This window comes from Puntigrus tetrazona, chromosome 9, assembly GCF_018831695.1.
Source record: "Puntigrus tetrazona isolate hp1 chromosome 9, ASM1883169v1, whole genome shotgun sequence".
In the NCBI taxonomy this organism is placed as follows: Eukaryota; Metazoa; Chordata; class Actinopteri; order Cypriniformes; family Cyprinidae; genus Puntigrus; species Puntigrus tetrazona.
Window position 1 is genome coordinate 23,396,658 of NC_056707.1, and position 144,179 is coordinate 23,540,836.

The 144,179-nt window shown below is 37.1% G+C and overlaps 3 protein-coding genes and 1 pseudogene across 7 annotated transcripts in view; 2 read left to right on the forward strand and 2 right to left on the reverse strand.

Moving 5' to 3' along the window:
• LOC122351748 overlaps positions 1–14,333 on the reverse strand; it is a 20,299-nt gene extending 5,966 nt beyond the window's left edge. The window contains 23 exon segments of the mRNA XM_043249020.1: positions 66–756; positions 839–926; positions 1,022–1,121; positions 1,356–1,439; positions 1,530–1,598; positions 2,042–2,523; positions 5,862–6,083; positions 6,186–6,422; positions 6,505–6,728; positions 6,825–6,956; positions 7,053–7,159; positions 7,335–7,537; positions 7,630–7,828; positions 7,902–8,192; positions 8,285–8,553; positions 9,070–10,626; positions 11,208–11,853; positions 11,933–12,623; positions 12,706–12,793; positions 12,891–12,990; positions 13,168–13,251; positions 13,337–13,407; positions 13,751–14,333. Of these exon segments, the coding sequence (XP_043104955.1) occupies positions 66–756; positions 839–926; positions 1,022–1,121; positions 1,356–1,439; positions 1,530–1,598; positions 2,042–2,523; positions 5,862–6,083; positions 6,186–6,422; positions 6,505–6,728; positions 6,825–6,956; positions 7,053–7,159; positions 7,335–7,537; positions 7,630–7,828; positions 7,902–8,192; positions 8,285–8,553; positions 9,070–10,626; positions 11,208–11,853; positions 11,933–12,623; positions 12,706–12,793; positions 12,891–12,990; positions 13,168–13,251; positions 13,337–13,407; positions 13,751–14,333 (7,218 nt within the window).
• Positions 14,334–22,604: 8,271 nt separating this feature from the next.
• On the reverse strand, positions 22,605–29,777 carry gjc4b (gap junction protein gamma 4b). Of its 2 annotated transcripts, none has more exons than XM_043249534.1 (3): positions 29,592–29,777; positions 25,136–26,294; positions 22,605–23,565 (listed from the first exon to the last, which is right to left on the reverse strand). In XM_043249534.1, exons 2-3 carry the CDS (start codon positions 26,262–26,264, stop codon positions 23,552–23,554), a joined length of 1,143 nt encoding a protein of 380 aa, XP_043105469.1. In that variant the 5' UTR covers positions 26,265–26,294; positions 29,592–29,777; the 3' UTR covers positions 22,605–23,551. The 2 variants fall into 2 exon arrangements, with proteins under 2 accessions (XP_043105469.1, XP_043105470.1); XM_043249535.1 differs by lacking the exon at positions 29,592–29,777 and adding an exon at positions 29,163–29,343.
• A 23,716-nt stretch (positions 29,778–53,493) lies between these two features.
• Positions 53,494–119,612, forward strand: slc4a3 (solute carrier family 4 member 3). 4 transcript variants are annotated; one of them, XM_043248779.1, is made up of 23 exons: positions 53,494–53,633; positions 66,917–67,070; positions 87,666–87,822; positions 89,937–90,184; positions 90,926–91,101; positions 92,032–92,252; positions 102,634–102,776; positions 104,306–104,486; positions 105,586–105,721; positions 108,928–109,111; positions 110,528–110,630; positions 110,826–111,010; positions 113,076–113,298; positions 113,382–113,600; positions 114,143–114,291; positions 114,432–114,626; positions 114,809–115,021; positions 116,095–116,184; positions 116,388–116,554; positions 116,642–116,895; positions 117,792–117,961; positions 118,428–118,601; positions 118,685–119,612. In XM_043248779.1, the coding sequence occupies exons 2-23, from the start codon at positions 67,017–67,019 to the stop codon at positions 118,760–118,762; spliced, it is 3,720 nt and encodes a 1,239-aa protein (XP_043104714.1). In that variant the 5' UTR covers positions 53,494–53,633; positions 66,917–67,016; the 3' UTR covers positions 118,763–119,612. The 4 variants fall into 4 exon arrangements, with proteins under 4 accessions (XP_043104714.1, XP_043104715.1, XP_043104716.1 ...); XM_043248780.1 differs by having other exon boundaries at positions 108,928–109,093; XM_043248781.1 differs by lacking the exon at positions 118,685–119,612 and adding an exon at positions 118,065–118,129 and having other exon boundaries at positions 118,428–118,555.
• An 18,317-nt stretch (positions 119,613–137,929) lies between these two features.
• The window catches only part of LOC122351175, a 19,723-nt pseudogene continuing 13,473 nt past the window's right edge, over positions 137,930–144,179 (forward strand).

The following is a 144,179-nucleotide window of genomic DNA, read 5'->3' on the forward strand; positions in this document are numbered from 1 at the left end:
ACAAAGAATTATCACTTTCTAAACTCAAAAAAAATTATATGGTATCTTCAGATTGACAGACACACCTTGTAAGATGCGATTATTGGGTCTTTCACTCTCGGGGGATGTTCCCCTGTTCCATACCCCAAGTTGCTCACTACCCACGGGCTGCCGAAGGTGATCCATGTTTTGACTCTGTCTCCATAATGAGAGAAGCAGAAGTCAGAAAATTCTTTGAAAGCGTCCACAACAGAGTCATTTTCCCAGCCGCCTAAGTCCTGCAGAGCTTGAGGAAGGTCCCAGTGATGCAGGGTAACAGTGGGCTCAATGCCGGATTGTAGCAGTGTATCAATCATCTTGTCATAATAGGCAACACCTTTTTCAAGCAAACTTTCTTTGCGTCCGGTGGAGAAAATACGAGCCCATGAAATTGAGAACTGATAATTAGGTGCCTTCATGCCCCTAAGCAGATACACATCATAGTCCACCTTGTGATAACTATCACAGGCCAAATCAGTGGTCTGGTTTTCAAAGACATGGCCTTCATGGCTAAATCGGTCCCAAATGGTCTCACCCTTCCCATGTTCAGCCCATCCACCTTCCACTTTGAAACTCTCACTGGAGACAGACCAGTCAAAATTAACTGGGAAGGAGCCACTTAAAAACTGATCACGCTCGGCTTCAGTTTGACTTCTAAATTTCTCCCAGACCTTTTGGTATGAGAATGCAGAAGCTGATTTCTGATGTGAGACTTCCTTAGTATTTTGCATCTGCAAACTAAATGAGAATATGGTTGTTATGATGGATTTTTGTATCAATATTATGTACTGATAACTGTACTATTTTGTTCTCAGCTTACCTTTTCTTTTCGGTTTCTTCCTGATTTAGCTTCTCAAATAGATGTGTGATGTCACAGCCCATGATGTGAAGATCTTTGTTCTGTAAAACTGACAAATAATACTAGGTTAGCATTTGGTATTTTAATTCCATAAATAACATCTTAGTCTTTAAACACATCACTTAAAAATATACCAACTTGTACCTTCAAAAACTGCATGAAGTGGTTGAAAATGATCTTCATTTCCATCACAGTCTTCGACTGTCAGCTGATACATAAGGATGGGCTTTTGGCCACTGCCAACCTGAAACAAGAGTGTCAAATGTTGTTCCAGTGTCCTGATATGTTGTGTCACATTAACCATTTAAGCAGTCTAGAATATTAAAAAGCAGCAAGTTAACTGATGACTATTCAATGGGCGGATCTGCTGTAAAGTTGATTATACTTACTATTACTTCAAGAGCCACAATAAAACCTTTGACAAAATCTGTTTTGTCAAAAGCATTATATAAAGAAAAGTGACTTGACTTGACATTACCTGTAACTTCCTCAATTCCTCTGTAAGAGGTGTCTTCAATTTGCAATTGTACTGCATGTGCAGAGAGATGAAATCCACATATGCCTGAAGATGAGATAAGAGCAGTATGTAATAAATTACATAACATTAACTATTTGCCAGTATAATATATGATTATCTTTCTTGAACACTTACCATGATTTTAGTACCTATTTGATAAATGGAGTTAATATCACTGGCTCTGATCCCAACAGACAAAAAGTGCTGAAGTGAGAGAGAGAGAGAGAGAGAGAGAGAGAGAGAGAGAGAGAGAGAGAGAGAGAGAGAGAGTGAGAGAGAGAGAAACAGAGAAAACAGTCTGAATGACTCATTGTACTATTATTAAGAACTATGTAATGTGGAAAGAAGCGCTATAGTTGTCACAATTTATTCTAGTAAATACTACTTAAGTTTATGTTTAAAGTTTATAAAGATTCAAAATGCATGTGACAACCTGTCTGAAGAGAAAACTTGACTTTCAGGCTTTCATAGTTTTGTATTATGTATAAATTGATCTTTTGACTCAAAACTCATTAGTTATGAGTTTGTTCTTGACATTAATTAATACAGTTTTAATAAATTTAAATTAATTAATAAACTCATGCCTTACCCTTGAACATTTGACGATAAACATTTGCATGGCACTGAAGAGCATTTTGAAGTTGCACTTCATGTAGCTCGTGCAGGTGACTGAAGGTAATGAACGTGTCCACAAGGTCCCTAAATGTAGTGAAGACAAATCCTGCATACTGCTCAAACATCTGCACCAGTAATGGATTTTCCCAACCTCCAAATCTGGCTCTGAAGTCTTCTGGTACAGCAGAACGATGGAGAACCAGCAGAGGTTTGATGCCTGATTCAGTCAGCTGCTGCACGAGTATCTTGTAGCACTTCACAGTGTCTTCATGTGGCTGGTTGGGATCACCTGAGGGAAGGATGCGTGACCAGGAGAGGGGGACTTTAAAGTGGGTCACCCCTTTGCTCTGAAGGAACTGAAAGTAGGATCTGGATTGTTGAGGCAGTGGACCTCCACAGTTAAATGCATTGTCTTCATGTGGTGGTGAAGTCTGGCTGGTTTTCAGAGGGCCAGCTAGTAACATGAAGTCCTGTTGCTCTGCATTAGTGGAGCTCCAAAAAACAGCCAACAAACCTAGAGAAAGAAATCCTTCTAGGACCTTCATCATGACTGTTCTACAAAGCGTTCAAAGCTCTTTATAAGTATTACTGCTAATCTAAGGGGGAGGCATACATATCAGTGACACAATCACGCAGTTTAACGTTAATCTAACTAGTGATACAGGTTATGGCAGTTGTTAAGTTTATCATTTTGACCAGTGGTTGAAAAAATAAGCATGTGATTCACACACGGCTTGTTGACAGAAATAAACTGATTTGTTTAAATTCAAGTTAAATTCATTTAAACTAAGTTTCCATTTAAATTATGATACTTGCATGTTGCACCTTTAGAGTTCTTCTCTTTATTTACTGTATTCAACAAATAAAATCCTACCATTTTGACATATTAAAACCTTTAGATTATTATAATTGAAATTTCCTAATTTAGCTGTGGCTGTGTTTATTAGATTTTTTATTATTATTTGCAGGTCACTAGTTTGCACCCTGCTATTAGTCACTGATAATCTTGCTTGTGTTCAGTAAAACACACACACACACACACACACACACACACACTAACACACACACACACACACACATTTATGGGGACTCTCTATCAGAATCGCACACAGACCTTTTAACTGCTCACATCTTAATGACAGTTTAAATAACACAATATAACAGTCTCAAAAACTTGACATTTATTTCCTATCAATAACAGTCATAATAATAATAATACAGATACAATATACAGTAAATATACAGGATTTCAGGGCTTCTTTAAACTTACAACAGCTATCTTCTGTTAGTCATGTTTATGATTTCACCGTGATCCACTGGTGTCTACACACAAAGATCAATAAAAACATGTTTGAATATTTTTTTTAATTATTCTGTTTAGTTTTATAAACAAATTTGTATCATTTGGTTATCACGTTTATGTATGTTATTGAGAAGTGGGGAAGGTAAAGCAATAAGTCAAGTTTTTGCCTATTTTGAAATATTATTTGAATAATTATGTCCAATAATTTCAGTCAAAAGATTATAAGAAACTACATCATATCCAACATATATCCACATATTGTCTTTTAGTTATACTTTACAGTGAAAAGTTTTAATTTTGCCAGAGCTCTCCTCCAAATACATTGATCTGATTATGTACTGTTTCTTTAGCTACATTACTTTAGTAAGACCATGTTTTACTTCGTTTATACGTGCATGACAAGCTAGACTGAAAAAAATGTATTAGCTAGCAAATACGTGCATATTATCAGCGCAAACGGTAATTCGACAACATAACATGATTAAATGTGAAGTGTGTCATAAAAAGACATTTCTTAGAAATATATTTACTTAACGTGTGAGATATCATCTAATAGGTGACGACGATATGACTATTGCAAATACTAATTAGCCGTCTTTCGGGTCTTAGACCTCAAATAGCCTAACGTTACAAGAAATATAAGCCTTTATAGACATTGTGTTTCTGCGCAAAGAAAATGCCGTACTTAATCAAACAATAATTATTATTATTTTTTATTTTTACCGTTGCAAGACATTTCACAACAAAACCCTCCCAATTGCTAAAGTTACTAAAAACTAGCCCAAAGCTAGCAAGCTCCAATCGCGTACGTTTAATAACCTACGTTATAAAATGTGCATCCATGTGGCCGTGATGTTTCGTTTTGTGTGCCAGGACTACAAATCCATATTTTATAAATGAATGTTTTAAATATGTATTATTATTACTTTTTCGTTGAAGCTATTACTAACCGAGGTTGGTAATTATCTCTTATTTTCAAGAGCATACAATAATATGTGTCATTAACAATAAAAATATGTAATTTCTCTCAGAAACTAATTAGATAATGAACAAAGTTTGTGTGACGTGGTGCTGCATCACCACCTAGTGGACAACAGATACAGTACTTTAAGTTTGTGAGTTTGAATTTGTTTGCCATTAAAACATGCTCAGCTAGTACAAGTTCATAGAAATGCACCCATGGGGTGCAAAAGTCTCCCAAAGTTCATACTGTGGTGAAGACACTGCCCAAGAAGCAAGAACTGAACACACAGCTTTTTCTACTATTGTAACTTGCTTGGCAATGTTGCATTTAATATAACTGCATCACAATGTCATTGCTCGTTTCCCTCAGCCAGCCAATCAGGCTCTCGGGAACATAGACGCTATCAATGCCCAGCAATCTAGCAACACGTGCCATGGGGATAGGTTTATTATCATTCACACGACCATCTCTGCATTTAATAGAAAATAAAGTGTTTAATCTCGTCATTATACATAACTACCACTCTATTCTCCTATTTAATACTGTTCAGTGCTTTGACACAATCTGTATTGTTAAAAGCGATATATAAATAAAAGTGATTGATTGATTGACTGTAATGCAGTTAAACGAAATGCCTTCCACTGAAACGCTCGGCCATCAAAGTGATTCAAACTCAAATATTTATTTGATTTCCTGGTTAATGGGACTGCTAATAGCATTAACTCAATCCCCTGGCCGTCACAGAAATAGGAAGGGAATCTCACCATCACACCAAGCTCACAGTGGATGATGAAAACGCGTTATAATAAAAGACTGTCCAGGGATTTGATATGGCCTGAAAAGGCGAGTTTGATAAAATGGTGAATTTCTGTACATTGAACCCACTTCACAAGAACAGTCCACTGAAAACACATTAGCAGTTGGTTAAGCCTAATAAAACCAGAGGCATGGATGGAGACATTTCAATACATTAAAGAAATTTCTCATCAGTCTCCAAAATTAATCTCCAAAACTATAATTTTCCAAAATATAACAATCAATCATCATAATCAAAGCTTTTTTTTTACACAATCTACTTCACGCTTTCTGTCCTTGGATTGATAGTTCATTAATATTTATCAAGTAAAATCTTTTTACAGTAACAGTAACTGTTAATAAAGTTGCAAAGGATCCCACTCCATTAACTCTGAATCACAATAAAACAACAAAATGACTTTATTTGTTTGACTTATTGTTTAAAATCTGCATGTACAGAAATAATTCATATGCAGTGCACCAAAGCACACAAAACAGAACAATCCACTCTTATACATTTAAAAGACTGTCATATAAAAATACAGGTGACAAACATGACATTTCAGTGTTTAGTGACACTTTATTCATTAGATCTCTAGTAAGTAAGACAAAGTTTACTGATATTTTACCTCCTGATACCTGTTAAAGGTAGGTACTGAGGCAACTGACGATATTTTTCAAGAAGACATATTTACAACCATTTATAAAGTCATAATATAGCAATTTATATTAAATGATACTATATTAGTCCTATTATATAAGTAAAATTTGTAAAGCAGGTGTTATGTTTAGAATTTGCATTTGTTCTCAAGGTCAATGCACTCCTCTACAGGACGTTTTTTTTTCTTAGATGCCTTGAGAAGTCCATATGCCATGATGGCAACAGCGACTGCTGCAATAACGGTGAGACTGAAGAGGACATTAAGACCCAGTGTAGCATCAGAACCTGACACTTCCAAACCTAAGAAACTAACCAAATGTTCCTCACCAGGAGGAGATGGAGGAGTAGTACCTGCAAACAAGAAAAGAAAATTTGAATGGATGGAAAAACAGAACGACAAATAGTTAGAACATAGTGAGTGAAGGATACTATGAACAAAAGGATTGATGTTACCTTCAGGTTCATGGATCTGACAGTCATGTGGACTTTCTCCTGGACTTATGAAGCCATTGCAGCTGGTTATTGTAGCATAGTGCCAGACAGATTTCTTAGGAATACGTGATAAAGAAGGATCTGACCGATTTACATAGAAAAGGCCAAATCTTTCTTGATAACCCATCGTCCATTCCAGATTGTCCATTAGTGACCAGGCAGCGTAGCCACGGATGTCTACTCCATCCAGCAAATACGCTAAAGAATAAAAAGACATTTTATTCAATTAGCACAAATACATTTTTACCAATACTCTAAAAACATTTGAAATTTTTTTTACCTTTCAGGGCATTATTGATATAGTTTTCATAGTAGTGGATTCGGAGGACGTCATTTAGATCTACTGGACCTCGTTCTGATACTCCATTCTCTGTAACGAAAACAGGAGGGTTTCCATATTCATCTTTAATGAATTTCAGAATCCTTCTGAATCCCATGGGATTAACTTTCAACCAGTCGGATCCAGATTCCAGCCACGTACGATCGCTTATAACTGCTGCACCCCTGGAATAGATGACAGCATGATGAATATTAATGCATGTTTAAAACAAATTCGGCCTTAAACAGTGTGACAATGTTGATTAAAATTAAAAAAGCTACCTGTCTGCATCATAATGCTCTTGGTTCTGAAAGTCAACGTAAAAAGCTAAGACAGTGGTGTAGTGGTTCAATCCAAAATAATCATGAGTTCCCTTTATCCTCGCTACTTCTGCAGGGGAAAATTCTGGAAGCCTGTTAGATTTCAAATGCAAATGTAAAAACGTTTATAAGCATATGAATACAAAACTTTGAATTCTTCAGAAAAAAACAACAACATTTTTTTATTACCTTGATTGTGGTCGACCAGCTGCTAAACTTCTCTCTCGAATAGTGTTCTTCATTAAATCGCTGTAATCTCCATTGAACACGGGATGAGCAAACCAACCCAACATGAACTGTTTTGAGAGAGAGAGAAAAAAAGCAAGCAAAATAAAGAGCATTGTTACTTCAGTGTCATTGCTATACATAATTAATATTTTGAATTCGTTTTTATTTTTATATTTTACCTTAATTCTTTTTTTTTTTTTTTTTTTACGTTTTAGAAAGTTTAATGACTCATTTAAAATGTACCTGAACTACGCGCATGGCAGCATCCACATCTTCTTGTTTGTATGGGTTTCTTGGTTCAGCCCAGTCAGAGTTTATTGTGATGCCAATGACGCCACCTTGTTTTGCACGATACTTGTCATTATATAAATGCCAGGCCTCAGCATGAGCCTTCAGAAGGTTATGTCCCGCAATATATGGTGCAGTGCCGGGATTAGCATTTATACCTGGATGGAAATATAACATCAAGAATTTTGCAATGCATTATTAACTGTTACTATTCAAACTATAAAAAGCTAAAGTATGATTTTTGACATACCCGGTGCAAAAATTCCATGTCCGTATCCATGCAGTGCAACAATGAAGGGTTCATTTATAGTGATCCAGAATTTCACTTTGTCTCCCAGACTGTTGAATACAACATCAGCGTAGTCTCTGAACCTCTCAACAATGGTCTCACTCTCCCAGCCACCAACGTCCTGGAGCGCTTGTGGAAGATCCCAGTGATACAAAGTCACCTGGCAATTCAAATTGATTAATAGACTGTCAGAAATTAATTAACTTCTTTTAGGTTTTTGCATGCAATTTTACCTGTGGAGTGATATTGGCTTCCAAAAGAGCGTCTACTAGCCTATGATAGTAGTTGAGTCCAGCTTCATTAATTTTACTGTTTGTTCCATCTGGCATAATTCTGGGCCATGAAATAGAAAACCGGTAGTGTCTGACCCTCAGTGTTTTGAGACTATTGATATCCTCAGCGATCTTGTTGTAGCTGTCACAGGCGATATCACCATTGTCATCCTGCTCTATCTTTTCCGGAGTATGAGCAAATTTGTCCCAAATGCTGAGACCTTTTCCATCAGCTCTCCAGGCGCCCTCTATCTGTGGCAGTTGAACATAAACAAATGAAACGAATGTCCTCATTTAAAGACACTCAGAGCAAATAAGATTCCATTTGTTAAAATAGGATGTACCTGATATGAAGCGCTTGCTGTGCTCCACATAAATCCCTCTGGGAAATGTCCATATAACATTTCTTCCTCCTCCGTCATTGGAAAGCCATTATTTTTAATTATGTCAAAGTAGAGATGAGCGGAGCGTTTTGGACTTCTTGGCCGACTTGAAAGTTGAAAGTTCACGTAGTGAAGCCCATAGCCAACAGTGTAGCCTTTCAGCCACTCAAAGGAGTCCATTAGAGAGGAAGCAATGTAACCTTTGACACGTACTCCATCCAGATTGTGCGCTAAAAAGACCACGTAAATGTCAGTGAAATTCAACAATTTACATTGTAACTCCATTAAAGCAATGTTTGTTGTAATCAAAACTATTTAGAACGCAGTAAAAAAAAAAGCTTAAAGGGATGGCTCATCCAGAGATGACAATTCTGTCATTAATTGATCAACCTCATATTCTTTCATTTTCCTAAGACTTTTGTTCATCCTTGTTCATCCAACACAGCTAAAGATTTCTCATGCTTCAGAAACATACAGTTGAACCACTGGCGTAAAATTAACTACTTCCATTACATTTTTATTGCATTTCTGGGCCTTTGCAGGGAAAGTTGTTTAGGTTGTCAGTGTCAGGTTGTCTCTTAACTCTTAACTACATAACTTTTAACTAAATTCCAAGGATGAACAAAAAAGGGATTGGAACAATGTGAGGGTAAGTAATTAATTGCAAAATTTAAATTGTTGGACAAACCATCCTTTTATAAATGCATAATACAAAAAGTTGCTAATTTGAAACAGTGTTATCATACCTTTAAGAGCTTCATCAACATAGGTCTTCAGGAAGAATATTCGATCAGTGTCATCAACTGTTATGTCAATGCCTGTAGCCACACCATTTTCCGTGATATAAATCTCAAGGTCTCCATACTCTTCCTTTAACCAGTTAAGAAGTCTCCTGATACCCCAAGCAACAGCCATCTGCTCATTAACAGCTGTATTTATAGAGCCATCTGCATTGTCTTTTTCAACATCCTGGTCAGTTTCATAAGACTCTATATTGAGTCTGCTGGTCACATGACGCACAACTTTGGTAGTGTATGTATTAATGCAGAATACATCAGCTGTTCCTTGGATAAAGGCTTTGTCTTCATCAGTAAAAGAAGGCAACCTGGATTCTGTTAAGCCTTGAAGTTCACTCTTGTTCCCAACCTGCCACTTCATAGCATCAGGATAATCACCATTTTTAAAGATGGGGTGTGCAAACCAGCCAAGCTGGAACTGAAGAGCTCGATCAGCAGCCACCACCTCTCGAGGAACATTGATGTCTAGGGGTTCTGCCCATTCGGCGTTCAGACTAATGGATACCAGACCTCCTTGAGATGCTCTGTACTTCTCATCATAAGTGTGATATGCTTGTGCATGAGCTTTCAGGAGGTTGTGTGCAACCCTGTATGGAGCATCTCCAGGTTGCTTCATGTTAGGCGGAATCTGACCCAGTCCATATCCTGACCATGCAATTGTCTGGGGTTCATTAAATGTGATCCAAAACTTCACCCTGTCTCCAAATGTTGCATAGCAGAAGTCACAATACTCATTGAATATATTAGCCATTTCAGGGTTGTCCCAACCATTGATGTCCTGCAAAGCCTGTGGCAGGTCCCAGTGGTAGAGAGTCACCATGGGTGTGATATTGTTTGCTATGAGACCATTTATGAGCCTGTTGTAATAGTCCACCCCCCTCTGGTTAAGAGAAGATTTATAGCCGCTGGGAAAAATTCGAGACCATGACAAGGAGAATCGGTAAGTTTTCACTTTTAGGGCTCTCAGCATGTATAGATCTGCATCTATTTTATTATAACTATCACATGCAACATCACCATTGTCATTGTTTGGGATACTACCAGGTTTTTGTGCGAAAGTATCCCAAACACTTGGCCCTTTTCCATCTGCATTCCAGCCACCTTCTACCTGATATGCTGAAGACGAGACACCCCAAAGGAATCCTTCTGGAAATGTTCCGTAGTGATAAAGCTGTCTCTCAAACTTGGTCTGAGGGGAGAACTTTTCCCAAACAACCTTGGATTTTGAAGGAATTTCAGACGGTGGCAGACTAGGGAGTCTTGTGATCCCAATTTTATTTTTCTGTATTTCCATCTTAGCCTTTGACTCAGTTTCAGCAAATCCATTTCTCTCAATCACTTCTGAGTAGTAATATGCCGATGCTTTAGGGGTTCTTGGTCTGTCTGGACCTTCAAAGTAAACATAGTGCAACCCAAATCTTTGACTGTAGCCTTGAGGACCCTCAAATCCATCCATTAGAGACTGGACTGTAAACCTCTGGACATCAATTCCATCCAAAAGAACAGCTGTTTTGACAGAGAGATGTAGTTAGTAAATTTTAAATAGCAACCTTTTATTATTTAGTCTGATTTTAAAGGGATGTTTCATCCCAAATATTCTGTCATCCCTTAATGTCTTATACAACTAAAATATTCCCAGATTCAATGTAGCAAGGGCATAAAATAGTCCAGGTGACATCAGGGGCTAAGCCATAATTTTACAAAGCTACGAGAATACTTTTTGTGTGGAAAAAAAAAAAAAACCCACTTTATTCAACAATTGTGATCCCATCAGTTTGGGTTCCCTGCCATTTTGGAGTGCACATGGTGCTGCTGCTTTCGTTAACATGCACATGGGTCAAATGCAATGACACAAGGGTGAAAAATAAATTACAGAATTAAAATTTCTGGGTTAACCATCCCTTCATAATTCGGCAAATAGTGTTTTTGGCTTGGAAATACTGAATACTATATAATGAATAATTCAAATATAAAAATGTTACAATCTTCAAGTACTTAGGTTTAGGTCAACAACACCCTGATTGAGTTGTTATCTCTTTAAACATTTCAAAGATTTAAACATTAACTAGGTTTCTTAGGATGTTTACCTTTCATTGCCTCATTAATGTAGGCTTTGAGATAGTCAACACGCTTATTGTCCTTGAACACATCACCGTTGTATTCAGTTGGCATTCCATTTCCTGTGATGTAGATGGGCACCTTTGTGATGGATGTGTACTCTAAAGAGATGTAGTTCAATAATCTCCGAAGACCCCACGGAACAGACTGGATCTGATCAGACACTGTGGGAGGCCATGTAGGGTCAATATGAGTCTGGAAGTTCCCGACATTATTCTGTCCAGCATCACAACTATTCAAGCTCTCACTAATCATTCGGGAAGTATAGTGGTTTAGTCCAAAGAAATCAGCTGTGCCTCGAATTCTTTGTTTCTCAGCCTCAGTGAAAACAGGGAGTCTGGCCAGCTCTTTACCACATGAAGCTTTCTTTTCCTCAATTTGTTCCTTTAACACGGTTGAATAGTCTCCATCTACAAATATGGGATGAGCAAACCAGCCTAGCATGAAGTTTAGATAACGCTCAGCTGCTGCTACATCCTGATCACTTGAGGGATTATTTGGCTCTGCCCAATCGGAATTAAGAGCAATGCCCACTTTTCCACCCTGCAGTTTTCTGTAATTATCATTATAAATATGCCAGGCTTCAGCATGAGATTTTACAATATTGTGTGTCACCTGGAAAAACAAACAAAGAATTAAACATAAACTCTAAAAAATAAAAATATATGGCACTTCTTCAGATTGACAGACACACCTTGTAAGATGCGATTATTGGGTCTTTCACTCTCGGGGGATGTTCCCCTGTTCCATACCCCAAGTTGCTCACTACCCACGGGCTGCCGAAGGTGATCCATGTTTTGACTCTGTCTCCATAATGAGAGAAGCAGAAGTCAGAAAATTCTTTGAAAGCGTCCACAACAGAGTCATTTTCCCAGCCGCCTAAGTCCTGCAGAGCTTGAGGAAGGTCCCAGTGATGCAGGGTAACAGTGGGCTCAATGCCAGATTGTAGCAGTGTATCAATCATCTTGTCATAATAGGCAACACCTTTTTCAAGCAAACTTTCTTTGCGTCCAGTAGAGAAAATACGAGCCCATGAAATTGAGAACTGATAATTAGGTGCCTTCATGCCCCTAAGCAGATACACATCATAGTCCACCTTGTGATAACTATCACAGGCCAAATCAGTGGTCTGTTTTTCAAAGACATGACCTTCATGGCTAAATCGGTCCCAAATGGTCTCACCCTTCCCATGTTCAGCCCATCCACCTTCCACTTTAAAACTCTCACTGGAGACAGACCAGTCAAAATTAACTGGGAAGGAGCCACTTAAGAACTGATCACGCTCTGCTTCAGTTTGACTTCTAAATTTCTCCCAGACCTTTTGGTATGAGAATGCAGAAGCTGATTTCTGATGTGAGACTTCCTTAGTATTTTGCATCTGCAAACTAAATGAGAATATGGTTGTTATGATGGATTTCTGTATAAATATTATGTACTGATAACTGTACTATTTTGTTCTCAGCTTACCTTTTCTTTTCGGTTTCTTCCTGATCTAGCTTCTCAAAAAGGTGTGTGATATCACAACCCACGACGTGAAGATCTTTGTTCTGTAAAACTGACAAATAATTCTAGGTTAGTATCTGATATTTTAACTTCATGAAAAGCATCTTAGATTTTGAAGCTATTACTTTAAGGAGCATGCTAACATTTACCTCTGAGAATTGTGTGAAGTGGCTGGAAAGTACTTTCATATCCATCACAGTCTTCGATTGTCAGCTGATACATCAGGATGGGCTTTTGACCATTGCCAATCTGAAACAATTGTTCAAAAAATGTTAATGTGTCCTGAAATGTTCTGTAACCTCATCCAATGAATATTAAAAAACAGCTGTTAAGTTGAGAGTTAAGTGACCAGCTGTGAAATGTAATTAATATTCATTATTGTAAAGATTATTACGTAATATTTAAAAAGCCACAAAAAAATATTACTTGTAGCTTCCTCAATTCCTCTGTAAGAGGTTTCTCCAACTTGCAGTTGTACTGCATGTGCAGAGAGATGAAATCCACATATGCCTGAAGATGAGACAAGAGATGTATGTTATAAATAATACAATATTGCCTGTTGCATAATATATGATTCTCTGTCTTGAACACTTACCAAGATTTTTGATTCCATTTCATGAATAGAGTTAATATCCCTGGGTCTGATACCAACAGAAAATTGAAGTGCTGAGAGAGAGAGAGAGAAAGAGTGAGAGAGAGAGAGAGAGAGAGAGAGAGAGAGAGAGAGAGAGAGAGAGAGAGAGAGAGAGAGAGAGAGAGAGAGAGACCATTATTATTATAAATGATGTAAAGGTAAATTTTTTGTTGCTGTAGTTTTAAGATTATGGTATGGTAAGATATGGGTCTATTTTCAGTACGATGTGGTAAGTTCACATAACATGTGGTAACTATAAAATGAGCTCTTTGGCCTTTCAACTACATGTAAAGCATAAAAAAAAATTTCATGAAATGTATGATATTGTATGGAGATAAATTATTAATAAAGTAATTAAATAAACTCCTGCCTTACCTTTGAACATTTGATGATAGACACTGTAAACATTTGCATGGGACTGAACAGCATTTTGAAGTTGCACTTCATGTAGCTCGTGCAGGTGACTGAAGGTAATGAACGTGTCCACAAGGTCCCTAAATGTAGTGAACACAAATCCTGCATACTGCTCAAACATCTGCACCAGTAATGGATTTTCCCAGCCTCCAAATCTGGCTCTGAAGACTTCTGGTACAGCAGAACGATGGAGAACCAGCAGAGGTTTGATGCCTGATTCAGTCAGCTGCTGCACGAGTATCTTGTAGCACTTCACAGTGTCTTCATGTGGCTGGTTGGGATCACCTGAGGGAAGGATGCGTGACCAGGAGAGGGGGACTTTAAAGTGGGTCACCCCTTTGCTCTGAAGGAACTGAAAGTAGGATCTGGATTGTTGAGGCAGTGGACCTCCACAGTTAAATGCATTGTCTTCATGTGGTGGTGAAGTCTGGCTGGTTTTCAGAGGGCCAGCTAGTAACATGAAGTCCTGTTGCTCTGCATTAGTGGAGCTCCAAAAAACAGCCAACAAAACTAGACAAAAAAATCCCTCTAGGACCTTCATCATGACTGTTCTACAAAGAAAAGTGTGTTCAAAGCTCTATAAGTACTACTGCTGATTTAAGGGGGAGGCATACATATCAGTGACACAATCATGCAGTTTAACTTTAATCTAACTAGCGATACAATTTATGGCAGTTGTTAAGTTTCATAAGTATCATATTGACCAGTTGCCAGGAACCCATGGCCATAGCAAGTCACACGTTGCCTTCTAACAATAAATTAAATAATTATGAAAGCAGAAAATGCATTTCACTTTAAATGATAATGTGGGCCTTTGGCCCCTACAGGGGTCTTGAGATAGAATATTTGAGATGGAATATTGAGATGGAAACTCTCACTGGAATATTTTTGGGACAATTTCTTAAGGGGCATGTAAATGCCTTATAGATAACAGTTGCTTTAAAGGCTTTAATAATAATGCTTTTGCCTTAAAATCATTATGACCTGTCATAATGACCTGTTTGATAATAGAGGTCTTGAATAAGCATGGTACCATTTCTTGCATAAGAGACAAAATAAAAAGTCACACCTGCCAGTTGTTTGGCTTAGACCTTCAGAACCTTAGGTGATACACCATCAGTTATGTATTGTACATTGTTAGTATATCACACTGACCCTACTACAACCTTCGATAAGGCCTGTGGATGTAAACTATGGACGTCAGTGTATCGTTGCATAATGTTGTGCATGTGTTTGTGGATTATCAATAATAATTTTCCAATCAGACACACAGCTATTTGTTATATTTGACAAATAATGTTTAATGCCCCTTTCACCCAACTAAGTGCCACTAAAAGTGTTACCATGAGGGCCTTTGGACCCTTTCCCCAAAATGCATCTTTACACCTCAGAAAGCCAAAACAGGCCATTTTGGAAAGACTTTTCTCTTATAATTTTGCAGGAAACCTTTCTTTGAATGAACATACATTTCCTTCAGGTCATTGTGTATATTGTTATTGTTCTTGCATATTGTCTTTGGCATTGAATACAGTTTTGTGCATGTTTATTATAGACCACTAGTTAATATCAACTTATACCATGTTTGGTATCTATGTGTGATAAAGTCACATTAGCTGCCACTGCTGTATCAAATAGGAGAATACAATGATAGGGATGTATAGTGACGAGATTGAACGATTTGTTATTAAATGCAGAGACAATCTCTGTAATCAAATCGATGATAATCGCTTGAAATGAAGGTCCCCAACTGAGCAAGCCAGAGGCGACAGCGGCAAGGAACCAAAAAACCATCCATACAGAATAGAGAAAAAAAAAACATTGGGAGAAACCAGGCTCAGTTGGGGCCAGTTCTCCTCTGGCCGGACACCCAGCTCTAGTGAAGTCTTCTCTTGATTGTAGACTTTGACACGTGTTCCTCCTGGAGAGTGTTCTTTACTTGGTTCTAAGTTGTGAAACGGTTTTTCTTTAACATGGAGAGGTTCCTCTGATCATCTACCACTGTTGTCCTCCATGGACGTCCAGATCTTTTGATGTGGCTGTGGTCTCTAGTGTGTTTTTGAAGCCTAACAATTGTTTGTTTCACTTGTATGGAGGGATCCTTTGACCGCATGATGTGAAGCAAATTGACACATTTAGAATCAGACCTTTTACCTGCTTAATAGATGTAGAAATAATAGTTTTAATAGATATAGAAAGAATAGTCCATGCCTGTCCATTAAACAGCTTTTGAATCAATTTGTCCAATTACAGTCCCTTGAAAAAGGGGGGAGGTACATTATATAACTTATATATATATTTTGTAATATGTTTTGGTCAGCAGCTAAAATAATAAAACATTGTGCCTGTGTCCAAATACATATGGACTTAACGGTATATACAGTAATTTTAATCAACTTAGGGCCAGATTTATAGTAAACAGGGCATTTGTCACACATGTGAACTCCTTTGTTGTTGTTTTTGTCTTGTGCCATGTGCTCTGTGTGCCCTACCTTCTGTTCCTGTTAATTGTATCATTGTCTTCAGGTGTGTCTTATTAGTTTAGTCAATTCCCATGTGTATTTAAGTTCCAGTTTGATTCTGTTTTATCGTCGGTTCTCACCTTTGATGTGTGTGGTATTTTCGTCCTGTCTGCCTACCAGCCTGTAAATATATTGTTTATTTTGTTTATAGAAGATTAAAACCGTTTAAGTTGACTTTTTCCTCGTTGAGTGCTCTCTCTCGCAAACCACACCGTGACAGGATTAGATCACAAATAAATAAAGCGCAGACGGAGGGGAAAATTGGGTTATTTACTAATAGTACTAGTACAGCTAGATCATTTCTACAATGACCAGCACAAACTACCAAGATCAGTGCAAAATTTACATTTAGTCACATAATAACTTTCATTATTAAATCATTAACAAACATTACATAATGTTACACAACTTTATATTAGTGCTGTCAAACGATGATACACATTACACAAAAATACACTACATAAAGAAAAACCTTTGTTTAGGATACGGTTAATCACGATTAATCATTTGACAGCACTACTTAATATATACGATAATGTGCTTGTTAATGCTAACTAATGAACTTTTTTAACCTTACCAAATGATTAAAAGTTTGTTATTTAATGTAAATTGATAAAACATGGTCATGAATCTACAAATGACTTTGACAGATGGTTTACAATGATTAAAAGTGGCATTAATAAATCATTAACAAACATTATATAATGCTTAACTGGTCATTAGTTAATGTTTACAAATGTTATTAAACACAGTAATTAAAGGTTTATTTGTTAATGTACTGTTGAATGCTTACAAGTGTCATTAATCTTCAGTTCACATAGCTAATGCACCTTTTTGCATTTACACATTTTGTGAAAACATAGCTTAATAACTAATTTTAAGCAATTCGTTGTTTGTGTTAATATATTTATTAACTCATAATAATTTATTAACTCATTGTTGTGTAAACTTCTATTATTACTACTACTACTACTACTTGCACATCTTAAATCATTTATTAATTTACTAAATTTTTTTATGCTTTTGCAGTGCCCAACCTAAAGTGGAAGCTATTCATCAATTATAATTTTTTATAAACATTTACTAATCATACCTTCATGAGCAGTCATTTTGGCGGCAAAAATATAAAAAATGACCAGAATTTACCATATTTTCACATCTCTACAAATCATTAATTAATCAGTTGTTCATGTTTTTGCAGTATACCCAAACTCAAGACTATTCATTAAACTACTATAAATGTTTACAATTTTGGGAGGATATTTGTTGACATGTGTAAATATTTAATATATTTATTAGTAAATATTAACAGGAACATTATTTCACATTTATAGATATATGAAACTAAATTAACTGACAATACGTTAAGCATTACATAATGTTGATTTATTAATGAAAGCTATTAAAGAGTTACCAAAAAAAGAAAACAAACAGATAAAACTAGAATTAGAATTAGAAGATTTGAACGGAAAAGAGATGTGTTTTTAGCCATTTCTTGGAGATGGCTAAGGTCTGCTCGGATGGGTGTGATGTTGGTCAATTTTACCAGTCAAAGGAAAAGTGAAAACCAGTTTTCAGTGAACTTTGCCTTGAGAGAAACTGTATTTGTTATATAAATCTGAATAAGAATCTGAAATCTGAATTTCTTGCAAGGGGTCACTATGCATTGACAACATAATAAATTATAATTGTTAACCCTAAAAAAGGGCAAGACCATAAAGAGATAAAATAATTAATTTGATAACAAATAATCTCATAACTGCATATGTGACATATGATCCAAAACTCATGTCGCTGCTGATATGATTAACTACCATTGCATTATTTTGCCTTTTGTTTCTTAAATGTCTTAAGTTGATAAACCAAGAGGACAACAGCGACTGCCACAGTAATTTATAGGACTAAATAGGACCAGTTCATCATCAGGACCTGAGACGGATGTGTAGATCCTTTGAACAAGATAAGAGTTCTTTCTCAAATAATGTCTCTGAACGTCTTGACAATGGCCTCATTCTCCAAGCCACCAACATCCTGGAGTGCTTGTGGGAGATCCCAGTCATACAAAGTCACCTGCCAGATCACACGGTCAGAAATTCATCAAAATAATTTTGGTAACAAAAGCGATTTTTTGCATTCAGATCAATTCAATATATTTTAGACTATTTTAACATGTAGTCGTCCTTTGTCATTGGAAAGCCATAATTTCTCATATGAAAGTAGAGGTGAGAGGAGAGCTTTTGATTTCTTTGCCAACAACTTGGAAGATTAAAGTTCACGTAGTGAAGCCCATAGCCAACAGTGAAGCCTTTCAGCCACTAGAAGGAGTCCATTAGAGAGGAAGCAATGTATCCCGTGACCTGTACTCCATCCAAATGTCCAGAATATTCTTCTAAATGAGAACACATTTTTGCACTCAAAACCCTCAGGAACACAATGCACAAAGCTTTCATATAAGCCTAGACTACACACAATTGACCTATCGGTAAGTTGCTACTACTAACAACAAAGGTATGTAGTTAATTAACTTAAGATAGTTATCTATTATTACAAAGCCTGATGTTAAGGTTTAGCAAATATTTTGTTACATTGGTGGAATATTGTATTAAGGTCTGTCTCAGATCTCGTAAGGTTATGGCTTCGCTGATTTCCTTCAGAGTTTGTTCTTTGATTTTAGCTACCTAAAACAAAGGATTTTATGATTATTGCAGGTTCAAACATTTTCAGCCCTCTGCAGTATTCATTCAACCATAATTTTTAAGATCACATACCTTATTAGAGATAGAGTGGCTGAGAGGCTATGCTAAAAGGCTAGAATACCGGTTCTCTTCCAATGACAGTTTCAGTGTGAAAAGGCCTGAAAGACATTACATTGTACAAGACACCATCCCCCAGCAGTGAGGTGAATCAACAACTTTGTAGGTCTTACACCTACTTTGAACATCTCTCTTTACCAGTGGTTTTCAAACTATAGTTCCTGGGGACTATACAATCATTACCCCTTCATCTCTCCCCTCTCCTCTACACCTGCACTTTAGATTAGTGAAGACGATGTGTGTAAGGTCTTCAGAAAGAACAAGGGAAGAAAGGCCTGTCTGAAAACCTGTGCTAACTAACTGCAAAGTCCAGTCTTGTTTCAAACAGTCCACCATCATCCACATCCCAAAGAAACACAAAATTACTGTACTAAATGAATTTAGACCTGCTTTAGACCTTGGTTGTCATGATGGCATTTGAAAAACTGGTTTATCTGAAGGACATCACCGAAGGACATCTGGCTTATCTAAAGGACATCACTAGACCCTTACTGGACCTTCTGCAAGTTGCTTACCAAGCACTTTATCCTGCAACATCTTTACAAAACAGGGACTTATGTAATGGTCCTGTTCGTGGACTTCAGTTCTGCCATCATCTCAACACTGCTCCAAACCTAACTAACCCAGCTCTCTGTTTCTAGCTCTATCTCTCAGTGGATCACCAGTTTTCTGACAGATAAGCGAGTGAGAATTGATGAATTCACATCTAACAACTGAACCATCAGCAATGGGGCCTCTCAGGGATGTATTTTCTACCCACTGCTTTTCTGATGACACTACAGTCATCTGCCTTATCAGAGTCAAACAAGTCTGCTTACAGACATAAGATTAAAGATCTGGCTGTCTGGTGAAGACACAAGAAACAAGCTGATGGGGCGACATGGAGCTTAATACGCCTCAGAATAGTGGAGATGATAGTGGACTTCAGGAGAAAGCCCCTGGACTCACCATCATGTATAGCCACCACAATCGCTCAGGATCTCAAATAATCCAATCACATTAACCCTAATTTCAAATTGTGCTTTTGATTCAATTAGACTCGGCACGGTTTAGTACAGCACAGCTTGGCATGACTCAGTTTGGTTTGTATTTCCACTGCAGTTTAATACCACTTTAGAGTGAACAGGATTTTTTTTTTTTGTCTCCACTGCTGTGACTCCTGGAAAACACTTTCATTCCATGTCGCCCCATCAGCTTCTCAGCTATCAACGGGAGTAATGTCTCTACTTCCTAACAGATCATGAAACATTTTTGGTTGTTAAAAGCAGCTGCACTCATTTTAAACAGTTGCATGCATTTCTTTGCTGGTTGTGCTGATTTAAACCTAGCGGGTCTGTGTCTTGCACAAGTTAAATGAGGCAGGCAGTGACTATTTTCTATGGCCAGTCAGTGTTTAGCAGTGTATACGTCATGTTTTGGTAATGGTATGGTACAATTGGAATCTCAGACGAGGTGGTACTAAAAAAAAGTACCAGGTACGGAACCCAGTGGAAACCGTACCGTGCTGTACCCTGCATTGTAAAAACACCAAAAAAAATCTTGCAGAGGCAGTATTTTCCTTTGCCAGCTGAGGAAGTGTAACCTGCCACAGGAGCTGCTGTAACAGTTCTTCTCGGCAATCATTGAATTGTGATATAGATGGGCACCGTTGTGAAGGACATATATAAGAGATGCAGGTCAATAATCTATGAAGGTCCCACGGAACAGACTGGATCTGGTCAGACACTATGGGGGGCCATGTAGGGTCATATTGACACTATTCTAGCTATTCAGTCTAAGGAAATCAGCTGTGCCTTGAATTCTGTGTTTCTCAGTCTCAGTGAAGACAGGGAGTCTTGTCAGCTCTTTACCACATGAAGGTTTTTTTTTCAATTTGTTCCTTTAACACGGTTGAATAGTCTCCATCTACAAATATGGGATGAGCAAACCAGCCTAGCATGAAGTTTAGATAACGCTCAGCTGCTGCTACATCTTGATCACTTGAGGGATTTCTCGGCTCTGCCCAATCGGAATTAAGAGCAATGCCCACTTTTCCACCATGCAGTTTTCTGTAATTATCATATCATAGATATGTCAGGTGTCAACATATTTTAGAATATTATGTGTCACCTGCTAAAACAAACAAAGAATTGTCACTTTCTAAACTCATAAAATATATTATAATTCAGAATGACATACACACTTTGTAAGAATCGATTACTGGGTGTCTTACTCTTGGATTACTCCCAAGTTGCTCACTACCCACGGGCTGCCGAAGGTGATCCATGTTTTGACTCTGTCTACATAATGAGAGAAGCAGAAGTCAGAAAATTCTTTGAAAGGTCCACAACGGAGTCATTTTCCCAGCCACTGAGTCCCGCAGAGCTTGGGGAAGACAGACCAGTCAAAATTAGCTGGGAACGACCAATGAATAATAAAAAGCAGCCGATTTAGTAACCAGCTGTAAAATCTGACGACTATTCACTATTGTCAAGATGATTATATAATATTTTAAAAGACCACCACAAATAATTCTGTAACTTCCTCAATTCAAGAGGTGTCTCCAACTTTCAGTACTTTCATACTGCATGTTCCAAGAGAGGAAATTCGGTGAGTATTGTTCATTCAGTATTGAAACAAATAACTTTAAAATGTAAATTATGCAATTTTATTATAAATTATGTAATTTTGTAAGTTTGCCGTTTTAACAAATGCCTCAGCCTTTTAAACATGATTATAAACATTTACATGAGACTGAACATTTTGAAACTGCACTTCATGTAGTATGTGCAGGTGACTGAAGGTCCCTAAAAGTACTGCCCTAAAAGCCTGCAATCTGCATCAGTAATGGATTGTCCCAGCCTCCCAAATCATTCTTTGAAGAATTTGGGTACAGCAGTATACATATACACCCATACATTATTTTATATATATACACACACACACACACACACACACACACAAAAACACATACATATATATATATATTTAAAAATAAAAAAATTTTAAAAAAAACAATTATGTATGGTTAGAAACCTCAAATAAGTCAAATACTGGCCCAAAAACCAGCCTCAACAATATCAGTCAGTCGTTATTCAAGACCAGTTGTTGAAAGCACAGAAAAATGAACAATGAAGCATTTTTTTTAAACCAATGGTTTATTTTAAGATTACAAAATATTTTACAAAACCTTACAAAAAGCATTAGAAAATATAAAAAATTGAGATGATTCTGGAAAAATGTATCAAAAGATGGAAAACCTGGCTTTTAACAGACATGGGTGAATTAAATAGTTTCAAGATGACAGATTGCATCGGTACCGTGTATAAAACATTAGGCTCTATGGCTTTCAATTCTGAGACCTTATTGCTATTCAGTGTAAACTGCATTTGGACCAACTTATGATTTGCTTTTGCATAAAAAAGGAGACAAAATGTTACACCAGCACACAAAAAAAAAAAAAAAAAAAAAAAAAAAAAGGGGTGGAGGAAAAACAAAATTAAATGATTTTTTTTTTCTTTATTAGTGCTTTCAATTGTGTGAACACGTTCTCTAAAATGCTGAGTTTGCCTTTTTAACAGTTGGTCAAATGAAACGAAAGCCAAACTTTAGTTTAAAGCCTCAGAAAATAACAAGTAAACAAAAAGCAAACAAATAAGACTGAAATAGTAGCCTACAGAGAAGCTTTTTCAAAATAAGAGGGATAGTTACCAAAATACTTCTCATATACAGGTAAAGTACGCAATATGCAAATATAATATCAAAAGCTTCTTTGCAGATCAATAATTGATTCACAAGTATTCAAGCATTTTCCAGGTTTCCATTTTGTTCATTACAAACATACACTAATTGTGGACCGCTACTCAAAACACAGAACCGTTCTAAACACACTAAACTACATTTCTGATGTGGTTGTGCACTGGCTCGTCCATCTCGTTTTGGAATGGCAAAGATATGTAAACTCCAGTTTAAGGCATTTTTGAGATGCAACCCTTGGCACTTCATAAGAAGTGTGGTAAACAAATGGAAGAACCACAATTTATTTTCTCTATGAAAAAAAAAAACTAAACAAAAAAAGATGACAAGAAATGACGGACATTGCACAGTCGCCTAGTGACTGAGGAGTATAACAACCATCTTCCTAAATAGCATTCGGGCACTTTGGAGTATCAGGCAGACTGGCTGATGTCAAGTATAACTGGTTGGTGAGATGCTGCTTTCTGAGATTTTAACTTAGCATTCCCTTGCCATAATACTGCAGGACATTCTCACAGATTCACCAGTGCGCCCAAGGACACACATGCTCCACTCGGTACACACAATGTTCAGCAGCCAAACATAAAGTACACAACACGCACATACAGACACTTTCCGCTTTTCAAGATGAACAATGCCAACCACAGGTGGGGCGCTTTGTTGTGCAGGAAAGCAGATGATAGTCTATGAGTCCATCAAGCACGGATCCCTGGGAGACAAAAAGACAAGAAAAATAATTAACACTCACATATCTTCATGAAGTAACATTAGTCTTGAACTTCATTCTTCACATTTGATGATTTGATTTAAATATTTTTTTTTTTACATTTTATATCAAGGTGTATGCCATGCTTGCCTCTTTTTCTTTTGTTCCTCAATCTTTAAGCTACTGATTTTTAGTTTTGTATACTTCTTTAAAGGTCATTTATTTATTTTAGGAATATAACATGGTGTATTTTTTATTTGTTTTGTTAATAAAAGTTCTATGTTCTAGGTTTTTTTGTTGTTTTTTTCAACACTAATGTAAAAGTGAAAGTAATATGTGCATGATTCTTTTTTGAACTAGGTTATTTAAAAGTGAGGGAAACTGGGAAAACTCAAAGGCTATTTAAAAGGATTAAAAAGGAGGAAAAGCCAGGAAGATTAAAAACTCAAATGACCTCCCCAACAAGGTGATAACCGCAATACCGGTGTTGTTACACGTCAATTAATCGGTGAGGAAAGTTTTTTTTTTTAACAAGGCATCTGACAATGTGATATATGCATCTTACCAAATTGGTAATGAGAACAATTTAAAAATCTGCTGCAGTCAATAAAACGAAACCGTGGGTTTCAGTCATAATAAAAGCTCCATTAACATTCATTAATATTAGTATAGGAACATTACTGTTGTTCTGCTAAATGTAAACCAAGTTATTTGACAAATTACTTTAAGTAACAATAGTTACCCTCCCTGGTAATTGGTTACTTTTGTGAAAAATAACCAATTACATTTTGGTAACTTGGCCAAGACTGGTCATTACTAGATCACTATAAATAGTGTACTAACAGTAGCTCATTGGTAAAGGACAGATATATCAGTCAGAGAGAGAGAAATTCTTAATGTTAAATGTATAGTATACTTGTAATAATAAAATACATTAAACAAATATCAAATAGTGTGCATATATTTTTTGGTTGTCCTTTTACACGTTTTTTTTTTTTTTTTTTTTTTTTTTTTTTTTTTAAATTGTGACCCATATCTGATTTCATACCATCTGAAACATTGTGCATGTGTTGTTGTCATAGACTACATGACCAGTGCTGGTCGAATGAACCACAATTAGCAAAATTGTAGAAATTAGTTATTTTTATTGATTTATTGGAATCTAAGAAGAAGAAAAAAATGACTGAGCTGCAGTGGTTTGAGGTTAATAGAGTCAGCAAAGTTGATGAGAAAGATTAAAGTCTTCCTAGAGTTCTTATAAATAAATCACAACATTTTACACACACTTTTTATGAAGTCCAGCAGGTGATTTCCTCTTCTCTTTTACTATTAAATTAACATGTGACATAGGCATACACACACACACACACACACACAAAAATAAAGAAATTAAAGATAAAGAAGTTTTTCCTGCTTATGCGGAACTGGGTCACATTTACTCAATGGTGTAAATGGGGCCTATAAAACTACATTTTATAAATAAGTATAAATATTTTTTAATATTTGATACAATGTACTGTTTCTAAAACACATGCACACTATTGTTAATAACTATTGTTTTTTTTTGTCTTACCTTTTTCACATGTGCTTCCCTGCTTCTCCTGAGCGAAGTTCAGTCTGTTCTGCTCGACAGCAGTGCCGTTGGACTCTGGGCTGCTGCTGCGTGAAGGACTGCTCTCTCCATTCTGATAGACCATATCTAGATGCTGCTGGGCCAGTTTTAGGTGTCTGCGCAGACGGTCAATATCTCGTGATGACGACTCATCACCAAAAGACTCCCGACCCGAGTCCAAGTTATACTCCGGTTTCAATCCCATGGACAGCTTGTCTTTTTTCAGAGCAGTATGGTACCCTGGCGGGGCTGTGGGCACCTGTCTGCATATGGCGCCACGGGGGCGTGCGGCGCTATGATGACGTGACCGCCGCCGAAAAGCATCGCGGATTCCGCTGAGGCCCAGATGAAGAATCTCTAACACAGTGAGAGACAAACAGAGACAACTCACGGAATACATGATGAGCAGGAAGATGGTTTTCTCCGTGGGACGCGACACAAAACAGTCCACCGTGTGTGGACAGGGGCTGCGAGTGCACACGTACGAGGGGGCGACTTCGAAACCATACAGGATATACTGGCCAAAGAGAAAGCCCACCTCGAAAACAACCCGAGATAGAAGCTGCAGGATATACACCTTCAAGAGCCCGTCACGCTTTATCCTCCGGCGGCCGTCGTGTTTAGGGGCGGGCTTCTCGGGAGCTTTCTCTTTCTCAGGCAGGATCTCCTCCATCATCATGGGATCTTCCTCGCCATTGTCCTCAGCCTCCTCATAATCGCGGTTGGCTCCACGTTTAATCATGGGCATGCGTTTCCTGTTACTTGGCTTGTACTCGTCGTCATTCATGCGGGCGATCTTGTGCATAGCAAAGCCCAGGTACATAATAGTGGGAGTCGTGATCGTAATGATCTGAAAAACCCAAAACCTTACATGAGAGAGTGGTGCAAACGCATCGTAGCAGACATTTTCGCAACCAGGTTGCTGGGTGTTGCACACAAATTTGCTCTGTTCATCATAGTATATCGATTCTCCCCCAACAACAGTCAACACAATGCGAAAGATGATGAATAACGTGAGCCAGATCTTGCCCACGAAGGTGGAGTGGTTGGAGATTTCATCCAACAGCCGAGTAAGAAAACTCCAGCTCATGGTGCTTCAGGAAGAACCGCCGTCTCAGTCCTGCACAAGAAAAAAAAAGACATTAACTATTAGTAACTGAAAACAGCATCAAAAAGAAAATACATGGTACATTATGTATAATAATACAATATAAATATGGCCTTCCTGCCTACACCAACTGATAAAAGTTGCCTAATCTTAAAATAAAATCAGCACCTCACTTCCTAAGAACTTCAAATCAAACACGAATTTAGCAAAATTACAATGAATGCCTGAGGTGCTTTACTCCATTAGGAAAAAAATTCCTAGGAGCCTTCTAGAAAAGGCTTGATTAACAGGAAAGACCCACTAGATGGAGCTAAAAGTTAACTTTTCTAGCAAGCTTTTTCACAGAAACAAGTAAGCTAAGCAAAATGGTGATTCAAAACCCACCACAACCAATTAAAAAAAATTATAGAAAAACTAAGAACCATTTTAACTAAAATTAAATGAATTTTTAATTAATAAATACAGAAACAAACATTTGAGACCTAACAATATAAGCCCTAAATAAGTCCTAAATACACATTTACTTCATATTTACCTCATTTTGCACAGTCATTGTTCTTTTAATTATGTTTGGAAAAGAAGCAGGTTTACAGAAGGACCAAAAAAAAAAAAAAAAAAAAACATCTACATGAGGAGTTTACCACCTTAGTGTGATGTGACCTCCAGTGTGTAGCACCTACTTATTAAAACATTCAGTTACTCTAGTGTTAAGCAAATAAAAGCATCGGTCTCATGTAGACTTGACAGTTTGGTCAACTAAAGGCCCAGAAGTCACTGTGAAATTGGCAGCCCTAACAAAGTAAAACTCAAAACAGGCAACCAATTGAAAATAGTTTGTCACAAACTGGAGTCCAGCTACTTTAAGAGTAGAGAGAAGACGGGGTCATCTGTCGGTCTAATCAAACTGTGCAATCCACACCGGCTCCAAGTAAACAAAAGGCACTTCAGGCATGGCTGTGACTTGATTTTTCCATAAAGTTCAGTGTGTGAATTTATCAAAACATCTTGTAAAGACTCTCTAGGGTTCCCTCTTTTATTGACCACAGACTTTCAATGACTTTGTTCTTGATTAGTGGATGAGTATTTTCAAAGCAGCGCTAGAAAAATAGATTTAATAGAGACATTTTACTTGATTAGTATAGTAGTAAAGTCTATTAAAACTCTCCACAAACATTCTAGATTCCTTGATTTATCCATTTCCACAACCATGAGAGCCTCGACTCTTACTCCAGTCCAAGCCTGAATTCATATGAAAGTCATGGGAACTAGTGGTGACGTGCTGCCAATGGCCACAACTTCTGTCCAAGTGTTTATTAGAGACAGTTGCATGAAGTGGGGGACACGCTGTTGTGGTAGAGAACAGACTATGAGTGCCATTTAAAGGCTTCGAATCACTGTAATTTGTACTCTGTACAAAGGGCCACATCCGAATGCCGACAGCAGTACAATTGTGCGCTTGTCGTTTGCAACATTCCACAGCTGGTGCCCAGTTGGCCCTCAAATTACACATCAGCAGGGCCCCAAACGGTCTTTACGCTAACAACACACCTAGCCTGGCGGTCCTATAAAAGGTGTGATTTTACAACAGAGCTCAAACTCTTTTTGGTCGGTGACTGACAAATAGTCACTACTGATGTAGCAATAGACGAAGACTTTAGATCATATTTCAACTAATTAAGGCATAATCATTACGTAATTACAGATAAAGCCATAATCAGGATCAAAAAGAGTAGGAAAAAGGTTCAGGTTCTAAACTTAGAAAAAGCAGCAGAATTGGATTAAATGACTTCCATTATATATATATATATATATATATATATATATATATATATATATATATATATATATATATATATATATAATAAAAGTCAGTGGCTGCAGTTGTTTGGTTAACAACACTCTTCAAACTTTTTTTTAAACAAATCAATTCAGGCTTGAAATAACGGTCTCTCGCCGATACCTCAAACCTAACCCCGACTTTCTAAGTCAAGCTGCACCACACAGAGGAACCATTACCACGTCAGACAGTAACTTTAAGAGAGAGAACAGAGCGGGTCTGTGGAGACATCTGAGAAAGTAGTTATCGTTCCAATCCAGATTCCTTCAGCTCTGGGGAAAGGACAGGAGACTGGTGCTTACCTCAAAACAACATATCAGTTTCTAAGAAACTTGAGACCAGTTTGATGCAGAATCATCGCATGTAATGTGCATTTGCTGCAAGTTGACGTACATGTACACCTTTTTTAATAATTTCAAGAAATGATCAAAAGCATGGTGCCCACTTACCCTATACCACAAATGAAATTTACAAAATGTGTGTTTATGGACTACTCTGGCAATTCTGAAGTTTGAAACAAAATACTGGGCTTGTACTAAAATGAATCTTGATGTAATAGCTACAGTTTAAAAACTATAACTCTGGAAATCCTAGGGTTAGCAGTTGAGGGTTTTTTTATGTAAACATGCCAGTAATGACATAATAGCATAAAAAAAATCGCTTCATGTTTATTAGTTTTTGAATCTTAAATATCGAGGATTTAAAGAACAAACAAACTACGTTTAAACTACCAACAAACGTGAGCAGTTAAAAGGCATATTTCCGTAAAAGAAATAGGAAATGATAGTTTCTAGAGTAATTTGTTATGCTGTGAACCAATAGAAACAACTTGATTAAAATTCGGTATATTATCATGAGCCAAGAAATACAAGATGGGAAAATATCTGTAACAAATAAAAGGCAAAAAAAAAAAAGAAAACACGGAGCATACGGTTTTTGACCGTTCAACAAAAAAGTACTTTACTTCGGTAAACATTTAACGCTAACGTTACTCAAGCGCAACGTGTCGATGTGGACGCGCGCGAACGGTGGCGCGCTTTTACCTGAGGTGAATCTTTTTTGCTCCTCGAGAAGTAAGAGAGGAAAAAAGCCAACATCCCAAACAGCAGCGTGTCTGCGTTTCAACGCCGCTTTTGAGAAGAACGTAACTCTAATATCCACCACAGAAAGCTACGTACGGTCCGTCCGTTATCCCACAATTCCCATCCAGCTGTGCGTAAGTTTAAGTTACTATTGTTCTCCGACTGACGCAAGTAAGACGCGACAGTCCCTTATAAAACGACTCGAAGACGCCAATTTAACTCTAGTGATGCCGTTGATGAAAAACACGAGTATAAACCCCTCACACGACAACCGATAACGCATAAATTGGCTAAAAAACAAGACTATTTTGTTGGGTACGCACGAGATGTCACCAAAAAAAATCCGTTGGCGAATTTCAGTCAGTTGAGGAGCGGGAAAAAAAAACATACCTCGTTAAATCGATTTCCACACTTTCCTTCGGTCCTTCGTGAGAGTTTGGACGAACGCTTGAAATATCAACGCATCTTTCGGCTCTCTTTCACGATGAAAACCACGCTCGTCGTTAACCCATTCGGACTAGCATGTGCGTCCGCCGCACTCCGTCGTGGGGTTCATATAGCCTCAGAAACAAAGAGGCTACTGGCGCTCCTCCCGCCTGCGTACCCCACCCCCTTTCCAGGCCCGAGTATGAAATTTGATATAGTCTATTCCATAGAGTGTATTTCTTTAGCTTATACTCTTAACGTGATCGATTTTCACGTCATCACGTATTTTTCAGACATGTAAAAAATAATAAAAACGCCTGATTTCACAGTAGCAAACGACGCTAAGGAAATAGTTCAAGTGACAGCGTGTACCCCATATTATTGATTTTACGTTTCTGGTTAATGGTGGCTTTTATTTGTATCTTCAAAGTCACAGATTCGTAGTGATGGATGTATCGACACTAAAGTGTGCACGTTGCATTCTATTAATGTTTAGTTTAATTTAACTAACGATTTTATTATTTAGCATGAGAAAGTTGACCCGCCTAAATTTTAAAGTGCAGAAATATAGGTTTGTAAGATAGAAAAAACGGCTATGTGTCTGCATACAAGTAAAACATACTCATTCTGTGCATCTTCTGTATATTCATAAAACTGTTTTATGAAGTGGCGAGGTCATTTAAATTAGTATGATGTGATTAGAACTAAACAGGAAGGTCCCTAACTCCACACATAAATCTTAACATTGAGGGATAAATCACAAGGACAAAGTTTGTATGAATTAGCCACTGATTTGCTAAAATGTAAAATAGTTTCATAAAAATGTGTCGAGTATTCAGATTATTGCCAGTAAGCAAAATAAAGAACTTCTCTATTGAGATGTTTACATGCAAATATCGTTCTTTGTGCTCCATAGAAGAAATCATATTGGTTTGGAATGAAACGATGAACAAATGATGACAGGCTACTTTTCAGTACTCTAAATGCAATACTTAATTAATTTCTTTATCACATTACAAAACTGATTGTAAAATTAATACAGGACTGCATTTTGTTGACTGTATATTTTACAGTTCCTAAGCGTGTCACCAACATTTAAAAATCAGTCATTGAAAACCAGTTTGTTGTTGCCACATTTATTTCAATAAGCCATTGTTAATGTGGGGTTTTTATAACAATGTAACTATTTGTTATGTTGTCCTTCCTTTTTCCTCTTAAGTTGAATTGATGGATTTTTTCTTTTACATTTTTTTCTTCCTTCTTTAACTGGGTACAGACAGTAGACTGAGGAAAAAAAATGACAAACTAAGCAATACATCTGAATTTAAATGCAACACTTTTTCCATCGGTTCGTCATGCGATGACAATGATTATAGGGCAACAACTATAATCATGTCAGTATTCATCTTTGAATGCATGTTTTGTACAAGCAAGAAATTTATTGTGAAGCACACAAACAATTGGATTGTGAAAGGAATTAATTTCCAATTCTAAGAGCTATTTAATCACGTCTTATTTGATTTAAAAGGCATTTTTTATATATTTAACGTATTAACTATCCAACGGTCAGTGAACACCTGTTCAGAAAAAAAGAAACACCGCTCGAACCCAAAATGTCTTTTTTTGTAACCAACAGCTTTCCTTTTTCCTGTCGAGGATGGTGCTCGGAAGTTGTTGTTATTGAAGATCTTTCCTCCATTGCATTTTCTACAGGATGAGGCTGTAAGGGGGCTTCCTTTCTGAGTATGTTTTTAACAGAGCGACACAGGTTCAGCGCTTCCAAGCGTGGTTTAACAGAAAGATAGTTGCCTGTAATCTTCAATTAAAACGCATTTTTATTATTAACGCATTGTCAATGCACCCAACATTAGTGATTCTGCAAAGATTACATTTACATTTGTAAGGCAATGTGAGAGATGTTAACAAGTTTTCCACCGCCTCAAGGACTTGGCACTTGATTCTTCCATAGAGATGTTATCATGTTTTGTCTGGCATTCTTTTGAAATGCAATGCCGCTCATTTAGTAGTCAGAATTAGCGCTTCGTATCTTCTGGAATGCGATCTTTTCCAAAATGATGCATTACTTTTAATGCAATTTTAAGCATTATTAGTGGTGTTTAACTTAAGCAATAGTAATGCTGGTATTTCCTATGTTTTAGGGTTCAGACTCTGTTGTAAATGTTCTGTAGTGTTAAACTGGACACATCCTGCAATGTTTGCGCTACAGGCATGAATGTTTTTAGCCGTTTTTTAAATTCTGTATTTAACAATTTCTGTACGTCTCTTAAGATGCAGGAAAGTTAGTAGCTTTGACTCGTCAGGGCAGGCTCGTTTATGCAAGGGGTGAACGTTGTTGCCAACAGCAGTGAAAAGATGTGGAAATGCTTGACCACAAGCAGTTTAGCATGCTTTTCTGATGTGTAGTTTTTGCTTTAGTCAGCAGTGTGGCGGTGATAAGTCCTGACAGAATTCATGAGGGCTTCATTTGAATTCCATTTCTGTGATTAAGTAATTCTGTCAATCATTGTTGTGTTTTAAGCATACATTAAAACTCAGGGATTAATACTGCCTTAATATTAGTAATTATGTGTTTGTTCACATGCTTTGTTGTTGGAAAGAACGGATAGCATGGTGGATGGCCCATTCGTGAGTTCATGCTTATCTTTTTATTCTGGGGAAAACGTATTAATTAAATATACTATTGAACAGAAAACTTAATACTTTACATCTCACTGCCATACCCACAGAATAACTCAAGCTGAGCTAATTTTTCATCACAAACTACAACATTCAATATATAGGCTAATTAACCCTAAACAAAACGTCAAGACTTTTATTGAGCCTTTGTCATAATATTCTCTATGCTATGCATCCGTTTCTGTTAACTACAGAGCAGCGGTAATTTCACAGAAGATTCTTTGGCACAGGGACGTTTTTTCCTTTGCCAGGGTAAATTAGAAATCTATTTCAAATAAATCTCTATTGTGCCGGTTCATAGAAGAATCTGATAGCCTGCCAGTCAGATAAATGCAACTGTCTAATGTGGTTTGTTTCATGGTATTTTTATTGCTACCCACAACGCTTTTGACAAGAAAACAGACTTCCATATTCGAAACATGTGCGGACCTAATCACTTGCATCCTAAAGTGAACCTCCGCTGAAGTTTTTCCAGAGGTTGGTTATTGTTTAATAAACACAAACAGCCTAAACACCTTCAGTTGCAGTCACTGTGCTATTCAATGCTAGTAATTAGCTAATGCCATAAACTTACACGTAGTTGTTAGAGCTTAATTTATAGTTTTGCAGGGAAGTAGAATCAGGTGCCAACAGCCATAATGTTTACCACCTGTGTCGTTAAGCCTAATTTGTGCTTTACTTACTACACTTACTTTACTGTAATTTTAAATACTTTTACATGTTTTTCAGACTTCACAACTGTAGTTTTTCTGATTAAGAAAAAGCTCGATAATTTATATAATTCACTGAATTAATAATGTCTTTTTAATATTTTTTTTCGTAGTGCTGTTGACTTTGACAATGTGGTTGTAATCGCCAACACCACCATTGAAGCCTACGTGTTCATTTTTCAGTGGAACACATAGATGAATTTTGAAGAGCCCTTTATGTAAGGGACTAACCAATATGCATGTGTTCATACACTAATAATATTCCTTTCTGTCCAAATTTTACAGGTTTAAAAAATGATTGGTGCATCAAGGTTGGCGAAGTCAACTGCATTGTTTTGCGTCACAATGTGTGAAAGACTTAAAGACTTAAAGTCAAATGAAATCTTTAATTTCTGTGGTATTACTTCAAAATACTTTAAATGTGCATTAGCAGTATGTACTTTCGTTGTGCTTTATGGTGTTTTTGTCCTTTTTAGAACTGTGATCACTGAACAAGATGCTGTATTTCATGAAAAAATAGCAATTACAGTAAACTGTTGCTTTAAGATCAAAAGAGTGTCAACATACTCATTAAGCTCTAAAACAGATAAGTAGGTTGGCTAGGCAAATATGTTTTTGTCTGGTGGGGATCTTCAATGTGAGTGCTCAGTCATTTGGGGGTTGGGGTACAAAATGGTAGATGGGGGTTGGGCACTTAGTGCTGTTTCACCCTTGTGTTAGATGACGGATGGGGGTGGTGAATCTCCTGTTTCAAAAAAAAGTAAAGGGAGGATAGAGTAGTAAGACAAGTACTTGACGACTACAAGGCAAAAAATACAGGACTTGAAACCCCCTCTAAGTAAAAGGGCAGGGTGTTGCTATAGAAACAGACAGATCTGGTCTCAAACTCCCCCGATATTGTAACAGATGGTTGGAGGTAGAGCCGTTCGGGGGTGGGTTAAACCAGCATTTTCTCAAAGATCACCGTTAAAAGTTTCCTTCCTCCACAGCTCTTCCGTCATTGACAGTTACCTGTAAAAAGGGAGGAACAAACCAGAAAGAATATATCACACAGGGCACTTCAGAACCAAGACATTTGCTCTACAGCAACTTTATAAATTATTTGCATGCTTTTCCCAATTTAATTAACCCATATTAACCTAAACCACCTAATAGTGCATGGACAGTAGTGCCATAGTGCAATCTATGCTGTTGTTCTTTTTTTAACATGAATCTGACCCATTATAGAACAAATGGAATCATTAAGAACACAAAAGTAATCATAATAATTTTCTCATGCTTAACCCTGCCCAAATTGCACACATTATGGGTGTATTGTTGTATAATCCGCTAATAGTAAGTATTTTGGATGTCAAACAGTTTTGTTTAATTTGTAATTAAATAATTTGAGCACAGTCACTAAGTCCTAAAATTGTTAGGGGCTCTTTAGAGTGTTTCTCAGCCCAGTGTGATTAAGCAGCTTAATAACGAGGATGATGCTTCATAGTTTAGCTGTTCACGTTTCATTAGAAGCGTAACGCAGTTGCTATTATTTACAGACTTCAGGAGTAGAAGTGTGTAACAAATTCAGTGGTTGTGGGAGTTTCCTCAGATTGCGGCTTTGGTTAAGTTAAGAATAATTCGCATCTTGGCGTTCAGAGTGCGATAAATTAAATAGGACGGTTCAACAAATAATTCAGCCTCTCTTATTTACTCATCCTCGTGTCATTTCAAACCTTTATGACTTTCATTCTTCTGTGAAACTCAAAACAAGATTTTTGAGAAATGTATTTTATTTTTATTTTTTGTCCATACAGTGAAACTCATTGGGTCCAAAGTTGTTTGAACCCCAGCATTCTTTTAAATATCTTCCTCCGCCAAAACAAATCTGGATTTTATCACTTTAAGCGTTGTTTAATGTAAACCATGTATAAATATATAAATAGCATCAGCTTGATTTTTGGTATCGAGAACTGCACTATCCAAGTCATGCTTTTGTGATGATGTCAGGTTCTGTCAGTGAGTGGGCAGCGAGGGGCCTCACAGAAGCCTTTAGTTACACCGTGGTTTATAGGTCAGCTCTGCCCCGAGACAGCACATTCTAAGGAAAACATTCACGCACACAAAGCACCTCTGTTTTAGCAAAAACAGAAGTCTCAATTTACTAAGGTATTTGGAATTTCTAGAGAAAGGGTTGCATCTTATGGACGACAAGACAACAGTATAGCAGAGCATTATTTGTTTGAAATGATGCATCTCAAAAATACTTGGACAGAGAAAGTGACTGTGCATGCACGAATGGAAAAGTTGATGACTTCCATCTGGTACACAATGTGCTGTGAGAGGGTGGGTGTGTGTTTTGGGGTTGATGGGATGTTTTGTCATGTTGCTTGAAATTGAATGTCATCCATTTTTGAGTAGTTTTCTTAAGATGTGACTGTGAGAAACAATCCCTAAAGTTAATCTTTGTTTCTTTTTTTCCCCCACAAAGGCAACATTTGATTCAAATAGTAGAAAAAAATATGACAAGATGTTTGCTTTGGCCAAGAGGATTTTTTATTTTCTAAAACTATGAAAGATTATTTGTTTTCATGCCAAAGTGCTAGGAACATGACCCCTGTGTTGATCTTCTCTTCAGTCAGTGTATTATGAAATCAACCCTAATGCTCATTAATGTCGCACATGCTGAATGAAATGTCTAAAACATATTAGCTGTCCAACTGAGCAGCCATAATAGAGGGAAGCAGGTAATTGGTTAAAGTATTCACACCTCAGTGCTCATCGTTCACACCTGCTTTGGTCAACGAAGGCCCCGTTTTATGCTTTCCCAGTTGAAAGGCTGTGCAATCACATACGCATAACAGAAAGCCACATGGTGCAGATGCCACACTTTGCAAACTTGAACTCATAAAAGGACAATGTTAGCGCAGCATTCAGTGTCATGACCTGCTATTCAGTGAGTTGAATATGTAGGAGGAAGGGCTGACGTTTTAACAACGCAAAGAATCCTGACAAATGTTAAGGACCCCTGTTCAGTTGAAGAGGTCATTGTGGGTTGAGACTTCTACCCCCATCCGTCCACCAGAGTGTGAAAAAAGCATGTGGCTCCATAACTTTTTAATTTGCACCGTGAAAAGAAATACCTCCGAGTTTAGCACAAGAATGGAACTCGTAACAATAGATTTTGGAAGCAAATTGCTTTTACTCTTGTCTGTGGTGGAAGAAATTTGTAGAAACCAAATACTGTTCATTGATGTTTGTTGCTGTTTGGTTTTCATTTAATGTCTCATGTTTGTCTTAAACCATGAGCATTAATTTTATCCAGCAACTCTATAACGTTGTCATTTTAAGTGACAGAGGTTGAAGTTCAGTGAATACTTGAGTGTTTAATAAAATTAAGTTATTTTTTTTCAACTTGAAAAAAATAGTGAACAAAACAGTGTAGTTTGGGTTCCTCCTCAATGCATGTTGTCACAAATAGGCTAATATGAAGCTCACACAGAACACTGCATACAGTCTACGATCTTGATAACAAGAAACCATATCATTAATGATATAAATGAGAATTGTTAACGATATTGCTAATATCCGCACAGCTGACAGCTTCGACCTGTTGCTTTGAACAGCTTTGCAGTTTTTTCCAATGTGCTTAGTGAAAGCACAAGAAAGTCATTTTTAAACATGACAAAATTGACTCGAAACACAATAGTTTTCTCTGTTCTTAGACATTCTGCTCATTGCGTTCAAGAAATTAACAGGTATATCTTTGAGATTGTTCAACGCTGCAAATGTTTCTGCAATATTAGATGGGGCTCCCTGATTCCCGGAGTCCTAAGCAGCTACTTACTTCACTTATTGATTAAGTTTGGCCCTGATTGTCGCCAGTGGTGACCTCAGCAAAAACTTTAATCGCAATTGTATATTTTTGGTCAAAAATACGACATATCCAGTTGCAGTCTGGAGCCCTGCTAACACAAAGTTCGTTGCATTCTTCATTGCATTGTCCAAAGTCCGGGGCCCCTCTAAAGCCAATCTGTTATACTTCCTTTCAAGATTCATGTAGTAAAGTTTAATGCCCAGTCTCCAAGCATCTTGTGAGATGATTAATGCTCTCCACAGGTCGTCTTCATTCTAACAATTTAAAGGACTCTTAAGGTTCTTAAGGTTTAAGCTGTCTCAACAAATTCCAATGGTTGTTAGGTTTTGTTGGATTATTTCATTAATTCTGTTAGTGTTAGTTAAGGCAGAGTAAACCAGCCTTTAATCTACACAGTGATTTCACCTACTTTTTATACATAAAAGTTGGTGTTCATTTTTTATACTTTTTTTTAATTGTCTGTTGCTTTTTCAGCATTTCTTTAAAATTTGGTACATTAAATTTATATCATGGTTTAACAAGTAGAACTGAGAGAGAGAGAGAGAGAGAGAGCGCACTCATTATTCAGAACCTTTTTGCTATGCAAATAGTCAACCTTGTTAGCAAAGTTTATTTTCCCGAACTTCGCCCACCCATTACTCAGTTATTTTTACCTTCAGTACAAATGGTGCATTAATTGTATTTACACTTTGTCAGAAATGGAATTTAACATTATACATTGTGTAAACAAGATGTTATTTGTGCATATATGTTCTAGGCTCAAACTGAATCTACCACTATTTACATTCAGTGTAAATATCATTTACCTTTTACTAAGCGCAAATGGCCACTACCAATTAATGCTCAAGTTATTAATTGTCTTTAACATTTTTTTATATTGCATTAGTACAGAAAGTCTGGTCACAATTTGACAAGCAGTTTCACTTGTCCATTTCCCTAATGTCAAATTATGTTAATGATCGAAAAGTGCTTCAGTGTACCAGTTTTCATTCACTATTTATAAACTAATTTGAGTCAAACCCGACTGAATATTGCTTTCCTTTTAAAAATATTGCCAGCGTGTAGCACATTATTCTGATATGTTCTTTTTGTTTTTGTTTGCATATTTTTGTATATATGTTTTTTTTCTTTGCACATGGCTTGTTAATATTTTGGCTTGATTTAATTTTAGCCAATTAACTGATCCCTTCTCAGATCTGTCTGGTATTATTATAATTAATACTATTCATAAACCTGCACACATTGCACACTCTATGGTTCTTATAGGTCATTTCAATATTTTAAATAATGTACCTTTTTTTTCTGTAAATTGCCCCAGAGTACTCTATAGCAGTTTTTACTCTGGTGTGATATAACTAGCCCCAGTCTGGAAAAACAGCTGATGTATACTTGGCTTTATTTTACCAAATGCTGGCAGTTTCCTTAGCCAAATAAAGATGCTAAAGAACAAGTCAAAACAAAATAACTTGACTTGTGCACGCAGCCTAGAGCCATGCTTTGGTGTTTCACATTAGTTTGAGCTCGCGCAGAAGAATGCTACTGCCCAGAAGAATGAAGCACTTTGCCAGACCACCATTTAGAGCTCAACAGTACACAGTGAGTTTCTAAATGTCTCTGTCTTTGATGAGTCCATGTCCATCAGTAATGAGTCCAAATTAGTGCAGAGTTCGTATATAAATGGTTGTTGTTGACCTGAATCATCCATGTGCAACACTTCATGAACAACCCTGAAAAATTAGTTTCACATCACTAGAGTTTAATGAGAATGTGCTTTTCATTCAGGAAGCAGAGTAAAATAGTGCCCCAACAAGGACATTTAGATAAAAGTATATTTAAAAACACTTATGCCATGTCAGTTATAGAATATTTCAGTCTCTCCTGTTGAAATGACAGTGCCTAAAGTAAATTACTATTAAGGCATGTTACTCTACCCATGTGGGAGGAAGGCTCTTGGCCCTGTAGTGGTTAAAGTTCTATGTTTGTATCCCAAATGTTTGCCGAGTTCAAAATCGAGTCCTGGAAGGGGTGATTCATGGATTGCATTTCAGTGTATGGTTTGCTGGATGCTTGATATATATTGCCCAAAAATGGCAGTTTGAATATAGTTGGCCGGTTTACAAGAAGCCAGGCTTTTCCAATGAATGCTTCTGAGGAGGAGCTGGATTCGCCGGTTTGCCGTGTAAATGGCATCAACTGTTTGAAAAACTTGTTTTAAGTGTGCAGCAGAAAGTAAACTAGACACCCTAAAGTAGCAGTGATTTACACATTAGTGGAGTTTGTTGTGTTTATTGATTTATTGCTCATTCTGTTTATGCATGTGCACTTGTTTTCATTAGTATTTCAGTTCTTGTTTGTTTCAGTTTATCGGGTAATATTTGTATCTAAACTTTGGTTGTTGCTTTGTACCTCTGTTTGTATTATCTTGCGGATTTATTAAAGACTGTTTTGGATTACCTTCATCTTTCTTGTGGTGCATATTATTTACAATCAGAGTTGTTACAATAATTCCTTCACTGTCACATTCAATAAGGACAGTTTATTGTGTCTTTGCTGAATAAACATTTTCAAAAATATATTTTTTTAAGTTATTAAATCAGCATTTTAAGTTTGTACTTTAATTTCTAATTACAAGGTATACACACTGCTATAGGTCCTGCAAAGTTTGACTGTTGTGAAACTGCTGGCACTGCTTAAACACTTCATATTTGATTGCTTTCACAAGTCTGGCCCATTTGTATAGGCGTTTACATTTAATCAACACAAATATAAGTTGACAAGATGATGCAAAAGCAGTTGCTCATGAGAAACGACAAAGGCTTGAAAACCAGCTTGAAAACTTTCTTTTATTGGTTTCAAGGGCTGGTGATGAATAAACGGTGTTCAATGCAAGGGGGTCATGTTCACTTTCATGATTCTGAAGTTACCGTGAGTGACAATACAGCTCTCTAAGGGTTTTGTCATGTAGGTACATTATTGACGTAGGTGAGCTAAAATTCCCTGAAAGCGCTTCATCTAAGGACTGGTAAATAAAGACGTAAAATCTATATCCACTGACCTCTTACCAAAACCTAACACTGCTGTTGACAGAATACCCACCCTGTTCTTTTTTCTTCATTACCGTGTTCCAGGTCAATGAAACTGACACGATAACTGATGTGAAAGACTCTTCAAGAGACTCTTCAATTACCTACCCAGAAATAAAAATTGACACAATTTAATCATCAACATCATGTGACACGGTGATTTAATGATACGTTTTATTTTATGTAAGTGACTGAGAATTGGGACTGTCAGGCTTTAACAAGAATGCAACAACGCATTAAATCATCATATAGTCCATAGTACATGATTTTCAAGTTTGTCCTTTGCTTGTGATTCCCAGAAAATTGAGCAGCATATGAATTTGAAAAGCCATGAGGGTGAATAAATGATCAAACTATCCCTTTTAGATACGGTCGAGGTAAAAGTCAATGAAATGAGCAATGAGAACAAAATCCTCTGCCCCCAAGGCTTGTACATATAACTTTTATATTAACTTTTTGTTCTTTACCTTTTTTTTTTTCTAGATGAACATGCTATTCAAAAGGGTTTGTTTGCTGGCTGAAGACACAGGAGACTAAAGAGATAAAAAGATTGGAGTCAACCCTAGCCAACTCTATTCTTTCTTGATGAAAACCGATATGGCCTAGAGACCAGGACTGGGAGTAAAATAATAAAAAGTGATTGCCTAAAGAGCTGCTCAGGATGAGTGCATAGTGGGTGATATTATTCTAACCAGGTATGATTACATCCAGGTCTACTTTCTCAGGAGGAAACTGAGCTGGACAAGAGGAAAGTAGCCAAGCATGGGAGCAAGAGGCAAGTATCTAGCCAAGCATAATTGATCCTATTTCTGTTTCTAACCCTTTTCAGCTCACTGGTGCCAAATGGTAAGCCCAAATCTTTAAAACGCCTTTCCCCAAAACCGTTTCTCAACAAATCCAGTTACAGTTGTGAATTAAGTGAAACAGAAAAGATTGACCTCTTTTAGAGTTGTCTCCCTTTTGGTGCTTATTGCAAAATGTAACAGAGTGGGCAGATTCAACGACTATCAACTTTAGATATTATTTGTCAGCCAACGTGTTTATCATGTTTAGGGTGTGTAGCGACTCTTTTGTTTAAAAGTTGAATGGAGAATGTTCACAGAAGGCAAAAACACAATTATAGCAATTCGTTCTCATCTGTCAAGTGGTACTTGTTTAAACATTTATCATTTCCTTAATTTTACTTCCTTGATGTAATGTATTTTTCCATTATCCATTGAGAATTGATTGGAATGTGAAAAGTGGGCATTACAAACTAAAATTACTAGTCATGCTTAGTTGCTAAAACTATGCCTACGTAGCTGTTGTCCAATAATCCATGTGACCTTTAAGCGATGTCAGCAGAAAGTTATTTCAGAAGAAGAGAAGGTTGAAATCTATGAAGCTGTAATGCGCACAATGAATCATCCAAAATAAACCCAAATGTGCAATAAGAAAGTAAATGGGTCTATTTTGAGTTTGGGATGACTTTAAATTTTGATTTAACAGAAACACTATGTTCAGCCAAATAGCATACTTTTATCATAATAAAGTGCGGGGAGTTTACTGAAGAAAAAGATACCTCACTCTTTAGGGAAAATCCACAGACTAATTTATGGCCTCAGTTTGATACCATTGTGTTACACTGAGTAATAATATTCACAATAAAACAATGACAAATAGATTTTTATTTTGGCTCGTAGAAACCCTCCGCAAACAAAACCACTTAGGCTTTTGAGTCACTAAAGGGAGTTGGACGTTTTTTGGTTGTTGGCAGTGGAGACTTCTAACACCATCATCTTCGGATTTATCCCATTTGTCTACAGCTGTTTGACTGACACTAAAAGCTGTGGGAGGAATATATAGCTGAATAGGCCTGTCTCCGCTTAAACACCCGAAACTCTGCTTGTGTGCTAATCCACCATGCCCTGGACCACAGCTAAATATTCCTTCATTGTTCCTTATCAGCATTTTCCTGAATTCAGACCAAAAAAACTAAATAACACTTCCCTTTGGCCTTAACTTTTGCACCAGTCAGACAACATCTGCAAAGGATCACACAAAGCAGGCATCCAGAGGACAAACAGTTTTGTCACTGTCCTAACAGATAAATATTGTAACAGCTGCACGTTAATACGACTAGCATTCTGAAAATGCCATTCATGAATGCGTGCTAAATTGTTTTGGGCATAATGGTCACACTACAATGTGAATGCATACTGGCAGGGTCATGTGCCGATCAGAATGTAATTGAGGCAGAAAAGTGGAAGTGATTTTTGTTGTAAGGAAAAGTTACATTTATTAAACGAACACTCCATTTTTTTTGGAAAAGACCCATTTTCCAACTCCCCCAGAGTTAATAAGTTGAGTTTACTGTTTTGGAATCTATTCAGCCAATCTCCGAGTTTGGCGATACCACTTTTAGCATAGATCATTGAATCCGAGTAGACCAACAGCATCGCGCTTAAAAATGAACAAAGAGTTTGATATTTTTTGCAGCAGGCGCAGTGCTATCGCACAACGACTGCGGAAAATAGTCCCCAGCTTGCAAGACATGCTCCTTGTGCAAGCAAGAGGGTCTGTTTTCAGGTGCTTTGTGATATCACTGCACCTGCTGCGGCCATGGTACGGCAGCAAACTTTCTTGATTATTATGGTGGAATGAAAATACAGTTCCTCATCGTATCGGCCTAGAAAACCGTAACTTTTCATTTTCCTGCCAGTCTTAGTACACTATATAACTTACAGAGGAGTCAAGTTTTAAATAGGAAAAATATTGAAACTTTTTGGTCATTTTGAACGTGATGCTACTGGTCTAATTAGATTGAATGATCTATGCTAAGCTATGCTAAAAGTACTATTGACCCAAAGACTGGCTGAAAAAAACGGTAAAACTCAACTTATTAACTCTGGGGGAGTTGGAGAATGAGCCTATTTCCAAAAAAGTGGAATGTTGATTTGGAACTAGTTTATTTCATCATTGTTTATATATTTTATGGTCTTTTATTTCATTTTATTTACTTTACTTAATCAAATTAATTGAATCTACTTCAATTTACATTCTACATTTAATGAGATTAACTCATATAACTTTTATTTAAGTACATTTTAAGGCAGCAACTAAACTTTTTTTATTGTTTAAAGCTAGTGGACTTTTTTTTTTAATAAAGTCTTTCTCACGTTTTCAAGTTTTATCACTTGCTCTCCTGTTACTCTGTCAGTCTCGTGGACGTACCAGTTCATTGAGCATGAAATAAAGATGTCTGCTCACCTCTACACCAACTAACAACCAGTTCATTCAATTCATTGGTGCATTCAAGGTTTTCATTTTATTACTATAATGGGTTAACTGTGAATCATTGGTGATAACTTTTGTCAGGTTAGACAGATAAAAAAAGGCTGTTAATGGGCAGACTTAGTCTTTACAATAGCACACAATGTAAGGGGCGAGATTTTCAGAAAGGCATTTCATGAGTTGGTATGTTGTTAAAAAAAAAAAACAATTCATCAAACTCTGCGCATCTATCTTTCACAGTCTCTTTTTCATCCTGTCGAAACTTAAATATGGCACCACCCTTAGTAAGATCTACTCTGGTGCTACTTCTATTTTTGGGTCTAAATTTCTTTAAAACAAAACAAAACAGTGCATTCAAGGCTTACTTCTGACCACTGACAACCTCAGCAGTCTTTTTTTAGAAGAGCGTGGTCTGGAAGCCGCTCGTGGTTGTGCAGGTTTTGATGGATTCTTGCGTAAGCACTGTTGCAGATCGTGGCTTCTCTCTGTGCAGTTGAGTAAGAATCTGTTCATCATGTTGTAAGATCAGATGTGTCCACTTTAATCCAGAGAAACAGGAGAGATCAAACATAAAAGCAGATAAAGCACCATTACAAGTTTGAACACGAGAAGCGTTAAGAGACTTTTAAAATAACAAGATGATAATGCATGAAGACGGAGACTCTCAGGCCTTATTGATTTTAACAACTTTCTAGCATCTTAAATTCATTAGAGACAAAGCGATCAGTTAAACAGCCGAGAACCATCCATAGCAATTATATACTTTATCAGCCAGGACAGCTGCTTGCACTCAGAGCGAGAATTTTTGTGAGATCCTACTGACGTACTCGAAACCTAAAAAGCAATTTGCTTTCAAACTCCTAGACACACCTATGCCAGTTTTTGCCTTGTCTTCACAGGTCTCATTTCACACTGGATGTGAACTGCAACTTGCTTGCATCATTCATGCAAGTGTCACCATGTAAAAGCTCTGTTGGCTTGGTAGACCTCTCAGCGTTTTGCCATTTCTCTCACCACTCATATATATCGCTTTATGACTTTTTAATTAAAATCTGCTAGTGTTAGTTTTACAAAAATGATTTCCTAAACACATTTGTACCTTGTAAAATTATAATATCTTGTCATTTAAAGAATGATCTTATTTGATAATTTATTTGCATTTTAAATACATCTGCAATGCATCCATTTAGGCAAAAATTAGGCAAACTATTGTTTTCTAATATTTTAAAAGAAAACTATTTATAGAAAAAAATATTTTAAAATGTAATTTATTCCTGTTACGGCAAAGGTAAATAGTTTGCATTGTTATATTCCAGTCTTCAGTGTCACATGATCTTTCAGAAATTATGCTGATTTGGCAGTCAGGAAACATTTTTTGTTTTCAATGTTGAAACAGTTGTGCTGCATTTTTCCCCACACAATTTTTTCCAGGATTCTCAAAAGGAAAAGAACAGCGTTTATTTGAAATAGAAACTACCTAAACTTCCTCAACTGTGGCAAACAGGTTTTCTGATGTAAGACATCCATATAGACGAGAAGAGCTGGGTTGCCTAATTTCAGCAGAAGTGTTTTCTGCGTTACCAAAGGTCAGTGATAACATGCCAAATCCAAGAATACTGACGTAATTTTATAGAAAATCGTCCATTTCAACCATGCTTGCTTCATTAGTAACAGTCTAGGCTGATGTAAATCTCTTTGCATACTAAAGTAACTTTCAAGAAATTGGAAAGATAATAGATAAATCATGTTTACGATTGAGGAGATTATTTAGCTATCCTGTATGTCCATATCAGTATAAGAACAAATGGTATATTCATTTGAATGTTATGAAATGACTCTTTCTGTCCCACTTTAGGTTGGCTTAACTACTATGTACTTGTAAGTACAATAAGTGCGTTATACATATTATGGTCAGTGAGGTTAGAGAAGGGTTTGGTGGGTTATGATGGGTCAGAAATAATTACAGTAATGGAATTACAGATGTAAGTGCATATAGGTATCTTTAAAAATATAAGTACAATGTAAAAACATGTATGTACACAATAAGTGCATTGTACCAAATGATTCATTTAAATGTAAGTACATAGTAGTTAAAGGCACCTAATATAAAGTGGGACCTTTGCCTTCAATGTTTGAAACTTATTTGTCGTTGGCATGCTATGAGCCAGACATGAGGAATTATTACACGAATGCTTTACAGTAACACACTTGCTGGGCAGGATGATCATTGATTGCCTCATATTTCGCTTTAATCAGAGCATTTATTTCATGCTCTTAATACAATGACTGATTCATTTGGATTAGGGTGATGATTGATAATAAAATACAAACTACACTAGCGATGAACACTGGCATTTAACTAAATGCTTGCGATAAGATTCGTAATGAACATTGAATGTTTTGCAGGTAAATTGAACCAGTTCATGCACACAAACAAATTACTCATTGAGGGAAAAGTACCAGAAATGTATATGCCATGTCTATCTCCAGTTCTGCCTAGAGCAAAGATGCAAGTCAGCCATGGATAAACAAGCAAATGATTAAACTTTAAAAAAACATCATTACTTACCATCATTTTCCACACCTTCACAAACAGAGAGGCTGCCAGATCAATATTAACTTGATTGAATGGTCTCGTCGTGTTTGTGTATATTGACAAAATGGTTAAAGAGTGTCAGACATCTCAGTTGGTTACCAGCCAGTGATTGTCCAGGGTACCAAGCCATGGTCTGAACAGCCATCGGATTGTTATTTTAGGATGTGTCCACAAGCTTATCCAATTGATTGACCGAGATAAAATTAAGCAAACGGCTCCGACTGTGTCAGAGTGGAAAATCTCAGATTCAGTCAGGTCAAATGGGGCTTTATTCGAGATGCCGTCTGAGCGGTGTTTGAGCATGTAGAGATCTACTGAAAAGATGCCTGAGCATCTTTTACATTCCTGACCATGAATTAAGCGGGGCTCCCGTTTATCCACAGATATTTTCTGCTGCTAACGTACCAGCCATGCATACACTTGAAGTAAAAAGACAACGCACATGGTAAATACAACCGACTGGTTTGGCTGGTTCATATGAGCCACAGTTAGCATACAGGTAATAGGTGAATCTTAAAGTGCGTTATAGCTCAACGATTTTATGCCTTGAGAAGTCATCGTCACATTCTTTCTTTCATTCATTCATTTTCAAGTTCAAATGACTCATTTCTTACCGCATCTCAAATTTATATCTTACAGTATAAAGTGAATTTGTAAAGGGTTTTAAAGATGGAGATTAATATCTCTCTCGATAGTCTGAAAAGAAGTGGGTCTCACGACAGTGTTCGCAGTAAGTGCATTTAATACATTTTATCGTGGTGTTTGCATAAAATTATAATTTTGTATATAGCAGGAATGCATGCTTAAGTTTTGAATTAGCATATAGTGTTATGTAGTTTGTGAACATTAAATATGAGTTTAATACATATGTTATTTAAAATATCGCTATTTTTGTAATGCATGTTTTTATTAATACAGTTTAATAATTTTTTTTTGTGATTTAGAGCTAACCCTAACCAAAATGTCTGAGGATTATAGATGAATACGGTAGAAAAGCTATTTTTAACCGTCGACTTAAATGTCTCCTGTAAAACTGCACTGCTTTATCTTCTTCTTTGTCACTAGTGGTCACCAGAGTGCATCGTGTTGTCAACCGAATGAATGGTTGGAGCACGTTTTGGCCCCGACGAAGAGAAAGCTGTTCTGAAAAAATGTCAGTAGTGTTAATATGAACTTGAACTTCTCACATGCACGGATCTTTAAATGTGCCCGATCAGCGTGAAAATGCAATAGTGCTTCAGGCACGTATGTGTATGTGTGTGTGTGTGTGTGAGCAATCAGAAAGTGTGTAAAACCCGGAGGATAGAGACAATTGCACTGTGTGTGTGTGTGTACACTTTATATCTTATACTTGAGAGAAATCTCAATCAGAAAGATTCATGCCTCATGATAAAACCCGGAGGATAGAGGATAACAGAGGATAGGTGTCCAGTTCATAATAATTTCTTTGCATGCACTCTTAACAAAGGAGTATGTGTTGTTTTCAGGTGCCTTTGTTACGATGTAATTATACATTTAAGTTCTGAGTAATATTAATTAACTATGTGCACTCAGGGTTGGGGATAGAGTTGTTGTTACAGTATGTAATATGGAAGTACACAAGAGATTATTCACATCAGCCGAGGTAATGATTTCTCCTCGCCTTGTTTTATTTCAAGATGTTTAAACTGATACAAATAGTTGTTTGAGCGTCGGAAAACTGCCTCAATTGCAGTCACAAAAGAAATGTGAAAAAGAATTAGAAATGTGTTCCTATGGAACCTATCCAGAGTACAAAGAAAAACTCTCTTAGATTGATTTCTACTAAACAAAAACCCTTGCCTGGAGAAGAGCTTGTCCGGCTCTTATTTAATATAAGAGGGTTGCGCCGAATAAACAGAGCCTTTACTGAACCCCCTGAACCGGTTCCTCTGGACAGGGGTTCGGTTCAGAAGCAATAAAGGGCCTCTCCAAACAAAGGAGCCCTGTGAAGCAGTTCATTTCCTGTTGTTGCTCCTTGATCCTCACCTTGAACATTTGCCAGAGTGGATTCAGAGAGAGAGAGAGAGAGAGAAGGAGGCACATAGAGAGTTGTCCAGGGACAGTTTCAACAGGCGTCCTCCTACAGTTCGTATATTTTCACTGTAAATATGCTCTTTGAGTATCCTCGATGTCGCTCAAGCTCTCATCTCTGCCATGTTTCAATAAGAGCTTTCCCAAGCTAATGGTCGGATACTTTCATTCCAGTCTTTCATCATATTAGTTTGCAACGTATCCGGTTACCATAACAAAAAAAAAAACTTCACACCCTCGCCGCTGCTCCCTGACGTCCGCTCGGCGCAAATATTGTCTCAGGCGAGCGAGCTAGCTTGCTAAGCTGGAGAAATGCCCGAACAAAAACGTGTTTTTTCGACGATGAGCTGAAAAAGCGTCTTTCTTCGCACAGCATGGGAAATTTCATTTGAGGTTTCGCTGTCACTGTGAATGTTCACGTTCTGAAAACCGCATGTCCGGACACCTAAATGCAATCGGATTTTCAGTTTCAATACTACTTTTTTTGTTTTGTTTTGTTAAATGGAAAGAAATGAGATGTTTTAAGCTTTCGTAACATAGTACATTTCCCTTTGGTCGTGTTCTAAATCTGTGAAAAAAATAAATAAAAGGGGGGAAAACTGTTGAGAAACACTAATGAAACATCTCTTTTATTTCAAGGAGTACTTGTTACAGGTTAAGCTGCTATAATAACAATTAGCCTCGTGCAATAAATAACATATTTTAGGATTAATGTTGTTCCTATCATTGTCTCAGACAAGAGTCTGTGAAGAGAACTTCAACCCCAGTTTATTTTTTATAGCTAAGCTTAAATTGACTGAAGAAAGGAGGTATGTGTGTTCATGTCTGAACAGGTTACAACATCATCTTTTTCTTTTTATCCTCCCTCAACCAGCAGCTCAGGTTCAGACCACAGCTTTGATATCGTAACTCTACAAGATCACGTCATAGGGATGTACCCAGACAGGTTACATAAATACACAGCAACTTTTAATTATGAAATTTCAACAGTTCATAAATTACACTAATATATTTTTTTTTCCATAGAATATCTGACTAAGTGTAATGGGTTTCAACATATGTTACGTCATGTTCTGTCTGAATACCAAGCTTGCCAAAAAAAAAAAAGACTCTGTGTCTGGCTTCTGAACAAAGTTTGATCTTATCTATCGTGATTTAATTCGAATTTTTTTTCAGAGATGATACCATTGTGACTCATCTTTGCCTGACTTTTAGTCATATTTGCCTGACTTTTAGTCATATTTAAACTGGCAAATAAAAAAGGCTCGTTCTACTCCGAGACCGATTCTGCCCTCTGGTGGATAAAAAGTAGAGAAACTCTTTTAGAGTCAACCTAAGTACAGTCATTTGTTTCAAAGAAAGCATAGTTACATTAATCAGTGTGCTTTCTTTAAACAAACAAATAAAATCTATCCACTAAAAGCTATCCACTTCATTAGAAATTCTCTCACTCCTTGAAAGATTACTTTATAATTTAGTTACTTACTTAACTAGTTACCATTTTATACAACTAAATGACTGACTTATTTTCAGATAGCCATGGATATATATATCATGATTTATATATATATATATATATATATATATATATATATATATATATATATATATATATATATATATATATATATATATATATATATATATATATATATATATATATATATATATATATATATATATATATATATATATATATATATACATATATATATATATATATATATATATATATATATATATATATATATATATATATATATATATATATATATATATATATATATATATATATATATATATATATATATATACATACATATATATATATATATATATATATATATATATATATATATATATATATATATATATATATATATATATATATATATATATATATATATATATATACATATACGTGTATATACGTATATATACACATATATATATATATAATTTGACAGCACTGTATATGTGGTTTTTTTACTTATTATTTATTTTTATAATATAAATATATAGTTCTTGTTTGTTGCTGTGGCACCTATAAAAAATACCAATTTCAGCTTCTGTTTAATCTCAGCTATATACAGAATTAATAATAAAAACCACGCATGGTCTCGAAAACCTTTTCTTCCTAAAGAAAACCCGAACGCAGTTGCTACAGCCCGCAAACGCCTGGAGCAACTGCGGTTTGGAAACGCCTATCATAAAAACAAGACGCAGACATCGAGACGTTTCATCACCTAGATTTCCGTTCTTTTTCCTTTTCACGTGTCCTTAGCAATGCCGCCTCTGTTTGCATGCAAACCGCTTCTCGACTGCAGGTCACGGTCGAAAGCCCGGCCAAAACCACGTGTGCAAAAGCACTTTAAAACCTGCGGCACGCACAACGTCAAGTCGATCAACGCTTTGATGGACAGGCTTCATCCTCCTATTTCGAGCCTGGGATCTTCGTTTGGCAGAATAATGCGGCGATACCAACCCCCAGTCTGTAGCTCACGCACACTTGTAACGGCAGGCGCTGATAATAGTGTCTGCGCTCCTCCAGGTCTCTGCTGACACACGCGTTTTGATGGAATGTTGGATCCGTGTCTGTCTGGGATGCGCGTCGGGGGGAGGAGGAGATCACTTTAAAAGCAGCCGGCCCACCACCGCTGACAGGCAAGGGGCCAGTCTGGGCAACGGGCCCCCGAGAGCACTGCTGTGTCACTAACGGGATCCAGATTTGAGACAGATGGCTTTTAAAATTAAAGGAAGCGAGAAACGAGAGCAGATAAGCAAAGCAATTTGAAGAAGAAGAGACTGGGATGGGTCTGGATACTGCAACTCTTTCGCTGTAATGTAATTGCGAAAGATTCTAAAGGAGGCCGGATGCACATTACCGCTTTTTGAGGAATCAATGCTTTTATAGGGGATGATAAATCGGGCAAATATATGAACGCCGTTTTGAACTTCCTATTTGTTGCGTAGTTCAAATAAATGTCAAGCGGCACTTTTTCAGCGTTGAGAGACATTTTTCTTGAGCAGCAAATCAGCGCGTGACGCTGAAGACTGAAATATCGATGCTTAAATTTCAGCTTTGGCATCCCAGGAGCAAACGGCGCTTTAAAACGTGAAAACTGTTTTAATTTGAAATAGACGTCATAGAAATAGACACAAACATGACGTAGTGCTCATAAAAGAATTCTACCATAAATGCTGCAGAGGCTTACCGAACCAAAACTTTTCAGAAAATAATAAATAATTAAATGTATCTTCTGAGTCGCGGAAAATGATCACAAAAAAAGTGCATGTGAAAGTGTAAAATAATATTTTAGCCTTGACTGGGAGGGAATAAAAAAGTCACAATTCTGAATTATAAAGCTGCAGATGTACGATGAGATGAGTTGTACTTTACTATAATTATTTAAGTTTGTTAAATTCTGTTCACTTAAATGCATCGATCAGGTGATGAGTGAAGAATGATGTTTCACCAGCAGCTTTGAGATAGATATCAGTTAAAATTGAATGGAATTAGCAGCAGAAGAAAACTCAGAGATTTCTCAGAGAGGAAGCATTCCACTTCCTACAGTTCGGAACTAAATATTAATAAAATAGTAAAATATTACTGTTTTTTTGTGGTATCTATTGTACCAGGCAGCTGGGATAAAGGATTATTCCCTGCGCTCATGGGAAAGAAAATGTCCATCCAACAAAATTTGCTCTTCCTTTAAAAGCTCATGAATATTTCAGAGACTTTGCTGACACGGGACCTTTATCTTCAGAGAGCGAATGTCTAGGGTTTTTTCATTCTCTCAAGAGGAATCGAGGGCTCTGCAAAATAGCTCACCTCTCCTATCGTTCGTGTCTTTAGGCAGTGAGTACATATTTGCCTAACGCATGGTAAAGAGATTCGAGAGCCGAACAAATCCCTAAAACCAAATTATAAGCAATAGCTGCAGTGATGCTGTGCGTTTACCATTCACTACCACATTTTAGCCACAAGGAGGAGGCAAATTCTGAAAGTGTAGGCATCCGTGCGTCCTTCAAAAGGCCTAAAACCTGTTTTTGAAGGTATTTTACACCACTCGGTCAATATGCAAAAAGTTGGACACGTAGGAAAAAACATTACCTTGACCTCGGCCTAAATGCATTAAAGTTGGTTTAGTAAAGCTATTCTTAAAACAAAAAAAGTGAACGGAATCGGCTACCTAAAATGAATCGGGGTCAGCATCTCCATCTGAAATATTTTCACAAGACACGCGAGTAGCCTCCCGTGACTTATATATTATTGAATAAAACTTAAATAAATAATCACCTTCGCTCTAAAAACAAAAGGCTGTTCCTTATCTGGGAAACCGCCGCGTCGGGTTCATCCAAGGAAAACACTCTAATTTAGCTCTTCTCAATCGTTTTATAAGCCAGCTGTTGTGTTAGAGCATGAGAAAAGCGTTCTGCGTTCGAGCTCATCTCTCGGCGACTGGATGAGGGAAACCAGCGGCAACCAAACAAGTGATTGGGGGATAAGAAAGTAAGCCATTTGAGTGTTTTGAAGTCTATGTCTGTGAGGCCTCTCATCCAATCTGACTGGTAACTATTTATTTAATTTTCAAACGAGCATACATTCAAAAAAGTATGCTGGCAAACTTTAAATTGAGCAAAAAGACATTACGGTTGTATGCAGAAAAGCACAAAACCTAATACTAGGCCCGACTTAATTTAACCTTTAATGCTGTTATTATGTATATTACACCTAGTCTTTTTCAACACGTTCATTTTGAGTAAGACGTTACGAACGCAATAACGCGAGTGAGTCATAGCTTATTACTATGTTTTTATACAAAAAAAACGACAGGTAAGATTATTTTGGTAGGCTAATTCGCTGTTGAGAACCGAATCATTGCGAGTCTGGGAATCTGAAATATCATTGTACGGTTTTGACTCATTAAAAAGAACAGCGTTATAAAAATTAGCATTTCTGAATAGCAAATAAGCCCATTTTTTATTCACTGAAAGAAGCGATTTACTAGATTCAATGGGTTGGAAATCATTTTGAATCACCAAAAATCGAAGGCATTGGGCCATACTTGGATTCACTAAAAAGGAACCGACTCTTAAGTGTCGCTCGAGCGTTCGAGAACCGAATAAACGGATCCGAACCATAAAAATCACGTTTTCGAAATTTTGTGCGGAATTTATAATATATAAAACTGTATGAAGTAAAAATAGGCTACTTCAGATAAATTAAAATAAAAAATAATTAAAAAAACACGCATACAAATACTTATACAAATTTAAATAATAGCGAAAAAGTAATTAAACAAATAAACAATCCAAGCGTTCGAGAACCGAATCAACAGATCCGAATCATAAAAATCACGTTTTCGAAATTTTGTGCGGAATTTATAATAAATAAAGCTGTATGAAGTAAAAATAGGCTACTTCTAATAAATTTAAATAAAAAAATAAATAAAAAAAATACGCATACAAATGCTGTAATGTATACATACATGTAATGTATGGCTAAATAATATTTAAACGTATTACATTAATGTGTTTTTCTATTGCAGCAGCCATGACGCTCGCGCCCTCAGCAGCATCTAGCGGCCGACGCGAGCATCACTCTCGGATGAGAGAGAGACAGAAACGCAGAGGCAGAGCAGCTGGAGCGCTTCACTATGGACCACCGCGGCCGCTGCGCTCTCTGACCGATCGTCTTCTCTCTCGTTTTGCTCGGACAACTCTCCAAACGCACAGGTAGGCGAGCGCGAGACTGCCCGCGCGCAGATCTCCGGCAGCAGCGCACGCGTTCACGATGGCGCGGCGAGGAATAGCGCGGACCATCTTGGCTATGCGCGGATACTAATGCGCGGAGGCGCTCCTTCCTCCGGAGCCTGCAGGCAGAAGCGAGTCTCCCCGCGGATGCGCGCGGAGGCAGGGCAGGGGTGCTGAAACAACGAAGCCGACCAAACGCTCGATGCGTAAAATGGGTCGTTCAGGTGTGCGGGAAGATCCCGCGTGGAGCCGGACGCGGAAGGTGAAGCGTTCGCAGACACGTTTCGCGGGTCGGGTACGGTGCACCCAGCGGGGGACGTTAAGGCTCTGTGTGTGAAGAAATGTTATTGAGATGGTCGTTTGTGCAAAACCTAGTCGTGAGACGGCATTCCGGTTTAGAGCATCGAGAAACCCGCGACAAAGGGCAGAGCGTTTCGTGCGCACCTGTCCTGAAAGGGTTAATGCTTGAAAGATGCTGAAGTAGGTTATTTGAGCTAGTCATCCTGAACATGCATGAAGTTATTAAAGCAACCCTGTTATTGGTTTATAAATAGAACGAAAGCTTTATGACAGAATCTGTTGAAACGACTACATATAGGTCACCAGACACTAAAATATAGCTGAAAATGCATTGAAAATGCAACTAACTTAGGTGTTTGAGTTTTAAATCTATTTAGAATTTCACGACAAATTAGTTTGAGCTGTTATTATTATCATTACACAAAAAATGCCTTCAATATATTAATATTTTATTAACTTTTTCATGGCATCTGCAGACAATTTGTGACAATTTTCACATTTCTTATTTTATAACACATTTTAAAATTATACTCTTTACCATTGTCCCGTATATCACCAAGAGCATATATTCATTTTTGCTATCATAAATATTAAATCGTTTTTCCTACATTGTTAAAGTCTCGTTTTGAGGTGAAGGATGTTGGTTGTTCGTAAATGGTTTTCTAATGAATGTTTGCATTGACACGTATAGACGTATGGTTCAACGACAACCTACCATCAAAAAGCATATTATAGATTGGCTTTAAAGAATAGCCTCGTTGTAGGGAAACACTTATTTTGTCTTTGTATTTTTGCTTTTTTCATGAACGTGACATTATTAGAGACTTACCGGCCCTGTAATGAATTGTTTACACCCCTGTGTCGCAAGCTGCTTTGGAAGTGTCTGCTAATGTAAATGCGAACGTACCTTCGACTAGGTGTGTCCAAACCTCTTTTAGACAAAACAAGCATCGATCATGATGAGAAAAAACGCAGCATAGTTGGTTTGTAGCAGGGCAAGAACCGGCTCGAAAATGCATTTTTATTATTTTCTTTTACGTCCGATGCCACAACCCTGATATTTTACAAGTCAAATCTGAGTTAACCAAATTACACCTGTCCACATCTTCTGCATGTTTTGGACTATACTTCCCTCAAACATCACGAAGGTTAGCAGTGCAGCTGAGGCACGTCGGCAACTTCACTCGTTTTTTTTTTACCGTCTTCATGTAAGTAAAGCATCTTTGCAGACGTGCCCTCTACATTGTTTCTTATGCCCACGCTCATATCCAAATATAGATCCATACATCAGCGGGTAGGACTTTGTGGATCATGCAAAGTAGGCTGGAAATTATAGATACTTCCAGAAGAGGTGGAGCCCGGGCAGAGGCTTTGTAAACGTCTACATCTGTGCTGCTCTGGCATTATACATTCATAAGCTGCGGCGTGTAACGCCAGAGATTCTCGAGTGGTGGCTTGCGACACAAAAATGGGTCACGGATCTTTTCTGGTATTGTGTTTCACTCAGAATGATGAGTTTTGGAGAAATGCGGCATGGCGTTACTTGCTCACCGGTGGAGCCCTTGCAGTGAATGGGTGCCGTCAAAATTAGAGCCTGAACGTCTTTTGAAGAGAATACCAGCACGTTTGTAACAAATCCATTAAATAGTTTTAACTTTAAAGCACGGCTTTTAGCTAAAATATATCCATAATCTATTAAAAAAATGTCATGTTGGCCTGATATTCGTTTAGGACTGTTTTGGCTTCTCTTTTTGAATGAAATGATTTTACAGAAACCAGTATACGCACTTATAGCCAGAAGCAACAGTATGAAGCTAAAACGCCTTGTTGGATTTATTGATTATGGTAACACTTTAATATTGGGACCTATTCTTACTATTAACTAGTTTCTTATCAGCAAGCCATTTATTAATATATTAGCTGTTTGTTAGTAATTATAGCACATATTCGGCAGTTACCGTATTCTACATCCCTAATAAATCCAACCCAATACGTATTTAAAACTTATTGACTAATTATGAATTAGGAGTTTATTGATGGAAAAATCATGGCTAATTTGACCTTGAAATAAAGCGTGGCATTTGTTATTCTGGATTTGTTACATCCATTCACTTTTATTTGGCGAACAAGTGATGAAATGCTAAATTTCTCCAAATCTGTTTTTAAACGAATCAATATTTTGGATGGGTTGAACGCGAGAGAAAATCAGTCAACATCGGGGGGAAAAAACAAGGCCAAAACGTGAGATCTAATAGGTTTATCAACTCGTAAACGAGAAGAGAAAACCATTATTCATGGTCTTTGAGGATATTAGCCCATGTCGTGTTAATATAGTGCAGTTCATGGTAATATTAATGTTTTTTATAAGTTCATATTGATTTACTTTTGTGTGATGTTGGATGTAGAAAATCTGGGTCTTGAAGCAAAACCGGTTGAGAACCACTAGCAATTTAACATCCGCTTATTGATATATGTGACTCATCCAGAAAGTAATCATGAAGAAAAAAACCCCCAGAATGATTTGTTTTTCAAATCTATAAGATGTGAAAAGTTGACGGGCGTTTTCTCGAGTCATCTATGCATCATAGAGCTAACCGTCTTCTAACGCGGCTGTAGACGTCCACGTATATTTATAATGTCCGGGTTGCACTAAAACGTCTTGAGCATCTTCTGCTGGACTCCTTTAAATGATCAAAGCTTTGGATGTAATTAGGTCTCATCTGTTACACAGATAAATGTTCCCCGGCTTAAAGCAGGCCAGGAATACCTGCAGATTGCTTTCATACAAGCGCAAGCTGATGCAGTCATGAGGAATTATATGAAGTAAAAGTTTTTAAAAGGCGTAAATATGATGCAGGAAAGTTAATTATGCGAGTCACTATCAGTTGGGCTGAACTGTGATATTAAAAATCTGTTAACCGTTTATTGATTTTGCTGTGCATGTAACATTTAAGTTAACATTTAGCCGGGCAGATTTATGCTAATGATTCATATTATTTACTTGCGAAATTAACAAAGTAATATAAAGTCAAATTCAAATACGGAGCAGGATGTGCCAAAACCGAAAACATAAAAACAAAAGCTAAATAAAATAATAATAACTAATGTGAATAATAGTAGAATTACACTATATTTGATCTTTTGCTTCACGTCATCATCCAAAATAAAAAGGATAATATATATATATATATATATATATATATATATATATATATATATATATATATATATATATATATATATATATATATATATATATATATATATATAATATTATATATATATAAAGTCTGAAAATCAAAATGTTTTTTTGTCTTATATATATATATATATATATACACAATGAAAACAGCTGGACAAACACGAGTATTTGTGTATATTGTGCTGTTAATGTCAGTACTTACTGAAACCTTTACAGTGCATTATGTCTGTTTTAGCTGAATCACGTTACACACAAGATGCTTTTCTACAGTAGTTTCCTGCCAGGCATTTTTTGAGGTTGTAGCTGTTGTCCGGCCTAATGTGGCTCTTTCTGTCAGCTGTCAGCAGTGTGCAAAGACAGGGATGTAAACAGTGTTCCCTCGGCCTCTTATTTGTTTGTGTTTTTTCCTATTCTTAATAAGATAATTGTCATATTGAAACAACAAACCGAAGCATGTCTGCTGGAGAGCTGTTTCTGAATCGACATGCAATAGGTCTTCAATTAACAGCGCCAAAGCAATTTCTTAACATTTAATTACCCCTTAATTCACGCCAAACGAACAAAAAGCAAGCAAACACAAAGTGGAATGATTGCACTAGAATAATTGTTAATAATCGTTATTCAGCAGAGGCCAAGACTGCAGGCATGAGACTTATTTTTTTTTGCAATTCTGAGTTTACACCTCTCTCACTTTTTTTGGTCAAGAATTCTAAGTTGTCATTTTGCAATTTAGTTTCCACCATAAAAAACAAGGTAATTTTTTTCTCTCTAAGAATTCAGTATTGTTTTTCCCACAGCTTATATTTCATAGAATTTAAATTCTTCTGTTAAGTACAATATTCATACATACTTTTATATGCATTTACTTTTATGCTTTAAGGTAATTAAATCTGTTGTTGCTGCTATAAAACAGTTTACATGTTGTAAAAATGATAAACTATTTAAAAATTAGGTTTATATATATATATATATATATATATATATATATATATATATATAGAGCTGTCAAACAATTCATCACGATTAATCACATCCAAAAATACACATATAATTATCATAAGATAATATAAGAAAATAAATATTGAAATGCATTCAAATACAATTCAAATATATGCTGTATGCATGTTTTAAGATAAGTTTTAGTTAGTTATATATATATATATATATATATATATATATATATATATATATATATATATATATATAAAATACACTATACACTGTCCAACAGGGCTGAAAGAATTATCATTATAGGTCCAGAATCATGAAACAGAATCTGATTGGAAACAAGAATCATGAAATTCCTCACAATTCCCATCCAGAGTCACAATGAGAGTCTCACGGTCAAGATCTCCCCGTCTCGGCTGGGTTCAGTGAAGATGTGTTGTTAACGTGACAGCTGACAGACCTGTGACGTGAGGGTGCTGAGATGCTGAGATCACACCTGTTAGCACAATAGCAAAGGCTCCGACGGTCTGAGAACAAGACACTTCAATAAAACGACCTCTTGATCTGATCGAGCCTCTCACGAGGGATGCGCCGGGTTTAGCATCGCCCATGTGCCGCTTCATGTCATTTTATCTAGTGGAAAGTTGATTTAATTGCATAGCTTTTGCTTGCTGTCTGCACGCATTGGCTTAAACATGCGAACTGAAAAGTTCTTCACTTGTTGCTGTGGAAATAACTGTGGAGTTGGTGCGCTGAAGCTTCATCTGGAATAAACAGCTTTTTTATCTCTTTTCATTATGATTGGTGGCAACAAATGATCACGATCAGCGATAACAAATAATGAGTGAATAATTATACCACGTTGACATATCCAAATGTTTTAGGGTATTTTACCCTGAACAACCTTCGATAAAATTTTCTGTATATTATGTCCAAAAAAAGCAATATTAAGGACAAATCTGTAAAGCAAATAAAGTCAATGTATTTATTGTGTTGATATTAATTAATGATATATATGATATAATATATAATATACAAAAAATTATAAAAGTAATTTTTCTTATTTAAAATAAAAAATATCTAATTAAAATTATATAAAAATTTGCTTATTTTTAATAATTTAATTGGATTTTTATACATGCTTTATTTAATGTAGTCAATTACAATCTAATTTTAACACATTCACCTTATAAAAACATTAATTTACACTGACCTTATTGAAACAAAAATAATAATTTAAAGGTTTTGTAAACATTGCACAAGGCTTAATGACATTAATAAGGCATTATAAATATGAAAATGCTTAATTTATTTTTATTTCACTGTTAGTGTGATTTACCCAGTATATGTAATCAGTCAGACCAAAACAGTTATTATTATGCTTTATTAAAATGTATATATGCATATATTTACACGGTGCGTTGTTTGAAGGAAGGCACGAAGATGAAAGTTCACAATAAACAATATTTGAATAATCCACAGAGAACAAACAATCAATGGACATAATCACACAATGAAGGGAAGACAGAAATATGGTCAAATAAAAACAAACACAACAGTCCAAGACATCAGTAGACTGTTTTACTGTATCTGCATAATGCAAACGGTACTTTTATCTATAGATTAGTGTTACGATTTCTATTTTCTTTGATCAAACTCATTGTTTGCCACAATTAATGCCGCCCTGTTACTTTCCACGCAACCCAGAAGTAAATGTAATTTCGTTTGATTTAGTTTAACATCGCTGTTTGGGTGCACTTTGCATTGATCGTGGCAGCATCATCGAATGATTTTAAAATGATGGGCGAAGAGCATTATAAACAGAGACGTATCCTGATGAGAAGCGTAGAAGAAAGCTTATTTAGACTCATTCCCCAGTGCATCCTAAAAGCAGACGGAAGTCGAACGAGCGAGAAGATTTAGTGGATAGTTACTATATCTGCTGGTTTTTAACTTCCAAAATAGTCAAGGTAGGGCTCCAAAGAGTCTATGAGCCGTGTGCATCGGGGATTTCTTTATTTAGAGCATGTTGAGGCTGGGGGATCAGGCATGCCTGTGATTAGCCTTTGGATGAGTTCTATTTAGACAGCCAAAGCTCTCCGTGGAACCTCGCTGTAGTAAAATCCAGGACCCGGAGACAGCTGGAAGACAAGCTAACAAGCGGAATCGCCTTTGCATTGAGTGGATCTGAACTCTCCACGTTTTTTTTTTACGCTGAGCTGAATGCGTGCAGCTGTAACTAAGCCCCTGTAAGCCGACTGCTCCGCGTCCAAATTCAGACTGGCGCTTAAGGGCACCTAAAGGTGGAGGCATTCGTGGTTACAAAGCTGGAAGCTGTTCGTTTCTATAGAGCCCAAGGCCCCGGGGGCCATTAGCTAAATCTTCTGCGCTTTGCGTGCTTAATTGTTCGCGATAAGAGGCTATTAGCGTTAATAATTCACCTAGAGCGCCATCAGAAACAAACATCTGGCCCTGATGTACACTCATTTGCGCGGGCCATAACGTGACGTCCTCTGGTGTAGAAGGAGCATGTGGATGTTTGTGAATCCATTAATGGGTGCATGTGGCAACTTTGATGGGCCCTTAAAGACCAGAATCCAGATTTGAACACTAATGCGGACTGACTTAGGTCCTGCTTAAGCCTTTACTCCGGCCGCGATTTTTCCGTCTTTAGGTTAGGGTGTTGAAAAAGAAACGATGACTGAAGCTCATTCGAAACTCTTTTAACACAAATTAATTTCAAAGTTAGTTGTTTTTGTAAACTTTAAGGCCCGGCTTCATAGACAGGGCTTGGCTTAAACCAGGATTAGACCGTAGTTCAATTAGACGTTGACACCAGTCGCTTTTTAAAAACATGCCTTAGAAAAAAGCATAACTGGTGTGTATTTTAAGACAAAACAAAGACACAGACATCTTTTAAGGTCAGTCAGTGCAAGTTTATTTCGACTGAAACATTTACATTTAGTCTAGTACTAGGCTTAAGCCTTGTCTGTGGAACAAGGGGGGAATGTCTACATTAAGTCTGCATTCTCATTTTTTCAATTTCAATTTTATTTCATTTTATCTACACTATTAAACAAATCTGTAGAAGCAGGGCAAGGTGTAACGTATTAAAGGGTTACTTCGCCTCAAAATTAAAAATCAAAAGTATGTAAGCCTATACACACATTCGCCTTCAATTAATAATTATGAAAATAATAATAATATATAATACATATTAACACTTATAACAATAAAAGCAATTAAAATGTCAAATCTAATTTCTCACTTTTTTACATTTTATTTTATCCACACTATTACAGCAAAGCCATTAAAAAAGGGTTCAACGTAATGCATTAAAGGGTTGTTGCACCTCAAATAGATCATTTTGTCTGTAATCACTTACCCACATGTTGTTCCAAACTCTTAAAAGCTTTGTTCGTATTCAGAACACAAATTTTTGAGATATTTTGGATGAACTGCCATGTAATGAAAACTGTCAAGGTCCAGAAAGTAAGGATACTGTCTGAATACTCCATCTGGCATCAGTACTATAATTTTATATAATTGGAGTTTTGTACTTCAATGAATTGTTTTAGCAGTTACGATAAAACAATATCGTTTGTAATTATTACTTTCTTCAACTTCTTGTCTTCGTGCACTCTTATAATAGACAGTCCTAGCCGCAGGGAACATCAAGTGACCATCTCTTCTGCTGATCTCTGTTTACAAAGCCAACTCGTGTGTGCCAGTACAGCTCATAAATCATTTGTGGTCCTTTGATGGCTCGGTGAAGAGGAAGTGCATGACGAGTGCTGGTCAGACACACAGGAAGCAGACCGGGTCACTTATCAAAACAATGCACGTGTCTGTTAGTTTCATCTTCACACGAGCTTGAGTTAACGTTACTTGAGCTCGCTGGACTCAATGTGACAGTTCGTGAAGTTACCCTCAGGTCAGGAAGATGCCTGGGCTTTTTTTGGATCAGAAATTCTAGAAGTGTTTACAAGCATGAGGGGAACTTGCTGCTTTCCCAGGTGAGCTCGAATCATCTATTCTGATGACGTGTCAGACTATTAATTTTTCCCAAGATGCCCTGAGCGTGCTTTTCTTTATTAATAGCAGTTCTCCATTTGGGTTATTTGCAGACAGCAAGTGAACCATTTGATGAAATAGTCTACTGCTGCTCTATAAATATGTCAGATAGGCCATTTCCCACTGTTTGTATGTTGATGGCAGAGAGAGAGAGAGAGAGAGAGAGAAGGGTGACGACCCCGAAACATTATTATGCTCCTCATTTAGAAATGTAGCTGAAGATTAAATAAGGCATCTTATAAACTAGAAAGAAGTTGTTTTGCAACAATAATTTGAACGATTTCCATCAATCAACTGCATCTTGATTTATATGCACCACAAAAAAGACTTTTGTTTTACTTTCCAGTGCAAACACCTAAGCTTTCTTAAATGAAGATACATTTACATCATTAAAAAAATGATGTAAGATAATACATTTTTTCTGAAAAATGTAACAAGAAAAATATGCCAACGGGGTCAGAAAAATCATCTTTTAATGGGATGTTAAGAATCTATCTATCTGACCCAGATGATAGATATTTTTCTCTTTTTAAACAAAGATACTTTAATTTGATGTATTTTCCGTGATACAACATGCCTTTTCTTATGCCATTTTTCTTTTCAATGAAATATGTTTTAAGAATGTTCGGATATCTGTAAGGGAAAACTAGGCAAAAAATAATTAGCAAGAATTTTATTTTTGCTGTGTATCCCAGTGTTATTTTAGTATAATTAAAATACTATTATAGTTTTATTCTAGTTTGATAGATAGACAGATGATAGATAGATAGATAGTCCTCATTTTAGCCTTCCGCCTCCCCAGCACCACCTGTCTAGATCTGCTAGGAAGACAGCAGAAGCAGTAGCATAGCAGATCTAGTCCAAGACAAACCTATATACACATTCTGTTTACATTAATACATATTTTACAATATATCATGACTGAACTACGATCAGAAACCTCTTTTGGATCTTTTTAGTATCTAAGTTGTATTCTCCTGGACCGCACTCATAGCTTAAGTGTAGAGCAAATGAAGATCTTGTCGAGGTCTCATGCTGTTGAGATTTTTCTCCTTAAAAAAGACCTCAGTGCTCAGTCATACGACCAGGAGCTTAAAAAGCAGGGTTAGTCAGTACAGGGTTTAGCTCCAGCTGAAAAAAACTCACCTCCTTGTAGCCCTAGTGATCTTGAAGACCTTGATTAGCATGTTTAGGTGTTCTTGATTAGGGTTGGTGCTAAACTCTGCAGGACAGCAGCACTCCAGAACCACTGCCTCCTCGGGTCTAACAGGGCAACAAAATGAAATATTAGAACGTATTTAAAATACTAGAACAACTTAATATTTATGCCTGTAGCATGACATTTGTGCAGCTCAGACGCTCAGACGCTTTTCTGTTGCGGTGCAGAATTCAGCATGAACTGATTTTTCCATCCCACTACTGCGAGTATCATTCCACACCCACCCACTCCTGCCGAATTTTACTTTGAGTAGGTACATTTGCTCCCTGTTTACAGCGAATGTATCCTCACACAGTCCAGCTTAAATTACAGTCCATTAATATGGTCCTGCATTTTGTTTTATTTTTTCCACTGAGCATTATCCAAAACAATTTGGGACTTGAGAAGAGAGGAGCTTCGGTTAAAATCTCATGTAACTACGGTTCGACAAAACACTTAAAATCTAAGGAAGTTCAAGTGGCACGGTGGCATCAACAAATTCTATTTCAGATGATTTTTGCATTTGTTTGCATTTGTTTGCATCGGGTTGGTTTAGAGCTGGGTTTGGTGAAAGGTACATTTCCAACACTTTAGAGTATTAAACCAACGTTATAAAAACACACCAATACATACCTATCAACGAAATAAAAACATGTCAGGGTTCACCTATTGATTGAGTGCCATGAAATGATCACGAAACATGCAGTAAGGTACGTAAAAACGGTGTTGCAGAAAACTACCCAGAGGTAGAGTACATATTTTTATGAGACTAGGTTGAGAAGAACATTTTTAATAATCTAATGAACCTTTTTCTACTGCAAAGATCCTTTGTGGAATGAAAAAGTTCCATGGATGTTAAAGGTTCTTTGTGGAACCATTGAGACCAATAAAGAACCTTTATTTTTAGAAGTTCGTTCTCAAAATAACCATTTTAAACAATAATCTAGAGAACATTTCTTCTCTAGAGAGCTTGCAGTGGAATGGGTTTATGGATGTTAAAGGTTCTTCACGGAAACATAAACGGCACATAAACGTTTGCCGTACATTATTCTCATATTAAGCTGAATTTTGATGGTTAATTAAAAGAAATGGCTAAATATTAATGCTTAATACCAAAGAATATGTAACGTATTTATTTATTGCAGTGTGGCAGGGAGCGGGAGATGATTCCATCCCAGCGATTAAAAGATTAAACAGTTCCTTTCATTTCAGTGGCATACACAGTTCTTCGTGGTTTCACTGATAATGTTTCCAAGGCAGCAGAAGTGTGACGTTTGCGGAAAGAGATGAGGTGTTTTGATGGCGATGCCACTGACGTTTAGCAGTCCATCATGAAGCTGCATTCCAGCAGGACGATGCTCAAACCATATCCAGCTGGGTGCGGTTTGGCATAAATGAGACGTATGCTGGAGCTGCCTGCAGTGACGCAACTCAAGACATGAGTCATCAGCGCCGGCTTCCCATAAGAGCTGTTTATCATACAGCAGACTCCGGACTTCCAGATGCAGACCGTCACGATTGCACAACCACGCAGCAGACTCACAAATGTTGTACGGTTCGGTACCGATGGCATCCAAATAGCAACGAATTTGATTAAAAGATGGTAGGAGAGCACCTTACTCCCTTGTTGTTTTCTGTGAGCGTAAGCTTTGGTTTTAGTGAATAGCTCACAGAGACATTAGATGGATCCTCTGCAGTGAGAATGAGAGCCCATAAAAACATCACAGTAATCTACACGACTCCAGTCCATCAGTTAACATCTCTTGAAATGAAAAGCTGTTTGTAGGGAGGATCCTTCGGAGAACAAGTTATGTAATGCTAAATATCTACAAATCCGTTCTGATTTAGAAACAGACTAATGTACATCTTGGATGCTCTGAGGGTGAATGCATTGTCAACACGTTTTCATTTTTAATAAAGAAATAAACATCATATAAAGATTTGAATTAAAATAACTACATTACCTTACTTAGATTAACTTAAAATTCCTATGAATTGGTTAAAGTTCCTATACATTACATGAATGTAACACAATTAAGTATTTAAATACTATATCTTGGTTTCACATTGATTATTTTTAGTTTTTTTATGATTTCGGTTTTAATTGATTTTCATCAACTCCTTGCATTTCTTACAATTTTTTTGTTCTTTCAAGCAATGTTTTATTTTTCTTGTCACTGGAGACTTCGCCATCTTATAAAATCAATTTTTTCTGTAGTCAGTAATCATTCTTAGTCGAATATGATATGAACAGTGATATGATGAGAGAGGGATTTCATAGTGATATGATAAATACAGTTTAGTGGTCATTATAAAACATATTTGATTGCTCAGTGACTGTCTGTTATCTATTGTCAGAGCTGTCGGTAGGTTCCGACACAAAAGAGAGGCTGACATTTCTGTTACCTTAACATAAGTTTTGGCCAGTGGTGATAAACCCAAAATTGTCCAATTACGCAGCATGTTTGATAGCGTGTGTGATTGTGTGTGTGATTACTTCTAGAGCGCAAGGGTTCTGGGTTGGAGATCACACACACAAGAGCAGATGCTCAACAGGCTTCGTTTTTTGTCAGGGCTTGACCTTTTCATGAGTATCCCATCTGTGTGCCTGGGTATCTTTTCTTTCATAATAAGGACTGGGTATATATCCTGCGTGCATTTTCATGGGTTATATGTGATAAATTTGTGTCTTTTAATTAATGTAATACCATTTAACAACTATGGTCAGCAAGATGTTTTTATTTATCTGTTTATTTAAAGAATTAAATGCCTTTATGCAGCGAGGATATGTAAAATTGATCAAAAGCTAAATCTGAATCATATATATATATATATATATATATATATATATATATATATATATATATATATATATATATATATATATACAGAAGATGTTTTTACTATGCTATTCTATTTTGTTTTGTGTTTTATTGGGTTAGTTAGCAACTTTTTATAATTTTTAACCTTGTCAAAACAGCAATTATTTGAGGATGCACACAAAAATAGAGAGATTTTGAGATTTGTTAAAAATGGATTATTAACAAAATCTGTTTTTCCAAATGAGCTCTTCATATATATATATATATATATATATATATATATATATATATATATATATATATATATATATATATATATATATATATATATATATACACACACACACACACACACACTAAAACATAAAAATGCAGTGCTGAACATTTTTGTTGAATCAATTCAACATTCGATTTTAAGCTGATTATTGGCGAACCTGCCAAGTGATGCTGACAGAAACCACATAACAGTTTTCTCATTATCATAACATGCGTGTTTCATCGATTAACAACTTAATGCGATCAATACAATGTCACTTGATGAGAGCAGTGGTTATTGATGGGTCCCTGCGTTGTAACACAAGACTTAGAAACAGGTTTGTGTCTTCCCTGTGTTTCCTTAAACCCGACCACGTTCTGCAGCTGTGTTTCCTTGTTCCTATGTTAGTTTTGGATTGTCAGTGATATATCTTACGGCCTAACGTGGTCTGTCTTGCTCTTACAGGTTATGCCACCCCACAGGCCGACTGGAAATCCAGCCGTGAAAGAGAAGGGCTGATCCCAGACCCCCCCGTGTTCCCGCAGCTGCGCCCCTCCCTGTCCCCATGGCGACAGGAGGCCATGCCCCCGAGACAGATGTGTTGATCAACCTGCATCAGGTGAGAGAAGACCCCGCCTTTTGTTTTCAGGCTCTGTGGCTTTTAGTCATACTGCTTCAGGCCTGTTACACAAGCCTCGCATCTGCAGCCGTGTTGGTTTTGTGGTGCTGTGAAGCAGAAGCGGAGCTGCAGGTGGAGTCTATTTCTGCATTGCATGCTCAGCTGAAAAACTGGTGAAAATGCACCGTAAATCAGTATTCAACTGCAACAATTTACACATGCTTTAACAATGAGTGAACTACTAAAAATCGCTAGACCTCATGTTGTATTGTTTCACACAGAGTGACAGTTCTTGTCTAGATTATCCAGATGATTTAAGCAGCCTATAACTATAGTTTGGATTATGTTTTGATTAGTTATCATTTGGGTGTAAATCACATTTAGTAAATATGGCATACATTAATCACCTCATAGCATATCTATACAGGTGGAGCTGGGGATGGTGGAGGATATCTGAAGCATGCTGCAACTGGTACAGCACACAATGTTGTCTTATTGTAACTTATAAAACTTATATATAAAAGCATTTTCCCTCCTGAAATTCAGCTTTTTTTTAGAATTGCAAAATATGTACTTGAAAGTGCAGCAAAACTAGCCTGAATCATGAGATTAAAAATTCCACTTATTTTTTTTCCTTTCTTTCTTGTTTTTTTTTATATCATAGCATAAAGAAGCTTCCATAAAACAACTCAATGGTGATCTAGAATATATTTTTTTTTATTGAGAAAGTATGTGATGTAATTTATTCCAGCAATGTAAATCTGAATTTTCATCCAGTCTTCACTGTCACATTATCCTTCAGAAATCTTTCTAAGATGCTGATTTGCTTCTCTAGAAACATTTCTTATTATAATCAGCGTTAAAGGAAGCCTAGTTGCTTAATATTTTGGTGGGAAATGTATGGTAGAAAGACATGGATTGTAAAGGTTGCTGGGGTCTGGTGGCCCTGTGCCAGGCCGGGAGGAGCAGGTGTTGGGTTACACGTGACGGCTGGGCACACGGGCGAACACAGGACAATAGCATCGGTCCGACCTCCGTTTCGTTTGACGCTTGGGATGCACGGATCTCAGCCAGATCTGAAAGACTCTTTTTGTGGATGCCTCCATTGAATGTGCAACAGAGAATTTTTTTTTTTTTCAGGCAAAACCTGATTACAGTTGAGAGTTAGGAACGTAAAAGCTCAATTCTTTCTTATTTTGTGCATTAATACATTTTTAATATAATATAAACGTGCATATAATATTGATATAATATGCGGATTTGAAAGCATTAATCAGACGTAGGGCAGTAACAGCAAATCACAGATTTCTTTTTACCCTGTCATGTTATGTTACCAAAATTGTGACAATACTGTAAAATGCTTTTTATTTAATCATTTTCTTTTATATTTATTATTTGCTTTTTACAGTTTTTTTTCCATTTTTTAAGTTTTCAGAACGCTTCCCGACTGCTATTAATCAACTAAACAGACTCATGTGGCTTATACAGCCAAGTTACATTTATTTTTATCGATTCTCCTCCCTTTAATCCAAATGATGACATTCATATCCACATATAAATGAGCAAATGAGACCTTTTTGGAGCTAGAGACCACCTGCAGTACAACTAGAGCCATCACTGATATTTTCATGTCCCCGGATGTAAGCATAAACAATCAGGGTCGATGTTGTAAAGGATCTGCTAATTGGCTGATGTTCAGTGCCGTCCTGCGGTGGTTTAACTAACGAGTATTTTTTATATAACTTAATTGAATGAAATGAATAAATTAAGAATTATATAATAAATTAATCAAGCGTTATGTTCGTTTTTATGGCCATTTTCCACCCTTTCTTAAAATGAAATGGGTCACTATTTGATGCTGTTCTTTTCGGTGCTCACTCACACGTGAAATTATTATTTATTATTTTCATGGAATCTTATATCTGCCATGGAGTAAAAATATATAAAACATAATTGACTAATAATTGACTTTTCCTAACGTTTTTTTTAAGCGTCACATTTTTTCTTAGCAGAAATCTGAGCTTTTATCAAAAATCTGTTTTTAGAATTCTAAAGAATTCACAACTTAATTGAGTACACAAGTCTGAATTTAAGTTTTTATATATATATATATATATATATATATATATATATATATATATATATATATATATATATATATATGTTTTTATACTGTAATGTACTCATTAGATTAGGAACTTTTTTATTCCTAATGATTTTTTTTTTAATGCATCATAGCAAGTTGGTATAAAGGAACATACCCTTATTAGTTCCCACACGCTGAGCATTTAGGGCCTGTTTTCATGAACTCAGCTGACATACTGACATATTGTGAGTAAGTGTGGCTGGATCGTTTCAGGCAGCAATCTGCTCACCATGGCATCAGATAGCAGATTAATTGCCTGGTGTCGACCTGCATGCGGATGGCCATTTGGCATGTTGTGTCTGTGCTGTACAGATCATCATATCATGTTTCAGCAGAGAGAACTGATTGTTTAGTGATAAAATAGCGTACAGGAGTCACAGTGTTACAATCAAGACAAAATCAACACGTTAATGCTGGACACTTGTAACTTTGTTGTTTTCTAAAGCAATAATTAGCATTCCTTATGTTAATGCAGACTGCCCACAAGCAGGGCCCCCTCTTTGAATTGGCAAAAATCAGCACGAAATGAAGAAATCGATAACAGTAAGTGAGAGGATTTGGCCAGACGGAGTAAACAGAAAGTGTTCAGTGATTGACGCGCTGATGTTTCAGTCCAGCCCAGAACTGCACACAGATTTTCCACACGCAAATATTTGACCAAATGGTATTTATACTTCCAAAAATTTCAGTGGCAGCAGTGTTTTTTTCTCGAAATGATCTATGAAAATGACATTTTCAGAAGTGAAAAATTTTGAATTTATTAAACGTATTTTCCTTATGACAGTCAAAAGTAATGCATTTTTTCAGGCCTTGATTCAATTTCACGTTTCATTATACACAATTTATTTTATAGAGACATATTTGTCCCAAGCAGTTCTTGTTTCTCTTTTTTTTCTTTGTGCTAATAAAACCTAAAAAAAAAAAAGCAGAAATATTTTATTTCTAAATTATTTAAAATTTTTAAAAATTATAATTTAATATATGAAATATTATACACACATCATACTTTTATTTTATGCTACATTCCTTATATTTTTAAATTCATATTTAAATTAAAATTGTAAAATTTGTTGGTTACCCAACATTTACTACTAGTCTAAAGTTTTTTTATCTATTAAGCTCACAAGACGGTATTGATCTATAATATAGTAAAGCAGTAATACTATGAAATATAAGGTTATTTGCATTTCTTTTATGAAGAAAAATATTTACAATTAATCAATTGGTTGCACTTCATGTCACATTAAAGTACTATACGCTACATATGCATTACAGATTTATACAACAATGCTCTTCTCTCACTTTCAGCACAGACTCTATACCAAATGCACAAAAAAAGCAGGAAATGCAATGTGGGATAAAGCTGTTTAAAACCAGCCAGGCTGAATTTACGGGTCTGCATTGCGGTCCAGAAGAGTGACTCAGAAACGTTCCTTCGCCCTATACAGACGGATGTGTGAAGCTCTGCTGTGAATGGAGGAGTGAGAGCCAGCGAGTTTCTTGCACCAAACTGTTGAACTCGCTTGAAAAAGGACAGAACATTTTATAAATAGAGTATTATTGCTGCGCAGTGTTGGCGCTAACAACCTAACAGCATACGCACGATGTATCTTTCTATCGTATTTCCGCTACACGTCGTCAAAAAGCGAGTCGGGTTAATAGTCATTTGGTAGTTTGTGTGTAATTTAATCTGATTCACTCAACTAATCGACTCATAAGAGTCATTTGTTCATGATTCGGAATGCACTTAAGTGTTGCCGTTTTTGTCATTTCCTTAATTTTTGTCATCTAATCGCATTCGATCCAGGCAAACGCAAACTCGCAACTAAATCTTTTCATTAGCAGTGCCGTGAACATTGCAGCGGTCTATATAGAGTCATACAGCAGTGAAAGATACTACTTTGAAAAATGCAATATACAAGACTCTAATCAATGGGAAACCAAAGTGTTTGTCACAGCAGATCAGTGATGATGTTATTAGTTTATGCATTCCGTACATGCTAATTTTCCCAAGCTTTAGAGTGTTTATGAGGGAAATAAGAGATGCGATCCTTGCATAGGATGGTCTGTCCCTGGAATAGATGTCTGGTCCTAATCGGTCCCCTGAGGCCCCCGCTAGACACTGTGTTATCAGTGTTTACACTGTACGGGGTCGAGGATCTCTCTATTCTCAGTGGTCTGAGCTCATGTTGTCATGGCGACGATGATCTCACAGTGCTGTGTACAGCTGGGGTAACCGCCCCCCCCCTCAATCCTGATGCCACCTGTTCAGGTTGGGAGGGGCAACATTGATCTTCTGCTAAAAAAAAAAAAAGTTACAGCATGTGTTTCACTGCACAGAAACAGACCGTGTTATTATTCACCGCATGCAATTTGTTGCAGTTAGTTGACTTGTAAACAATCTTGCATGCTCGAACGCACTGACGCATACTGAGAAATTGATTCGATTCTTATACAATTGTTGATGATTGAAATATCTCGTTTAATTCTCGATAATCATCTCCGTGTCAGGTAGAGATGAGAATCTCTGAGATGTCACTGTTGTTTGTTCAAACAGCTTAACAATTCTAGTTCCTTAATGGCTTTTGTAGAAATAATTGACCTTAAGATTTGATCTTAAGTATTTTTCTTGCATAGCACGTTGATATAGTATTTAGTAGGGATGGGTGATATGATATTTATCACAATAATTTCAGTTATTTAATGCAATAACGATACCAATGATGCTAAAAAAAATGCAATGCATGCGATGCTCGTTTTCACTCCGCACGTGAACAGTGATTCCATCGCATACGAAAGAAACTACGTCATCAACTAGACTTACTGTTATTATCACAAAGAGACTTTTCAACGATATATTGCAAACGATAAGATATTGCCCATCCCTAGTATATAGTACGTTGTTATTCTCGGTAACATATTTATATATATATATAAATGTATAGTTCGTATTTGTGAATTTGAGTTTCAAGAAACTTGAAGTCAGACTAATTCGCAAGTGTTGTTTTTATATTGTGTATGATAGTATTTATTCATATTTTGATTTTGCATTCAATTATATGAGTCTTAGACTAAGTTGCAGTGTTGTTTTACTATTATGTACTACTATAGTATTGAGTAAAGGGGTCATGTGTTGCAATTTGAAATGTTCCTTTCTCTTTGGAGTTTGTAGTTAAGTTACAAAGACAGAAGTGTCAAAACCAAAGAGATACTCTCTATAAAAGTTATAACTTGTCCATACCCCCCTAAAAGGGCTCGTTTAAACACAGTCCTACATGTCTACATCACTGTGCGGGTTTATTTTTATACACAACCCAACTGTATACACAAAGAAAGAAGGCAGAACTATTTTTCTCGTTGTAGTGTAGTTGCCAGCGCCATGTTCTGGAGAAGCTGTGTTTTATTGTGAAAGTGAAACTAACTACTGTGTTTGGGCTTCAGGAAGAGGGCACTTGTCATTTATACATCTATATAAATAAATACAGACATGGTGTTATGGACATGGATGCAACGTGCTAAAAAGACAGTACAAGTTATTATAATCAGTAATTATGTTCCCCCTGGATGCAACAAAAATGGCTTGTTTGTGATGGATTTTATTGTGTGTGTGTTATTGCGCTGGAACCCGACCTTAACGGGCATAACATTTTTGTGACACGCATGAGGTATCCAGCCAATCACAACGCACTGGATAGCTGACCAATCAGAGCTTACCTCGATTCTCGGTAAGGTTTGTAAAAATCGACACGTTTCAGAGAGGTGGTTCATAGAGGAGCAACAATAAAGTACAATATGTGGGAAATAATGTGTTTTAACCTTAAACCAGATAAACACACTGCATTACACAATGTTTACATGACCCCTTTAATTTTTTCAATTAGCTTTTATTTTTAAATTAAGATGATATTGATTTTGATATTTTAAGCTTGACTTTTCACTTTAGTATTTTAGCACTTTAGTCTTGTTTTCAGTCTAGAACCTAGTTATTCTATCACAATTAATATTTTTTTCTTTAAATTTTTTATTTCATTATTTTCTTGACAAAAGTATTTTAGTACATCCATTTTAGTCAAAATTAAATTTACATTTTTTATCTATATTTTTGTTGATTTATACAAATGTATATTTTTAATAGTTTGTACTATAGTTATATTTTTGTTAACAATATCATTATGACTGCTGATTTGTGAGTCTTTATGGGTGTCTTATTTTAAAAAAATACTATACTGCTCAATAATCATTATCAAACGAATAAACACAAACATGCATAAATGATTAAATACCTACATGCATTTAAATTAAATAAAAGTAGCTAGATTGCTTCAGGAATGCACGTTCGACCTGCTTTTGACAGATGTTTGGAATCCTGTAGAAAGGAAGCAGACCCTCGCTGCCTGAAATCTCTTTTCAAAAGCGTGTAATGAAATATTTTTCCATAGTGACGGTGAGTCATGGCTGGTACTGTGGGAAAGGGCAGATGCTGTGAATATCGCCGTAGTGCGCTAGTGAAATGCCAGCAGTGAGCTGGGTGATCTGGTGGTTTTAGGGAGAGGAAGGTGTCTCTGCTTGCAGCTCTTTAATGACGCTAATGGAGTTGTTTATAATCCAATGACTCACGATAACAGGCATAAACAAAACATCTCGTTTGCATCATTTTCATCTCCCATCACTTCTTGGCAGCATCTGTGAGCTTCAGCGCTGTCAGCGGTCTCGTGTAAGAGCCACATGTGTAGAGATGCTCGCCTGATCTTTCTTCTGAGGTCATTCGGCTGTAAGGCGAGGCTAGTTTATTTATATAGCTTGGTTCTTACACGATAATAATTCAGAGTGCTTGTATTGTATTTTCGATTACGTCCATTACATCATTCGCAATGCTTCAAAGGATTGTATATTACCTCATTAAAATGGAATCTTTTTCTTCTTTCTACTACAACCTTCAGATTTATTTATTCATTAATTTAGTTAAAGCCATTGTTTTTAGGGACACACAGATGCACTGTTAGCGTTAAAATAAAAGCAGAAACAGACTCAAACAGTGCCTCTGTGAGCCACGACTGACAAAGGAAAGAGCATGCGCTCTCTAAAATGGTGCTGCAGTGGCGTCACGGTATTTTTGTTTTTATTTCGTTACAAATAGTATTTATTACATGGCAGTCAATGGGACAGTCACAAGCCTTTCATTTTTGATCCAAAATATCTTAAATTGTGTTACTAAGACAAAGTTTTTACGGTTTTAGAACAACATGGGGGTAAGTGATCAGTGACAAAACTTTCATTCTGAGGTGGAGTAACACTTTAATGCCATTAAATACCATAACAAATGATCTGCTCCTTAAAGGGTTCATCCCAAAATTTAAATTCCGCCATTAATTACTCACCCTCATATCCTTCCAAACCCGTAAGTCCTATGTTCATTTTTAGAACACAAATTAAGAAATTGAAAGCAATAGGAGAGCTATCTGACCCTCCATATACAGTAATCCAACTGAAATGATCCAGATCCAGAAACGTAGGAAATACATCGATAAAACAGTACATGTGACATCAGTGGCTCAACTTCAGTTTTACAAGAATTTTTTTGTGCTTAGAAAAGAAAACCAAAATAACAATTTATTCAACCATTGTTCTCCATCCATTTTAGAGAGCACCGCAAAGCATACGCACACTTTCGCCACGAACGTAAACAATGCTGATTATGTCAAATACATTCTTAAGCACTCTCCAAAATGGTGGAAGATGTAACTGGGAGAATGAAATTATGTATTGTTATTTTTGTTTTCTTTGCACAAAAAAAGGTATCACAAAACTGAAGTTGAGCCACTGATGTCACATGGATTGTTTTACCGACGTATTTACTACGAGCTGGGAAAATTTCAGTTGCTTTGCTGTCTTTGGAGGATCGAATGGCTCTCCGATTTCATCAAAAGTATCTTAATTTGTGTTCCGAAGATGAAAGAAGACTTTACAGGTTTGTAATAACATGTGGTTGGGTGGGTGAGTAATTAATGACAGAATTTACATTTTGGGGTAAACGAACCCTTTAAATTTGCAGTCAGTCAGGGATTGACTCTCTCCATCCTTGGCTACCTGGAAAGGTCAGTACTTAACAGTGACTGTGAGAATGAATGAGTATTCTGTACTTACACAAAGAGCTCAGGTGGGCCTCCACGGTCACTTGATATGCAGGCCAGCCTTAGCAGGCATACCTGCACTTTGAGCCTGCACTTCCAGCAGGCTTTTGAAGACTCTTTGTCAAGCAGCCTCCTAAGGATGGAGTCCAGACAAAGAATATGCACAGATGCTCTTCACTCTCTCACAGTTGAGACCCACAATGGAATGTCAGCAGTACTGGTATACTTTGATTTCAAGTTGATATTAACACAATAATAATAAAAAATGAAAGACGTTAGATGCCATACCTGAGGGATCGGGCCTTTAGGAAAAATAGGATCTTCACTATTTAAAGGGATAGTTTACTTTGAAACTACTATTTTAAGTTTATCAGCTTACCCCAGGGGCATCTAAGGTGTCTTTTTTTCTTCAATTTTGAGATTTTTAAGTTAAACAATAGTAGTCTGTCAGTCATATAATGGTCAGTATAGGGAACGTTTTCTTCTAAAAAAAAAAATAGAGAAATCTAAATAAAACCATATCCCATCGTAACGATACATCGATGGCCTAAGACACGAAACGAGCGGAAGAAAACTAACAGTATTTATATCGTTTTTTACCTCTCGTACACCATCACGTCCAAATAATCTGAGGGCGCGCACGCTTCCGCTGCGTGATGTGCGCGCGCGCGCTCTGGCGTAGTCTGCCAAAGTCAGTCAGACTGGTGTGTGATGGGACGCTGTCGTCAATGTCCTCGTCGTTCAACGTTATCTTGTCTGTTGCGATGTAGGACTAAATATGTTTGGATATTCACAGTGAAAGGTAACACTTGCCATTTCTGTGTAAACAATGAGTGGCGTACACGCGCGAGAGATTACTTCGGCGCGTGCACGCCCTCAGATCGTTTGGACGTGATAATGAACAATGGATAAAAAAAAAAAACTATATCAATACTGTTCGTTTTGTCACACAACCCGTTCGTTTCGTGTCTTAGATGGGTTATGGTTTAATTTGGATTCTCTCTGCATGTTTTTTTTTCTCTCATAGAGAAAGAGTTTGATTACCGACCATTATATGACTGACAGACTACAACGGTTTGCCTTAAAAATCTAAAAATGGGATCTAATGAAAAAAAAAAAACACCAAATCTTAAATGCCCTTGGGGTAAGCTGGTAAACCTTTCAAAGTGAACTACTTGAATAACTACTTAAAAAGCAATGTTATTTGAGGCTAAATGCCACTGTTTCCTACAGTATTCTGTTTGCGTTCACAAAGCTTCAAAACATTCACCAAATCTTAAATAAACTAACACGATTTCACCAATACTACTGCGTTACACAAATTATTTGATGCTTATAATTACGGCTTTTATCGATAACGCTTCAAATTTATTTTAAATACAATTTTTAAAGCCTATTATACCTTAAAGACGACACTTGCTTGATGACGCTTTAAAGATGACGGTTGCATTTTGCGGCCTTGTTGCATTTACATGACTTTTTATCATTATCGGAAAAAAATATTTAGGAGTTGGTTGTTTTAACCGAAGTTGTGGGCAGTTTAATGGCGCTTTAAAGGCTGCAGAGCTCCTCGTTTAGATTTTTGCTATTTGCCTTTTAATATTTAGAGCTGTTTAGACTCATATACTGCTGAGCTGCAGCCATGTTCATTCATTTGCACCTGAACAGTCTATTATTTTTATAACGCCATGTTTTAAAACGCCATCTCTGTGAGACTAGGACCAAGGGATCTGCCATGAAGGTAAATATCTATATAAATACACCAAATAATAAATTATGTTGAAATTACAATTACAAAAACAAATTTCTGATAGATCTCTAATGCGGATTTTCTCTGTCCCTTGTAGCGACCGCTTCTCTATTCACATGCTGCTGTTTGAGTCACATGGCAAAATTCATTACGACAGCATTAACAAAAGTAAGTTCATAACAGAATTTGAAATTCATAATACAAGCACTGTATGTTGTGATACTGGTCTTCTGTGCCTTTTTTCCTGTGCTAACGGTGTTTATCTACATGTTTCTGTTTCAGCACTTATATATGGTACGTGCGGGTCATGTGACAACATTGCATTAACACGGTAAGTTCAGAAACCCAAATGTTTCTTACTTTATAAAACCAGAAAGTGTTTCATTTGAACAAAATGAACACTACACCACACTTACTGTACATTACTCTTCGTATACATGTCACTGTTTGAGCCCTAAATTAATACAGTAATTTCAATAACCCATTTTTTAATAAGTATAATAAAAAGTATCTATTTTATATATATATATATATATATATATATATATATATATATATATATATATATACACACACACACACACACACATATATACACACACACACACACACATATATATATATATATATATATATATATATATATATATATATATATATATATATATATATATACATATATATACACATATATATATATATATATATATATATATATATATATATATATATATATATATATATATATATATATATGTATATATGTGTATATATGTCTGTATATATATATACACACACACATATATAAATAAAAACAGTACTTTGTGAAAGTATTCATACCCCTTTGTTTTTTCCACATTTAATGTTGCTACCTTATGTTAAAATGCTTTCAATTATTATTATTTATTCCCCACATAAATCTACACTCCATACGCTATACAGACAAAGAAAAAAAGATTTGTCAAAACTTTGTACATTTAATAAAAAAAAAAACTGAAATAAAGACCATAAGTCCATAAGTATTCATACCCTTAACTAAATATTTAGCTTAAGCACCTTTACAGTCTCTGGTCTTTGTGTTTGTTTGCCGCAACGAGCTTTGGCAGTTATCTGCCATTCTTCTCTTCACCTCTCAAGCTCTGTCAGGTTGGATGGGGGCAGATGCACATGTTCAGATTTCTCCAGAAATGTTCGATTGTGTTTAAGCCTGAGCTCTGGCTGAGTCACTCAAGGATATTAATTTGCAGTTTGCTGTGTGCTTGGGGGTCATTGTCCTGTTTGAAGGTGAACCTAAACTGCCTGTTACGGTAATATTTCTATATTTTGCTGCAATGAGTGTTCATTCTACCCTGATGTGTTGCTCAGTCCCTGCTGCAAAAAAACAGCCCCACAGCATGAGACTGCCACCAGCGCACTTTACTGGTTCTGTGCAGGAAATGGTTTCCTTCAAACATGAAACTTGTAACAGAGGTTAATCAGACCAGAAAATCTTGTTTTACTTTTAGGTGCTATTTGTTTTTGCATTTTCCAAGAGTGTTCTCAGTTGAAGAGAGGATTGAGTCTCGCCGCACCGTAACAACGCCCAGATTGGTGTAGTGTTCTTGGTCACAATAACCAAAGCCTTGAAGTGTAGTAACATCTACAAGCAATATAACTGCTTCTGAGCTGCATCTCAACGGTTCCAGATAAGGGTATTAATACTTATGCAATAAAATAATTGTTACAAAGATGTTATTTAAAGCAGATTAACAGAAGGCAGCCATATAACAAACATGAAAAAACGAAGGGGTATGAATATTTTGCCAAGGCACTGCATATGCATATATTTAGTAATAAAAGGCTATTTTTGGGATTTACGTCTTTGTCGTGCGCTTCGTATCAGAACCAGCATGTTACAGCATGGTTGCAATGGATGGCACTGCTGTAACTACGCCTGAAGCTATTATGAATGCTATGTGAAAAATGGAGAATCGCTTGTGACATAGCTTTTTAAAAAATCTTTTATTCTTTTTCCTCATTCTAGGAGCAATGCTGCATCAAAGTTGACATCAAAGGTAGAGAAAATTCAGAGGGAGTAATTTAACGTGTCTAAATGAAAGAGAAAGATTGTTTTGTTGGAAGATACAGAGCGAAGCAGTTCAGGTGAGTAGCAGCAGTATAATCATATAATACGCAAACAATCGTTTCATTGTTATACTTTCATAATTGTGCTTTTGTGTTGATCAATAAATTCTCATAAATTTGTCGTTTATGGTGAGGCACCACAGCTCAACAGGGTAAAAAATACAGGGTACTTTTACTTCCTTAGTTGATTAATCACATTATAAGGATTTTTTTTTATTATCCCAAGGATCCAGTTAAATATGTACTAACTGAATACATTTTCAGACCATTTTAAGCTATGTTCAAAATAGTTTTCGTTGACGCTAATCAACAGAGATTGTCACTTCATTTTACAAATTTTTCATCACTTCATAAATTAGAAAATTAATTTTCTCTAGCCTTGAGGTTTTTATTACTTCTGCTTGCATCAGAAAGACCCGATAAGAGTGTGAAAGTGGGTGCGAGGTGATGATGAACACGGTGATATTACTTTTGATTTCAGAACTAAAAATGCAGCGGTCAAGCACAGAGACGACAGGAGACCTTAAGATTTCTGGTAAATCACTTGATAACAATTATTTGCTAAATATTTTTTTTTCTAAAGACTACTGCGTTTCTAATTAAACTAGATTAGGAAAGGAAAATAATGACAAAAATAAAAAGCTTTTTTTTTTTTTTTTTTTGAGATTACCTACCTGCATGCGTTCACACCAGACGCGTCTTGCGCGAATAAATCACGCTATCGTCGCGTAGTTTGACGCTTGAACATTACTCTCTTCATTCACGCATGCAGTTCTCTTTTTATCTTTATTTCCTAATACGCTTTTATAATGTATATTGTTCATTAAAACTGATATTTAAAAAAAAAGGCAGAGTTGTGCTTGCCATTTCTTTTATTAGAGTGAAGATAGTCAGAGTATGTGCACATAATATCTATAAAACACATAATGATGTCCATCAGAGCCTTCAGAGGAGTGCCCGGGTTTTCCGACCTCCTCACTCACTTTCTTCCGAGCATGATCCTTTTTGTTCCTGTTTTGAAGATGTATCGTACAGCGACAATGATTTCTGCCTCCGGTTGCTACGTGGTAAGCACTTCACTACGAGAGCAAGCTCCTGTTTCGTTAACGCGCCGCGTATTTTCGCCAAAGTTCAGCTTTTTGAAGAAAAGCTAAATTGACATCGACTTGACATGTAAATCACTCACGGTTAACGCGTCATTCGCGTCTACTGGTGTGAACGCACCTGACATGTAGTTCTCTTCCTCTTCAAGGAAATAAATACTTTGTCCTCGTACCTGAGGATATGAAGCATGAAGCGGAAATATTGAAAAGTGTCTGTCAGCAAATTCAAGGTTTACAGGAGACATCCGCCGTGGAAGAGTGTGATTTCATTTTAGTTTTCTGCTTTATTGCTTCAAGAGTCGGAACTAATATTGATGCTGCAGTGAACGAACTTAATGCTCTCTCAGGTAATATACAGTTAGTAAATGTGTAAGATATCTAAACTCATTTTAACAAAGAGTAAAACCGTTTTTTGACCATTCTATTTCAACAGACTGCAAACCCGCTGTTTTCATGGTGTTTCATCACACATTTGACAGAGAGAAAGTTGTAGCGGATAGCAGCCGCATTGTGACCCGGGTGAATACGCTCACAGTGGACTGTCTGTTCAACGAGGATGAAGGATGGATGGACTGCGTGGAGAATCATGAATCTTTGCACAGAATTTGTCGATGCCTGCAGATAGAGGTACCCAGAAAGATAAATGTTACACAGTAAAATTAGTATATAAATGTAAATGTAAGTAAAGATTTGTGATTAGGAAATGTATATGATGTTTGGCAAAACAAATGTCGTTCAAGAGCTTGTTTTTTTGGTTGTTGTTGTTTGTCATATAACTTCTGTATATAACTTCTGAACCAATAGGATAAACAAGGGAAGAAAAGAGCTAAATCAAAGAGTCAGTATGATTTATATATATTTATTTATATATATTTTATATATATATATATATATATAAGCACAGTGAAAAACATGCAACTATGTCATACAGCTATGTGCAGAATCATTTAACCGTATGGATGAAGAGGATGGGTCAGCAGGAGGACAGATGAACTTTGGTTCACTCAAAACTTGCTTTATTTTTTAAATTTAATTTTAGCAATATTTTATACAGCTTTACGTGATGGATAAAATCCAGTGTGATTATTTAAAGTTAAATTAATTAATTGTAACTTGTATTTGAATTAGGGGCATCAAATGATGACATAATTACAAAGAAAATATTTTATGGGGCTTTTTTGATGCTTCAAATCACTCATTGTTGCAAACTGTACAATAAAATGATTCTTTATTGTGGATGTATCCGGATTGTGGTCTTTTATTGTCTTTAGTCTCATACTATATCTTAAATATGAAGAATTAATTTGAATTGAATCGCATTCAATACAGACTGCAAACTCAAATTTTAGGCTAATATAACACATAATTAGTTTACTTTATAAATGTTTAAGTATAATGAAAATTCTCCGTATGTGACGTCCTTCCTGGCAGAGTGGGCAGCCACCTGTGACGTGTGTAACTCTATCTTCCCTTTAACCAGAGCGCTTTTCTAGCAGCAGGCAAACACATTTGTCAGCCCTCACTGAATTCCCATTGTCATTCTGTTCACCTCACAGTTGAAATAAAGAGAGCTGCAATCTGTAACCTTTATTGGGAGCGCTCGCACTCAGTCTCGCTCAAGCCATTAACATTTACACAATTAGAGAACTGCAAGAGCAAATGCTGTTTGGGCCCCTCGATTTCAATGAGCACAGAAATGGTGGGTAATGCTGTTCAAAAAGTAATATTCTAAAAAGCCCCTGGTTGTTTGTTTGTTTTGTTCCTTTGTTACATTATGGTAATTAAGAAGGGGCAATTATACAAGAGAAACAGAGGTAGAGAAAAGGGATAATATTACACTGCTGCTCATATAAATAGTAAAGTTTACCCTTAAATTTGTGTAATATATATATGGTAAAATAAAATGGTTAGTTACATACCTGGATTCTGATTGGTCAGCAGCTGTGTTTTATCAAAGACTATAGAATACCCCAGACATGTCATTCTGAGAAATGCGCACTGGGCATGTTACTGAGCAACACCCTTAGCAACATAAACAATCAAGAAAAACAGTATTAAAATTGTTCTGTGTATTATATATTTCGGCCGAATTAAATGTCTGTTATTTATGTTATTATTAATTATATATATTATATATATATATATATATATATATATATATATATATATTTTTTTTTTTTGGTAACCCTTTTAAAAAACGCTTCGATCGGCACCTAACAACGCAATCCTTCAGTCGCGATTTATTCACGATATAGCACGGCTATTGCTTACATAAAATATAAAATACGTTTTAATAGAATAACTGCATTACACGGAAAAACAACAAACCGTTTTTTTCATAATATATTTAAAATAATATGGTAAGTCACATTAGTTTGCTGTATCAAGCTGCAAAACATGGTGCTTTGCACAGCTAAAATTACCTGGAAGCAGATGAGACCAGAAGCCTCGCACATTACATTTACAAACTTAAAATGGTATTAGATTAACACAGTGCGTAGTTTTGGTGATTCTTTGGTTTTCTTTTGGTTTACCATCAAGCCTTCTCTGCACTTTCAAGTCAAGTCAAGTGGCTTTTTATCGTCATTTCAACTACATATAGCTGTGCAGTACATAGTGAAATGAGACAACGTTTCTCCTGGACCTGGTGCTACATAAAGTCACACACAATTCAAAAGAACCCCACATACTGAGCTAAGACAGTGTCTCAGCCACATAAAGTGCAAAGTGTGCAGACTAGTGCAAACAGCAGGGGAGTAGAGTGCAAACAGTGCAAAGACCAAATCAGTGCAAGAACACAAAATACAAACAACGATAAATATGAAGTGCAAGAATGCCTATGGAACAGAAAGACCATTCAGGCGTGATTACTGAGGAGTCTGATGGCTTGTGGGAAGAAACTGTTCAGCAGTCTGGTTGTGAGGTACCTCTTTCCAGATGGCAGGAGGGTGAATAATGTGTGTGAAGGATGTGTGGGGTCCTGTGCTATGTTGTGGGCTTTGCGGATGCAGCGTGTGGTGTAAATGTCCGTGATAGAGGGCAGAGAGACGCCAATGATCTTTTCAGCTGTCCTCACTATCCTCTGGAGGGTCTTGCGATCCGATACGGTGCAATTCCCAAACCAGGCAGTGATGCAGCTGCACAGGACGCTTTCAATGGTCATTCTATAGATCATAGTCAGGGTGGGTGGAGGGAGATGAGCTTTCCTCAGCCTCCTCTGGAAAGATAGGTGCTGCTGGGCTTTCTTGGTGATGGAGCTGGTGTTGAGTGAGCAGGTGACGTTATCAGTTTCGCCTTGTACGAGTTTATTTATACTTGTGTGTTCTAGTTAGCGTCTAGTGCACAAATTACACGACTTTCTGATTCTACCCTTTACGATTTTGACCCTTGCTACATGCTCTAATGCATTGATAGAATGGTATAGAATGGTAGAATGGACTGTAAGAAGGTATTTTTTCTGTGGCCACGAAAATATTTTTTTTTATGGGTTCATATGAACTTACGCTGAATGTTCACTGAATGAACAGATATATAAATAATTGCAATTAATCATTATTTGTAATTATTTATATACATTTCCCTTTATGAGCTGATTTGCTGCACAACTTTCAAACGGCATTTTTATTTTTTAGCTCACGGAATGGAACGCACAGGATTGTGGGATATTAAAGGCAGCGAAGGATACATCAAAATTCGATCAGAACAAGGTACCTCCGGAGACAGGACGTAAAGCAGAATTTAAATTCGGACTTGCCTTGATGCCTTCCTGCTTTGGAAAGCTGCCTCTGAAGGCAGCGTTCTAGAGCTTTTGGACACAGCCACTATAAAAAAAGCATAGTTATAAGAAGGTGAACTTGCAGGCTTTTCGTCAAATCTAGTTGAGATCTTGTCAGGTGTGCGTCTGTATCCTTCGTGATCGCATGTTCTCTGTGTGAAGGTCGGTCCGTGTGAACTGAATGATGATAAGAGGAGAGTTCAGCTTCACTGGAGGCAAGATTAAGATACTTTAAACTCCTGATTTCAAATTATGCTTCATGCATTTTCATATTCATGCCATTTTCACTGTGTGCTGTATGTAATACGAGTGTTACTTTGGCTTTATTTAAAAAATATAATTCCCAAAGCACCCAGAACAGCCCCCAGAGTGCCCAGTTTGGTTACAATATTTACTTCCCATTAAAGTCTTCTAAAGTATAAGTATCCATTTTCAAATGATTTAAAATGTCTTAAATGATAATTACAATAAGTACAATCGTATCAGCTTTATACCGGCCATTGGCCACACGGCTTTCCAAGCTACCATTGGCATTGGCCTCCAAAAAACCCATATCGGTCGACCACTACTGACAAAACTCTGCAATCAGAAAGAGGAAGTCCGTGGCAAGTGTGTTTGATTAGATGCAGCTGTGTGTAATCAGTGGAGTGGATGATGGGAAACGTAGTCCTGGGTGATATGCAACAGTTTGTGTAGGGTGAGAGTCAATGTAACCGAAAGGCAAGCAGACGGACAACCATGATAGCAAAAACACTGCGGGTGATGTATGAATACAATTTACATTTGAAATAGTATTTTATTTTTGCATTTGCCTTCTAAAAAAAGTAATCGTCCTACAATTTTTCCAGTTGCTTTTGGTGTGAAACATTACGCCTACCGTAAATATATTGTTAGGTGTTTCGACAGACAGAAAGAGACTCTCGACCAACTCAAAAGACATTTGCGAGGTTGGAAAAGTGGACATGAAAGAGCAGGGATGGCGTGATGCAGCTGAGTGGCCTTTCCCAGCATCCTCTCTGTCTGTTCCCCGCACTGGCTCATTTCCAAGTCTCCCGTTATTGTGAAAGCAAGCCGTTTATCATTTGACTTCACAGGTCAGTGTCTTCATTAAAGTCAGCACTTCAGCGGTGATAAAAGAGCGGCACACAGCGTGCAGACGCCGAGAGCTTAATGAAATGTTGTCCTCATTAATTTACGCAAAGCCGAAGGACACAATCAACAAAAAAAAAGACTTTGTTTCCTTTAATTAGTGCCTGGTTCGTCCGTCGCTTTTCGGTTTTGCCGAATTTGGCCCATCTGCTCTGCTTAATTATGCAGGCGTCTGACGATCGCCCGTGCGCCATTGGATTATTTCGCCGAAAAATCAAAGCAAATGTGGCTATTTGTAAAAAAAACTGCGCTTGTTTTAATGCCTCGGGGGGGAAATGATTTGTTGGCTTTTATGCTTGCTGTGTTCGGTTGGCCGCTCTGTGTCTTGTTGCTCGTTCGACATGACAGAGGTGCCGTTGAATGCAGTTGTGGTTGTTGATGGGGGCGCTGCAGGGCTGCTGACGGCTTCCTGCTGACATACTGACATTTACTCTGACTGATCTGCGAGCATTGTAGCCCGTCAGCATGCTTTATCCCACCCTCGCTCTTCAAAGCCTGCTGCTCACCAGCCAAATATTATATGCCTCCCATTATTATTAGCAGTAATAGTAGTAGCAGCAGTAGCAGTAAAAGTTTACTATCGATAGTTATTAAATATTGCGTTATTTAATAATTAGTATTCATGTATTATTGTGGTAACACTTTAAGGTTAATATTTGTTAAGAATGATCGGTAACGCTTTATTTAAGGGGTCATAATACAGAGTAATTACCAAAATTAGGTACTTAGTTGTAGCCATTGTACTTACATGAAATGAAATGTACTTATCATGTAACTAAGTTATGGACCAGCCTGTAATTATGGTTTGCACTTATGTAGATGTAACAGGCAGCTACTCTTACACATGTACTTGCACTTAAGTACAAACTTGATACACTTTATTTTAAGTGATTTGAATGTAATTTGAAAGTTATTACATGTATTTAAGCACATATGCGACAATCTTTTGGTTACATAAGTAGCTGTGTAACATAAGTAGCTGTGTTACATTACAAACTGTAAGTACAAAGTTTTCCATAATGTAGTTAAACGTTAAGTCATTTTTGTTTTATGTAAGTACAATGGCTACTGCTAAGTACTTACTAGGCAATTACCCTGTATTATTGACACCTTAAAATAAAGTGTTACCGAATGTTCAATACTACTACAGCATTTATTAATCTTAGTTACTAATTTCAGCATTTACTAATACATTATTAAAATCACAAGTTGTGTTGTTAATATTAGTTAATGCACTGTGAGCTAACATGAACTAATGATTTTATTTTTATTAACTAACGTTAACAACGATGAATTGATACTGTAATAAATGTATTGTTTGTTCATGTTACTTAATACATTTACTATGTTAACAAAGGACACCTTATTGTAAAGTGTTACCGTTATTATTAAGGTTAATTTAACATTATTATTATTACTATATTTTGATATTTAATAAATATGCACTTAACAAATATAATGTTATATTTAAAATGTTTAGAAATTCATGGTTGGTATATCATGGTTGTAAAAATAAATTAGAAATAAGACTAAATAAACTAAATCAATGAATTGCAAATAAAAATGTATAAAGCACTGGTTTCAAGCTCAATCGTTGGAGGGCCGCAGCTCTGCACAGTTTCACTCCAGCCCTAATCAAACACACCTGATCCAGCTAATCAAGGTCTTCAGGATCACTTGAAACCTCCAAGCGGGTGATTTGGAGCTGGTTGGAAGTAAACTGTGTAGAGCTGTGGCCCTCCAGGAATTGAGTTTGAGATCAGTGTTACGTAAAGGTTGTTCACCTTACGTCACTGACCTTTGCTAAAAGTCAAAGTGAATGAATAATTGTATAATAATTTTTATTTTATTTATGAATATTATTATTGTTTTTTAATTAATTGCTAATTAAATTATTTTTATATTAACATTATCATTATTAGTAGTAATATATTATTATTATATATTGTAATAAAAATTAAAAATGAAATCAGGCAGTATCAGAGGATATTGAAACCTTTTACCCCTCACTTATTAACATAGAATGGCTTTTATTTCACCAAAATTCTCTTTGTCGGAACATTTTTCAGTTTATATTCTAGACAGCATATTTCTCTGACGTTGTAGGAATGGGCCAAGGTAGTATGACCTGTGGTAGAAAAAAACACCTAGAATGATACTCTTCAGTGGGCTACAAATAATGACGGATGGTTGATAACCCATCCAGGAGTGCGGCTTATTGGGTAAGCGCTAATGGACGTGTGGTTGTGGCTCAAACTGAGAGAACATGAAACATCTGGCCCTAACTGCTCAAACTCTCCAGAGCATGCCAAGGGGAATCATTTGGCCTCGAGTTTATTTCCCTCACTTTCCCTCGAATGTGTTGGACATCTGTCTGCTACTTACTGCGTGGTTTCAAATCATCTCGTCTGCTGCAGGTTTTGTCGGAAGAAGAGAAGGGCTCCACAGCAGGACAAGAAGATGAGGAATGGGAGAAGGCCTTGTCTGTGGAGAGGTTCGGGGACATCATCACGGAGTCTGCCATCAATGGAGCAGACAAAATGGGCCGCAGCTACAATGAGAAAGACTTTGAGTGTAAGTCCTGCCTGATGCATAACTTACCACGAGTATATGTGCACTTCATTTTCAGTGATCCATGAGCGGGTAATCTTAATGTCAGGTTGGTTTAGAAAAGGTTTGATATCTGTTTAGGATCACAAGTTAAGTGCTCATTTTAGACAGATTTGGATTAATAACAGTAATATTAATAATAATAATATTTATAATATTTATTATAAATATATATTTAATATAAATAGTTATTATTTATATTGAGATTAGTATTTTATTTATTTAAATAATAATAAGAATTTATCATTAATGATAATATGTAATATAATATAATGATATTATAACATAATGATAATAACAATAATAAGAATAATAAAATGCAATTTTGTAATTCTAATTGCTATATATATTAATTAGTTTTATTAATATCAACGTTATTCTTAGTAGTAGTAGCATCATTAACAATTATTAATTGGTTTTAGTTTTAAAATTTTTCATTTAAATTAACATTAATAATAATAGTAATAATATAAATGATTAATTTGGATTATTATTGAGCATTAAGCATTAAGGTAAATTAAAATGTATTTAATTTAGTTAACTAAAAATAAATAACAAATTATTTTACCTATATAGTGTTTTAGTATTATAATATATAATATATTTCAAGAATTTTGTTGGTCTTTTGTCCTATAAGATTGTTTTTCACCCTTGAATTTGGCACAGTTCATAATAATTAATTGATTATTGACAGTACAGTACCTGGTATAGAAGTCATACTCAAAATGTATTTAATGCATTTCTGACTTCCTTCAAAACTGGTTTGAGTGATAAGATCTGTTCTACCATAAAACATGCGGTAGCTGCACCAATGCTCTAACTGATGCAAAATGGCTTCAAAGTGTTTTGACTGAATTTGTATTGATCTGATATCAATTTTCACTCTCTGTTTTCTTTCATTTCTGAATATGAGGCCAAACCCGTTGGTCACGTGGCAGATCATCCTCTATTCATATTCCCGTTCAGTTCGACAAAATGCGTTTAACCTTTGTGGGCATCAGTGTCTAGAGTTGCGTTTAGTGCTGTCCGCTTGTGACCAGACTCACAGAGAGCTTCACAGTAATAAACGTGTAAATTAGGCCAAAGATTCAACTAGCTATTCAACTTTAAAATGTGTTCAAAGCATCAGGTTACTAGAAAAGTCCATGTTCGGATGTGTAATTCTACGGAAGGTGCCTCAGAAGTGCAGACAAGACTTTTAATGGCTCTCCCACATTCCCTGGCCTCCTGTGGGGCTGCGTCTGTGCCAGTCGCTTTCCGGACCCTGATAAATCAAGGCCCACATTTCCATCTACATGTGGCGACAGTAGTGGGAGGTGTAAACTAGCCTGTGATTCATTCACAGCGGAGCCGAGAGTCAGTCTGAACGCAGAGCCGCTGCAGGACAAATCACACATCAACGCTAGAACTACTCATACAGCCAGCAAGAAACTCACAGACTTAGACAAACTGTATTATATTTGCTTTACTGCACATTCCCCATTTTTTTGTGCGCAGTTCATTAGCGTTGTTCCAAAGGTGAGAATCTTTGTGATCTTTTCACAAATAAGTCATGCTTTTCAACCTCCTCCATCCACCCGAGTTTTGTATGTGAAGTCCTTGATTTTAAATTCCAATCAGTTCTCTTATTTATTTATTATTATTATTATTGTAGCCAGAATTGCACCAAATGGAATATATTTTCTTGCAGTCTTGGGTGATAAACATAAGTGTAATTTCATAAAATACAATTTTCTCAAAAATACAGCAAGAATTTAATATTGTGAAATATTATTGCAAAAAAAAAAAAAAAAAAAAAAAAAAAATATATATATATATATATATATATATATATATATATATATATATATATATATATATTGTTTTTACATCTAATTAGCATTCTGATAGTAGTGTATCAATTATTTTAAGTATTCAGTGTAGTGCTTGATTATTTGTACATTTGGAAAACAACATGCCAGAATTAAGAATTAGTGAAATAGTAGATATTTTTGTGGTTTGACTTGCAAGGGTGAATTGTTATAGCTATAGTTATAGTTGGTTAAGTGAAGAGGATTTGTCTCTGTCTTCACTCACAGATCACCGGCATACGTTCCACCACACCCATCACCCCCTCTCCACCCACCTCCCCCCGCAGCGTTTCCGCAAGAGGGTACTCAGTATGGACCGCCGGCGAAAGAAAAAGAGGAAGAAAAAGAAGACGTCCATGCCCCCGTCAGATGTCACGCCCACTATTCATGAGGTGGACGAAGAGGAGGCGGAGTCTGAAACTGAGGGGCAGTGCCAAGCAGCCACGCCCACTGAGCCATCTGAAGAGCTGCCACAGGTAACTTGAAGTGGACTGAGTTATCATACTACTAATTTTGACGAATGCGTTATGTATGTATGACTTTTTAGTAATAAAATACCTGAATGACTTACTGCTACGTGATATATGATGCAATCCACTATACTTTCCAGTTCAAGTGTAAAATAGGAAATGGAAATAATATTGAATGCTGTTTTTAATTTTAATTCTTGTTCTTGACTCTTGTGATTGGACTAGCAAAACGTTATTGTAAGGAGCAACTAACACTTTTGTTAATCTATTGATCTGATTGTTTCCTGTTTCAAAATGTATTCATTAATTTATTAATTTATATTTTAAATTAAAATGTAACTTAATTTTAATCTTACTAAATATAGTAAATTTACTTATGTAGAGCTTGTGCAATTTAACATTATATAAAAAAGGGTTGAAATTTAAATTGGTTGATTACCATTTGAAAGTAGTTAAATTAAATTAATTAAAACTGAATGAAATAAAAAATTACAATAGTTCCTTTTCTGTTACTGCTCTCATAAAAAATACATTCAAAATATTTTTTATTACTTGTTTCTAGAAATTTTAATACACATAATCGCTAGGAAGAATTTAGAGGAAAAGGTTTAGATTCATATTTTAATAAAAAAAAGTGTGCTGTATACAGTACGGTTTCTTTCTGCACCACTAGAAATGTTGGGATAATGTGCGTGAGAGATGGGATGGGATAATGGAGAGATGCTGACAGGTGTTGTGATCTCACAGCTCAGTTTGGGAAGTGAGGAGGATCTGGCAGCCGATCTGCCTCTCACTAGCTTCCATATGGAGAGCGAGAGACCCCCGAGCAGTGAGGAGACCCCACCCAGCCCCGCCGGAATGGAGGAGCAGGAGGAAACACAAGAACAACCGGACGGAGGACAGGAGGAAGAGGTTTCCAACAGGTATTTGGCTAATGAGTGAAGATCAGTATAAGACCTAAAAACTCTTATACATGTTAAATGGATTGACTAAAGAATAAATTATAATCATATTTCAGGATCAGGTATAAAAAGTATAAGCAAGCTAATACATTTTTTTTTTTTTTTTTAAATCATGCACAACATGACCAAACACAACCAAACATAACATATTTTTCCATAAACTGTTTTTTCATATTTGATACCTTTTGCATTTAATGCAGCAATTTAAAGATAGCTGAAGTCAATTAATCTTATTAATTTCTCTTTTTGGCTCCAAATCTCAACTCTACAAAATAGTACATTCCTCAGTAAATTTTCATCCATGACATGAAGAAGAAAAAAAAAGTGAACCGGAAAAGTTGTATTTGATTGCCCTCTGCTGGCTAACTGGCTTCTTGCAACGTTCATAATCATCATAATACGTTCATAAGCTAAATGTACAAATAAACCATCATTAGACTTGTATTTACAGCATGGCCTGCCCTACTTAAATTTTTTTTGACTGTGTATTTGTCTGAGTCATTAATTGAATGAATGCAAGTGCACCACCATAGTGTGGTTAATCTAACTTCATTATTTTCAAATCAATTTTTTGCGGTGTATAACTTAAATAACAATTATCTGCAGACAAAATTTAGCTATGTAGCTTAGCTAATTAATTGTAAATAATCTATTATTACTATTATTAAATAGAACGTAATTGGCACTATGGCAAGTATTAAGCTGAATTTATTATGCAGTGGTGTTTAATTTGTTGATATGTTAATCGTATCGCATTTTAAGCTCAGTTCGACAAAACTAAATTAATTTGTATATTAAGTTGTAAGCGAAGTCCAGTATTTTTTTTTTTACAAGAAAACACTTTTTCTAATTAAATAAAGGCAATACTCAATTGTAGTTCTCTTTTTACAGGTTTAGCCCATCTCCAGAACCTGCCAGTATGACCACGCGAGGCTGGTTTCGCAGGAAGCCCGTGCACCGGCTGGCTGGAGCCCAGCGGACCAGCTACGACCTACGAGAACGCATCTGTATAGGCAGCATGACAGCCATAGAGACTGCGGTGTACCAGAAAGTACCTACAGACGAGGCCGAGGCTCAGATGCTAGCCAGCGCTGATTTGGATGACATGAAAAGTAAGGAAAGAAAATCAGAGGATACAGGACACTAATATTTACTGATGTTTGAGATTGGAGGCAAAGCATCTCAGTTTTACCTGCTTGTCGTTTTTGTTTTAATTTTATTTCCTCAAAATTAAAATACCAATACATATCCTAAAATAAAATACATTTACTTGAGTAGCAACACTGCAGGTGATTTTAGGCTTGTTATTGAAGAGAATAATTTTAATACAGCTGTCATTTTTCTTACTGCACTGGGAGATGTGTACAGTAATATATGATATACACATACATGTATAATGTATACACACACACGCACACAAACACGCTCATATACATATACACATGCATATTTTTATAGTTGTAAGTATAAAGAAGTTATACAATGACAAAAGCATTGCAATATGACAAATGACATAATAGAAAACAGGTCTTAAAATCTAGTACAGTTTGGTTCCCAAGAAACATTGCATGGTTAAATGTATGCATCTTATTTTATTTTAAACAATGATTATTTTACTGACATTTTACTGGAAAACCTTATGTTTTGTGTATGTTTTTTTTTTCTCAGTGTGGTGAACCTTTTAACACACGAAAGCTTTATTTAGCTTCTTTAATGATAATCATGCATCTTCCTTAAGACAGTACTTAATTAAGAAAGTAAATCATTTTTATTTATGTTTTATGTTATTTCCCCCCGGATTACAGTAAACTTTATTAGCCCTGTAGCCTTTTTGCCCTACGTCTCAAAAATCGGTGCTCTTTCCGATTTGAGTTTTCAGCGTGCATAGCTGCGATGATTAAAAGAAGGATTAAAGCAGACAACTTGCATGTTGTTGCGGCCATTCAATCTTAATTGAAATCAGTGCAGTAACTCAAACAAAATTAGATAGGCCCGTTTGATTTCATGTGTCATTGGAGCCACACCAACGAACGAGTCTCAGGCCGATGGTTTAACTCAACAAGCCAAAGCTCGTGGCCCCTCCAAAAGCTCATTAAACAGTCACTCGAGAGGAGGGGAGTGATGACAGGGAGTGTTTGTTCAGTGGACTTAGAGGTCTGCGTTGGCAAGCTCTCTAGTAAGTTTGGGGGCGCTGGGGTATTCGTGTCCACACTCATAAATGTGTTTTGGTGGAAAGCAGAACAGCAGGATCATTGGCTGGCCGTCGGTCAGCACTCGGGCCGGCCCTCTCCTCCCTTTCCCGCGGTTGTAAACAAGCCTTAAAGATGCTCAAATGTGGTCGGGATCACTGGACCTGCGCCATGCGCCAAAATGCTTCCCGTTGTTTTTACATTAATGATTATCCTTAATAAAGTAAGCTCCGCTGATTACAGGGTATGACGGCCCAATAACACTCCATCAAAAAACCTTGCAAACGTGTAATTGCCGCTTTCCATGAACAGAGCGCACACTGGTGTCCCATTACTTTGTTTTTAAGCATTACAAATGCAAATGTCATATTTGGGGGCTGAGAGAAATGTTAGATAAACTCATTTGAGATCAAATCAAAATAACATAAAGATTAGGTAGGAGATATCAGATGTCTGTCCGTAGCAGTGGTGACCGCAATCATAAAAGCACCCCTATTATGGATTTTTGAAAATGAGCTTTCGTGCAGCGTGTAACCAACTCTAAGTGAATGAAAACATCCCGCAAAGTTTTACATCTGAAAGTTTGCCATGTGTAAAGGTATTGTCTTTCAAAATATAGAGTCAATTCTGAGTTATTGAAACAAGTCGTTTTTAAAACAAGTCCCAAGCCATTCAATTATTGTCCACTTCTTTTCGTGTTGGTCTGAATGAAGATGCAATTTCAGCTTTAAAAGCTCACAAACAGTGGTTTGAATAAAATCGAACCAATCAATGGAGGGGTTCGGAAAAATGAATCGTTGAATAAATCGCTTGGGACTCGTTGAACAAATAACTAAAAATAAATGCATTTTGTTGTTATTTTTGCATACATGTCAACCTGTTGTTTGGGACTCCCAAAACCAAAATATGAACCATTCATAACCCATAATAGAGGCACTTTAAGCTTAACTTTTCAACCCATTTACAAAAGGAAAGAAAAATACCGTCAATTACGTCAGTGTTGTCCAAACCGGTTCGTCGAGGGTCACTGACCTGTAGATTTTAGCTTCAACCCTAATCAAACACATCTGAACCAACTAATCAAGGTCTTTAAGACTCCAGGCAACTGGTTGGAACTAAACTCTGCAGGACGTTGGCCCTCCAGGAATAGGATTGGACACCCCTGTTACAGATAGCCTGCATTTACATTAGACGATTCAATTGACCTTTTTCACCTCAAGTGGCACAGGCAGAACGTGTAAGCAGGAAAAAAGTGCGTGGATTCAGATATTCACAAATCATTTTCAGTCCTCATTCGTGTTTGGAAATAATTCTTATATGAATCGGATATGCGCATTTGGGTCTACCGTGTAAGTGGACAGATTGGGACAATGATGTCTTACATCATTGAAAAAGCGACATATTGTTCAAGTGATTTACATCGAATCAGGTGGATGCTTTTCCAGAACATGTTGCCAAGTCCGTGGATTTCCTGTGGACTTGGGTTGATTGTTTTCAGTCTGTGGTTTAAAGTGATCTCTCTCCCCTGCTATGTCTTGACTCCTCCTTGAGGAGAAAAATGCATAAAATGCGAATGGGCTAGTTTTGAATAGCCACTTTGCTGGTTTTGTTTCACAGACCTGGCAACCGATCGGTATGTCAACCCTGGGTTGTTTCACCAAATGTAAAATGCCAAGTCCTGTTATGAAACTCTAGATGGTACAGGCTGATGGATCTTTAACGCAAACTGATTATTTCACAGCGTTAGACTACTTGGCATAGGCTATTTGTTCATGTTGCATACGCAGCATACCCTCCACCTTCACCAGCTCGACCTTTGTAGTTCTGCTACAGGTTATTATATATAAGCTATTTGTGCAGCAGCAAAATGTTTTAAATACTCACAGCACTGTTTAGCATATGTATTGGAAGAGCAAAGTTTTCTGTACTACGACAATAGAAATAACCAACAGCAGCAGAAATTCAGCCAAGACCAAACACATTAACATTGTTACCGTGTTAAAGTCTTCCAAGACTTGTCATGATACCACATGCAGAAGGAAATGTTATCAGAAGTTATCAGAAGTTATCAGGATATAGTCCACAGAATGTAACTGGGCATCTAGAAATGCAGTATAAATATTGCCTAAAACTAAAACAATTTTATTTCATTAAGTTATTCTAAACACTGTATAGACATAATAAAAACAATTATTACAAAAAATACACTGCAGACTTACTAAAACTTAATTAAAATATAAACTTAAAACAAAAAAGCTATTTGTTTTTGATGTTTAATATTTATTAAATCTAAAATGCAATAAAAAATCAATCAATAAAGAAACAAACAAACAAATAAATAAATATATGCGCTTGTGTAGTATTTAGTCTGTTCCACTGGATTGGACAGTTAGAAGACTCTTGCTAAAAAAAAAAACCCAAAACAATCCAAAATAACCCAACAAATCAAACAAACAAAAAAAACCTAATTGCATTTATTTATTATTGATTTTATTACTATAATTTATTTAACAAAACAAGATAAACACACTATTTTACACTGTGCACATGAAAAGGCGGATTCCTCAAGATGTTCAACATTTGACTATGTTTTCCTAGAAGCAGGGTTGTAAAGTTCTTCTTGACGTGAAGGGTTTGGTTTAATTGTGCTCCCATGCTCCAGTTGCACTCCCAGCTGTTCCTCTGTGTGTCATGTGGTGATTTCTCAAGCCATAGGAATGGCTGGACACTCTACATTACTAAGCCAAGTTTAATGCATTGTTCCTTTTAACTATTGGGTGTCATCTAGAACACTTAAAATCGTTAGGTTGGCTTATTGCTTCATGCTGCTAGGTTGCTTCATGCTAACGATTGTGTGATTTTATTCTACTACAGTATACTATAATGTATATTATATATAGCGCATAAGCCATTTTAGCTAAACTATTCTGTATTTTTTTTTAAACATTGTTAAATTGTTTAATCTTGGTAATGACATTCCTGCATCTGGTTAGATTTTGAAGACAGCATAGATATTTCCATCTGGCGCACCGATGCAGGCTCATTTCATGAATGATCCTGCTGTTTACTCTACGTGACGTACAGTGCATGTAATATGGCTAAATAGTCCATGCTCTGGCCATGAATGAAGGCTAGCGGAGTCCAGCAGAGTGCTTTTAGGTGAGGGCTGCAGCGGCTCTGTGGATGCGATCCCTCTGGCTATAATTAACTTCACTGTTGCAATTGATTATCCTTCCCGAAGACCCGCCCGCAGCCCTTCCTGCTTTTAGAAAAGAGGAAGCATTGACTGCTGTACCGCAGCAAATTACAAATGAGGCCGCCACAGTGGAACAGGCCATTGAATTTAAGCCCTGCATCACACTAGCTTGCTATAAACCTCTCCTATGCGAGGCTGTCCCGCTCTATGCCAGTGATTTCATGTGTGACACCTTTATAGGGCATTTAGATGCTATATATATATATATATATATCAGAATACTCAATTGTGTAATCCACCAAATTGATTTTCTCGCATATTTTTTCAATGATGCTTTTGTTTGCATCTTATTTTTAGAATGAGTTTATTTATCCATTGTTGAATAACCACAAGCGTTGTCTTTTTAATATCTCAGTCGTTGGACAGTAATGTGATGATTACAATAAAATTTTTGTTTAGTTCAATTTTATTTTAAAGTTTAGGAAACATGGATTCAATAAATGAATCTATTTTTAAAATGAATAGTTTTACAGATTGTCTCAAAATTGTCATAGACAGCATTATGATTACATAGCTGTTACAGGGCAGATAAAATAAAATAAAATAAAATAAAATAAAATAAAGATACTTCTTGAACATATGTATATTCAATAAAACAATTTTTCTTTTATATTTACTTAATAAATATAAATAATTTGTTAAATGATTTCTAAATAACCACAAATAAGGTCTCTTTCAGTGTCAGGCCTCTTGTCTTTTTCTTTTTTGTAATTAAAAGTGAAAGATTTCATTACGAGCTCAACATTTGTGACCCTAGACCACAAAACCAGTCATAAGTAGCATGGATGTATTTGTAGCAAAAGGCAAATATACAGTGTATGGGACAAAATTATCATTTTTTCTTTTATGCCAAAAATCATTAGGGTATTAAGTAAAGATACTTTGTACATTTCCCACCTGAAAATATCAAAACCTTATTTTTAATTAATAATATCTATTGTTAAGATGCAAATATCAATTTGTATAAGAACCTTAATGACTTCCTGTCATGTTTTGTGGTCCAGGGTCCCATTTCTTATTAAAATCTCCCTAGATCAAATTATCTGTGCCTTTTATCTTATCTACATAATATGCTCATTTGAGTCCATATTTGCTTTTCCTAATGAATTTTATTGGAAACATCTAAGACAAAGTTCTTATCTAAATTAAACATAATTGAGTTATCTTTATGTCTCTATAAAAGAGCAGTACAGCTTTCTTCTGATATGCATAATATGTAAATAAACCTTGTAAATGTCTGACTATGTAGGCTTTTGGACACATCTGGACAGTGATTGGCTCATCACCGGGCAGGTAACCGCTTGAAAACAAGACAGGGTCGAGATCTAGAAGCAGCCGTGGTTTCCATGGAGATCAGTCATGTGGAGACAGCGCTGTGTCGATGTGTGGCACCATGTTGTGCACTTCATCGGCACCGCTGTTGTTTCGGATGAAGGATTTCACCTGAGCTGTTCTGATAGGGTGCTGTAACCAGCTTCGGAAACCTGATGAGGGAAAGCCGGACAGAGGATGGCATCACTGTCCCTCATGCAGCTGCGGGATCAATCGACAACGTCATGGAAATCAAAGAGGCAGCCAATAGATTAGTGCGAGACCTCAAAAGTAGTTCAGTTGTATCAACATTTCCTCTGGATCGTCGGCCAATTTCAGTGTTCCCTGCTGTTTGCTTGCGTACGAGCGGACGCGTCTCACAGAACCACTGCTCATCTGTTTGGAAACCCTGAGGCCAGAAACTATTTTCTCATCTAATGTCTAGGTGGATATTACAAGTTCTCCACGGATCGAGGGCCCAGCTGAGAGATTATCTTTTTGCTCCTCTGACAAATTTCTATTAATCGCACGATTCATGTTCATACCATAGCTTCTTGCTTCCAAGGGTCTATTCCTAAAACCCAGAAGATTGGACTGGGATACAGCAAAAGCTCAGTTCGGGTCAGTTTTTTGACTTCTACATTATTGACGGGAGAAGGTACAAAATAGCGGCGCGAAAGTGGGTTGCATCCTGGATGATCCGGAGGTACCAGGTGTGGAGATGACAGACGTGGGGAAGGAGAAGGACACGAGCGGCGGCTCAGATGCCGACGCTGGAAAGAGGCGTTATGGGGATCAGGAAAACCCTCTGGGGAACTTCGCCGTGGACGGCTTTGAGGATTTTGAGGAGTTTGTGCTGGATTTCGATGATTATGACCTTCTGGAGTCCATCCACTCGCACCTTGGCTCTCCAGTGGAACCGATCCGTAAGTGTGCTTACTGTTAAAAAGTTGGCAGCTTTGTAAAGGGTAATATTTTCCAGCCACCTTCAATTTTGCAAATGTCACAGCGACCTCCTCTTTGCTTCACACTTACATCATTTTTCGACTGAGTTTTGCCATTGTCTGTCTTTGACAATAGTTTAGGTTCTTAAATGGCAAAAAGCTTCGAAGAGTGTCTGACAGGCGACTTTTGATGAAACCCAATAGGACTTTCCATTCACATGACTGCGGTTGTGACATTGTAAAAATGCACTCCACCCTCTATAGATCTTGCTTGCATTGGAAATTGATTGCTGGGAATTTGTTTTATTGATCCTGTTGGGAAATACAAGCTAATTAATGTCAAGCCGAGTCCTCGCAAACAGATTGCTGATATGAAACATATCACGGCCTCCAGTGATGTGGCATGTTTGAGTTCCACATCCCCCTCCTGACACATGCATGTGCTGCCAAACCTCCATACGCACACACGCCACAATGTCCCATAACTTGATTCAGACATAAAGTGCTGTGATTTTTATTGATATTTCTCATGTATTGTGGTTAGAGGTTTGCTCTTCTGCAATTGATCGGGCCTACAGCACTTGTGGCAAAGCAATTTGTGCTATGTTTTTTTTATTTTAAAAACGTTCTTTGACTTAATAAGATATATATTTTTTATTTTATTCTGCAAGGATGCATTAAAAGATGTCAGAAAGGACTTTTACCTTGTTTAAAAAACTAAACAGCTATATGTTGCGCTACATCAGCATATTAGAATAATTTATGAAAAATCATGAACTCTAAAAACTGGAGTAATGAATAATGAATAAATTGCATTTTAAAATGTATTGAAATAATTCAGGTTAACCTTGGTGAGCAGACGAGACTTCTTTCAATAGCATAAGAAAATGTCTCTGGCTGTATAATTTACATTGGAAATCAACTGTATAACATCATTACAATATTTGCGTATTTCGAATAACCTTCTTTCTTAAATCTATTTGTATACAGAATAGTCTTGTCATTACACTACACCTTATCTGATGTGCTGCCGACAGAAGATAACGTCAATGTAATATTTGCATATGAATTAGTCATCTTAAGCCATGGACTGAATCATTTATCAAGAAGTTAATATTAACTAACTTTCATATTTTAGACACAATGTAACTAGTTTCAAAAAGATTCTAAAAGAATACAAGATCGTGGTTTGTTTGTTTTTCAAGCTTGAATGGGTACCATTCATTATAATTGCCTATAATATATTCTCTTTTTGTGTTCTACAGGAGAAAGAAAGTCACACAGGTTTTCAACATAAGTAAATAACCACCAGATGTTATTTTTTGGAGAAACTGTTTCTCAAATAAAACACTATGGGCCTGAACCATTCCAGTTTAAACGCTGTTTTTTACTAAGAAGCCTATTGTATTTTGATAAACAGTAAAACCCTTAGGCCTGATGTTTTTGTCTTTGTGCAGACTGTTTATTAGTGAGTTTCCCTCAAGGTCTTTGTCTGTCTGTGATTCTGTCTGCGGTCCCTCTGGAAAAGGTCTGTGTGAAGAGCAGACAGACAGTCTAGCAGAGATCAATTTCCATCTTATCTCTCAGTCTCGCTGTTTCTTTTCAGCTACACACACACACACACACACACACATACACACTCGCTGTCATAAAACTTTAATTTAAACAGGATTTTGTTTGTATTTGGGTCAATAGCAAAGGGGAAGGTATATAATGCACAAGGCACGTTTTTAGTATATTAAAGTATTAATATTAAAATGAATAAGATATAATCAATTTTAATGTTACAATTTTATTTTAAATAGAATAGCACTTTACAATAAGGTTCATTAGTTAACGTTTGTTATTACGCAGCTTCATGGAATACTCGATTCTGATTGGTCAGGTAATTTTAATTTACTAACACATTATTAAAATTACAAGTTGTGTTTGGTTACGTTAGTTAATGTTCTGTGAACTAATATGAATAAACAACTGTATTTTCATTAACATTAAAAAGATTTTAGAATCTTTAAATCTTTAAATTAAAAAGATTTTAAAAAGAAAGTAGTAGTTAATAAAAGATACCTTAACCAAAAAATTATATATGATTTTCTTTTTATTATATGGATATTTTAAAACTTTTTTTTTTTGTATCCAGTGTATACCTCTGTCATTTAACCATTTTGAAAGTATGTTCGGAGGTGTCTCAATGTTCAATAGGTAACGCTAATGAAATAAGAGAGGAGAGATCGAATGCTTGAACAGAGATTTCAAATCTTTCAAAAAGCACTTTTGTGCGTCAAACACACGTTTGCGGCCTGAGTTGGTTTCGTCCTGTGGTGTTTTGATGAAAACTTGGCTGTTTTGGTCTCCTTTAGGATTTTTGCTCTCTTGCCATGAAAAGCACAACCAGAGTACAGCCAAAAGGCATGGCCGCCATATTGTTAGCGCTGTACCCCTGGGAACCAGTGTGTGCTTCAATATTATGCAGGGCCTTGTTTTTATGGGGGGGGTATGAGCAACTCTAGGAGAGAAAGAAATAAAAAATTAAGTTTGTTTACTGAACATCCCCGGGCTACTGGGACAACACAAACCAGCTGAGGCCTTGGGCGTCCTGGCAGGCCTCAACCCTTGGAGAGCCCCGGCCTTTTACTTGGCACTCAGAACAGCTGGAGAGAGAGGGTTTCTCATAATACACCCCTTCAATTATCCCAAATTCAATAAAAACCTCGGTTTGTGGGCTAAAATGATACAATATTAAATCACAGCAATTTTTTTGGAAAGGCCTAGCATCCAAAATACGCCTCTTAGATGCGCTCAGCTGAGAAGGCCTCTGATTCTCTTGCTTTTCTAGGCACGCTTTTATTCTCATTCACACAAATGTATGCAATTTCATTGCTACAGTTGAGTAAAAGCTATGTGAACCCTTGGATTTACCATGCACTTCTGCATAAATTGGTCATATGGCCATTTGTCTTCATGCAAGTTCTTAATGTTCTGTAATGTTTAACGGTTCTTAATGTTATGTCTTCTAAAATCTCTTTTTCCAGGCAAGGATCAGGCAAAGCTTTTTGTGAATAGAATCATATCCAAATTTGTGAGTTTGTACAGCTCTAACCAACATTGACACAGTGTCCCTGTCTAGTCATTGACTTCCATAGTATTTTTTATTTTTATTTTTTTGTTGAACTGTTCCTAAACATGTTCAGTAGTACATATTAAACAGAGAGCACAATTAAATGATTCAAAAGCAATTGTAAACATTTTAAAGAATGAATATTCCCATATCTGTACCAACAGAATGTTTTATAAAGAACACTTTATATTTGTCACCAGATTATATGTAATATCTCAATGACGGTATATGACTCTTTTGATATGAATCTTTTGAATTAGCTATTATTTCAGGTTTAATTTCTGTTTCAGTTTAACTTATAATCATGCTTTGCTCTTTTGCAATTGTATTCATTATTTAGTTTTTTATTTACTTCTAATTAGCATTTTATTTCAAGGTAGCATTACTAATTTTAGTTTTTTTTTGCTAGTTTTGAAGTTAAAGGTTAAAATAGTTCGAATTAATGATATAGCCCTGCTATGAATGTTTACACAGTGTGTTCAATAAAGACCCAACAATGCATGTTTGTGTATTATTTGCTAAAGCAAACTGTGTTTATTTTACCGGTTCATGCACAAAATCATGGTAAATTCAAGGGTTCTCCTATTTTCTCCCCGCTTCTTCAGCTGCCTTCACGAACCTGACAGTTCTATTTATTGTATTTACCTAACCTTTTCTTTTTACTTTCAATTTAAGGTCACCGTTTTGAGGACAATCCTGGGGTTAGACGTCACCTCGTCAAGAAATCATCACGCTGTCAAGTCCCACGAACCAGCAATAGCTCACCTCCTCTGTCCAGCCTGAAGAGGAGGAAGAGGATGGACAAGAAAACTCACGAGGTCAGTGCTGAGCTTCTTAACCTCACAGAGAAAGTTTCAAACACAGCCAGACGTACAGTTAGCTCCACATTATAACTTATCTCTGCTCATTTAGACTAAAGCAAACTGATCAAACACAGTTTGTTCTGTTTTAAAATGAGAAGATTTAGCAATAACAAGCGTGGAAAAAGTGTTCACACAATAGCACTGAAAATCTAGCAAAAAAATTGATTTTGAGATTCTGTCTTGCTCCTCGAGACCAAGCTCAAAGTAAAGTCATTGTTTTCCCCACACGGACATCGATACTAATAATGAGGTGGTGTTAACAGAGATAATCAGTGTGGAGGAGCAGGAGAGACCCTCGATGCAGTGATCTTTCCTCTCCTGATGTCTATTGATCTGTTTAATCCGGTGGGCTTCAATAAACGGGTGAAAGCAGTGTCTCCAAAGCAGCTTTATTAATTACATGAGGCACTAAGTCAGTCAGAGCTGAAGTCTCTGCTATTCATGTGGCTGCATCTGCCGATCTAATCTCTGAATCAACCAGCGGAGGAGAATCAGTTGTCTCGCTGGAGGTCAGGATTCATGTAGATGCATAAAACATGTTTCAAAAGTCCTCCATAGAGCACAAGAGTGAACTTTTTTTTTACTTTTAACAGTTCCTGTAAATTATTCTTCAATGGTCAGCAGCAGAGATGAATCAACATGCAGCTTGGCATTCAAAGCAAGCGCTATTTGGAAGAAAAAAAAATTAAAAATTAATAAGGCAATAGTTGCAAATTACTTATTTCTAATGATGTCTTAAGTAAGTTGAATTTTAACTCTAACATTGATATTTTGGTTTCAGCTTTATTGCAATTAATAATTAATGATATTTTCGAATAGTAACTAAATTTGAAACATCACCGATTTTCTTAGTCATATGTTTAAAAACAATTATGAATATATTTATAACTTTTATTACTAAATGTTTAATCGTACAGACATATAAGGAATTGGAGAATGAAGATATACTTACTCGATCGTTTGCAACGGTTCATGGGAGTAAAAGATTCATGCTGGCTTACATTGTGACAACAACGTATCTGATTGCTTTTCATCTTTTTTGTTATTAGCATAGTTCTTAGCACTGAGAATTTGGTAATGAAACCCTCACAAAAAAGTTTTATGAAACTGAAATCTACTGACTTGTGGCTTCAGCAGAAGCGTAAATCATCACATAACAACCTCAGAGCTCACGGTAGGTCTGTCTTGAAAGGTTTTTAGTCATTTTGATAGATCTTCAGCATCACCTGTGTTTTTACTTTAGAATGAAAAATACTAGAACGAAAGAAGATTTATGATATCGCTGTCAGACTTTGTTTGCAAAATATTTCCATCTTGCTCCCTTTCCAACCAGAGCTCCACTTGTTTGCCTGTTTCCTAGAAATTAGCTCTCGGGGAGCATTTCCAAGATGGCCGCCAAGTAAACTGAATTGCCTCGATGTAACTTTGGTTACGATTCATTAAAAGTGCTTTACGATGTGCGTTTGACACCGTGTTCTCCGTAGGTGTTTGTGGAGCTCAATGAGCTGATAGTGGATAAGAACCAGGAGATGCGCTGGAAAGAGACGGCTCGTTGGATCAAGTTTGAGGAAGACGTGGAGGAGGAGACGGATCGCTGGGGTAAACCACATGTGGCCTCGCTGTCCTTCCGTAGCCTGCTGGAGCTCCGCAGGACCATCACACATGGTAAGAGTCTGCCGCTCTGCCAGCCCACTCAGAGCCTGTGATCCCGCTCCAATCCTAACAAAGCAGTGGCGTATGACTGACACAATTCAAATGGACACTTAAATTACATAAATTGATTAAACCCTTTCGGGCATATCCACTATTCTGACCATGAAAAACGGATGACTTTAAATCTGAGGGTGACAAGGTAAATAGTGCATTAGTTTCAAAAAAGCATGGCAAAAAAATCAGTCAGAAGGGTTTTGGTAAGTTTCGTAATAAACCAAAATGACAACTCTGAAAAAAGGCGTCTTTCATGGATGACAGTGATAGACTGACATGAGATTTTGCAAAAACAAGGAAAAAAGTGCTGTGGTAATGTAGAAGTAGGCCGTATAATCAGAATATGAGTAATTCGATATCCTGGCAACATGGCACTTCATGATAATTGTGTCTGTTCAACATTTTTTTGAAAATGGTGAAAAGCTTATCTAATAATCTGTTGAATTAAATACTTTACGAATTCGAGCTACTATTATTTTCTTCTTTTATTTTAAACTTGAAAGGCCAGATGTTTATGTATATAAACAAAAGATTGTTCATAACAAATGAATAAGTCTGGCATCAGAAACAGCTTCAAATTATTTAATGCAGAAAAAAAGAAAATCAGAACAGTGAAGCTAATATAATAAAACTGGTACTTCTGGCCATAACATCTGGCTTGAATGGTACAGTATAAATAATTTAGTCATACCACTGTAATACTGTAGTACTGTAATTAGCATACCGTAACCTTGATATAAAATATGTACACACATAGGCTCTCTTCATAGAAACTGTATGTTCTACACCAACCGTAGACCGAACCCAACCCCTTACAAAAAACGTTCTGCATTTTTAGGTAAAAAAGCACCATTAGTATGTTTATAAACCTTTTGAATTACAAGAACATAGGCAGTGTCCTAATAAACCACCTATTTTTTGACCACCGATAATATGTCTTTAGAATCATTTAGCATCTTTTGCATTATTATTTTTTTTTATTTTTGCTTATACGTTATATAAGCTGATTTAACACACATATGTGCCAATATAATAAACATGGGGTTCTGTTACCCAGGTGCCATAATGCTAGATCTGGATCAAACCACGCTCCCTGGCATCGCCCACTTGCTGGTGGAAACCATGATAATCTCGGACCAGATCAGAGCCGAAGACCGAGCCAACGTGCTGCGAGCCCTGCTGCTCAAACACAGGTTAGTGGAGGTCAGAAATCAATACTCCAAACAAAGCTCATATTGATCTTCTTTGCTGTGGGCTTTGATGTCAATGTCATTTGTCACAGCTGCCTGTATTGGTTTCCTGCTAAATGAAGTGGTGTGATTACATAACAAATAGACTTCGTATGGCAGCGCACCAGGCTCATGGCACTGAAGGTTTTAATGTAATGTTGCTATTGCAGCTGCAGAGACATCAGAAACTGGTTACATCAAAGGTGTTTAAAGTAAGAGTTCACCACAGCGTTGTTTACTCATTCCTATTCAACTCTATTAAACACAAAAGGAGATGTTAAGCAGAATATCTGAGTTGCTCTTTTACCATGCAAGATAATTGTTTCCATCTTATTATGGTATTATGGTAGTCATACAGAGTTTTCTTATGATTTCAGAAGACTTGGAGGACAGCATTTTAATGGTGCTTTTAAGATGTTTTTTTGGAGATTGGCCATATAATTCACCCTGCATTTGACATATTCATTTAGTTTCATCATTTTTTGATTTTATTGAAATTATCCATTTAACTATTTAGCTAAGTTAATGCTGTGTAAGTGCAATATTTGGTATGGATCAGACATGCTCCTTTCTTGAAGGATTTTGAAGTCCCATGTGTTTTCTTTGATAAGCTCGGCTCAGCCTCCGGATCTCGCTCTGAGGTCAGAACCGTACTCTACCTGAGTACTAACAAAATTAATATCGCATGGCCTCTGCTAAAGAAATCTGGGCTGCTTTAATAGTTTGAAGCAGCACTTTTTTTCTAACCACATTTGTATTAATATTGCAAAATATATTCATACAGCAGCTCCAAAATATTTTGGGCACTCAAGCCACATTTTAAAATGCGAATGTCATTCACACACTTAAAGTAAGACGAATACAAAAAAATATTTTCTCTGAGCTATCTTTATTTTACTGATCTATTTTACTGTGATTTGTTGTGGTTCAAACCTATTTAGAGATGATTTATTGCTTGATGCTTATGCTATATATTTAAAAAAAATATATATACATGCATGCCATTTTTGGTACATGCTATCTTTCACAAGTTTATGGTCAGTAAGTTTTCCAAATAAGAAAAATGCATTCCGCTAGGATGCATTACACCAAAAGAGATTGTAAAGACACTTATATTACAAAAGTTTATTTTGTAATATTAGAACAAATACTGTTCTTTTGAATCCTAAAAAATGCACCACCCTTTCCATAAAAATATTAAGCAACACATCTGTTTTCAACAAATGTTCCTTGAGCATAAAAACAGCATATTAGAATGATTTCTGTAAAATAATGTGACTTTGAAAACAGCTAAAAATGACCGCTCCAAACGTTTGTATGGTATAATGCATTTGCAAAGAATGTTTTTAAGGTGGGGCTCGAATGTTCTAAAAAATACAGGAACTGCAGTATGTTTGATTAAAAATGTTTATATATTTGTGATTGTTTATTCGTGTTTTTAGGCTAAAACTAACAAACACCTTCCCTATAAATTTTAAGAACAACAAATCTAGGCATCTCCATTCTTCAGTGAGTGCAACAAAAGTTAAAAACCAGTTGTGCTTTTATATCATTTAGGAGATGTTGGAACTGCTCAGAGATGCGTATTTGTGGTCAGCTAGAGGGATTCATTTGCCAGGCTATAAAACATACACACAGTTAAACGTGATGAAATCTAGATTAAACGTCTCCACAGCATTTCCCATCATCTCAGATGCAGTTTTTAATGGGAAAACCTGTCAAATTAGTCACAAATATGTCTTTGTAATGTGGAAAAAAATACATCAAGGTGCTCTAAGCTGGGTCATTAGTTACTCAGGTTTTTGGAAATTTTTTCAAACACAATTCAATGTCACACCTTGTCTCTTTGTTTTCTTTGTGTGTTTAGTTTGGCTGGAGCGTAACTAGATCACAAATGAGGCTTAATGAGTGTGTCGATGTCAAGCGCTGGACACGGTTGCGGTGACGTGTCTAACAAAGCTGGGCAGCCACTCTTTATTCTCCACTTTTTTTCAGGACGCGTGGAAGCACCCAAAGCAAACCGAAATTAGTCTTTTGTGAAAAACAATAAAGGCATTTATTAATTCATTGGACTGCCTCTGCGGTCGATTTTTAGAGTCGTATTCTGTTTAAATATTCCCTGATGTTATCTAGCCACATGTTGCTTTTCTGTTGTCTTTAGCATTTTTTACTGATTGCTTTGGCACATGTTTCTTCGAGCGAACAGGGAATGTGTTTGGTTTTGTAGTTTGGATTCTGATATCCTGACATGTTGGGTTTTGTGTTTGCTTTGCAAATATTGCAAGTGAAGATGGAAAATTGCCTTTTTGGACATTGATAAGCAAGGAAATTGCTGTACCCGTGGAGCTAAATAAACACGAGAGCAGGGATATTTGTCTCACAGAGGAGAACAAATGGACTCGAATAGCTTGACAGATTAAAGAAGTCATAACATTTTCACTATTAAAGGCATAGTTCACCAAAAAAGAAAATGAAAATACTGTAATTTATTCACCCTCTTGTCATATGACCCATATTAACTTACATTCTTCTGTTGAAAACGAAAAGTAAATGTTTTAAAGAATGTCCTGGCTGCTATTTTTTTGTTTAATGAAGGTGAATGACAGCATTGTGACAAACAAAACACCATAAAAGTATGAGGATGAATAAATAATGAGAATTCTCATTCTGACTTTAATGCCTGTTTATAGAATAACGAGTTTGCGTTGCAAAAAAATTGAAAAGTATTCACTTAATCATTTTTTTCTTCGTTCAAAAAGACAAGCCATAAAACAAGCCAAATCTACTTAAGAAGAAAAATATGTTATGTTATATGATTTGTTTTCAAAGAATATAAAATTTTATTTTCTTAACCCATTACCCATTAGCAAACTTTTTTTTTATTTATTTCAGAAAAAAATACTCTATTTTTGTTGTATGCTTTGCTTATACAGTAAATATAAAAACCACATATTCAGTCTTTTTCATTACTCTGTGCGTGTGTGTGTATATATATATATATATATATATATATATATATATATATATATATATATATATATATATATATATATATATATATAGAATATGTGCTTTTACCTTTATACTACTTGTTTGCACACTTTTTGTCCATTTAACATGCTAATATGAAACATTTCTCACTAAATTTATCAATTCTTTCTCTTGTCCAGTCACCCCAATGATGAGAAAGAAGGCCTTTTCCATCGGAACCACTCTGTCACCAGTCTGGGCGGCTTTCGTCACAACCACAATCACGTTCACGACACCAGCCTGCCCCTGGTGTCCCAGGACCACGAGGAGATGCACGACAGCAAAGCGGCAGAACATGACAAAGAGGTGTTTGTGACATTATTTGTGAGTCGCTTGCTTCTTGTGTGCATGTTGTAGAAAGGACAAAGGCTTCTAGATAACCGTCCCCAAGCTTGCTGGGCCAGAGGTAGTCACCTGGAGGACACCAACTTTGACTTTGGTGGTAGCGCTTGGTCCGTTCGGGGTGCATTGCTCTGGAGGTCAACACCCAGACATTGGTGGATTACAACTGAGGAAAGAAATCGCATTAGACTAGCCTACAGTGGTTTGCTAGACTTAGTTAACCACAAATCTGGTCAGGCTGGTTTGTTTTGATCATTTGAGAGGGGTTTGGATACTTGTCAGCTGGGTTGACCAACAAACCTGAACATCGGCTTGGAAAACCAGCCTAACCATTTTTAACCAAACTAAGACAGCCACTTTCAGACCCACATGGAATCAGAACCTATTCATGAAATTCTTGATCTTATTTCTTTTAAAATAAATCATTTGGCTACCAATGAGTGTAGCGCTGTATTTAATACATTTTACCCTATAAATACATTCCATAGAATCCCACAGGTTTTTTTTTAGGTAGAAACTGGAAAAAACATATTTTCTTGTTCAGTATTTTGTCTTTTCCACTTCAAATATTTAAAATACATTTATTCAAGAAGCTAAATAAGCTGAAATAAGATATTAAGTTTTTGAGAGTTTTTGCTTACAACAAGAAGTGGCCAGTTGGGTAAGAAAAATATAAACACATTTTTCCATTTGAATTAAGTTTTCTCAACCAATTGGTAGATTGGTAGATTATTTTCTGGCTTTAAACAAAAAGTAACTTGATTTTGGTATTTCAGTGCTCGTCAATATATATGTATATATCAATAATTTTGCTTAGATGTACAGTATCTACATTATTTGTGCCAGAAAACAAAATACTAAGCAAGAAAATATGCTTTTTGCAGTGAAAACACCTCTGCACGTTTGGTCTGGGCCTGGTTAGCAGCACGGCTAATGCTTGGATCATGTAAGCTGCTCTGCCACATGTGCAGGATTAAGAGTAATAGCGAGTTTACAGGTGCTTCCAGTTAAACTTTTGATACATTAGCTGTGAAACTATGAATGTTCCCCACGGCTAAAAATGTTGGCACATTCAAAACAGCCCGTATAAAAAGTGAAGACGTATTGTATTAAATTGATTTAAAGTGATTTACCATTCGCTTTTCCACTTTGTCACCTGGATCTGTAAGTTTAGATTTGCGCTCGGTGATATAAAACAGGCACAATGGTTCATTAAAATTCACAAAACATACTTGCGCCCCGTCACCCGAACACATGAGCGAAACAGTCGTGTGGAACAATAAACAATCGGAGCGAGGGCAGCTATGCATGCATTATCTGCCAAAGCTTTTCTGCCACAGCTTGAGGCTGATGTGTGACGTTCAAATGGCACTAACTATGTTCTTCTGTCAACAAAAGAAAAACCTCCACCCTGTCCCAGCTGAGGGACACGCTGCCGCCAGATCTATGAAACTCCTGGCAAAGATTCCCAAGGATGCCGAGGCCACTGTGGTCTTAGTGGGTAAGCAAAGCAGCGTTTCGTTCCAGCGTTTGTTGTTTTCAGGTCCAGAGATGATGTTGAGTCATCGCACCAGAGTTTTCCAATAATGCCTCAGTCAGCTAAGCAAAGATTAATGCTTTCGGTTGCGTTTGATTTCTGTCATTGGATCCCTGTTTGTGTGGTTTGATTTTTTTACCGCATTAAATGTGTTTATAGGGTGTGTGGAGTTCTTAGAGAAGCCTGCGATGGCCTTTGTCCGGCTCAACGAGGCTGTGCTGCTGGAGTCCGTTCTGGAAGTCCCCGTCCCGGTTCGGTTCATCTTTGTGCTGCTGGGCCCCACGCAGACCAACATGGACTATCATGAGATTGGACGCTCCTTCTCCACCCTCATGTCCGATAAGGTTCATCTTACATGCAATATATATCATGGTTTGCAGATTATCAGGCCCAAGCATTTTGATTATTGGGGTCATCTGAAGCCTTATAAAGCAGTGGTTCTCAACATTTTTGAGTCCATAGCTAGCCATCGTTCACAACAATATTCAAGGCCCCATGACTTTTCCAGTTGTTTGTTAGGTCACACTTTATTTTAAGATCCAATTCTCACTATTACCAAACCATTAACTACAACTTTTGCCTCAATAGTTGGGAAGGTCATTAAGTTTAGGTGTTGATTAGGATTTGGGATGTAGAATATGGTAAAAAAAATAATATCATATTGTTCTGTGTTTTTAGGGGATTTTTGTTTTCAGCAAGTTTCTGGACTATTTTTTTAATATTTAACATGTTGTCTTTTTAAGAGAATATGATGGTGATGTTTAGAAGATGTAGTATAGTATTTAAACCACCGAGGATGCTCATTTTTCTACCTTGTCTTTTTTATTTGCTTCTGTTATGTCTTTTGGTAACCAGAAATAAATCAGTCTGCAGATTTTGCCAATATATTATTAATAGGCATGCTAATAAAAAACTAGCCAATAGTGAGAATTGGTCCCTATACTAAAGTACTGATAAGTTATTTCATATTAAAGTAAATTGGCACCGGTTGCGAACCACTTTTACAGTGCCAAAGATGGCTCAGTTGTATTTTTGTTTTTGCTTTTTCCTTATGATTCACTGGGTCACGGTGTTTAGTTCAGACTAGATCTTTTGCCATTTTGGCTTTTAACAAATCATTTTTTACACTACCACCTATAAATTTGATCCAATCTTCTCCAGAATAGTGTCAGATGATCTTGAGACCAAGCCACACAGTCTGAGAATGTATTTTTGTCATTGTTCTGTAAATCTGTAATGAATTCGGGACTGGGCAACAGGAATGAAAAATACATCTCTGTAGTGCTTAGGTGCTCCTTCCTGTTCCTGTAGATCTACCTTTCTGCAAAGTTTATCAAACACACCTAAACCAGTTAATTTGGTTCTCCAGGAACATAAATGAGCACCCTGGGCCTAGGCAAATTTGGGGCCATCTTGTCCTAGGAGTGTTTAGTTTTTCTTTCATTACATAAGAATGAAACCCAAATGCCCTGGCCTGAAATTACACTTCTGGTTTGCTCAGATTCCTTGAGCCTTTTTACCTTTCCGCCATTTTGAATTTGATTCAAAACATTTTTTTTATTGGTACTTCTGTAAAATCTTAATCTTAAAGTCGGCATGAAACAGAAGTTGAGATTGTCCTTTATTCCTTAGTGTGATGTATATTCAAGTGAAACGGCTTCTGAAATGTGAAAAAATGTAGGGCGGGGTGAAAAAGATGATGAGTCGTTTAGAGGAGAAGGGGAGGTTTACGATTTCGATTACAGATGAGTGCACATAAATAATAAAAAAATAATGAAGTGCACGGATAAGTTATTTATAATAAACATACAGTATTCCATTCAAAAAATAAGACTTGTCAATTTTGATCTTATCCCGACTTTAAAAGTCTCCAGACCAAACCACACAAAGGTCACTGATTTTCTTCCCCATTCTCCAAATAAATCTGTAATGAATTTTATGGTAAAGCCGCAAAGTAAAACGTATACATATTTCTCTAATTTTTTGGCAAACAGAAATGAAAGTTTGGGGTTTCAGTGGCATTATATCCTAAAAGTTATTTTAATCAGTTAACAAATAATAACAACAATAATATTAAAAACGAATTTCAATATAACTTCAAAATGACAAAATCATGACTCATGGTTTAAATTAAATTAATTAATTTTTTAGCTTTTCTTGAGTGTTTTTGGAAAATTGTTCATAATGAGTTCAGGTGATCTTTAGACCAAGTTTTATTTCCATAACCCATATAAATTTAATGACTGTGCTAAAAAAGGAAGTAACACTTTGCTTTGGCTTAGCTGTTGAATACTAATATGATGAAAAGTTTCAGGACTGTAACCTACTGGTCAAAAGTTGTTAAAATGATAAATTGACTAGTGACTGAAACCACTCAGGTTCACGGTTTTTCCTGACCTTTCTTTCCAGAACTTCCACGAGGTAGCATACTTTGCTGATGATCGACAGGACCTGCTCAATGGCATCAACGAGTTCTTGGACTGCAGTATTGTAATTCCTCCATCAGACGTTGAGGGAAAAGACCTGCTGAAGACCGTGGCCTCCTTCCAGAAACAGATGCTACGCAAGCGCAAGGAGAGGGAGCTCAAGAAATGCGGAAGTACTGTGACGGGAGCTGAACAGGAGACCAAAGGTAGAATACCTACTGCATTATATTGATAGCATTTTCAAGTGTTTCTGTTCTCTTATTGTCGAATGGTTCTGTTTGTGTCGTAGATGTAAGTACGGATGAACTTGAGGAGGAGGATCAGTTTGATGTTGATCCTCTCAAGCGGTCTGGTATTCCCTTTGGAGGTCTGATCCACGATATTCGCCGCCGTTATCCACGCTACATAAGCGACCTGAAGGATGCCATGGACACACAATGTATTGCTGCTGTCATTTTCATATATTTTGCTGCTCTTTCGCCCACTATCACCTTCGGAGGCTTATTAGGCAAGTGAGACAATGAGACAGCTGTGCATGAGCCCATTCCACCACAATAGAAAAAAAAAACTTATACTTTGGTAAATCATAATAATAAAAAGTCCAAAATTGACAAGTCATGACATAAAGATTCGTAATTATAGTATATCTCATCGTCATAAATATGAGATGGCATGTCATTTGTTACTTATCTCATACATAAAGGACTTGGTATCATAACTTGACATTTTATATCAGAATTATGATAGAAAATATTATAATGACATCATTTAGATGTCTGATAATATTTTGTCCCTTTTAAATTGTAACTCTGACTTTGTTATAACTGACTAATCTCATAATTATTTTTGTCTTAATTTTAATTGACAATTTTTGTCTAATAATAAATTAATTTATCGTATTTAAGTATAAATTTGATGATTTTAGTTATTTTTATGACTGCACTATTTATATAGTCATAATTATGATTTATTAAAGCATTATTTATTTTTCGTTGATGGCGGAAACGTGCTTCCGTAGTATATTTTCATGCTTTATATTCCCATTCGTAGGTGAGAAGACACAAGGCATGATGGGAGTCTCTGAGCTCATCATCTCCACGGCGACAGTGGGAGTGCTGTTCTCTCTGCTAGCAGGGCAGCCTTTGCTCATAATTGGCTTCTCTGGACCTCTTTTGGTCTTTGAGGAGGCTTTTTATAAGGTATTTTTGTCTTTATGTTCCAACCATTACAGAAAAAAGGAGGTAATTTCATTACATTAACATTTGTCTGCTTTGCTCTCTTCCCGTTCCTCTCTTTTGCGTCTGCTATCTCCCCCGTTGGCCCTTCTTTGTATCATCAGTTCTGCCAGGCGCAGGGCTTCGATTATCTCACAGGCCGAGTGTGGATTGGGTTCTGGCTCATCTTCATTGTGCTAGTGATCGTGGCAGCTGAGGGAAGCTTCCTCGTGCGATACATCTCCCCATTCACCCAAGAGATCTTTGCATTTCTCATCTCTCTCATCTTCATCTTTGAAACCTTCTCTAAGCTAATTAAGGTACGTCATCAATAACAGCATGCGCAAGTTCCGGGTAACACTTTTTATTTTACCGTTACACCTATTAGGTGTTTATTAGCATGCACGTTACTAGAATATTAGGCATTTTTTTGTGCTAATTGATGCAATGAATTTACTCAATATATGTGTAGTTTTATGCCTGTTAAAATATTTCTCCTCAGGTGTTTCAAGAGCACCCTCTGATGAAGAGCTACCCCACAGCTCCTGTACTGCCTGCCTTCAAACCCATAGACCCTCAAGGGCACAGTGTGATTGCGGAGCCCATCCTCAACCAGCCCAACACAGCCCTGCTGTCCTTAGTGCTCATGATTGGAACCTTCTTTGTGGCCTTCTTTCTGCGAAAATTTCGTAACAGCAGATTCCTTGGTGGAAAGGTTCGCAGCGGGGTGTCATTTTGTCAGCACAGGAAAATATCTTTGGCTTAATCAGCATTTTTGTCTTGTTTTCCAGTAAGATGCAATCGTTATGTATTTAAAGTAAAATAATCGGGTGAATCAAAGTACTTTGTCATCTGTGAATGACATCTTACGTTTCAGTCTGTTTCTTTCACAAAGCTGTTACACTATTTACTATTTTAAGTCTATCAAAACCTTTCATGAAAGGTGTCATAAAACCTAATGCAAAAATGCGTTCTTGTCTTAGGTCAACTTTGTGAACTACTGTATATGGTTTTATTTAAGTGTACTTTAATGCTCAGTTTAAACGTATCAAACATTAAAAACACATTTGACTAATGTTAAATGGCTACATTACCTTATATATTTCTAGATTTTGTCCACAAAAATTATTAAAGTCCATCCAAATCCATTCATAAAATCCATTTAATAGTTGTATCAGTATTAGTTTTACATAATATTTAATGCTTTAAAACATACTAAATGTTAACTTTTATAAAACTAAAAAGTTACCATAAAGAAGAGAATAAAAATACACCATCTTCATGTTGTTTATACAGCAGTTTAGAGATTTCATGTGAAAAATATATCTATGATTACAAAATCTAATGTTATGTGTGATTATTTGTGAATAATTAACTAAAACGTGCAATTAACTATTATTTTTAAATATTTGACCCTACTAATATATTGAATGTATTAACACTGATTATATAAATATATACAGATATAAGAAATATAATTATTATGTAAAATACACCTAAAAGCCCCAGTTTGTAATTATTTGTTTATTATTATTATTATTATTATTATTATTATTATTATTATTATTTTATCTTATTTAAATGAATCTTTTCTATCTTTTATAGTCTTTTTTTGTTTTTGGAGAATCAGTTTTGTTTTTCAAATAAAATACCTTTAATTGTGTTTTTACTGAAATCAGCAAAAGTACCGATGCAAACATGTTTTCGTTTTTTTTGACATTGACATTTTGAGCCGATTAAAAGTTTGTCATCCTCTGTATGTGTGTGCATCATGCGTTCTCATCAAAGGCCAGACGAATCATTGGTGATTTCGGGATTCCTATCTCTATACTCATCTCCGTGCTGGTGGACTGCACCATTCCTGAGACATACACACAGGTAACCGCACTGTTAAACTCTCATGTGCAGCATGCATACCACCACAGAGAAACTCCTCTCCCAACGTACTCTTCTTATTAAGCACTGGCCTGTAATTGGAGCCAGCTTTCTTCCGAGTCTGTATTACAGTGTGGTTGGTTTGGCAGAGTGCTGTAACCAATGAATCCTTGTGTTACGAGCGCTTGTGTTTTTTGTGGTTGCAGAAGCTGAACGTCCCCTCTGGTTTCTCGGTCACATCTCCGGACAAACGGAGCTGGTTTATCAGCCCCTTTGGAGATCAACAGCCTTTCCCCGTTTGGATGATGGGGGCCTCTGTGGTCCCGGCCCTGCTGGTTTTTATCCTCATATTCATGGAGACTCAGATCACCACGTGAGTAAGCTGACTAAGCTCAGATGGAAATGCAATGCAATTACAATGCTTTTGTGGCTCGCTGCATCGGTATCGTCCTGTCTGCAGCTTGATAGTGAGCAAGAAGGAGCGGCGTTTGGTCAAGGGTTCTGGCTTTCATCTAGACCTGCTTCTGATAGTGACTTTAGGGGCGATCTGCCCGCTTTTCGGTCTGCCCTGGTTGACTGCCGCCACTGTGCGCTCGGTGACTCACGTGAATGCGCTGACAGTCATGAGCAAAGCCACTGCCCCTGGAGAGAAGCCCATGATCCAAGAAGTTAAAGAGCAGAGGGTGACAGGGATGTGTGTGGCTATCCTAGTGGGTAAGAAACACCAAAACACAATTGCATAAAACAGATACTGACAGAAAACGAACTGGGTGAACCGTGTTCATTCCCCTTTGACTGCACATTCTATATACAATACTGTTCAAAAGTTTGGAGTTGGTAAGATTTTAGTTTTTGGAAGAAAAGTTTAATCTGTTTAGCTGTATATTCAATTTAAATATTTATTTGGTATTGATGTGCTTATAATACTGCTGTTGGCATACCATCATTTCAATATGGTTAAACAGATAATTTACCTAAAAAATCTATATTCTGTCATCATTTACTCACTCTCAAGTTGTTCAAAACCTGTTTGAGTTTCTTTCTTCTGCTTAAGTTAAAGTAAGATATTTTTATCCAAACAGTTTCCTGTCCCTATTGACATCCACAGTGTATATATATATATATATATATATATATATATATATATATATATATATATATATATATATATATATATATATATACTATATATATATATATATATATATATATATATATATATATATATATATATATATATATATATATATATATATACTTTGGAAGTGAGTGGAATATTCTTCTGTTTAACAGGTTTGGAATAACTTGAGAGTGAGACAGAATTAAATTAAAGTAAAATTTTTGGGGATGAACTGTTCCTTTAAGAGGGGTTTTCATACACAGCCTCATCTCATGTTGTGCATGTAAAACATGATAGTAAAACCATGGTAATCTTACTCTAATGAATGGTTTCAAGTGGCGTATTGCTGTATTAACAGCATCTGTTTAATATTAAAGACCACTCAAGTTTCCTAGTTGGCATTGTTTTCTTTTCAAAGAATACTATTTAATTAAATTAAATTAGGTAGAAAAACTTTCTTGATTCTGTCAATCCCAACACCTCTGTGCAGGGTTGTCTATAGTGATGACAGATGTGCTGCGTCATATTCCTCTGGCTGTGCTGTTTGGGATATTTCTGTACATGGGCATCACTTCTCTTACTGGTATCCAGCTTTATGAGCGAATCACACTCATGGTCACACCTGCTAAACATCATCCTGACCACATCTATGTTACCAAGGTAAGCGTTTTTTTCCTGAGACTTTGAGGTAGTAGTGATGTTATTTACAAACGCAGTGCTGACAGCTTATTATATGTGTTTGTGTTTGATTTCCACACGGTAGATGCTACAAGTTTGTACTAAATTGACATCTGGATTCTGTTTGAAAGCTTTCGAAGCACCCACAAGGTGGCGCACAAATCACCATTTCATTTCGCACTTTTTAACACAACCCTGAAATTTAAAACTACAAACCATATTTGACAAATCTGAACACTGTGTATTGTTCAACATTGGAAATCATTGGAAATCTAGGATTGAAAAAAAAGTCAACAAAGTATGGCACCATTTCTAGGAGAGTTGTGAAATAAGCAAAGTTGTGCCTGCCTATACAGAAAATAATACATATTACATTTAAAAAATGGCAAAATAGAAGCTTTTCACTAGATCTTGTCATAATTGCAAGCACGATCTGTTTCCCATACAGGTGAAGACATGGCGTATGAACATGTTCACCATCATTCAGTTGCTGTGTATTGCCCTGCTGTGGGTGGTGAAGTCGACCGTAGCCTCTCTGGCCTTTCCCTTCATCCTAATCATGACCGTACCTCTGCGTAGACTCGTCCTGACCAGGATCTTCGAGGAGAGAGAGCTTGCAGCGGTGAGTTCATGTCCGAACGCAAGCAGCTGAGAAAATCCACCTAGTGTTGATTTCATTTTAAAATGTCGTTTTTGTTCTTGCAGTTGGATGCCGATGAGGATTCGCCCAATTTTGATGAAGATGGACGGGATGAGTACAACGAGATCCACATGCTTGTGTAGTCACACGGCTCACCTCTTCGTCACTAACCAATGGAAGGCAGGTCTCTGGATAACGGGAAAGATGTACGGAATGGGAAGGACTCTGATGCACTGCCCTCTTTTAGAATTATTTCACTCGTACTTTAAAATTTTCTAAACCTCCGTTTTAAAAAGAACCACAGATCATGTTTTGGATACAGTTTTATTTTTCTTTGTTCTCCAAAATGTGGCCTACATGTTTGTCTGCTGCTGCCCAGTGACCTTTCAATATAAGATTAGATACGACCCGTGCACCTTAGACCTCCCAAAGTGCAATGATGGTGAGACTAATCCAATAGGTTGGATCTTACACCCCGTATTCATCCCATCCCGATGTACTGCGCCCATGCGGATCAGACCTACTGCCTGTAGATCTTAGTTGCCTTGTACTGTACTGTAGGCATTGACCACAGAGTTTGAATATTACAGTAGCACAACCTCTCAGTGCCCTTAGAATGGTCAGTCCCTTTGCTGTGCTTGAAAACAGTAGTGCGGTCCCTTTAGACGTACTTTATGCAGTAGAGATGTTACTTTGATCGATGTATGCAGTAGTTACAATACATTTAAAGGTGCTATAAGTGATTTGTTTTAATGGAACAGCATTCAGAAAATGGCCCCGCTTCCTGACAGATATCACGCTCAGATTGTCAGTCATTTTAAATACGGTGACTAGTGGGGGTTAGTGAAACGGCTAGCTAACATTGCTTACAGCACCTTTAATAGGAAAAAAATAATCATGATTTCCCTTCCAAACAGATTTCATTTTATTTATTTATTTATTTTTAAAATTTTATTTAATTGATCATTATTCTTTATTTAACTTTTTTTTTTCCCCATCAGAAGTCATTTAGCTCTCAGTACATGGTTTCATTCCAAACAAATTTACATACAAAGTGTATTTTATTTGGTTAATTATAATTTTTTTTTAGCAATTAATGAATTTATTTATTATTAATTATCATCCTTTTTTTGTTGTTTTGAGGATTCCCAAAATAATATTTTTTTTGAACAGCTCAGCTTTTCTTGCTATATGTGAATTTAGCATTTAGAATTTCTATAGGATTTATTGCCCAAATATGTTGCTGTTATAAATATTAGTGCGTTTGTGTGCGCAGTTTCAATATTACCCTTTTCAAAAAAATAATTCCATTCCTTATGCTGTTAAACTGCAGTGTATTCAGTTGAAATAGGTTAAAGCCATAGAAACTTGGATTTGGCTGATTGCATAAATGCTAAGAATGATATTTCCAAAGGCTGCCAGTGAGCGAGAGACTTTGGCTTTGAGGAAACATGCTGCCAAATTGTTAGTCAGGTTCATGGAAGGTAGGGGCAAACTTTATCTATTTAAAAAAAAAATCAAATGACCTTTTAAAATCTTTGCTAAGTCAACAAATCCATTTCCCTTGCCTTTAAAGTCTTTAAAGGTGATGTGTGTAATTTCAATATAAAAAAAACAAAAAACATTCCAAACCCGACTTCATATGCAACAACATTGCTCTATTTGTTTGAGCATCCTGATCAACCAGACATGGTCAGCCAACGAGTCGAGTTTGGGGCGGGACTAGCTGTTTGATGGACCAGATGTGCAGCAGCTTTCAGGAGCCTGTCGGCAATTCCATTTGGAGAAAAAAAAAAGAAATTACACACTTCACCTTTAACATCTTCATCTCGATCCTTGTGTGAACAAAACAGCCTCATACGGACCTGAAACCAGGACGAATCGTTCCATTACACTCATGTTTTGAGTTCGGACAATTGCCTTTAGAGAAAGCTGCCCTTTGGACTGTAAATATCGTGCCGTCCATGCGTGTGTTGAATTTGTTTCTGCGTAATACAGACTGCTTGGCCTAGTCACGCTAGACTAGCTCATTTCATCACAAACACATATTCCACATGTGTTTCTTTTTGCTCCTCGTTTCCCCAGTTTTCAGTGTGAAAACAAGAGGAAATTGTGCAATAAAGAAATATCTGTCATGCAGTGCTGTGCTACTCTGAATAGATGTTTAGTTTCTTGGAAAGCACAAGCCTAAGTGCTGCTCTCGGGCCTGAGAGCGGTAAGTGGAGATCTGTGGTTGTGAATGGCAGGTCTTTGAAGCACTTAATGTGAAGCCACACATCAGACGTGTTTTACCATGTAACCTTAGTTGAGCCATCGGATAGCTCTGCGCGAACGCCAAAAGGGTAGAACGTTGGTTTTTAATTTTTCCCCTCAGCATTTATCAATTGGGATGTAGCTGAGAGATGAAATTGGATGAGGACAAGCTGGCTGTAATGCTTTAGAATCAGATTCCCAGTGTGTGAAGCCTTTGGCAGGCTCATCGCATCTTAGCAACAAATGTTAGCTTCCCAAAGGCAGAGGCTCTTTTCATAGGTCAGGAGATTTGTTGAAGGTATGGCATTTGGGTTTGACTTATTTCCGATGAAACAGGATTTTTAATTAGACAAAATGTAGCCTCTCACTTGAATTTATTTAACCTTAACTGGATTGTGAAAAGTGAGCTTTGAATGCCAAAATAATGACAGGTGATGAAGGGGAGGGATAAAAGGGAGGCAGAGTGAGTTCTTTCCCATTTTATGAGGAAAAAAATGTTTGATTTTTTTCCCCATTGAATAATGTGCACCAAAGCCAGGATTGTTCTTTAATGAAGTAAGAAAGAATCATTTTGAATTTGTTCTTGAAAAGCCCTGATGGAAAACGTGGAACAATTTTAGAGAATTTCCTCCATTTATTCTCATTGCCAAATTATGCTTGTAAAAATATAATATGGAGATATTCAAGAGATTTTCTGTGGTTTTCATGTTGGGTTGAAATGAATCTCCTCTGGCACTTTCAGAGCTGTTGTCTGCTTGGGGTTATTCGTTTCTAAGTTGTTGTTTTATGGACGGTCTGAAGTTTATTGCACTGCCGTTGCTGCTCACACTGCCGTCACTCGATCTCTGCAGCCTTGCTTTGGGTTTTCAATCCAATGAACAGAAAGGAGCATAAAAGAGACAGAGAGACTTGTTTTCAGGGTTTTGGGTAATTCATCTTCCACTGTGAATTAGCACTAAAGGCTAAGTTGCACAGATCTGTCTATTGCACTACTTACGAAATTGGTTCGATCCACGGATTGTGAACATACAAGCCTAAATTTGTAGCTATGTCAGATTTGAGAGAGCAAGCAGTGAGGTTTTGGATGCAACTTTTTTTTCTGTCATACAGATTTGGAACTAAGTGAGAGCGATTTGTATTTCATTTCTGGGTGAACTACACATTGAATTCAAAGAAAACTGACTGAATGATTTAACGACAGAACAACCTACGGATCAAAAGTATTTGCTTACAACTTTTGAACAGTTTGGCTTTAAGTTTATCCATTTGGCCTTGCGATTCCTTAAGTCAGCCTTTCTAACATTCTTAATTTTCTTGTCAAATTTTCAACACTTTGGGGTACCAAAACGAAACCTGTTACCATAAGCTCAAAAATGAAAGAACTGAAACCCTAAACTATAGTAAAAAAATCACTGATAGCGTGTCTTGAAGCTTCCTGAGCAGTTTTGGGCCAAAACCTACTAGTAATCACCAGTTTTGCTGCAGTTCTTACAAGTCTATTCCAATTCTCTTCACGATTGGCTCTGTATATTTTCAAAGCATGCTGGATAAAAGCTATATATAATGGAGGGTTTGTATTTAAAACATTTTTTTCTGCGGCTATCAGATCAGTGGTTAAAAAGCCGAAGATCAAGTCTAGTGATCGAAAAGTGACTATAGCCCAGTTTTGCAAATGTAAATCAAAATTTTCAGCGTTTCACCTCAAAATTGCTGCCTTCAGGTATATTTTATATTATTTGTATTCTTATTTATTAGCAACCAATAGAAGTGTGTTTGGCATGGAATTTCCGTGCGGGTTAGGAGAGGTTGTTAAGCACAAAAAAAAGTGTTTTTTTTTACTGATTCCTTTCATGAGCCACAGATTGACAGTGAATGTACATGAAGTGACGTAGATTTCTTGTCCATTATTGTGTCTGCAACCACAGTAGCGACAGTTTTCTTGGTTATAGACAGGGTTACTCGCTCAAATAACCAACCGTCTGGTAGACTTTTGCCTGGTGTGGAAGTCCAGGAGCTCTCTACAGTTGAAGCGCTCAAAGACGTTGATACCTCTTATTCTAGGGTCACATGAGAAGTTGAAAGAGAAAACACTTTGTGCGAAGTTGGTTACGTGAGAGAATAAACAGCACTTCTAGACTGCCGTTTCCTTCGTGTGGTTTTTAGGATGGAAAGGAAGTAGTATGAATGGCGCAACAGCAAAATGAGCGTCTGAATGAGTCGGGTTTTGGTGGATGGTGCCACCCTGATCGTCCAGACCACCCACCCGATGCTGTGAAGGATGTGTTAGTGTTTAACTTCATGTCTGAACTTTCACTTGCTTTCATGTTGCGAATGTTAAATGTACGCCATTCTTCTTCCCATTGTGATGAAATGGATGACAATCAGAAATATTTGCAGTCAGATTATATTAATCTCATTCACACCCAACATATTTTGCATTCAGCAGTGCACACAGACACACACACAACACTAAAGCCAGTGTTTTGGTTCTAACAAAGCATTTTAATCGGTTGTAAACAGTGCATCAGTTAAGACTACTGAGACTCATTGTACAAAGGAAAACACTTACCTCTGTTACATGCTATTACAAACAATACTAATTTGCTTTGTATTTTAGATCCACATAAATGACCCCTAGATAACACCTTAAAAAACAAACGGAACAGATTCTTTTTTTTCATGTAGTGTATTTGAGTTTGCATCATTTTAGACCGTGTCAGAAAGATCTCAAAAAGTGTCTCCTGGTCATAAAGACGTGTCGTTTGTCTGTCAGAAAAATAAGACAAACATTTTGAGTTCATATGGTAAAAATGATGTATTACTTTAGCATTAGCAATACTGAAAATACTATGATGTTATGTGGATATTTAATAGCAGTACCGATTGCTATTCTGTAAAAAGAAAAAAAAATGTTTTCAGAGCACTGTACAACAAATTGTTATTTTTTTGTCTCAAAATAAATATTTATTATGTGTTTCAAATGCCTCCGCATTGACTGTGTAAATTATTTCTAGTGACCACTATGGATCGGTGAAAATATAGGGCTGAGGAGTAGCAAAAAATGATCAAATGTGTTATATAAATACTGTATATCACACACGTATATGTTGGTATATGTGGTTTATGAGGACTCTCCGCAAGAATAATGTTTTTTATACCGTACAAACAAAGACAGTAAATGCATCAAATGTTACACCAAGGACAATGCGCAGTAATTTTTATTAATCAAAGAATTTGGGGGTTGGACGTTTTTCACAAGAATATTAGGCAGCACAACAGTTTTCGAAATGTACAATAAGAAATGTTTCTTGAGCACCAAAACAGCATATTAGGACGATTAAGATGAATAATAAGTGCACGCTTACACAATGCGACATTTAGGATAAAGTGTCTTCTAAATGCATAAATGTGATTTTATAATAGGGATACTTTAAACATTTAAATAAATGCAAATATATTGTGAGGTCTATCAAAACGAGTACTTTGATTCCTGCACATTGTCCATTCTGAAATGCGACACACTGTCCAAACATCAGTTGTTGTTTGGCGGTCTATACTAATGCAAGTTGAAGTGCTGGCAGAGGAATGGTATAATGATTGGGATGATGGCACAGGGCATGATGAGCAGCAGCAGGACGGGAATACCTGGGTCCTGCATATTCGAGCACATGGAGAAATAAACCTTATGGATGTCCAGCAGCGTGTTGTGTCTGTAGGAAGAGTGTATACAGCATGTGCGGTTAGCCAGATCCTCCAGGCACAGCGTCAGGTTGACATAGTATCTGAGAGACCAGAGAAAATAGCAGGGACATTTCTCATTTTCAGGAAACAGAACATTTTAATTTGCTTGCAATGTAATCACCCTTAGGAGAGCCAACTGCAGAGAATCCATTGGTGAGCAAGCTGAATTTCTCCATTCTGCATGAAAACAAAGGTTTTCTACTACCTTTTTCAAACTGATAGTCCAGCTATCCATATGCCAGTGTATAGACAGGACAATCTAGACATCACTATAGACCTAATAACATTTATTGCTTTTAGCATTGTTTTCTCAGTATAGGATTGTGACCCATTTTTGGGTTACGACTCACTCATATAACCTACTCGTTAGTAGAAAGTAGGGGCCAAACCATAAAAATGTTGTCCTGCGCCCCCTGAATTGTAGCGATGGTTCTGGCGCTAGAGAGAAGTAAAGCTGGAGGTAGGCTGTAATTTGTTGGCTCATCGGGATTCGCAATTACTTGGACTAAATATTTTGGTTTAAGACAACCCACATGGACGAGCTGTCTTGAAGATTGAAGAGTGTAGAGTCATGCTATGGGTTTGGCGTGAATGTTCATAAAAATCTGATGTTACAAAGACCCCGGGGAAGCAGAACGACTTGACTTTCCCATGACTACAAACTGCAGACCCTCAGAGAGGAGGAGCTATTCAGACCTGGACTGGTGCTGTGGTGTTATTTTTGTCCCGTCCTTTGCTGTCACTTACAAAATCTGAAGATGAACTCAAGACTGGATAGATAGATGGATAGATATCTCTCCACGTAAACCTAGCCTTACCCATGAGCACTTCCTAAAATCAGAGGAAATGATAAATGAATGGCGCTGATGTACGAGCACCGAACGCTGATTGTAAGCCTAAACTTCAAAAAAAACTATAAAATGGTTCTTCAAAACTGATCGGCTAATCTCAATGTTGTTCTAGGGTCATGTAAAATTCAACAAAATCAGGTCATGTTGAAAGATATATAGATAGATAGATAATAAATAAATAACATCTAATATAAAAATAAAAGGAAATAAAAATATATAATATATAAGCTTTCTTTTAACAGTCTGAATGTCATTGCTGTGTGTAAACTGTATGAAAGCAGTGCTATTTTTATATGTTTTATGTATTATTTTATATTCAATCTGACTTTGTAATAGTTTTTAATTATTAATTTTTATTATCATTATTATGATATTAACAATTAGTAATCAAGTTTTCAAGGCAAAATATATATTTTTTCATCTAATATTTATATTCCGTTTTATTTCAACACTACATTTCAATAAGTTTAGATTTTTAATAATACCATTTGAAAGCTCTAGTAGAAATTCATACATTAATTTAGCTTTGTCAAGCCAATACAATGATCCAGCGTCTCACCTTCTAGTGCTTGGCCAGGGACATCTGAGTTGGTAATCTGAGTTTCTCATGGTCTGATTGAACGGCTCAATACAATATTCATAAACGTTAGTATCAAAAGTTACTTTTTCGCACGGCATATTCCTACACTCTGCTGGCATCAACCAAGCCTTCCCTTCTCCCAACAAGCCTGGGGACGAAGTAAAAGAAGATGCATTAGAAAAGGGGCATTAGCCATTTCTGCATCCACTAAAAGATCGTTTACACAACGGATGATTTCATGTCTGTAAATGGCCATTTCCTCTGAACTAATTGCATTAGTTCGCCACACGCAGAAAACTAAGGATGTGTTGCGTCTCTCGCACAGGCTTACAGCGAGGTTGAGATTACCTGTGATCACTAAACATGTGATGAAACGGGCAGAAATCACAGAGGCCTCGCTTCTCTCCATCCCCGCAGAATTCCGAGAAAAACAGAGAACCTGCGAGTTTCTGTTAAATAGTGCAAACAATGCCTGCATTAATGGCGCGATGCATTTCAAACAGATATTCTTTATCTTGATGAGAAATATAAGCCACGGCAGGCTGGGGAGGTGGAGGAGGTGGTCTCATAAAACACAATATTTAAGTGGTCTCTTTGTTCAGCTGACATGGTTATGGCTGTGGTCCATTTGCTCACTTTATCATGTTTCCAGAGCTCTTGTTTAGAGTTCCCCTCTGATGAGTCTCCCACATTTGGTGATTTATATCTTCTAAGTATGCTTGACTTTTACTGACATGGGCAAGATGCACATTTTCTCTTGGCTCTGATTTAATGGAACAATCTTTCCACCAGCATGTGTCTCAGCTGGGCTCAAACAGTGTCAAAATATTCCAAAAAGGCTCATTATTCCCGCAAGCACTTGTAAGCTTTTGTAAAATTTTTTTTTTTTTTTTTTTTTTTACACCCACCATCCTTCATTATGAAACATGTGCGAAAGACCTTTTATTTACAAAAACAAGGGTTCAGATTACACTCGAATTTATCAAGTGGCTTTTGGAAAGCCGGTCTCGACCCAAAGGAAAATATTGCTCAGAGATTTCTCCTTCATAACTCGTCAGACTCAACAGGAGGAAATTTGGAAAATGGAAAGTTAACAGAGCTCTCGGTTAAATTTCATTAAAGGATCAATTTTGTCTCAAATGGTTCTCCTGCAAAAAGTAAAATGTTTTTGAGAGGTTAATAGCATAAAGCTATGAAAACGGGCATTGCGCAATTAAAATCTTTTGGTATCGGAATAAGAGTTTGGAAACCTTTGAGAACATCGGCTTTCTATTAATTTTCATTGATAATGCATGGGATGTTTTATACACCCATCTGTTCTGTACATCATGAATAATAGCTTCCTCTTCACTAACAGATAGACGTTTATGATGACCTTCACCGCCACCCGTTAGCGTTAATACATATTGTTTTCCCAATAACTCCCACATTATGATCTAAATTATAATCTGCGCTTACCTTGCCTTTGGAGCAAACCCTCAGATTACATCACCTGCTTACTCTGGAAGATGTTGAAGTGCCATGAGAGTCTGTGCTGTGAGAGAGAGACCCACACGGTCATCGAAACATTGATAGTAATTAGAGTGGGAATTTGCTTTTCGCAATGACAGCCACTCAGCCTCTGAACGTCTGTTTCCTTTCCCAGGCTGCTGTGTGCACTTCCCTTCAGTTCTCAGGCATGTGATCCATGATCCGATGTGTCCCATGAGATAAGGACAAGCTCACGGCACGATGAAAATAAACTTTCTAAAAATCTCAGTATGATTTTTTTTGGACAGTTTTTATTAAAATCTCCATGCAATGGTTTTTCAGTATGTATGATCTATGACCTCTATATATATAATAAACATACATATATGCAAGTAATAAACTTGTATTGGAGTATAAATAAACTATAGACATGAACTTCTTTAAAGTTAATGTCAAACAGCATTTTGGCCAGTTATTGAAACACTGCTTAAAAAAAAAAATTGTAATAATAATAACAACGAATTTCTTAAATATTAAATTAAATATTATTAATTAAATAAAACAATTGTTTTTATGATATAAGTGTATTAAATATTATAAAAAAACATTATTATAAAATAAAATAATTCATCTAAAATTAAATATAATATTTTTGTATTTAAACCCTGAAGCTATAAGTGGATACACCACTTCAGTATGAAGTTAGTATTAAAGTGTTTTTGAAAGCAAACACACTGGTTAAGCTATGCATAACAACAACAACGACAAAAATGAATAATAATGATAAAATAAATAGGAAGGCAAAGAAAATATTGTCATAGAGTACACTTTAGGATACTGAATGATTTTTAATGGATGAACCGCTTTAAACTGGATTTAAAATATTTTATTTCCACTAGGTGATGTTATCACAAGTGAAACAGGATATTTACAGTATGGCACTTGATTTTATCTACTCATATTTAGGGCCTGGGACACAATTATTATCGCAAAAGACTTTTTAATAACATGTATTACTAAACGCATTGTTGTTCAAACTAAGACCAGGAAAGCAATTTGTAAAATGAAAGAATATCCATTTCGACTTCATGCTGCGTGTCATGCACATGTACTCCTATTTTTACCGGCCACATACAAATGTCATGATGTAAGATCTTTATGAATAATCGTGCAGATGTTTAACTCAAATTTATGTGTGCTGTCTGGTGCATGTTAGTCTTCATAATCCTAGAGATGAAGATAAAATGGTGCCAGGCACCAAAAAAATGAACGAAAAAAAAGAGAGAGATCATAACAGCACATTTCCCATCCATGCCATTTCATAGCATATTAGCATTTCATAAATCAGTTCCTGCAGGGCAGACCTTTCCGTGACCTCTAAAAGGAAAGTGGAGATCTATTTGTGTGTGCGCTTGTGGAGGGGAAACATTTGTAAACATGAATTAGGTATGCAAGTGAAACTGCAGAGGAAAAAGGAAAGCTGAATCAGCCGGGCTAGTGCCTTGAACCTTTTCCATTAAATCATTTCCCCGAATTCTAACCATAAAACATGACGGCTGTCTGAAGTCCAGCCAAAAAGCATTAATAACTCCTGTGTTTTGTTTGAGTTTTAATGCTTCTCCAAAGTCAAGGTTTGAGTTTGTACAACAGAACGAGAGTGGAGTTTGGCACTCTGTTGCATTTAATAAACAAAATAAATTGCACATATTTTCAAAGAAAGCCGAATTTAATAATTCGAGGAGCTCGTTTTACATGCTAGGTTACAAAAATCTAACCTAATCGTTCATACATTTGTCTTTTGTCCTGATCGGTGAGTTTCACACCAATGTGGTTACCAAAAATACAGTTGAATGTTTGAACAGTTTCAAACAAAAAAGGTATAAAGTTCAATATCAATTATATATATATATCTCGTCTCTCAAACTGTTTGGATGAATTAATTTAAAGCTGATATAAAATGGCATTTTATGGCAAAATATAAGTTTTAAAGCATTGCAATAAAATACTAAAAAGTCTTTGTACAGATGTTTTTATATCCATCAGGTATTGTTCGTGTCAGTTTCAGTGCAAACCTAATACTTTTCACTCAAACTTTTCGCTTTCACTTGTTATGCACATACAATAATTTGCCATGAAAAATGGTTTGAATGTAAAACTAAAGCATTTCAGTATTGGTCTCAGACTTTTGGACCACACTGTACATGAATGCACGGCCCTCAGGAACCCTAGATCAATGTTAACACCATCAGCAGATTTCCCACATACTGCTATGTCAACATTGGAAACTGTACAAGGCCTCCCATTGTGCAGATTAAATGTAAGTGCCATATCCATGACTTACTTGCACTATTGAAACATAAAGGCTGCCGGAGTCTGAAATATGTCATGATAGGACTTTATTATATATTTGAAATGACATCATTTAGGGCACGTCACTGTCAGATTTTTGACTTGTGGCAAGTCTGGTCGACTTTGCAGATTAATCTGATCAAGAAATGCTGTGGTTTGTTTTGTTTTCACATGTTGTTTAAGGGCGGGCAATAATAGATGAAACTATTATCACAAGCTCAGCAATCTATGCATTAATAAATAAATAACTGCAAATGTGTACAGAATTTACGTGCTGTAGGGCTGATGCTTTTTGTAGGCCAAAGCTGGTTCCGAAGCTTTTTTTTTCAATGGGATTTTGGTTAAATGACAAAAATAAGGTCTGTGGTTACATTGCAACATTGAATACAGTGCCTTACAAAAGTATTCATACCCCTTTCACATCTTTAAAGTCTCAAGTCTTTTTAGTTTGATGCAAAAAGCTTTGCTCATCAGCAATTTGGCAGTTATCTGCCACTCCTTTCCTCACCTCTTCACCTCTCAAGCTCTGTCAGGTTGGATGGTGGCAGATGCACATGTTCAGATTTCTCCAGAAATATTTAATTAAGTTCAATCGCAGGATGTGGCTGGGTCACTCATGACGTTCACAGAGTTGTCTATAAGCCGCTCCTGCTGTGTGCTTAGAGTCATTGTCCTGTTTCATTGTCCTGCCCAGAGTTTCTGATTGCTCTAGACTGGGTTTCCTTAAAGTCTATCTCTACATTTTGCTGCACTGAGTGTTTCTTCTACTCTGATGTGTTGCTCAGTCTCTGCCACTGAAAAACGGCCCCACAGCATGAGGCTGCTATCAACACAATTTCCTTTTGTAATGTTTCTCTGCAGGTGATGAGCAGAGCTGTCCAGAGAGAAGGGTATGAATACTTATGCAATGGAATCGTTTTAGTTTTTATTTTAAATAAATTAGCAAAGATGTTGCTGCACAGTTATGGTGTGTGGAGTGTAGATTGATGTGGAAAGGAAAAAAGTAATATATAAGTAGAAGAAGTATAAATATTTTCACAAGGCACTGTATATAAAATAAACCCATTATGATTTTTTAAAGCTTTTACTTGTCTTGAAAAATGGTTGCTAACAAGCAGCTAAATGAGACTACAGGGATTGTTGGGACACTGCAAAGTGAACAGAAAAACAACCACTTTTTCAACTTTGTTGTGTTTATACTCGAGGTTGTTCAACCTTTTTAAATCAAGCTTTCAAGGTAATGATTTTTAAATAAAGACTAAAGAGTTGTTGGCAGCATAAAGCCATGTGACCATTGTGTTTACTAATTTCTAGCCTATATTTAGCTTTTGCTTGTTGAGATTTGCATATGTTTCAGAATTCATAAAAGATGTTCACTTATGAAGATTATCAAATGTACACAAAATTAGAATCATAAACCTTTGTTAGTCACAGGGTTTCTCTTCTGCAATAATCCAAATGTTCTTGGAAAAATCTTATTGTTTAAAAAAAATCTTATTCGGCCTGCAAAAATATATCACTGCAGCACTTAATATGTGATCCATTATTTTCATAATTTCACGCAAATCTAGTGATTATTTCACTTCAGCAAGCATCAGTCTGATGCCGTTTTGCATTTGTATGAAACAAACTCCCAAACGTTGTGTTGCTGTCGAGGAATCTAACTGGAGCTCATCATTTTCTTGGTTTCCAGTTTTCACTTCCAGCACACATCAGGCAGTCAGCAATGTGAGCATGTCGTCTGAGACCGAGACGTAACACATTTTAGAGACAAACTAATGAGACCTCAACATGAAAGGCTCATAATGACTTAGGACATTTTTAGGGAGTGATGCGTAACACTTTAAGCCATTTCCTTATTAGTTTGTTTAATTATCCCTCCTTGAAGTTAAAGGTTTTCGAAGAAGTAATGATCTCACTGAAAGACTATATTCTGGTAGCTTGACAACTCAGTAAAAACATTGTAAACAATCGTCTTTGCTTAATCCAGAATTGACTCACTTGAGTTGTTGAGGCACTGGAACATATTCTGGATTCTCCAGGGTTAACATTTCTGCCAAACTGCTGTTGTGATGTGCAACCAACTCTGCTGTGGTGGAACCGGGTCCGATTCTGGTCCAGGGTGACTATGTTTGCCCCCTCGTTCTGTGCTTTCCTTGGAGCGCAGAACAGAGCGGGGTCTTATTGTTTCTTTTAATTTTAAACAGCAATTAAAGTGGAACTGGAAAACATTGCTCACCTCTTTCATCTCATCAATCCAAGTTCTTGTCCTGGGTGTTAGCAAGTCCAGATGATCCTTTTCTCTGTTCTATTCAATTACAGTCCAGCGTGAGCAATGGAAACATTCTCCAGCTCCACTGTTAAATTCGCCCGATGAGACAACCGCTTGAAAGATGGACACCTATAAATGCTGTGAAAATACCTTTCAGCGCCATTCTGGATTTTCACACAGCGTAAAATGATTTACCTAATGCACATCCATCTGGAGTTGCTAGGCAACATACACATGTTACAATCACAAGCCATTTGCGATGGAAAAAATTTCCAGGAGTGGTTATGTGAAAACATTTCCATTTTAGAGAGATGCAAGCTTAATCCTGTTAGCCTCTGAACAAACACACAAACTGAATCTGTATTAGAACCGTGTTGCAGGTCTCAACAATAAGGGTTTTTTTATTTGCTGGCTCAGGTGGTCCAGTAGTTTCACTTTTACTTGCCCTGCCAACATTTTCACTGGCCTTAAGGCAAAAAATTTAACATTTTTCTACCAAGAGTCAAGTTAAGTATACTTTCTATTAAACACATTGTAAAATATGTCAACCTTCTTCAGGTTTAATTGCTGCATTAAAGTTTTAAGTTATTACTTCGTGTTAAGTACATTACCTCTTCACGTGAATGCTTTAAATTTTTATTTTAACCAGCCCTGTTGAAAAAAAAAAAAAACCCCAGCATGGCTGCTGGTTTACGCTAGTACTTAGCTGGTCAGGAACTAGTTGCCTAGGGCCAGCACATAATCAGCTTAAACCATCACACGACCAGTTAAGGACCAACTCAAACCAGCAGCCATTCTTCAAAACATACTTAACCAGAATATGCAGTTTTTTTTCAACAGGGACGGAGTTTCATGTGACTAATGATGCTTAAATTTTAGATTTGACATCACAGCAATAAAAAACATTGAATCGTATGGTAGACCAAGGTACTCAAATTAATAAATAACTAAACCAAAAAGCAAAAATTTATCTGCATAAAAATAAGTACGGCGTAGTTAACAGATAGTGCTTGAATGTTAAGTTTGACATAAACAAGACGCCGACCAGCTGTCTTATGTTTCTGACAACTAGAGCGACAGCCTTTTTGCTTACTCAAATGTACAGTGATGATAAGGAACTGAAAAAGCTGCCTGGTTCAAGAGTCATTCCTCCCTTCCAGATTTTGAACCCACCCAGATCATTAACCCATATGTCTCCTATTGAAAACACATCTACTGTACAGGAAACCAGGAAATAATCGTGCATAATAATAGGAGCCATAGACCAGCTGACTCAAGCAAAAACAAGAACCAGTTGTCTGAGTTTTAATGATGGTTTGGACAGCCTTCTGAGAGAAGGATTGTGGGAATGCATCTTATTGAATTCTACTTGTAAATGTACTGCATAGTCATGCATGCAAGGTATAAAGATAAGAAAACAGCATTTGAACGGGTGACATTTTCATGGTTTAATGTGAATAGCCCCAAATCTGATAAAATGGTGCCTCTAATGAGTGGAAAAACATTCCCGAGTCAGAAAAGTAAAGGGACAAGAGAAAGCTACAGCTATTCCAGATCAGGATGAATGCTAACCCAGAAATTGCTGTAGATTTATTACATCGTCACAGCTGTCAGAAGCAAAGAGGACTTTTAGAGCTTCTGAATACAACTACTGTTCAAACGTTTGGGGTCAGGAAGATTTTTAAAGAAATTAATCATTTTATTCAGCAAGGACACATAAAATTGATTAAAAGTGACAGTAAAGACATTTATATGGAGAATTTCTATATCAGATACATCTTGGTTGATATAATAAATGCCTCTGAGGAGCAAGCTGCCAAATATTGTCAGGTTAGTAACTCCACATTGGTTCCCAGTATAGGCAAAGTATGCAAATATAAAGATGACACTTTTGTACATATAGTTTCTATCTAAATGAGAAGACCTTGCCAGAATAAGCTGCAATGTGGATCAGACTTGATACCTAAAGTCAAAAGTCAGGCGACATTAGATGACCTTAAACCTTAAAACTTTCTAGAATCAGATCAGAACTTCCTTAATCCTCCAGGTGGCACTCAGACTCCAGTCCTACAGTGAGCCTGATAAATCTCTCTGGTTTTTGCTGCCACTCTTCCTAGAAACCCAAAGGGAAGATGTCCAGGCAGTTCTCCACACTCAATGCAATTATTTATATCTGGACACAAAGAGGAGACTGTGTATCTTGGCAAAGCTGAGGGTTCAAACCTTTCAGTTGACTGGCTGCAGTTCTCCAGTGCCAAACAAATTACTGTGTGGTGGGGGCCGGATAATTAATGAAACATGGAGAATGCAGAGAGAGAATGATGTCCGCATATCATGATCTGGGAGGAAAGTTTCAGAGGACAAATGAAGTGTAAAATTAAATCTGAAAGTTGGTTGTAGAGATCTCCCAAAATAGAATAGAAATGAGGACACCGACACTATTATTTATTGTTTCACTCATGGAATATGCTGTATATAGCCGGATGACTACTGAAGCTACGCTACGCCTAAAGAAATTCAATAAGCTAGTGCTACTTTAGGATCCGTTTAACACATTTCACGTTGTTAAAACCATATTTGGGAATTACATTGATGTTTCCCAAAATCAACACTGAAAATCTGAATAAAAGTCGTCTGGGCCTAATAATAACTAACCCGAGCTGCAGTAAAACACGACATGAAGAGCTGGCGCTAACGGTGGTGAGAAATAAAAACTGTAATGCTTATTCACCATAGATTCCACATATACACTTCCTTGTGGAAAAAGCCATGCCAGATTCTGGTGTGTTAAGAGAAAGGAAGTGCAGAGATGGTGTTGAGGGACCAACTTGTCAGACGTTACCTCACAGACCAATCCAAGGTGGCTCAAACTTCATCCTTCGCTAAGTTGTACAACCTCCGCTTGAAATCCCAGAATTTACCCATGGGTCAAATGCAGGAAGCTTGTTAACAGTGGAAAAGTGTAAAAGGCATTTTTTCCTGATGCTCTCTAGCATGAAACAGGTGTCCCTTCACCTGAATGCCAGCTTGCTCAACCCTTAGCTGTCTTCCAGGATCTCTTTGCCTAATGTTTGGATGAGGAAATTTCTAATTACGGAAAACTTCACTTAAAACGAAAAAGAGACTGTTTCCCACACACACAGATTTATTTTTAGTGAGAATAAATGTCATATTTTGTGTGGCACAAGAACACCGACTCTGAGGATGTTTATACATAGACCAGGCTCGTTGGCTGTGCAGCGGGAACTCTGTGATATTCCTGTTGGTGACCTTGGAAAGACATTGTGTAATACGACAGCTGCTCAGGTTCATGCCATTTATTTGTTTTTCCAAAATAAGAGACCCCTCCCTACATTTACATATCTCCATCTTCTCCTAAAGTCATTTTTAGTCCCAAGAATGAAAATTAGCTCATTACTTATTTATTCTCATGTCATTTTTATTTTCCAAAGAGAACACGTCTTTTCCATACAAACTACAAAAGGAACAAAACAGTCGTAGCCAATACAACTTGCGCACCATGCACTGAGGTTATGCAGCAGTTTTGTATGAGTATGAGGGAACTGAAGTACCTAGGGATTACTGCCTAGGGAGTGTAACAGGTCATCAGGAAAATTTTATTGCTTATTAAATGGATGTTGAGATCTGGCTATTGCACTCAGAAGTGGAGGCAGGAAGGTCCACACTATAAAAAAAAGGTTGAGTTAACTTAAAATTTTAAGGCAACGGCTTTATTTTTGAGTTTTCTCAACTTAGAAACACAAGTTGAGAAAACTCAAAAAATTGCTGAAGCTGATACATTTGAGAGACATCGACGCACAATTGTTTAAGTTCTAGAAGAACTTCCACGCCATGTTCACTTTCAGTTATCCACGGATGGTGCATCAGGAAAATATATACAGCTTTTGGAATGACACAAGTGGGAAAACAATATGATTAAGGAAGAATATATAAATATAAAATCTAAAAAATTTATAAATACAAATAAATCAGTTTCATGAACTGGCTAATAGTTTGAAAGTACAACTAGTCCAAAATAATTGGCAAAATCAATCAGCTAATCTTTTCAGTCAAAAAGCAAACTAAAAACTCAACATTACATCTGAAAAATGGTTTGTTAAGCAAATTTGACTGCATGTGTTCTTTTCCTGATGATATACGGTGATTTGTATATTCAGGGCTAATCGAGATTTCAGCCTAAAGTCTCCAAAGTCTCTTTCATAAGCCACAGGCCGCACAGGCATGAATAAGCCATAGAATCATAGACAATCCATTAAACAAAGAATCCTTATGCCTGACAGCTTGTTACTACAGGCTAGAGTTACTCAGTCAGCGGCTGTTTCTGTGCTCATAAATCAACAGTGATCAACAACATTCAGTCTCTACAGCAACCATGAGAGGCAGACACATGGGGTAACAGAAGCCTGTTTAACAGCACAGCTCTTGATCCTTATACAGAGAGATACGTGATTTGGGAACAAAAAGAAGAAATAAACTAAATAATAAATTAGCTACAGCTGTTATCGTCAAGCACAGGCTTTTCTGCCAAGTCCAGGAAAAAAACAGTAGCGACAGCCAAAACAAATGAACAAGTGCACACATCAGTAAAAGAGCTTAAATATTATTAAGAATTAATTAGTGGTGCATGCTAATGCAAGCATCGCTGTTACTATTGCCCAGGGTTAGGTTCAAACTAGTTTTGAATAAACTATAGTCTATATATTAAACTTCTGTGCATGACGTTCTAACAGTAGCTATGTTTAAATGCACTCAGTTTATTAATGGCTCAATCTGATTAAAAGCCTTCATGTGAACATTTCAATCCATCCCACTGGGATATAACCAAATAAAATTTTGATCAGATCGAAAGCATGGGTGTAGGCCTCGAAAAATTAAACTGAAAGGAAAAATAAATCAATTAAACAAATGGCTGAAACTGAAAATCTTCTGAAGTAGAAAATATATCGCTGTGACGCACATATTTACATAGATATGTAGCATCTTACAAAATGCTTACACATCTTAAGAAATTTGGCGCATGAAAACATACCTGGTGTTTGGACAACTGACGTGAATGAGGCCTATATCTTAAATCGTATGGATTATTGAGGAAATATATCCTCTTTAGAAAACATTAAATCCGACGTATCTATATTTCTACAGAGAACAAACAAGTGGACTAAACTAAATTTAAATCCCCCCAACACACAAAAAATTACTGTTATTGTTATTACTGTAAAATCATCATGAATCAATATAGCATGTAACAAGAATATTTGTCATTCCTTAATGCGTTTTAAGTTTGAACCTCCTTCAAGAAAGTAAAAAATAAACACTTTTCTGAAAAGATACTGCTTTTTTACCCAAGTAAAGTTTGAGTAGTCTTCAAAGAAAATTTGCGCAACCAAAAAAGGTCGCTATAGTGGTTTGCATAGAATCTGTATAAAAAAAGTATTTATCGATTTACTACAGACACAGTTATCAAAAATAAATCACAAAATCTTTATATTTAGCATACTTGACATTAGCGGACAGTGCTAGAAGCCTTAAAATACAATTTTGATTGTCCGTGCAAACTGATAGAAAACCGCAACCAGTCTGTAATTCGCAAATTTGATGTATTACAGACTCAGATATAAGAGAAAAACACAAAATGTCATTATTGTTTTAAAATGTATTTAACACAGTCGATATAAGAGAACCGCCCTAGAAGCTCGAACACAATGTGGGTTGTTCCCGCCGAAAATCGCTCCCGGTCGGCTCCTGTAATTCGCGAACTGATTTTGTTGTTAAAAAAAACGCAGGAGGCAATTTATTTATTTGTTTATTTATTTTTTGAGGCTGCATCTGTTACTAGCCAACAGTAATTTCAACTTAGGAAACATTAATTGTCGTCACCACAACAAACATCTCCCCCAAAGCAAGCAGCGGGTCTCTCGCAGATGAAACAGCGAAGACTTGTTTATCTGTATTTGACTTTGACTGGCTTTTGACGTGATGTCATTTCGGAGTAACATGACAGCAAATAGGACCCAGCAGAGCTCTCCGACGAACCTCACCTGTCCCCAAACGCACTTTTACTTTTCCACCTGAAGTCGCCTGCAGAATCCCGACATCTGTCAGACTTAAAGATAACGGCATGTTTCCCGCATTGCTCTGCAGTTTGCTGCTCCTGCACGGCTCGCTCGGGAGATCGTGTTCCGCTGCCCGAGCTGCACCGCGGGCGCCAAGCGGCGTGTCCCAAGCTCACCACCTCTTGCGAGATTGTCGGGGAACCGGGTTGCGGTTGCTGTCCGGTTTGCGCCCGTCAGAAGGGCGAGCTGTGCGGCGTCTACACGCCGAGATGCGGGAGCGGTTTGAGGTGTTACCCGAGCGCGAATTCAGAGTTACCGCTGGAGCAGCTGATACAGGGACTGGGACGATGCGAGAACAAAGTGGACCTGGAGCCCACCATGACCAACCAGGAGTCAGGACACAGTGGTGAGTCTCAAGACTTGTTTGTGAACGTGAATTGATGCACAGCCGCTGCCAAAACCTACGCATATAGCACGGAGGATGTTGCACTTTGATGTCTCCTCAGTGTTGATTTCTCCTTGACTTGGGAAAATCAGCACTGAGTCAAATATCAGTGCAGGGTCTTTGTTCTGGCACCCTTTACTCCACCATCTTGTTTGATTGTTTATACAGCCCCTTTGTTAGATCACCAACTTCTGGCTGAACTGCTTCTGGTGCATCAGATCAAACCTGCATGTTTTTGTTTACATCAGGATTCTCATAGTAATGGAAAATCTGGGAATGCCAGTAAGTGTCAAAAATGATATTTCTTTGGGAAGGTTGTGGGAATTAATGCAATATTTAAAAGGCATGGTCATTTTAGAGGTAATATAATGCATAGTTAATTATCGTCTATTTTTATTAATATGGATTTATTGATATGTATTATGTTTACATAAAATAAAGTGTAATATAAGTAATAAATTAATATATTTATAAGTAAATATGATCATTAAGAAATTGTTAATATAAATGATAAAACTGACTAAATAATAAAATGTTTATTTTTATTAAATTGCATGTTTAATATGAATAAGCGTACAGGCTTATCCATGAACAACATAAGACATTAAAAAAATACAATTTATGTCAACATAACCTATGTTATACTCAAACAGCACACATAACAGATTTTAAAATAATTGTATTAATAATCATAAAATATAAATATAATAATAATAAAATCATTTACTCAATATCTAGTTAGTGGAAAACCAAAATATCTACATAACGGTGTGTTCAGTGTTAGCAAAAGTTAAACTTTGAGTTGCTGGACACACCCACATCCTGTCCTCAGCGGTCACTGAGTTCAGGTCGTTTCATCAAGTCGCTGCTGCTGATGGGAACGGGGCTTTATCCAGTACTACATGACTGGAAAAGTCATGGAAATTTCTGTAATCGTTGCTGGTCCAAATTCATCAAGTTACGTTAAGCTTATCTGGTCTGGTCACAGGCACTCAAAAAACACTAGAAAAACTTGTTGTCATTCCGTGTAAACACTGCTATATTTACATAAATTGGATGGATTAAGCACCGTATAAAGTGTGATTTTATTATTACAGTCCTTGGGTTTCGATACAAGGCAGATTGAATCATGAGGTCATCATCTTTTGTCGATTATGGCAGTCAATATGTGTGGCAATGAAACCAACACTTTAGGGTGCAGTAAGATGATCAGTGTTGAAATTTAGTTGACCGTGGGATCATTGATCCCCTCAGTAAGCAAACAGGTTTATCACCTGTTAAAACTATTGACACGTGGAGTAACACTTGCCATTTTTATTTGTCTTGGTGGTCCCCGAACAACATATGCAAACGTCTTTGAAACTTTCTCAGGGGTTAGTTCTTTCTGAATAGAGAAATAAGTGCAATGCTGCCCCGTTGCCTTGATAATACCGTTTGTGTAATCCCGTGTGGGTGTCACCGGAGGCCTTGTCTTTTGCTCTAAAGGCCAGGATGAACAGTTCCAACCTTTTGCCATGCAACTAAAATATGTGACCTAGATTTCTAATAAAATAAAGAATTTTCAAATTGCTGACAACTGAATGGTGCCAAATGCCTCTGCTTTGAAACAAATTGGCAGCCGTTATCCTGTTGTGCTGTTGAATTTTCCAAGAAATCAAGGGTGAAAGGCTAATGTCGCCTGGCACAAATTGGACTTTTGCACACTGAACTTTGAGGCCCGTCCAGGCACCCTTGTGAATCTGCCCCGCTACGCTAACTGAGCAGCGCTTCAATGGCGTATTTTGGGATACACAGTAAACACTAGGCAACACAGTTGCCGGCACCAGCAGTTATGCTCTTTCCAAGCCTTTCTAATGCAGGTTTCTAATAAAGAGAAAATACTGCCAGCTCTAAAGATAGTTGAAGTTCAGCATTACATGTTTGGTACAGTGCTATTTTGTTTGTTCTGTTCAAAATACAAAAAAATATGCTTAATGCTTGTGTGTATACACTGTAAAAAAAAAAAAAAAGTTGAAATAACTTACGCCGCTGCCTAAAAAGTTTTAGTTGAGTGAACTTAAAATATTAAGTTACTTAATGTTAATGTCACATCTCTGGACTCTGTGTTTATGTTTTCGTTTCATGCCATGTGCTCCCTGTGCCCTGCCTTCCCCTCTGTGTTAATTATGTTATTGTCATCAGCTGTGTCTCGATCAATTACCCTGTGTATTTAAGTCCTGTGTTTTGAGTTCTGTTTGTCCGAGCGTCAAGGTCTATACCCTATGTCTTTACCCGATGTCTACACCTGTGTTTAGCCTGCCTGCCTGTTCTACCTGCCTGCCTTTTTGTACCTTTATTTTACCATTTTGAGATTAAACCCATTTACGTTTACTTTACGTCTCGTGAGCTTCGTCCCGCGAAAGCGCAACCGTGACAGAACGCTCGGACCACAAAAAAGTAAATAGCGGCGTATTTTCCCCTTATTTTTGTTTTTGTTTGTCATGTTTGCCCAGTTCAAAGACCCAAACTTCTCATCCGCCTGCTGGAGCAGGGGATTGCTCTCTCGAGGACTATACAGAACTATTCCTCGAACTGGCCAATTTGACTCCCGCTACCCGGACTGTTTCTCTCTGCTCGAACTCTATTTCCGCGGACTTCACACCTCCAGCCAAGCGCAGTAGCTGTCCGGGAGCGGTCCTCGAGAGCCTCGCCGCGTACGTCGAGTGGGTGCTGGTGTCGTGCAAATCGTCAATGATGGTTGCGCCTGAGGACAACGACACCAGCCCCACTCCAGATCCAGAGCCCAACTCATCCCTTCACCGCATGGTCGAGCCCCAGCCTGAGCCCACTGCTGACACGGGGCGGAGTCGAGCGTGACCACGGACCCATCGTCACAGAGAGCGACAGAGCCGTGGAGCGTAACAGGACCCGAGCCGGTATATCGCCAGACCAGGTGCGCGAGCCAGCAACGGAGCTCCCGCGGTGGAGACAGCCGACTGCGAGGAGAGCTGGAGTGGAGCTCCGCCACTACACATCGGCTGAGGATGAGCTGATCATCCACCTGGGGCTGCTGGATCTGCAAAGGAGCTGGATGATGTAGACTTGGACTTGGACTTAGACTGGGCACCTCCTGTATCCCGAGTTCCTGTTCCCGTTCAGCTACCCAGTAAGCCCGCTGGTTCCGCCCAGCCGTCCCGTTAGCCCGCTGGTTCCGCCCCAGCCGCCCCGTTAGCCCGCTGGTTCCGCCCAGCCGTCCGTTAGCCCGCTGGTTTCGCCCAGCCGTCCCGTTAGCTCGCTGGTTCCGCCCAGCTGTCCCGTTCCTGTGCCGGCGCGCCGCGCGCGTCTGTCCCGTTCCTGTGCCCGCGCGCGGCGTCGTTGTCCTCGTTCCTGTGCCCGCGCCACGTGCGTTCTGTCCCGTTCCTGTGCCCGCGCGCCACGTCGCGTTCTGTCCCGTTCCTGTGCCCGCGCCACGTGCGTTCTGTCCCGTTCTGTGCCCCGCCCGCGTGCGCTTCCTCCAGTGCCCGCGCCCGCGGCGCTCCCTCCAGTGCCCGGCGCCACGCGTGCGCTCCTCCAGTGCCCGCGCCACGTCGCTCCCTCCAGTGCCGCCAAGTTCTCCCACCCTCCCACCCTTGCCATACCATATCCGATGGATCCCAGCAGCCCCGCGCGCTTATCCTCAGCTCACCATCCGGAGCTCGCCACAGGTCTGCCGGTCTCCATTGCCGTCGAGGTTGAAGGATCCCTCGCCTCACCGCCCCCTGCCTCCGAGACCCAGACTCCTCCTCGGCTCGTGAGACCCGTCGGCTCCCCTGGGCTCCTAGCTCCCTCCTCTCCACGCGTGGTCCGCCAGTCCACCAGCTCCACCAGGCTCCATCGTCCCTCCGGCTCCCGCCTTGGTCTGTCGTCGACCATCCGTCGCCTCGGGATTCCTCTCTCCGGCTTTGCCTCGTCCCTCCATCCCACCGGCTCTGTCAGGCTCCTCCCTTTCCTCCGGCTTCACCTCAGTCCTCAGTCGCTCTGGCTCCGCCGCGCCCTTCCCGTCCCCGTCTCGTGTCAGTCGCCCGAAGCCTGCGGCGGCGCCTTGAACCTCCAGCGCCTCGGCGTCACCCTGGCTCTTCGGCTCTCCGTCTCTCCACCTCGGTCTCCTGCTCCACCTGCTCCGCCACCGCCCGGTCGGCCCCATGGAGTCGATGGCTGCTCCTCCTCCATGGCTCCTCCCTCCGTCGGCTCCACCTTGGACCACCATAGCTGGGCTCTGGATCTCCTCCTGCTCCGGACTCCTCCTGTCTCCTCCCTGGCTCCTCCTCCGTCTACACCTCCTTGGACCCTTCTGCCTTCTGCCTGCCCACTCCTGGGGATCCGTCCTCCACCAGAACCTCCTCCCAAGACCGGTATCCCCAAATCCTAGTCATTTTGGTTTTGTTTGTTTTCATTTGTTACCCCTTTAGGTGCGAGGACGCACCTTCCGGAGAGGGGGTAATGTCACATCTCTGGACTCTGTGTTTATGTTTTTCGTTTCATGCCATGTGCTCCCTGTGCCCTGCCTTCCCTCTGTGTTAATTATGTTATTGTCATCAGCTGTGTCTAAATCAATTACCCTGTGTATTTAAGTCCTGTGTTTTGAGTTCTGTTTGTCCGAGCGTCAAGGTCTATACCCTATGTCTTTACCCGATGTCTACACCTGTGTTTAGCCTGCCTGCCTGTTCTACCTGCCTGCCTTTTTGTACCTTTATTTTACCATTTTGAGATTAAACCCATTTACGTTTACTTTACGTCTCGTGAGCTTCGTCCCGCGAAAGCGCAACCGTGACAGTTAATTTAAGTGACAACTTGAATATTTAGTTGACTCAACTAAAACGTTTTAAGCAGCTGGGTAACAACTTTTTTTTTTAAGCTAAAACATTTTTTTTACAGTGCACAAACATGGCTGCAAATGATTTTTGGGAGTGTTTTTTTAGCGAGTATTAATGTTTTATTATTTATTTGTTACAAAAATCAGTTTTATGGCTCTCAAAGACATTGAATACAGAGGATAATGGGTGAGTTTGCTGATTTTCAACCAACTTTCCATTGTTACATTTTTGGTAGTATATGTAAATGAACAATGTGTACTCTTTCACTATTACCTGCACCCAGTCTTTTTTCTCCACAGGCTTATTTCTCCGTTTTCTCATTTTTTTGTAACTGATTGAAAAGAGAGAGAAAGTGAAGAAAAAACCCCAACCTTTTACTACATTGACAGCCAGCTTGTATTAAAACCCAATTTTGCCAATGGCAGATTACCCCTTTAAATCACACAGACTTTTAATTATACTTTTGTTTTGCTTTTAACAGCGTAGCGGTATAAATCACCATCCACCGTGATTGCATGGAAAACAGAAGCTCAGATATTCTGTATTCGTTCTCTTTAATGTTTTCTGGAAGAAATAAAATAGTAGTTGGACTTGGAAAAACGCGAAAGTGAGTAAATGATGACAAAATCATTTAACGTACAGTTTAATCAAAACTCCAGTTGGCAGAGAACTTTGGCAGTAGTGATGTGTGTG

What these genes read in the sequence shown, in the direction of transcription:
- slc4a3 (XM_043248779.1), top strand. Translation starts at nt 67,017, where the DNA reads ATGGCGACAGGAGGCCATGCCCCCGAGACAGATGTGTTGATCAACCTG. An exon ending in GCCCTGCTGCTCAAACACAG is followed by an intron (nt 105,722 to 108,927) that starts GTTAGTGGAGGT and finishes TCTCTTGTCCAG; the next exon opens with TCACCCCAATGATGAGAAAG. An exon ending in AGGAGAGAGAGCTTGCAGCG is followed by an intron (nt 118,602 to 118,684) that starts GTGAGTTCATGT and finishes TTGTTCTTGCAG; the next exon opens with TTGGATGCCGATGAGGATTC.
- gjc4b (XM_043249534.1), bottom strand. Translation starts at nt 26,264, where the DNA reads ATGAGCTGGAGTTTTCTTACTCGGCTGTTGGATGAAATCTCCAACCAC.